This window comes from Mixophyes fleayi, chromosome 2 (assembly GCF_038048845.1).
Source record: "Mixophyes fleayi isolate aMixFle1 chromosome 2, aMixFle1.hap1, whole genome shotgun sequence".
Classification (NCBI taxonomy): Eukaryota; Metazoa; Chordata; class Amphibia; order Anura; family Limnodynastidae; genus Mixophyes; species Mixophyes fleayi.
This window is the reverse complement of record NC_134403.1, coordinates 180611441-180755619: the sequence shown is the minus strand read 5'-3', so window position 1 is coordinate 180755619 and position 144179 is coordinate 180611441. Positions and strand designations below refer to the sequence as shown.

The following is a 144179-nucleotide window of genomic DNA, read 5'->3' as shown; positions in this document are numbered from 1 at the left end:
CTTTCCCGTGCTGTGAACAAAAGTGAAGGTTCCGAAAGTCTGATGGATAAAGAGATAGACGCATATGTTAATTTGATTGTAGCTTCTCTACCTGTGTCTCTTGCAAGACAAGAACAGATAAGAAAAGAAACAGAGACAGACATCACAATGAAAGTGTTACAAGACATCATTCTGAAAGGATGGCCAGCAGAAAAAAATGCGTGCCCACTGTCTATTCATGATTATTGGATGTACCGCACTGACCTTACGGTTGTCAATGGTATTATTTACAAAGGCAATAGAATTATTATACCTGCACGACTAAGAAAAATTATGCTGTGCAAGATACATGAAGGCCACTTAGGAGAAGAGAAATGTAAACGGAGGGCGCGTGAAGTGATGTATTGGCCAAGAATGAACCAGGACATAGCACAGACAACAGCTACATGTGAACTGTGTCTTACGTACAGACCAAAGCAACAAGTCGAGCCGCTGAGTCCTCATGCAGTGCCAGAGAGACCATACCAGAAGGTAGGCGCAGATTTGTTTGATTGTATTGGAAAAACGCACATTGTCGTGACTGATTATTATTCTAATTACCCTGAGGTGCAGACTCTACCTACAACTACTAGTAAAGCCGTAATCAGTTGCATGAAGTCAATCTTTGCAAGGCATGGTGTTCCTATGGAAGTGTTCACTGACAATGGACCTCAGTTTTCCAGCGCTGAATTTAGACAGTTTGCTGAAGAGTGGGAATTTGTCCATGCAACATCGAGTCCCCACTATCCACAGTCAAATTGGTTGGTGGAAAGTTCAGTAAAAACTGTAAAGAGTCTAATGAAAAAAGCACAAGACGGCAAAGAAGATTTCTACAAAAGTCTTTTAATCTACCGCAGTACACCTCTACAGAATGGACTCTCTCCTGCACAAATGCTGATGGGAAGGAGGATTAGAGCAAATCTTCCGATAAGTGATGAACTGCTTAATACGCATAACTCAGCATTGGTGAGACTGAGTAAGGTACGTCAACAGGAGAAACAGAAACTGTACCATGATAGGCGAGCAAAAAGCTTATCTGATCTAAGATCAGGTGACCAAGTCCGTCTCCGAGATCATGAGAAAAGCATTTGGATGCAGAAAGGTATTGTGCAAGCACAAGTAGCACCAAGATCTTATATTGTACGTACAGATCGTGGAACAGAAGTAAAAAGGAATCGGGTCGATTTAAGATCTCAACCCAACCATAGTGATGGCAACACGACTGAAGAATACCCTTCATCTGACATGTATGATGGACTTGATAATGGTGAACAAACCATGATGGAAGAAAGGTCCAACATGGTTGACGATACACAGACTTTGTGTGAAAGACCCATAAGAGAAATACGCAGACCTGAGAGACTCATTGAAACGTGTTAGATGATGTTCTTAATGTTATATCGTTAAATTGTTATACTGAAGGATACAGGGCTTATCTTTAAAGAAAAGAAGATGTGATGTTATTGCATTAGATATGCTTAATGTTTGTAGACACTCCCTTATATGTTTAAGCTTGAATCTTTAGTGATGGTCCCTAAGACCATGGGGAATGCTGGGAAGTGGGTGTGGCCAGTGTGCAATGTACCCAGAGTCTGCAAATGGCTGAATAAAGAGCTCAGCAGTGCCCACCCATGCTTCAGTGTCCTGATGAACTGATTTACAAGTATAGTAACAAAACAGACTCAAAGCTCCAATGGAATAGGAACTGACACGAATAATTACATAGTCTCTGTATAGCACTGCGCAGTATGATCAGCGACGAGCGAAATATAATAAAAAAGATATTAATCACCACAGATAAAATAAATACAATAAATGTAATTCTATTTTAATTCCACACATTGTGAAAAAGAATAATGTAAAAAACTTTACAAAATGCAGTTAGGTTGCGATTTAGCAGCTGTAACTGGGCTGAGCATGTCACTGACCTACATCATAAATAAGCTTTGTGATGTCACTCAGCTTGGATATAACAGTCAGTGCTGGTCACAGAACAGTCAGTTGGTAGCTACTACTGAGCAATGTGAACTGTAAATGTTCACTGACCGTCTCTTTAACTAAGTCAGCTGGATTGGACAGCCATAGTCTAAGGTAAGCTTATGTTTTTTTTATAATATATATATATATATATATATCTCATCATCATCATCAACATTTATTTATATAGCGCCAGCAGATTCCGTAGCGCTTTACAATTGGGATATATATATGTATATGTATGTATATGTATGTGTGTATATATATATATATATATATATATATATATATATATATACATAATTTGATCCTTTGTCCCATAGATTGTAAGCTTGCGAGCAGGGCCTTCTCACCTCTTTGTCTGTTTTGCCCAGCTTGTTTATTAGTTCACTATGTTTGTCCCAATTGTAAAGAGATACGGAATATGTTGGCGCTATATAAATAAATGATGATGATGGTGCCAGCAGCCCCCTGACTGGCTAAGCATAGGGCTCTTTGGAAGAGGATTGGGGGACCCCAAGCTGTTTGTCCCCCCTGATTTTCCTCCAGCCAGCCCTATGCTTGCAGCACTAGGGTTAATAAGAGTTGTGATGGGTTATTGCCCAGCAGCTGGTACCAATGTGGTACCAATATATAATGTGGAATATACCGAGCGCGGGCTTATTTTTCTCTGGTTTTGTTTCAAAATATTGCCTTTTTGTCATAGCAGCTGTCCATCAAGCCTATTTAAGGCACATTTGGGTGTGGCTCACAAGCCAGCCTTTGCTAGATGTAAACCCCTATACCTGGGAGGTGAGTGCATCTGATTTTAACTGCATTTTAATAGTGTTTAAAGCATATAAGTCAGTGTAGGACTTGCATATAATGAGATACCCTTGACGTTGGAATGCAGGCTTAAGTCTTTTGATCAAAATATGAACCAATACCTCATGTTTTTATTTTGCTAGACACACACAGATATGCAGTTTAAAGGATAAGCGATGACAACTTTCTTTTTGTTTTGTATACATACATGGGCATTTATATTGCCACGCAGCTGGTACCACATACAATATGGGATATACCGAGCGCGGGCTTATTGCCAAGCAGCTGGTACCATATATAATGTGGAATATACCGAGCGCGGGCTTATTTTTCTCTGATATATATATATATCAACATCATTTGATCCTTTGTCCCATAGATTGTAAGCTTGCGAGCAGGGCCTTCTCACCTCTTTGTCTGTTTTGCCCAGCTTGTTTATTAGTTCACTATGTTTGTCCCAATTGTAAAGAGATACGGAATATGTTGGCGCTATATAAATAAATGATGATGATGGTGCCAGCAGCCCCCTGACTGGCTAAACATAGGGCTCTTTGGAAGAGGATTGGGGGACCCCAAGCTGTTTGTCCCCCTCATTTTCCTCCAGCCAGCCCTATGCTTGCAGCACTAGGGTTAATAAGAGTTGTGATGGGGGTACACTCTTTTTTTTTTCTTCAAATTTCTTTATTGAAGAATGTCAAACATGTACACATCAGTAAATAAATTAGAACAAAGATATGTTTACACATAATAATCACGAACCACGACACATAGTATGAGGAAAGTCGTCACCTGTGAGTTACTGAAGTGAACAATAAATATGATATAACACATAAGATACAAAAGCCTGGAGAGACTGGGGCAACACAAGCATTCCCCGAGTCCAGAAAGATAGGTGGGTCTTGCATAAATATTCTAGTTTCGTACCAAAGGCTGTGTTGAAAACATTTTTGTATTTGTTCTCTCAGCGGGACTGACAAAGTGCCAACAAAGCTCTCCCAAGTGACAAAAAATTTCCCTGTGTATTTTGTTTTTTGGAGGGAGGCTTCCAACCAGTCCATTTTCATGGCAAAGAACAATTTTTCTTTAAAGAGGTCCAGTGTGGGGGATGCATTTTCTTGTCACTGCCGAAATAGTCAGCAGCAGACGTCTGCCACCTCTGGACAATGTTTTTTTGGTTTTTTTTGCACATTTTTTTCTCCCACTGCTTTCTTGCAGTGGGTCTGGCGGCTGTATAGCTTCTGGACCCCCTTGCAGTGCCATTTTAATGTCAGCAGTCACACTGTCTATATTTCATCTGTGTCTGGATTTTATTCCACATCAGTATTTACTCTGTCAGTATCTGCTTCTTGTCAGTGTTTTAAGTGTTGGCATTTTCACCGTTGGTAATATGAGTACCCCTGGTTTTCTTCAGGCTTCTTTTTTGTCCATAAAAATTGCCATTTTTGTATTTATCAGCTTTGCATTCTTTTGAAACTGCAAGCTCCCATGCACGTGTGAGATAAAACTCTGACATTTTGTTGTTTCTAGTATTAATCCATAACATGACACTACTGCCAAAATATTTAACTTAGTTCATGCAAGGAGTTTGCGAAGACGACTTTTCCGAACTCAACTGGAGGAAAATAAGGCCAAGATTGAAAACCTGCTGTTACTTCATGATTTCAGGTGTTAGGACTCTGCCTGTATTTTGAATGTGGATGCAGTACCTCAATTCCACCAGAGGTGCTGCTGTTTTGCCCCTGAACTTTATACTTTACCTGTAGGAGTTAATCTCCTTAACTGATTAGTACTGCACCTGTCACACAGCTTCATGTACATGCCTCAATCTGTGTTCTGGGCAGTTCATTGTTTATACCTGGCTGCTGCTTGTCTCTTGTTTATCCCTGTTCCAGTTTTGCTTTGCTGCTGTCTGATCTCCTGTTTTGATCCTCTGCCTGATTACCGGACCCTGCTTGTTTGCCTGTTGCCCTGACCTCTGCCTGATTACTGGATTCTGCTTGAACTCTTGCTGCCCTGACCTCTGCCTGGCTACTGGATTCTGCTTGAACTCTTCTTGCCCTGACCTCTGCCTGGTCACTGGACTCAGCTAGTCTGTCTGTTTCCCTGGACTGCCTCGTGCCTCTGGCAATCTGGAATCCTGATCCCTGCCTCTTTAGTCTAGAGCCTTGTGCCTCCTGGCAATTGGGTAACTCAATATACGTGTTTCTGCATTTAAACTGTATTTGTCATTGCTTGGAACCTGTTGCTTCTGTGGACTATTCCTGCCATTCATCACACCTGCTCATGTATGTGTATTGGAGTATACCTGTTTATTCTGCTACCTGAAATCTGCATATTTCACAAACTCAATCCTTCTTCACATATTTTGCCTAAATAAAGACACTTGGTTTTTCTACTGCTGTTGCTGTGTACTGAATTCACTAGGAATCATAACATGATGAACTGCCAATACAATCTGGGCCTGAACTCTGTGTTTGGATGTTGAGACCATGTCAGTAAATCCACAACTACAAATGCTGCAAATGGACATTATTCAGCTCCGTTACCAAATCATACAGGTATCTTCTATACTTCAAGAACTGCTTAAAACCCTTTCTGCTTCTGTGTTGAGCAGTTACAATGCAAATAGTGATTCTAGAGCAACAAATTCAAATTCTTCTAAAGAAAGCATGTAGACTGCAGAAAATCCTCCCGGGACTTTTTCTGATTACAAGGACATTAATGGTGCTGATTCTGTGGTAGTGCCGGTAGTGTCTAGCATCAGGGATTCTAAACGGGCAAGTTACCTGCATCCCCATTTGACAGAGGAGAAACGATGGCGCATGATTGGCAAACTATGCCTCCACTGCGCCAATAACGAACATTACTTACAAGACTGTCCAGTCTTCAGTGTGCTCTTCTCCAGACCCTGGATTTGACTGCACTCCACCTCCTAATGCTATATTACAACCTGGGGGTAAATGTATGAACATGCGGGTTCTTCAACACCCGCGTGTTCAGCGTGTTCGGCGATTAAATTTCAAGCGCCGCTTGAAATTTAATCGCCGAACACGCTGAACACGCGGGTGTTGAAGAACCCGCATGTTCATACATTTACCCCCTGATCTTTTCCTTGGATGGGCCTAATCCGCCAGTCCCAGTTGCCGCCTGTCCTGTGGTGTCAGTCCCAGTTGCCGCCTGTCCTGTGATGCCAGTCCCATTTGTTCTGTGGTGCCAGCTCCTGCCTGCTGTTCTAAAGTGCCAGCCTCTGTGTCTAGTTCTAAGGTACCAGCCACCACCCCAGTGACTTTGCTGGCTCCAGAGGGGGCGATGCCCTTACAGTCCATTCCAGAGGGGGTGCTGCCCTTCCAGACTGATCCAGAGATATTGACACTTAATGCGCTTCAGCCCAAGTTGCCACTTAATGCGCTTCAGCCCAAGTTGCCACACGGTGCGGTTCAGCCTGAGTTGCCTTCTGGCCTTGTCCACTCAGAGGCTCCTCACTGTGCTGTCTGCTCAGAGGCTCCTCACAGTGCTGTCCACACAGAGGCTCCTCACAGTACTGTCTGCTCAGAGGCTCCTCATAGTGCTGTCCACTATGCCCTCCCAGTCGGGGACTCCTGCTCTGCCCTTCCAGTCAGGGACTCTCCAGAGACTGCTGTCCAGCCAGAGCGCCCAGAGGCCTCTTTTGAATCTTCAGACCCTCCTCCAGTCTACTTTGATGGAGACCTCAAACAATTTTCTTTAGTCCTTCAACTCTGTATGAAACAATTTGAAGAATCTCCAGTGTATTTCTCTGACCAATTTAACCAAGTTGTTACCATTATCATGAGTTTCAGAGGGGAGCCACAGACTTGGGCCTTCTCCCTTCTTGATTCTGATGGTCCCATTACCCACAACACCATGGACTTTGTTAATGCAGTCTGCCAGAAATATTTTCCATCTTCAGTCAAGTCATTTGATCAGGGTTTCTCTGTGCCCATATCAGCTTGTGTGTCAGTTCCTGAATGTCTCTTCAATCAGGCAGTCTTTGTCACCTAGAGAGGAAGATAGCCAGAAGGAAAAAGCCCTCTCTATGCCACTTCAGTCACAACAAACATCAACCTTGGTGGCTGGCTTTACGGGCATATCACCATCTTGCGATTAAATAAAAGATCCTATCCTGACCCTAGGCTGGGACTCAGACTCTGAGAGTGAATTTATTGAAGATTCTAGAGACTTAGTGGATGAACTGGCCAATTCTTCTGTTGCTCTTGAAGAATTGGGTCTTCTCTACACCCCTTTGGAGAAGAGCCCAATTGTCTCTCCAATGAGAAAATGGAAGAAGAAAGTCTGAGTGCAGCTTGTGAAGAGCGTCTGAAATCTGCTACTTAAAGGGGGGGGGGGTATGTTAGGACTCTGCCTGTATTTTGAATGTGGCTGCAGTACCTCATTTCCACCAGAGGTGCTGCTGTTTTGCCCCTGAACTTTATACCTTGCCTGTAGGAGTTAATCTGCTTACCTGATTAGTACTGCACCTGTCACACAGCTTCAGGTACATGCCTCAATCTGTGTTCTGGGCAGTTCATCATTTATACCTGGCTGCTGCTTGTCTCTTGTTTATCCCTGTTCCAGTTTTGCTTTGCTGCTGTCTGATCTCCTGTTTTGATCCGCTGCCTGATTACCGGACCCTGCTTGTTTGCCTGTTGCCCTGACCTCTGCCTGATTACTGGATTCTGCTTGAACTCTTGCTGCCCTGACCTCTGCCTGGCTACTGGATTCTGCTTGAACTCTTGTTGCCCTGACCTCTGCCTGGTCACTGGACTCAGCTAGTCTGTCTGTTTCCCTGGACTGCCTCGTGCCTCTGGCAATATGGAATCCTGACCCCTGCCTCCTTCGTCTGAAGCCTCGTGCCTCCTGGCAATTGGGTAACTCAATGTACGTGTTCCTGCATTTAAACTGTATTTGTCATTGCTTGGAACCTGTTGCTTCTGTGGACTATTCCTGCCATTCATCACACCTGCTCATGTTTGTGTATTGGAGTATACCTGTTTATTCTGCTACCTGAAATCTTCATATTCCACAAACTCAATCCTTCTTCACATATTAGGCCTAAATAAAGACACTTGGTTTTTCTACTGCTATTGCTGTGTCCTAAATTCACTAGGAATCATAACATCAGGTAGCTTCGTTGGGGGCAGTTCTTAGAACTTTTAGTTAATTTTGCCTGAAATATCTCCATTTTTGGAATCACTTGGAGAAGGAACATCTCTGCTGCAGGATCCATCATGATTAATAAAATTAGCTTTTTTTTGACAGATTAAACAGGTTACTGCCATGCATTAAACCTTGAACTTCAGAGTAAGGCTGAAACGATTTCCCAATTAGTTACTAATTTAAATGCTTTCAAATCAAAATTGCTGTTGGAAAGGGAATTTTGAAGAACTTCCTTAATTTAGAAAATTATGTTGAAAACGGATGAAAACAACTGCACATGTGGTACATTTTGTACTGAATGACAAAGTACTTGACAAGAACTAGTGAGGTGATTTCTGGGTATTTAGCAGCTTGAACAAATCTCAGGTTTAATGTAATTTCCATTTGTTGGTCATGACATTGAAGAAATTTCTGCACCTATCTCCTATCTATCGTTCAATATGAACGTCAGATTTAGAGGAAGATATATTGAAGCTCCAGTGTAATATTACTCTGACAAACAATCATCATCATCAACATTTATTTATATAGCGCCAGCAAATTCCGTAGCGCTTTTACAATTGGGGACAAACATTGATAATCCGTAGTCTACTCCATGAAAAACAGTACCCAGGCTTTAGCTCAATATCTCTTTGTCTGACAGGATATTTTGAATTTATTTACCTTCTCCCAGATTAAAATAATTAAATCAAGAGACAGAAGCCAATGAACATTTAAAATACTGCCTTCAGTTGTGTTGAAGTAATTTTCAAACCATCTTCCAATAAGTATGTAGTGTCATCTATTAACGTTGTTATAGGAAGGAAAGTGGAAAACTCCCTTCTATTGGATTTTAGATACCAGTTAATTTCAGCTCCTGGACCCAAAGAGGACAACTGTCATTGCTGTTGCCATCTCTGTTCCTCCTTTCGTGATCTCCACTGGCTCCTTAGTGACAGCAGCTACTGACGTACATGGGAAATAAAATGTGCTCTGGTTTGGTTTGCAGCAGCAAGGATGATACTAAAGATAAACACAGGCAAACAGCTACTCCAAGCTGGACGATAACCGCAAGAATACCTGTGCAACTCAAAAGCCTTCTCTTGATCTGGAAGAGGAAGGGGGTACATCTGCACTGCATATAGGTGATGAGAATGAACATTTACTCTTGTTCCATGCTCAGAGCAGGATGGAAATTAACCAAGTAATAAGCCTAAATATGACCAAGGCAAAACATAGCAAATGTGCTCATAGAACTTCCCATCACTAACTACATTGTAGAAGAAATTTATAATGGTAATGTAAGTAAAAATCAAGCAAACTAGTGCTGACTCATCCTCATCCAACATAAATACAATTTAAAAAAATTTAATCTGTGACAAACATTTATCATTTGTGCACAATGCAAGGCAATATGTGATTTGTTGTGATGATTATGTATATGTTAATCATTATGTGATTGAGGCTGATTAAGTGATTGAGAAATTCCAAACATACCACCACGAAATTCCAAACTTGCCACCACTGAAAGTATTAGAGAGAGAGGGACACAGTACAACACATATTCACACAGGACACATTCTAAAGCAAGCTCACAAAATGTTCATTTAAAGCTTTAAAAATTGTGCCTTTCAAGTTTGTCTGATCTGCATTATTTTGGGAAATCATGCCTTGTGTAGAAACAAGATGGCAAGTATCTAGTTACTAGTATTTTTCACGTAAAGTTGTATGCAATTTATAAGCATATATTGCTACCAGCTAACAAAATCCTTGCTTGCAGAAATAGCAAAATGGAGCACTATTTATCCTGCAGACAATTAAACACTTGAAATGTTAAGGAAAAATATGTACAGCACTGAGAGCTATCACTAACCCTTATAACAAATGTAAAACTAACAAAGATGGCTGTGCAGCCTAACATCCATAAACTGGAATCATTCAGGCTAAGTGATGCATGTTGGGATCCCATTCTTGAATAGACAACCATATATAACATACCCAGCAAACAGTCAAGTAAAGAGACCTGAGACTATCTGCCATGTTGCTAGAAAGCTGGGGTGGACCTAAACTTTATCTTAGGGGGGAAGGCAATTTCTCATAGCTACGCCCCTCCTTTGCTCTGATTAGATGGCCCCATTTCCTCCCCCTTCGCTCTGATCGGACCTCTTGGCTGCCATGCAAAGGTATGAAGTGTGCTGCTAGGAGGCCCCCGCTCGCCATCCCCCGTATCAACCACTGGTAGAAAAGCACAGCAATCTACACTGATTGCTAATGTGGCTGCCTTCAACCACAAATGTATCCTGCTGGCCATATGCTGAATGGGCTGCATGAATGGAGCAGGAGCCACTGATTCTGCAGCACTGGCAGGGACTCTTACAGCCGGTTGTGTGTTTGTTTTTCTTTTTACCCCCAACAACTTCATGAGAAGCCGCCTCACTTATACTATAACTCCACTGCTACTGGTTTTGCAGGCACAATGAGCAGTGCGCAGTAATAACTTGCCAAGGCATTTTCTGTGTACAACCTGAAAGTTTTGGTGGTGAGCAGGGATGTCCACATGCAGGGCTGCCAAGAGGAATTCAGGGCCCGGGTACAACAAATTCATGGGGCACCCCCTCATAGTTGAGTTAGCCCCAAAATTTTTGGGGGTGTGGTCATACATTCAGGGGCGTGACAATGCGCCGTTGGGGCATGGCTAGCCTAACGGCGGTGCAAAAATTTCCGGGGGTGTGGTCATACATTTGGGGGCATGGCATGGCAATGTGCCGTTGGGGCGTGGCTAGCACATCAAAATCACTAGGTCCTGAATTCACTAAAGCGTCACATATGTCCCAGCACTCCTGACTTTTAAGACATCTAGCACCACAGTGTAGTATACAAAGAATGCAGTGTGTACACAAAAGTTCAGTCTTTGCCTGCACCTTACATTGGGCACAACACTCACCAAAAATTTACATTGTCCCTACTAGAATCACAACATTTCACACACTCTGCTGCTCTCTCCTACCTGTTCTTCTCACTTTCACCACCTGTGACTGCTGCTTTCTTTAGTTGCGGCTTGTCCGGATCCTGGAATGTTGAAGGACCTATTTGGGAAAAAAAAATGGCTACATTTAGAAAATTACAGCCAGCCCCGGCGTTAAATCAATAGCACCCACGATTAATAATTAAGCCTTCCTCCAGCCCCAACATTAAAATAATAGTATTCACATTTAATAAATAAACCTATTCTCTTCCTGCAAACAGCAATACCTATTTCCCGCAATCATTATTACTGCCATTAAATAACTCATAGTCACATTTAATAAATATACCTCATTCTCCCTAAACTCACCCCCATATTCAATAGCCCCCAAACCACCCCATCTTAAATTAATAGTCCCCACTATTAAATTGCCCCACCATCACCCTACAAACAAAATAGCGCCCATTAATTAGTGCTTCTCTCTCCTTTTTTAAAAAAAATTAGTGCTTCTCTCCCCTTTTTTTTTTAATTAGTGCTTCTCTCCCCTTTTTTTTTAATTAGTGCTTCTCTCCCCTTTTTATTTAAATTAGTGTTTCTCTCCCCTTTTTTTTTAATTAGTGTTTCACTTTTTTTTAGTGTTTCTCTCCCCTTTTTTTTAATTAGTGTTTCTCTCCCCTTTTTTTTTAGTGTTTCTCTCCCTTTTTTTTTTTAAAATTAGTGCTTCTCTCCCCTTTTTTACTCTCTGCCTCTCTCCCCTGTTTTTTTTACTCCCTCTTCTTTATAGCACTGTCCCTTTCTGTTTCCCTCCCCTTGCCTCTCCGCTTCTTTACTTACCTTCTTTCTTTTCTTTTCTTCTCTTCTCTTCTTTCTTCTGTCTTCTCTTCTTTCTTCTGGTCTTGTCTGGCGCTCCTCACTGACTGCCGGGCGTGATTTGATGACGTCACGCCCGGCAGTCAGTGTGAATGGAGAAGAGAGGAAGGAGGGACGCAGCGCTGATCACGTGAGTATGAATCTTTTTTTTTTTTTCAGCTCCCCCCACCAACGACGGACACCCCCCCATCCCCCCCCTCACCCTCCCCGGCGGAAAAATAAAATAAAAAGAAATTTTAAAAAAAACACCAAATAGAAAAAAAATAAAATAAAATAAAATAAAAATTACAAATTAGCACTCGAGGGCCCGGGTAAAATGTACCCCCCCCCCCCTCTCGGCGGCCCTGTCCACATGCTGTGTTGCCTGGTTATGCACATGGAGCCGAAATTTAGCTAAATTTGTGAGCTTCATACAAACCTAAGTTAGGCTGCAGTTAATGTAGCATAGTTCACAGTAAAGTGTAAATGGTTCTGTCCTTGTTTGTACCAGTTACAAGACACCTGACGTAACTATACTTCCGGCTGTTGAGGAGGACGGACGTGCCGCGCGAGCTCTCCCTCGGGTCTTACACCTGGCTCCTTAATCCCGCAACCGCCCGGCGCCTCTCTGTTGTCATTCCCTCCTCCACCCGCCTCACTTACCTCCACTCACTCCTGCCTCCAGCCTGCTCCAGCCCGGTTGGCGATCCTCAGAACGGCTGCCTCCCGCGGTGCCTCCAAATCAAGCCCCCGGCTCCGGCCCGCTGCTCCTACCTGGCTCACCGTCCGGCTCCAGCCCAGCTGCTTCCACCGCTCCTTCCTGGATCTTGGGTTTTGCCGCCTTGCCTCTCGTCCTGACTCCCGGCCGCCGCCACCACTTCCACCCACTCTAGGCCGCTGCTTGGGCCTACCTCTCAGCTGCTTCCTGTTTCCTGCTGTCTCCGACCAAGCTCCGATCAAGCTTCCTGCCGCCTGCCCCTGGCTCCTGATGCATCCCTGGTGCCCGCAGTCTCCTGCTTGACGCTTTCCCGCTGCTACCACCTCAGCCTCCTGTTACCGCCTGGCCTGCTCTCCTTGTCCGGACCCCGCATGGCCTGCCTGTCGCTGACCGTCCTCCACGCACTCCTCCCTGACTTGGATCTCTCCTTTCTGCTTGGTGCACCCCTGACCCGTCCATTCACCCACCGCTGCTCCTGTGGACTGATCTCCGATCCGTTTTTCCTGGACCCTCCTGCTCCTGAACGCTGGTCTTTCACGAACTACTCCTGGACCCTCCTGCTCCTGAACGCTGGTCCCCTTGAACTGCTCCTGTGAATACCTGGACCTCTCCTGAACTGTCCCGGTACCTGCAGCCCTCACTGCCTTTTCTTGTGTTCCATTCCACCATACCATCTATCCATTTATTTAATTTATCTATTTATTTTATTTATTTATTTTATTTATAATCTATTTATCTTATTTATTCCACCTCTTAGTTTATTTTATTGTTCCCCACTGCACACGGTCTTCATTGCTTAGATTGTGACTTCATTCATTTCACCATACCACCATACTGTTTAATTTAATCTATTTATTTTATTTACTCCACCTTTATTGTATTGTTCCCCACTGTACATTGTCTACATTGCTTAGATTGTGATTTCATTCTCCTCCACTTTACATTGTTTTATTGCTTTGCCACTGCTCTCCATTTACATTGTCTACATTGGTTACACTGCTTTGTCCCTGCCTCTAATTTGCTTTGTTCCACCTCGGCTCCCTACCACCGCCCTCCCGCCTGTGCTCCTCCCTCCCACCTCCCCGGCCGTTCTCTTACTCTCCTACCTCTCATCATGCCGCCTCACTCCTTTCCTATACCCATCCTCTCCCCCTGCCCCCACCAAGGGCCCAAATCTCTCAGTACCATCTCTCAACCCCCCCCCCGCTCCGCCAACCCTGACAATCTGATCCATATCTCCCCTTCTCCATCTCTCCCTTTTTCGTGTGCCCTCTGGAACTCCAGGTCTGTCCGTAACAAACTGTCCTCCATTCATGACCTCTCCATCTCTAACTCTCTTAATCTTCTTGCCTTAACCGAAACCTGGCTCACTTCTTCTGACACTGCCTCCCCTGCCGCTCTCTCCTATGGCGGCCTCTCTTTCACCCACTCCACCAGGCCAGATGAGCGGCCAGGTGGGGGAGTGGGCCTCCTCCTATCTCCTAACTGCACCTTTCGGGTCATACCCAATTTACCTTCCCTCACCTTCCCCTTCTTTGAAGTCCACTCCATTCGGCTCTTCTCCCCCATCCACCTCCGCATCTCCGTCATCTACCGTCCCCCTGGCCCTACCTCTCTTTTTCTTGACAACTTTGCCGCCTGGCTCCCCCACTATCTTTCCTCTGACCTGCCCTCCATCATACTGGGTGACTTTAACATCCCTATTGACAACCGTTCTGACCCCGCCACCATCAAACTTCTCACTCTTTCCTCCTCCCTTGGCCTCACTCAGTGGACCTCCTCCCCCACCCACTGTCTTGGTCACTCCCTCGACCTCGTCTTCTCTCACCTCTGTGATCTCTCTGACTTCTCCAACTCTCCCTTCCCAATCTCTGACCACCATCTCCTCTCCTTCACTCTATCCTCCGCCCCTGCTCCCACCCTGCCTATAGCCACCCTCACCAGGCGCAACCTTGACGCCATCGACCCCATCTCCTTCTCCTCCTCTCTGGATACTCTCCTATCACCCCTTCTCTCTCTGGCCTGCCCTGATCAGGCGTCCTCTCTCTACAACCTATCTCTCGCTACTGCCCTGGACACCGTTGCCCCGGCCTCTTCTATCCGCCGTCGTCGCCTTATTCCCCAACCATGGCACTCCAAACTCACCCGCTCCCTCCAAAAGTGCTGCCGCACAGCTGAACGCCTCTGGAGGAAATCTCGCTCCCTGGCTGACTTCCTTCACTTCAAATTCATCCTCTCCTCTTTCTGCTCTGCCATGTCCCTCGCTAAACAATCCTTCTTTAAGTCCCTTATCTCTTCTCAGTCCTCTAATCCCCGCCGCCTCTTTGCCACATTCAACTCACTCCTCTCCCCCCCTCCCACTGTCCCACCCTCCCTCTCTGCCTCTGACTTTGCCTCCTTTTTCTCTTCCAAAATTGAAGCCATCAGACGGAACATCTCCTCCTCCCACTGCCCTCCCGCCCCCCTCACCACATCACCTCCCGCCATTAACCAGCTGTGGTCATCCTTCATCCCCACTTCAGGTGAAGAAGTTCGCTCCCTTATTCTTTCCTCTCCACCCTCTACCTGTCCTCTGGATCCCATCCCCTCCCACCTCCTTCGCTCTCTCTCTCCGACTGCCTGCTCTTACCTCGCTCACCTCTTCAACCTATCACTCTCCTCTGGCGTTGTCCCATCCTCATTCAAACACGCTCTTATCTCGCCTATCCTCAAGAAACCCAATCTTGACCCCACCTCTCTTCCTAACTACCGCCCTATCTCTCTTCTCCCTTTATGCCTCCAAATTACTTGAGCGGATTGTCTGCAGCCGCCTCACCAGACACCTCTCTGACAACTCCCTCCTTGACCCTCTCCAATCCAGCTACCGCCCCCTCCACTCCACCGAAACAGCCCTGGCTAAAGTTACTAATGATCTCCTATCAGCCAAATCCAAGGGTCACTACTCCATACTCATCCTCCTCGACCTCTCCGCGGCCTTCGACACCGTGGACCACCCCCACCTGCTGCATACTCTTTTCTCTCTCAGCCTCTCTGGCTCTGTTCATGCCTGGTTCACCTCATACCTTGCTAACCGCTCCTTCTCTGTATCCACGTCTGGTTCTTCCTCCACCCCCTCCCTTCTCCCTGTTGGAGTCCCTCAGGGCTCTGTTCTTGGCCCTTTACTCTTTTCGCTCTATACTTCCTCCCTTGGAGCTCTCATCTCTTCGTTCGGTCTTCAGTATCACCTATATGCTGACGATATTCAACTCTACTTCTCTTCTCCTGATCTTTCCTCCTCCCTCCTCTCTCGTGTAACTGACTGCCTCTCAGCCATCTCCGCCTGGATGTCTTCACGCTTTCTTAAAATTAACATCTCCAAAACTGAACTCATTGTCTTTCCCCCACCCAGACGCCCTTCCCACTATGACCTCTCTATAACTGTTAACAACTCCACTATCTCCTCTGTCACCCAACTCCGCTGCCTAGGAGTCACTCTTGACTCCTCTCTCTCTTTTGCCCCTCACATTCAATCCCTTGCCCAAGCCTGTCGCTTCCAACTCCGTAACATTGCCCGCATCCGTCCTTTCCTCTCTCAAGATGCCACCAAAACTGTCATCCATGCTCTCATCATCTCCCGCCTCGACTACTGCAATCTCCTCCTTACTGGCCTCCCCTGCTCCCACCTCGCCCCCCTCCGCTCTATACTTAAAGCGGCTGCGAGACTCATCTTCCTCACACGCCGCTCCTCCTCTGCCTCCCCTCTCTGTCTTGCCTTACACTGGCTCCCCTTCCCCTACAGAATCCTTTTCAAACTCCTCACCACCACCTACAAGGCTCTCTCCCAGTCTACTGCCCCTTATATCTCTAACCTCCTCTCCATCCACACTCCCGCCCGCTCCCTGCGCTCGGCCAATGATCGCCGCCTCTCCTCCACTCTGATTACTTCTTCCCACTCTAGAATACAAGACTTCTCCCAAGTGGAACGACCTCCCTCGCTCCATCCGTCTATCACCCAATCTGTGCTCCTTCAAGCGGGCACTTAAAACTCACCTGTTCCTTAAGGCCTACCAACCATCCACTTAACCTCTCACCTCTTCTGTTTCTCACTGGCTCCTTTTTCTCTCCCCTTTGCTTCACTGGCTCCCTCTTGTGCCTGATTTTGTCTACCCTCCCTTAGGATGTAAGCTCGTATGAGCAGGGCCCCTCTCCCCTCCTGTCTCCAGACCTGTTCTTCCGCTCCGTCTTTACAGTATTTGCCTGCCTGGAGTTTCTGAAGTTCTGGTACTTTGTGTTTATTGTTCTGTATTGTTTTACCCTGTATAGTTTACTGTTTGTACCATGTACGGCGCTGTGGATACCTTGTGGCGCCTAACAAATAAACGATAATAATAATAATAATAATAACTAATGTGAAAGTCAATATTTGTATAGTAAATAACTGGATTGTGTTTGTACAGCAGTTCATTTCTTATTGTGTATTAGCAAAATAGAACACTCTACTCCTAACCAAAAGACTAACCTAAAAGATTTTGCATTTTTCAAATGCAAATATATAAATTTGTCAGGAGCTGGATTATAGCAGTGTTTTGCTCAATATGAGCAAGTAAATGCTTTTGTATGGAAAGTGATAACTGAGGACTATTTTTATAAATTTAAACAAATTAACAGCATTGAAATTTACTTTTTTAATGAAACATAGCATTAAACATTTTTAAAACAAAATATTCAATTCAGTTCAATTAATACAATGTACATCTGCACTAAGGAGCATGGTATTACCATTCCCCATAACCAGATGCTGGACCCTCATCCCTTGCTTTCTCTCTCATGCAACAGCAGCATCCTTTAGCTCCATTGTGTGCACAGCAAAACTATTCCCAATGAGAATTTGATTCCTGTTGATGCAGGTCCAGGGTGACTGTTGAGCTGGGCAGAAAGGATTGAAAGTCTAGTTGAGGTTAATGGTTATCCCTAACATGAAGAAACCATTGACAGACAGGTAGTGAGTAATTCTGGAAAATAGGCCTTTCAATTATAAATAATGAATGAATTCAAGTTTATTAAAGGTAGTTATATATTTAAAATAATTATTATTTGTACTTCAGTGATTACTGCACAGTATGTAATTTAAGCAATCTGACTGTAGCTACATGACAGAACATTTATGGTCCAAGCTAGGCAAACGTGCAGTTAAAACAATCACACCTCTGCTAGCACTGTCACACATAGGCCTCATACTGTTTACCTCAAGTGCAGTTAACGGTGCCCACCACATGATGGATATAGCTAAACCCCTGTCTTTATAGATATCATTAGTGGATAGCAGCAATGCCTTGCAACACAGTGGCCCTGAATACCGGCCAGGGTACTATCTGTATGGAGTTTGCATGTTCACACTGTGTATGCCTGGGTCTAGTTTCCTCTCAGTCCAAAAACATACTGACAAGTCAATTGCCTTCTGACTAAATTAGCCCTAGAGTGTGTAAGTCTGTGGTAGAAAATGTAGATGTTCTAGTGGAGCAGAAACTGGTGTTAATGAACATATCTCTAAATGTAAAGTGCTGCTTAGTATCTTGTCACTATATAAAGGATGATAATAATCTCCATGCAAGAGGTGGTCTGCCTGGCCAACAAGAGGTTGATGAGCATATGGGGGGATCTGGTAGAATTTTTGGAAGTCTATTGGCATGTGCGGTGGTATGATTGGATGTAAGGCAGAAGTGGGTAGATCTGATGGCATGTGGGAGGCTGAAGGGCATGTAAGAGACACGTGGGTAGATTTTATGACATTTAAGTGGCATGTGATGAGATCTGGTGGCATCTAAGGTGGCTGATGGTTATCTAAGGGGCATGTGTGGAGGTCTGATGGCATGTATGAGGCAGGTAGTAAAGTCTGATGGCATGAAAGGGGCATTTGCTAAAATCCAGTGGCTACTGAGTGTTATGATCTGTCTGCAGCATTCCTCAGAATGCTATTTCATCTTAGCAGCTCCTGCCTCTGGGACTATTTTGGACTCTATTGTGCTGCTGTTCTGCCTTTTCCCACTACCAGGGGTTAACTAGCACAGCTTGTTAATCATCCACACCTGAGTGTGTCCTATATTTGCCTGCCACTGCCAGTATCCTTTGCTGGTCATTAATGTTTCTGAGCCTAAAGCAGTGATACCTACCCATTGGAAGTCCTCTACACCCCTATCCATTAAGTAATGGCTTCAAAGAATAGAATTTTATAGATTAATTTTAGATCTTCAACAGACAAGTTTGCAGATTATAATGTCACATGGTGTCTTTGGTTTGCATTTCAAGATGCAGGGAAACTAGCAGTTGACAAGTTCAATCCCCTTCTCCTCAGTTGATACTGACCCATGCTAATCATGATCACACTTACAATGAGGTTGCTCTTCCTTTCTCTCCCCAATTCTCCCTTCTCTCTCTCTCTCCTTCTTCTCTACCTTCTTTTCTTTTTCTTCTTTTTCTTAATTTCTCTTCTCTTTAATAAAAAAATATATATATATATGATATTTTTTGTAGAAAAAATATAATCTCTAGTGATTTATTCAATTTGACTATGATGATACAATCCATTGTTAACCATATTATATCTTAATAAAGAAATATAAAAAAAAAAATGTTTCTGAGCCTGTTTATGTTTGTTTACCTTGGATTACTACCATGATTTCTCTGCTCCTGTGGATATCCTTGCTTAGCCAGTGCCTGCTTCTTTGTAAAGCATAAAACACTCACCTGTATCTTCTCCTTGAGGTAACCTGATATTTGCATTATTCCTGCTAATCTGCTATACCTGAAAATCTGTTTATACTCTGACCTGGTCTGTGTTCCCATTGCATCACCTGAACTGTGTTTTCTCTGCAATAAACAGTTTAATGTATTCATCATATTTCTGGCTCCATGGCTTTAATTGCAAATACCTAGTTTGTGGAACAGTTTTGTATTAGGGAGTAGGTCTGATGGGCATTTGGATAGGTTTGATGGGCTGCAAGGGGCATTTGGTTTTGTTTGATGGAAAGTGGAGAAATCTGATGGCAGATGGAGAGGTCTGATTAGCATATGGGGATATCTGATGGGCATTTCTGGGACATATGGATAGAGTTCATGGCATGTGGAAAGATCTGATGATGTTGGGAGGCGGATGTGCATGCTAGTGGCATGTGGGGTGATCTGGTGAGCATGTGAAGAGGCCAGAAGGGTATGTGAAGAGGTCTAAGGGGCATGTTGGCTATGTATCACTTTTTTCTTTTTATCCCCACTTCAACAGTTTCCTCCAGTGATTGTGGATGCAGTAGCAGTGTGTGCTACTCTGAAGAGACTGTGCAGTGATGATTATTCTGAATATTTTGGCAATGTTGGAAATTTTCTTTTTTCGCTTTATTGTAAATTGTTATATTTTCAATGTATGTCAGTACAGTATGTATGCGTGTGTTTATAATGTGTATATGAATATGCACATATATATATATATATATATATATATATATATATATATATATATATATATATATAAATAAAGGTAAAGTTGTCTCTTTGAGGCATCTATAGATATGCTCTTGGTCTGACTGGTTGTCCACCCCTGCTCTTTGCACACAGTGAAGGACGAACCTACAATGCAACATTTAGATGTGTTATACTCTTTAGTAAAAAGTTTGTGTTTACCAGAGAGATCAATAATTTATATAATGACAGTCATTATTGCTCCATCTAGTGTGTGGTCTGAAGTAAACTCCTACTTGTTACCCAGTCTGTATGTAGTCTTAGGATATGTACCTGTAACGGACTTACCTGATCCCCGCCGCTCCGTCCGGAAGCCGCACTTCCGCATTCAGGACCACGTGACCGCACCCGGAGGCGGTTACATGACCACATCTCAGAGGCGGGAATTTTGAATCCCCTTCAGCATAAAAACCTCACTCTGGCACTCGCTGAGTGTCAGAGCAACACTTACCTGTTCCTGGCTCCTGTTCTTCGTGGATTGCAGTGTCTTCCAGTTTCCAGTGTCTACCTGTGTGCTGATCTCTGCCTGTTTGACTTCCCTGGTTCTCCTATCCCTGTGTACCGACCCGGCTTGCTGACCATTCTCCTATTCTTGTGACCCGTGTACCGAACCTGGCTTGTTGACTCCGAATTGCCTTCTGATTCTGCCTGACTCCATTCCTGTGTACCGAACCGGCTTGTTTGACTCCGCTACCTCTGCTTCACTCCGCTGTACTACATCTTGGGGCGAACCTGGGGACCGCGACCTGCGACTCCTGGCAGCAAAGCCCACCCCGCCTTGCGGCGGTTCTTGGTGAACACCGGGGAGATCGTTAGACTCCGCACCTCAGGTAAGCCAGCGCTAATCAAGATTAGTAATATAGTATCCAGAATCTGTTACAGTTTGCTCTGACCATGGATACCACAGCTAAAGATCTGTTGGAGCATTTAGTAGGAAGGATGGATAAGCAAGAAGCTAACCAAGAGCAACTTTTAAAATTCCTCAATAGTTTATCTACTCGATTGGATGTTGTCCAGAACACCCTAGTGGCTGGTGGATCACCCGGGCCGGCAGTGGCTCCTGTACCTCATGCCGCAGCAGCAACTTCTTCCTCACAGTTACGGTTACCTAACCCACCCAAGTTCGATGGAGATCCCAAGTATTGCAGAGGATTTTTAAATCAATGCTCCATACAATTCGAGCTTTTGCCCAGGAACTTCCCTTCCGAAAAAACGAAAGTGGCCTATGTGATTTCGTTACTGTCCGGTCAAGCCTTAGCATGGGCTTCCCCCTTATGGGAGAGGGACGACCCCATTCTACATAACTTCAGCGTCTTTTTGTCCACTTTCAAGAAAATATTTGATGAGCCAGGAAGGGTGTCCAATGCCGCGTCCGGCTTATTACGTCTCCGCCAGGGAAACCAGTCTGTGGGACAGTATGCTGTCCACTTTAGAACTATGGCCTCTGAACTTAGCTGGAATGATGAAGCCCTAGTAGCTACGTTCTGACAGGGCCTCTCAGACCCAATCAAAGACGAGCTGGTGTCTCAGGAACTCCCTACGTCTTTGGACGATGTTATCTCCCTCTGTGTCAAAGTTGATTTGCGTTTCAAGGAACGTAATTCTGAGAAGGAACAGTCTCGGTGTAGTATGATTCGCTTGGCCCCCAACTTCCAAACCCCTGTTTTTCCTCCTGAAGAGCCCATGCAACTGGGGAGGACCCGCCTATCAGCCGAAGAAAGGGAGAGGAGATTTCGGAACAAGTTATGTTTATATTGTGGAGAGAGCGGCCATCTTCTGAGTTCTTGTTCTAAACGCTCAGGAAACGACAGGGCCTAACGAGTTCAGGAGCTGTATCGTTGGGCCTCTTTTCTCAGTGTCAGTCAGTTCCCAGTAGTAATGATTGCCTGTCTATTCCCATTTCCCTTCAGTTAGGACAAAAGACTTTCCCGCAGTCGGATCTTCTTGATTCTGGAGCCGCAGGAAATTTCATCTCTGCCGCGGTAGTTAAACAATTTGCCATTCCCACACAAGCTTTGGAACAACCCATCTCTCTAATGGCCATTGATGGGGAAAGAATTCCTGAAGGGGTCCATTCTGGTACGCAATATTCCCCTACTGCTTTAGATAGGAGCGCTTCATCGGGAGAAGATTTCTTTCCTAGTAATTCAAAGATCTACCAACCCAGTCATCCTAGGACTTCCATGGCTTCGTCTCCACTCCCCCACCTTGGACTGGAAATCAGGTCACATATTGTCCTGGGGACAGTCCTGCTTCTCTCACTGCCTACAGAGAGTGGTTCCTCCGAATAGTCCCAGTCGTTCCCAAGAATTTCCTGTGACTCTTTTGCCTGAACCATACCAAACCTTCTCTGATGTTTTTGTCAACAAGAGGCCACTAGACTTCCCCCTCACAGAATCTGGGATTGTGGCATTGATCTGATACCTGGCAGACCCATTCCCAGGGGCCGTGTTTACCCCCTTTCCCTCCCGGAGTCTAAGGCTATGGAGGAGTACGTCCAAGAAAATCTAAAAAGGGGCTTCATCCGCAAGTCTGCCTCCCCAGCTGGGGCTGGCTTCTTCTTCGTAAAAAAGAAAGATGGGGGCCTCCGCCCTTGCATTGATTACAGAGGCCTGAATGCCATTACCGTTAAAAATCGGTATCCACTGCCACTGATTTCCGAATTATTTGACCGGATTAAAGGTGCCACCATCTTTTCTAAACTTGACCTCAGAGGAGCGTATAACCTCACACGCATTAAGGGAGAGGAATGGAAGACAGCGTTCAACACTCGAGATGGCCACTTCGAATACCTGGTCATGCCCTTCGGGTTATGCAATGCCCCGGCCATCTTTCAAGGCTTTATGAATGAGCTGTTTCAAGACCTCTTGTACCAATCCGTAGTCGTCTACTTGGATGACATTCTCATCTTTTCTCAAGATCTAGTATCCCATCGCACTCATGTATTGGAGGTCCTCTCTCGTATCCGAGAAAATCACCTATTTTGCAAATTGGAGAAATGCACCTTCGAGCAGAAACAGATTCCCTTCCTGGGATATATTATTTCCGGCACCGGTCTACAGATGGATCCCACGAAATTGAAAGCCATACTTGACTGGCCCCAACCATCGGGTCTTAAGGCCACTCAAAGCTTCCTAGGATTCTCCAACTATTATCGTCAATTTATCAAAGGGTACTCTTCTCTCGTGGCTCCTATCACAGCATTGACCCGTAAATCTGCTGATGCTAGTATTTGGTCCCCTGAGGCTATCCAAGCCTTTATATTATTAAAGTCTCTTATTAAAGTCTCTTTTTTCATCTGCACCCATTCTTCAACAGCCGAATTGTTCACGTCCTTTTGTCCTGGAGGTAGATGCCTCTTCTGTTGGCACAGGAGCTGTACTGTCACAGCGAAGCCCTTCTGGAAAACTTCATCCCTGTGGATTCTTTTCCCGCTGCTTTTTACCTGCTGAGAAGAATTATGGGATTGGCGACAAAGAGCTCCTGGCCATCAAGTTGGCTCTCTCCGAATGGAGACATCTACTAGAAGGAGCGCAATTTCCTATCACCATATATGCCGACCATAAGAATTTGCTTTACTTACGCACTGCTCGATGTCTAAACCCTCGACAAGCAAGGTGGTCCTTATTCTTCTCACGTTTTGAATTCAACATCACTTTTCACTCGGGATCCAAGAATACGAAGGCAGACGCCTTATCTCGCTCTTTTGATCCAGCTGACATGGAATCCTCGGAAGATAATAAATTCATTGTAAATCCATGTCAAGTATTGGCAGCTACACACCTGAAAAAGGGTTGTCCCCCGGGCAAAACATTCATCTTGCCACATCTACGCACCCGGCTGCTTAACTGGGCTCATCACTCACTCTTCTCTGGGCATGCCGGCATTCGCAAGACCTGGGACTTATTGTCCCGAAGTTACTGGTGGCCTTCCTTGCTGGAAGATGTGAAGAGATTTGTTGCTGCTTGTTCCAAATGTGCTCAACACAAGACCTCTAGGAAGAAGCCTTATGGATGCTTGCTCCCATTACCCATTCCTGATTACCCGTGGTCACAGATCTCCATGGATTTTATCACGGACCTTCCTCCTTCCAAATCCTGTACTGTGGTGCTTGTGGTCACGGATCGCTTCTCTAAAACAGCTCACTTTATTGCTCTTAAAGGCCTTCCTTCTTCCTCCTCCTTAGCCGATATTTTTATCAAAGAAATATTTCGCCTCCATGGCTGTCCTCAACATATTGTCTCCGATAGGGGATCACAATTCATATCAAAATTTTGGCGGCCTTTTTGCAATAAATCCGGGATTAAGCTTGACTTCTCTTCCGCATATCATCCCCAGTCCAATGGGGCTACTGAGAGAACCAACCAAGAATTAGAAAAATTTCTAAGAATATTTATCTCAAGTAACCAAGACAACTGGGTGGATCTTCTCCCTTGAGCCGAGTTCGCCCATAACAACCATTTCCATGAGGCCATCTCTAACTCCCCCTTTTTTGTTCTTTATGGCTGCCATCCTAGACTACCCACCTTCTCTCAAATCTCATCTTCGGAAGTTCCGGCGGTGGACTCTCGGTTTCGTAACTTCTCCACTATTTGGGAACAGACCAAGATAAATTTAAAGAAAGCAACCACTCGTTCCAAGAAATTCTATGATAAAAGGGGAAGAATGACTCCAAGTTATTCAGTCGGTGACAGGGTATGGCTATCCACCCAGAACATTCGTTTAAAGGTTCCCAGTAAAAAATTTGCTCCCAAGTTTATTGGTCCATTCGCTATTTCTGAGATTATTAATCCCGTAGCCTTTAGATTGAGTCTGCCTCCCTCTTTACGTATACCCAATGTCTTTCATGTCTCCTTGTTAAAACCGATGGTAACCAACAGATTCTCCACCTCATCCAGAACTCCTCCTCCTGTTGTGGATCGGGATCAAGTCGAATACGAGATTAAAACTATCCTAGATTCTCGTAAAGTTCAAGGTGCCATACAGTTCTTGGTGGATTGGAAGGGTTACGGCCCTGAGGAGCGCTCATGGGTAAGAGCCATTGATCTGCATGCTCCCCGTCTGCTTAAATCCTTCCATAAAAAAATTCCTTTGAAACCCTATTAGGTGTTCGGAGTCCACCTTTATGGCAGGGGGTACTGTAACGGACTTACCTGATCCCCGCCGCTCCATCCAGAAGCCGCACTTCCGCATTCAGGACCACGTGACCGCACCCGGAGGCGGTCACACGACCACATCTCAGAGGCGGGAATTTTGAATCCCCTTCAGCATAAAAACCTCACTCTGGCACTCGCTGAGTGTCAGAGCAACACTTACCTGTTCCTGGCTCCTGTTCTTCGTGGATTGCAGTGTCTTCCAGTTTCCAGTGTCTACCTGTGTGCTGATCTCTGCCTGTTTGACTTCCCTGGTTCTCCTATCCCTGTGTACTGACCCGGCTTGCTGACCATTCTCCTATTCTTGTGACCCGTGTACCGAACCTGGCTTGTTGACTCCGAATTGCCTTCTGATTCTGCCTGACTCCATTCCTGTGTACCGAACCGGCTTGTTTGACTCCGCTACTTCTGCTTCATTCCGCTGTACTACATCTTGGGGCGAACCTGGGGACCGCGACCTGCGACTCCTGGCAGCAAAGCCCACCCCGCTTTGCAGCGGTTCTTGGTGAATACCGGCGAGATCGTTAGACTCCGCACCTCAGGTAAGCCAGCGCTAATCAAGATTAGTAATATAGTATCCAGAATCTGTTTGTCACTCACCAGACTGTGAGTGCTTCTTCCCGTGTGTTTAGGAACCGTGGCCGTCCACCATCCTGAGGGTCTGCGCATGTGCAGCCCTTTCAAACCTTCAGTACATGTTTCTTTTAGTTAATTGGCTGATCAGGCAACACTCCCTATTTAAAGCACCTGCTATCTATACCTCGTTGCCTGATCTTGGAGTCTCATTCCCCATGAGCCTCTGAAGGTGTTCCTGTGTTTCCTCGTGTATTCAGCCTAGCTGATTCCTGTGGTTTCCAGACCACTTCAACTCTCCTGTGGTTTCCAGACCACTTCTACTCTCCTGTGTTTCCTCGTGACTGCATTAGCTGATTCCTATCCGCTGCCTCCGTGCACTACAGTTATCAGCTCCGTTCAACTCTCCTGTGTTTCATCAAGACTGCTCCAGCTGATTTCTATCCGCTGCCTCCGTGCGCTACAGTTATCAGCTCACTTCAACTCTCCCGTGTTTCATCGTGACTGCATTAGCTGATTCCTATCCGCTGCCTCCGTGCACTACAGTTATTAGCTCCGTTCAACTCTCCTGTGTTTCATCGAGACTGCTCCAGCTGATTCCTATCCGCTGCCTCCATGCGCTACAGTTATCAGCTCACTTCAACTCTCCCGTGTTTCATCGTGACTGCATTAGCTGATTCCTATCCGCTGCCTCCGTGCACTACAGTTATCAGCTCACTTCAACTCTCCCGTGTTTAATCGAGACTGCTCCAGCTGATTCCTATCCGCTGCCTCCGTGCTCAACAGGTTCAGCTCATCTCAACTCTCCCGTGTTTCATCGCGACTGCACCTGCTGATTCCTATCCGCTACCTCCGTGTATCTGCAGTGTCCTGCTTGTCGCTACCCTTCAGTTCTACTCGTGTCTGCAGCCAGCTGATCCGCTCTCCGTGCTTCTACAGTGTTCCTGCCTGTGTCAACTCGCCTGTCTGCATTGGATCAACGCTCCGCTGCTGTCCTCTCTGCCATACCGCTTCTACTCTTCAGTGATCTCCAGGTGACCAGTCCTATATACTACTGCTTCCTGAGTATTGTTCCATTGTTGCTGGTCTACCTACCTGTGCGCTGCACCTACTTGGATACCGCTTCCATTTCCCTGGGACTTCGCATCCTGCCGGCCTCCTGCCGCTCAGATATCTCTGCACTCCTTTCTGACAGCCTGCTCTTCTGAACCACGGTATGCATACTTATCATTGACTGTGCTCGTGTATTGCATACCTTGCTGGACTGAGTTGTTCTTCTCTGAAGTCGCCTACCCACTGAGTCTATTGCCATCATTTGACTGTGTTACCTGGTAGTCTGGATTCTTCCTGTGACTTTGTATATTTGTGCAGTGCTGCTCAGTTATTACTACTTTGTGCATATCATTGTGGATTCAAGCTCAGTGTGCCCGTGTATACTCTGCATTACATTATCTCCCCGTGCTCCTCCTCACATATATATTTCAGTGGTACAACTTGCTAGAGGCAGACCACTGATTCCTGTTCCAGTATCCTTCCATATAGCAGTGGTACAACTTGCTAACGCAGACCACTGACTTCCCGGATACCTCCACCTGGATTCCGTTCCCTCACCTAGACAGCGGTACAACTTGCTAAATGCAGACCGCTGACTCTCATCACCTCCTCGTTGCTTCTGGACATTCCTCCTCACTATATCAGTGGTACAACTTGCTACCGCAGACCACTGACTACCCTCACGTTTCCTTTGTCCATTCAGTTCCTCGTGTACTATTACATATATATTACCAGTGCTGCTAGTCATAGACTTTCCACGAGCATTCTCTACCATCTGCTGTCTCCTGTTCCGTGATCACCCCGCTACCAGAGTACCATATTACCACCTATACTGCTCTGGTAAGTCCATCACCTGGTGATCCCTGGGTAAAGACTCCTAGTGCCCGTGACACTGTTACAGTACCCAAGGTCAACAAGTTGCATCCATGCTTCATTGTGCTCAATATATTACTATTTTGAAAAGAATAGGTTAACATACCACAAGTAGATGTCTGTACCCATACAATGCTACATGATTGTTCAACTGAGTTCAATTTGGTTTGAGTTGGTTGTACTCCGTTTTGTAGTTAGCTAATCCTTATATGGTAAGCTTTCTCATGAGCAGGACCCTCCCTAACCTTGGAAACTTAAGGCTGTTCTAGTGCATTGAAATACATTACACATATTTTTGTTTGGCAGTCCTTAGAGCAATGCAATTCCCGCCAGGTCAAGTTAAGTGAACTCAATGACAATGTACATTTTTTCTTTTCTTTTTTTTAAACAAATGTTTATTAACGGTCAAAAATATAAAACAGGATTAGAATACATTTGTAAATAAAGCAAACTGCAAAGTAAAAAGATATCTCCGTGTAATGGAGAGGAGAGTATTCAGACTCAATTTAATCGTGAGAAAGGTAAGACCGGGAGTTTTCAGAGAATTAAGTATTGGTGTGAAAGTGGAAAAAAAGTTGAATGGAAGTCCTGAAAAGGGAGAAGAGAGAGGATGTGAAAGAGAAAGGAGAAGAGTGAAGAAGTGTAAGAAAGAAGAAGGAAGAAGGGTGGTATGTCAGAAACCACCCTGAGAGCAGTGGGGTAGAGGGAGGAGAGTAGGGAGGGGGGGAAAGGAAAGGAGTGTGTGGGCAAGGTGAAGGGGGTGCGGTACTGGAAGTAGGACATCCAGGGCTCCCAAACCTTTTTGGAGGAGTTGCGCATAATGCTGGTCATGTATACCATTCGGTGGACCTGCCAAATGCTGGTGATCACTGAGGAGATAATGGGGGAAGCGACGTTCTTCCAGTTGGTGATAATTTGGCAAGAGGCAGCCGAAATAATGTGGTGGGCTAATTTATTTTGATGTTTAGTGGCCGAAGGGAATCCGAGGGGTAGGAGGAAGAATTTAGGTTCAAAGGGGATGGAAATTTGAATCATAGGGATTTCACCTCAGGCCAGAAAGGGGTTGACAATGTACATTTTTCATTTAAATGCCCCCTTTAAAAATAGCAACTTATCCAGCATAGATAGTAAGAAAATATAATTGGAATTGCATCTACCATACAATACTGAGAAATATGGATATAGCTTTAAAAACCTGGGACTGTCCCATTACATCAAGTAGTTAGCCACTATGCTATTCTGCTGTTTGAGACTACCGAAACGGTCACCTTTTCATCAATACACTCAAATGAAAACACATATATATAATACAATATTTTCTTAGAAGTCAATAATCTAATTTTTTTACATTATTAGAAATGCCAACTGTGATGAAAAAGACCTAAAATTTATAATATGCAAAATATAAAGTGTTTTTTCGAAGACACCCGAGTGCTGAAGCAATTTTTAGTGATTAGATTTTGCCATCTTGCACTAAAATGTCTATTTCCTTACTTCCAGAATTACCTTTTATACTTATATTGTATTATTTTACTCAGATCACTTTGAGGTATGAGATTTAGCCAGTTTATAGTTATGTCTCTATATGCCTTTCAGCTAAGGTACCTGATACATTTGTTGCATGGAAAATAGCACACACGGGGGGGCTAATTCATCAAGGCACGCATTTGGTATTAAATGCACATATTTTGGACTTTGCATTCCCGAATTCATCAAGGCACAGATGTCAACATGTGTTGCTGAATTCAGGTGTAGGACTGCTGTGCTCTACTACACAAGACACTGCAGGATACTTCCAATACCTATGTGGAATCTAAATTCACCTAAGAACACACAGAAAAAAAATATATAACTATTGGCAATTGTTAAGAATAAAGTCATTGATGATCAAACAATAAAAAAAAAATGTATTTTTTTTTTAAATGTTTTTTTCAATTTATTACAATATTCTTAATGTCTACTGAACATAAAATAAATTTTTACAGTTTCTCCTGATTGCAAACACGTTATAGCATGCATATGAGTCTGTTATCAAACATCAGCCACAGGCTGAATCAAGCTCTGATTGTCTGAAAGTTACTTGTTTTTCTGGTGTATCTCTTGCTCCAGCTAAAGGGATAGTCTAAATCCTGATCAGTAGTGTTGACAGTCTCTCGTATGTATGCAAAAACATGTGGTTGCAATCAGGATCAACTGTAAGAATGTATTTTCTGAATGTAGACATTAAGATCATCCTAATAAATGTATTTAATGGATTTTTGTTTATTATTTTATTTAAAAAAAAAAAACACATTAGATTTTTTTTCCTGTGCGTTCTTTTGCAAATTTATTACGTATTGGACGCATCCTGCAGTAGTCCTAAATGTGATTTCACAATCACACGTATCTTGAGATATTTGGGAGTATGTGATGCCTAAATACATGCATACATATGATACTGAACGCGGGTTGCGCTCAGAATACGTGCTTTGATGAATCAGGACCTGTGTGAGCAGCTAGATCCTCTTCTCTAAAAATACCTTTTCTCCGTTTTGGCCGGATAGTGAATAAAGGAGATTTAGCCAGCTTGAAGGTAACTTAATAGATTCTCTTCTTAAATTATCATTTGTACAGCAGAGTGCTGAGGTCATTTTGTGTAATGGGATTTAGCCAGCTCACACATAAAAAAGTGTTATATTACTGTTAGGAGCCGCTGCGGCCACGGGGACAGCCGCGACTCTTCTACTCTCTGTTCCTACGTCCCGGTCGTCTCCATGACGACCGGGGCGTCACTTCCGGTTTTGCGTCCCCGACCGTTGCCTTGGCAACGGTCAGACGCCGAATAGCCTAACAGCGCGCCCCTGCAGTACAGAGCAGCCGGGCGCATGCGTTGCAACTAGTACAGCCTGGGGGCTGTTTTAATTAATTAATTAGGGTCTTACTTACTCCTGTTCTCTGTTACAGGACAAAGCCCTGATTGGTCAATGCCACTATTTAAGGCAGGGAGGGCTTAACCTATCTGCCTTAGTTTTGAACTTGTGCTGACCTGCTCTGGATACTCTGCTGGATTTCTGTTGTGACCTTCTTCCTGTTTACTGGACCATGCCTGATTGCCTGTGACCCTGACATTTTGGCCTGTACCTTGGATTCTGCTGTTCTGCTCGTGACCTTGACCTTTGGCGTGTTTTCTGACTGTTCTACCCTGCAAGGGACCTCAGACCTTGGCTTTCGTCTGACCTTCCATCACCATCTTTCCTGTCTCCGGGCCTGTGCTGCAGGTAGTATAACGAATCTACACTACATTGGAGTTAAGTCCTGGGGGCATCTGAGTACCTGTGAGAGCGTCTAGCTCCAGGGGAAAGGCGGCTGCTATAGGTGAAGACCTCCGCCTATCAGTTCTGCAGGTTCGTTATCTGACCAGACAGCCTAACATTTACTGAGGTTGTTTGGAATAATGGTAGTATCAGTATAAAATAAAATGAAATGGATAGTATAATATGTGCAGTGTGTCTTGAATATGGTTTCAAGTTGCCATAAAATAAATAATTTTGATAGATAAATATATTTCTCTTCTGGTTATTCATTAATGATTCAAGATTGTTGAAAGTGACAGCAAGAAATTGAAAAGTTATCTTAAAGTAAAGGAAAATGTGTAGATATCAAGTCAGGAGAAGTTATTTACAAGTTTTATTCTGTGCTAGGACCTTAATACACATCAACATGCAGTAGGCATATATAACAATCTTACCCCCCTCTATTCTAGAGATGTGTACTGACCCCCGTGTTCTGGTTTTGGTTTTGGATCTGGATTAACTTTGTGTTTTAGCAAAACCGCCCTTGCGTGTTATGAATTTAGATCCCTATTTTTTTCTAAAATCCCTTTTTTATTTGTTGCTAAAATCACATAATTTTGCTCTTTCCCCTCCCTACATTATTATTAACCTGAAAAACACTAATTTCAAGTCATTTGCAGTGAATTTTGACCACCTCACAAGTCACAATATTATTTTCATACACTTTCAGAGGAGTCCTCCCCTATCCAGGACTCCTCAGAAGAATCCTTAAGCGTTAGGCCCACTGCTGCTGCTTCTGCTGCTGGGTGTGGATCTTCAACCCAGAAGCAGACCAAGAAGAAGACTACTAGTAGTTTACAACAATTGACTGTTAAAAAATCCTTTGCAAAAGGAAGCAAGTATGAAAGCTGTCACTCGGTCGCAAAGCTGATCACAGACGCCACGGCGACTATGCTAGTATTAGATCTGCGTCCAATATCCACTATTAATGCAGCTGGATTTAGACAGTTACTTGAGGTCTTCTGTCCGTTACCAAATTCCATCACGACACCATTTTACTAGAAAAGCTATTCCTCACCTCTACCAGAAGGTTCGTAAAAATGTACTTATTGTGCTACAAAATGCCATTCTACCCACTGTACATTTAATCACAGATATGTGGACAAGTGGAACTGGGCAAACTAAAGATTATGTGATTGCGACAGCCCACTGGGTTGGTGAATCGCCTTCACCAGCAGGGACAGCAGCAGCATGTACCCAAAAATGTCACATTTTTCAGATGCAGGCTACTCTGTATATCATCTGCTTCACTAAGAGGCATATTATTATTATTATAGATTTGTAAAGCACCACAGTGCGCAGTACAGTAGGGAAGACAAGGAAATAAATAAAACAGGACATACGTAAAACAAGAACAGACAAGGCAGACAAAATGAATGGAGACATGAAAACAAAGGGTATGGAGGATAACCCTCCTCATTAGAGAGCTTACATTCTAAAGGGAAGAGGGCACAGCTGAAACAAGACGAGCAAGTGTGGCTCAGAGTGGAGATTGGGATAGTTGTGAGGGTGCGTTTAGTGTGCATAGTATTATCGAGGATAAGGTCACCTCTAAAAAAGAGATGGGTTTTTAAAGAGCATCTAAAGATTTGTAGGCTGTGGGAAAGTCTGATTGAGCGTGGTAGGGATTTCCATAAGTGGAGAGTACCACGGGAGAAGTCTTGAAGGTGGGAAATGAGAGGTGGTTATCAGAGACGAGACAAGGCGCAGGTCAGAGGTAATACCCCTGACAACCTGTTTAAAAAACTAAGGGATGTCATTGCAACATGGCTTATCCTGCTTGGACTCTCCTGAGGATATGTGATTTCTGATAACGCCACCAATATTATTAGAGCATTACAGCAGGGGGAATTCCATCACATTGTCTGTTTTGCTCACACAATAAACTTGGTGGTACAGAACTTTTAAAAAAATGACAATGACATGCAAGAGATGCTGTCTGTGTCCCGAAATATTTAGGGTCATTATCGGCATTCTGCAACAGCATTTAGAATGCAGCAGCTGCAAGAAGAATAGAATTTAGGGGGACTTTAGTCCAGCGCAGTGGAGAATACTTTCCGTGTTGTGCAAGGTGCTGAAACCACTCAAAAGAGTCCCCTGTGTAGAGATTGGAGACACTGTTGCTAGCTTGAGTCAAGTGATTCCCCTAATTAGACTTTTTAAAAAGCAGCAAGAGAAATTGAAGGAGGAAATGAAACAAAACAATTCTGCTAATTATGTTGGACTTGTAGATTAAGTACATTCTTCGCTTCGCCAGGATCCAAAAGTAATCAACATCTTGAAATCAGATCATTACATTTTGGCAACTGTGCTTGCTCCTAGGTTTAAGAGCTGTCTTCTCTTTCTTTCCAACGGACCCAGATCTCAAGAGATGCAATGAGCTCCTGGTCAGCAAGGTGACAGCTCAAGTGGTACATGACACAATGACGTCTCCTTCAGTTTCTCTGGCATTGGCTGCTAGGAAAAAACTTAGCTTTCCCAAGACACCCAGTGGTGACGCAGATGAGTCTGCACAACATTTTGACATTTGGTCTGGTCTGAAAGATTTGCCATAAAATCGTGACAGCTCTTCCGTAAAATGAACTACAAATTTCATGAGGAAGTCCATTACCGGCAATTACATCAAAGTACTTGGACTTCTGTGATGGTGGATTTCAGCGGGGATGAATTAGTATTGTTTGAGGATGATGTACACACTGATGAGGGTGAATATGATGACAGTATAGATTGCAGGTGCTGAGATCTAGCTGAGAGAAGGGAGCTAGCTGATGCTGGTATGCTTGGTAATATTTTGGGTAGAATGGCATGTTGGCAATTTTATGTTTTTCTACAGTAAACTTTCACCTTTAATAGAGAGGCGTTTTTTTCTTTAAAAGTGTACAAGCTTTTTATTTACATTTTTGTTTCCCTGACTTAAAACCACTATGCACTTGAACATAAGGCGGTACTTATAGAATCCAAAACTTGTGAGATCCGAAGACGAAACAATGACGTTTTGCCTCGTTTTCAATTTCGATGGCTCGCGAAAGTACCAAGCCGGCTTGGTGCTTGGATCTGCTAAGTTCAGGTGTGTTCGGTTCTTGGGGAACCGAGCCTGAGCATCTCTACTCTATTCCCAGAACTTGTTTCCACTCTAGCAGAGAATTTTAGATGCCAGTATGTACATGCCAATTTGTATTCTGTTACTCAGAATTCTCTGTGTCTGATGTATGTCAATTTACTTTAAAAGGCTTGAAACTTAATGGTGTATGCTATACAGTGGATGTTTAGGTTATGTTTTTATGAATATTTATTAACAGAACTTAATGTACAGATTTTAGTTTTAATTAACATTTTTAGTTAAAAAGTTTTTCGGACAGTGACCTGTTGATATAACCAGGTTGTATATTTTGCGTATGTGGCATTATTAACGACAATGGGTCTGGTGACTCCTCAGTCATTGTCTCCCATCCATCTGCTAGGCTATCTCATCCTTAATCCCACTGGAGCTTAGTGAAGAAGGGCACTGGGAGTAGGTGTAGCAGTTATAATAACAAGAGCGCAGGATGGTGATCAATATAAGTAAGGTAGACAAGAGGAATGATTCTGAGGATTCCCAAATCACAGTAAAACAATAAAACATATATCACTTACATCCCTTTTTGTGATCTTAATTCTTAAGATTTGCAAGATTATCTTATTTTGAGACATTATATCCCATTGCAGTGCAAGATTTATTGAGACAAAGTTCATAGGATAAAGTTCCTTAATGAAAATTTCTGTTGTAATGGAACATACAATATATTTAGTAACAGCTTTAAATCACATTAACATAATAGGACTGTGATGCCTCGTATCAAGGTATTCAGATACCATTCGTGATAATAATTCACTATAGCTTTCTGATATGGACAGTCATTATTATTGTAATTTGTTACTCCACATATAGTTCTGGGTGGCACACTGTGGGTAATTTTATCTTGAGGGCGTCCCATCAATGCCCAGCTATCAGAGTAGTATGAGCAGGTTGCAAAGCAGATGTTTGCATGTGATCGCCATGCAGTGATAACAAAGGACTAATTTCAAACCCAGCATCCTGCAATTCTGATGTAAATTAAACCATGATAAAACCATCTACATGCAAAAGATTTAAATAAATGAAATGCAAAAAATACAAGGACGACAATTGTAATAAACGTAACTTTACTGTTCAATATATACAAATTTAAGTTTATATATTATACACTTTTTGTATAGAAATAAAAACGGCAAGGTAATTTTGCATCATTATAATAAGACAATCTTTCTCACGCACACAAGCAAAAAAAGAAAGCCGTCCTGCATTCTTTAATAGGAAGACAAATTGAAACAAATTTGCATAAAGTGCTTTAAAAAAGATAAAAAAAACTAAACAGATAGGTAACATAAAACTATTTTATAGCAGTATCGGAGATATGGTGCTAGAAGCAAAAGTTTTTTTGATCAGATGTACCTGAAACATAGTGCCATACTACTGTCTGCATGATTACTAATAAATGTTACTTTGTGACCAACTTACACAAGTAAAACCAGTGTGTTTATATATACACACCACAAATTCTAAATCAAGTAAGTACTGAAGGTTAACAAAATTGCCAATAAATATATAAAAAAAAATGCTTAGAGCGGAAAGGTTAAAGATCATTTTAAATTTTACCATATTTAATAATAAAATACCATTACACGCAACATGTTTTTCACACTCCCTATTACTCTGCAAGGTGAATGCAAAATGGAGGTTTCTTATGCATGGACCCTTCTTGCATTAGATGTGGTGCTAGACGCACTTACTTTTTCCAAATGAGAACTTTCATTCCATTCAGTTACAGTGCATTTTTCATCCTAACAGCTGTGAACAAGTAATGTCAGGCTTAAAAAAATGTAGGCATTCAATAAGACAATCCTAATGTGGCACATGCTTCTCATACTATATTGGCAAATTATGCTTTTAGGACAGAAGAGGAAAGAGTGTAGGAGCTAGATTTACTAAACTGCGGGTTTGGAAAAGTGGAGATGTTGCCTATAGCAACCAATCAGATCCTAGCTTTCATTTATTTAGTGCATTCTACAAAATGACAGCTAGAATCTAATTGGTTGCTATAGGCAACATCAGACAGACATGTAACGAAAACCTAATCTACATGGGGAAGGGGTGAGGTTGACTCGAGACTTCTCTTCCAGGTCTGGTGGCTTTAAACTAAAATGTGTTACATAAAAAGCACTGTATCTGTCCATGTTGTGGTCAACAGCCCAACGTGTGTAAGTCACTGTACACTGTGAACTGTTTTCAATAAAACCCCACAGAGGGGCTTAAGACATGATAAATAGATTATTCAAATTAAATAGATTAATCATTTGTAGTGTAAGACAATGAGTGAGCTGATCCCCCCTGCCAGCCTGCATCAGTCACCCTTCCAGGATCCTCTACTGCCTCTACCTTGTTTAGCATAAAATTACAGATAAAGTATGCATTTGATATACTAAAGATGGAGATGTTTTGGTAAAAGCATAGCAGTCAAAATAAAAATAAAGGTATAGTAATTTTAATGGGGGAAAAAGAAACATTTTTTTTAACAATCCTCACCCCTCATATATACAAAAAGCTGATTTTGATTTAAGTATGTTTTGTTTACATTGCATATTAAATTATGTACTTGTTACAAAATGTTCAAATATTATATATTGCAAACTTCAGCTGTCTGTAGTATGAAACAGCAAACAGAAATGTCTGAAACTGTCCATTTACAATGTAAGGTAATATACTCCACTTATTGATCCTTGTCAGTGTCAACATAACTATCACTCTTCGCATTGAATTTATCAGGCATTATCAGGTAAGATAACACGAAGTTCATGAATAGATAATTCATTTCTAAACTGTCAGTATTATTATGTTTGGTACGTCCTCAAACTTTCGCTAAAATTGCTTGATGAACGGACGCTTTAAAGAAGAAAACCCATAACAGTCTGCTCCAGAACATGTCTTTTTACCCTCTGGAGCCCGGCTCTGGGAGAAGGAAGTAATATTTGAACTCCTCCTTAAACTTGTGAGTTTTCAGTTAGTGACGAAACTTGACAGACACACATTCTGTTGAAGAGTTCCAGGGGCAGCATTCAAGAAGGGTTGTAGTCCTAAAAGCGGAGGTAACCTGAAAATACAAAAAAGGGCAAGGCGGCACCCTCCGTCCACATGTCACTCACACATGCACCCTCTGTCCACATGCTTTACACACACATACACCCTCTGTCCACATGCTTTACAGACACATGCACCCTCTGTCCACATGCTTTACACACACATGCACCCTCTGTCCACATGCTTTACACACACATGCACCCTCTGTCCACATGCCTTACACACACATGCACCCTCTGTCCACATGCTTTACACACACATGCACCCTCTGTCCACATGCTTTACACACACATGCACCCTCTGTCCACATGCTTTACACACACATGCACCCTCTGTCCACATGCTTTACACACACATGCACCCTCTGTCCACATGCTTTACACACACATGCACCCTCTGTCCACATGCTTTACACACACATTCACCCTCTGTCCACATGCTTTACACACACATTCACCCAGTGCCAAGCAGCTTTACACATACCCACTACCGGGACATACTAAAAGGAATGACAGCTTCAGTCTGCTAAAAGAAATGCCAATTGACTACTATGATAGAAAATTAAAATTGTATGCATATTTTAAAAAATCTTATACTTCTTAATTATATCTTACACACACTTATAGCTAAGGTACTTGGTCATGTTTTACATGTAGAATGACATGGAATGACAGCAGTTTTATATGCCATGTAAGTGCAGAAATGTAAAAAAAAACTGCAGTTCTCTCATGAAAAAGACCCCTATGTCTCCAACATCCCATTATCCCACACACTAATCCCTTTGCATATGCGCTCACACACACCTGTACCCAACTACACAAGTGTGACAATGTGGAATGACGGAAGAGTACAATGGAATGACAGCTGTTTTATACACCATGTCAATGCAGTAATATCAGTAAAAACTTGCATTTCTCCCATAAAAACACCCCTATTTCTCCCAGATCCCCTACTCCCACACACTAATCCCTTTGCATATCCGCTCCCACACACCTATAATCCACTACACAAGTGTGATAATGTGGAATGACGGATGAATACTATGGAATGATAGCTGTTTTATACGCTGTCTGAATAACACAGGAATATATTGGAGACAATAGTCAATATCGTAAAAGGATACACGGAAATACACGGAAGTGCAGGTACTCACACAATTCTGGAATAAGGTCCATTGTTTTAGAAGCTTTCTAGTTGGCAGAAAACCATAAATGGTCAATATCCAGTTTCGTTTGGATCTAACCATTCTCTGGATGGCCAACGGCAATGACGTTTCAACTGGATATTGACTATTTATGATTTACTGCCAACTAAAAAGCTTCTTAAACAATGAAACTTATTCCAGAATTGTGTGAGTACCTGCACTTCCGTGTATTTTATTCCTTTTATGATATTGACTATTGTCTCCAATATATTCCTGTGTCATTCAGAAGACGTATAAAGCAGTTGTCATTCCATAGTATTTATCCGTCATTCCACATTATCACACTTGAGTAGTGGGGTACAGGTGTAGGGGAACGCATATGCAAAGGGTTTAGTGTGTGTTGGATTAGGGGATCTGGGTCAAAAAGGGGTGTTTAATGGGAAAAATGCAGGTTTTTACTGACATTTCTGCACTGACATGGTGTATAAAACAGCTGTCATACCATAGTAATCGTCTGTCATTCCACATTATGACACTTGTGTAGTGGGGTACAGGTGTTGGACAGCGCATATGCAAAAGGATTAGTGTGTGGGACAATAGGGGTGTTTTTATGGGAGAAATGCAAGTTTTTACTGATACTTCTGCATTGACATGGCGTATGAAACAGCTGTCATTCCATGTCATTCCACATGTAAAACATGACCAAGGTTCTTAGCAATAAGTGTGTGGAAGATATAATTAAAAAGTGGAACATTTTATAAAATATACATAAATGTTTAGTTTGCTTTCATTATAGTCAAATGGCATTCCCTTTAGTACGTCCGCCTGCTAACTCCCCATCATGTTACCCCTTCTTACCTTTTTCTCCACCAGTGACTTCCAGCTACACAGGCATAGGAAAATTTGCAGCAGCAGCTCCTGCACTGTGTATCACGTGACAGCTGCAGTCACATGACCCGGTGATGTCACAGTGACATCTGAACGAGATCTAGCCACCATCCTATGTGCAGAGGGTTCTGACTGGAATACTTGCACATGCTGTAAGTGTGTGTAGGTATCAACGAACCAGAGGTAATTCTAGCTTTATAAAGGGTGATATAGTTAATGTATACATATATCATATTAAGACTATTATCGGTAAGACAATACAAACACGGTGACTGGAATAAAAAAATAAAATCCTTGTGATTGAAGTTTTTATTAAAAAAAAGCGTTGCATTACTTACATTTAGTTACCCATATGACTACATTGCCATAATGTATGCCGAAAGTAATTTAATACAGAGATTAATGTAAATGTAATATTTTTGTCTGTTGCAGGTTAATAGTAGAATCATGTTTTAACGACTTAGGAGTAGAACAATGGAATTTGGTAAGTTTCTTAATTGTTTATGCTTTGTTATGCATGGATAGTCTCAGACATCCTCTCTGTCCGTTGTCTCAGTTGGTTTTGGAGTGGTGGCAATGTTAGTGCAGGGAAAATTTCTACCCTTACTGAGTGTGGGAGTTACTGTCCAGTCCCATTATCCTATTGCAGCTTGCTGCAAAATAGCCTTAGATTTTTTTCCACATATGGGTGATTTACTAATCTCTGATGCATGGAAATCATTTTCTCCTGGTAGGGGTTAAATGTTTATTAATTCCTATTGAATTTTTGACTCCTCTGAGTAGTCTTCTGTACATTTCAATTAACCAATTTAGAATGGCTGCGGGTGAGCAGAATTAAGTTATAGCATAAAAATAGGTACTTTTTTTCATGCGTTCAGATACATACATGTGCCCTGTAAGACTTATATAAATATACATATATTTTGCATTTGGTTTTACTTATTAAAAAAGTAGGATACATTTTATCATAGGAGCCTGATAATTGTAATAGACAATTTTCTACTTTGAATAGACTGTAGCAAAAAAAATAAGCAAACCTCTCCCCCTAATTTGTCCTGGAGAATTTCCATGGCTTGAGTGATTAGCAGGGTAAATAAGCAATATTTTAATTGCACCCAGGGCTGCCAAGAGAAATTTTGGGCCCCGGTCCAGCAAATTCATGGGGCCCCCTATAGTCGACTAGAAGAGAAACCCATGTGGCCATACCATTGGAAGTGTGGCTGTGTGTCATTGGGGACGTGCCTCTGAGGTGAGCCCCCTCTGCCCACATGCTTTATAACACACACACAGCCCCCTCTCTGCCCAGCATTAGTCACGCATGCACTGTTTGTCATATGACTGCAGCAGTCACATGACCTGCTGATGTCATAGTGATTGGGATCTAGCCTCTGCCTAATAGGGAAAAAAACAACAACTTGCTAGTCTTCAGTATGGGCCCGGGCCACGGCAATCCATACCCCCGTTCCCCTCTCGGCATCCCTGATTGCACCTACTGCCATCCACCTGCTGTAAGCAGTTTACACCAGTGAGAAACGCTGAGCAGGGGGCGAGGAGGGATAGAGTGCTGCTTGGCACACTATTATGAGTGACAAATCCTCTTCAAAAGATTTAATGGCACAGAGCAAATATTAAATTAGTGAACCTAACTATTTGCAAGCACCAGGGTTAACCTGTATGTGTATTCCAAGTGTCAGCATCAGCAGCAGGACATGCACTTCCATTTGATGTAAACAAACCTATTAATCAGTCATGATATGCAAACACAAATGAAGTGTCGACTTCACAATTATGAAAAAGTGGAGAAAAGGTATATCATTCACAGCGACTGTCAATATTATATACGTGATGGAAATTCTACAACATGAGTAAAGGCAAAACTAAAACAAACAGCACAGTTAAAAAACAACCCAAAAAATTAAGATTATAGTCAACATTATGAGCTATTTATATAGTGCCACTAATTCCACAGTGGTGTACCGAGAACTTGCTCATATCAGTCCCTGCCCCATTGGAGCTTAGAGTCTAAATTCTATAACCCACACACACCAAGAGAGACCAAGATCAATTTAAAAGTCACCAATTAACCTACTAGAATGTTTTTAGAGGGTGGTTGGAAACCAGAGCACCCAGAGGAAACCCACAAGCTATGCTTTATAAAAGTGAAAGGCAGCCTGATATACTTTAGGGGCTGCATGGGCTAACTTTTAAAAGGGTTGCACATTAACCTCGGTAATAAGTTAAGACTCAAAAATATATTTATTAAAAGAAAGTTACACTTTTTGTAATTATAAACAAATCTCATGATAAAGCAATAAGGAGCTGAGGGCCAAATATGAAGGCCTTGGAGGGCTGCATTCAACCATAGGGCCTCCTGTTGGCCATCACTGATGCTTAAACTAAAATATAAAGAATCAAGAAAAAGCATTCACTAACATTGAGACCACTGACTGTTTATAATATGACATGATACATATATATCCAAATATCAAAATTTAGATTAAAAACAGATATATAACATATATAGAGCAGTGTATAACACATTTTATAGCTGAAGTAATCGTTCAGCACAAAAGTTGACCTAATACCCTCAGTATATACACACCCTTCCTTAGAGGATCTTAAATCACGTTAAGATAATTAAACAAGTCGGCAAGTAAGGGCCATATATGTTGATCAGTGTTTAATGAAAATAAGTTTAGCAAACATCTATTTTTCAGCGTATAACCAATTATTGTAGCACATGAACAAAAATACTATAATAGTGTGAAGTATTAACTGCAACATACATGGCTACATAGATAATATGGAGGCATTAAACAGGGTACTGCTCATAGCTTGAGTAAAACACAGCCATTCTTTGGCTTAGTGTAGAAAAATTCCAACATGGTTTGAATCCTTTAATAATCTTGGACACATTGCATTCAGCCTGTGACTCCAATATGCTGCATATTTAAGCAGAATGAGTTTTCTTCCACCACCTCTTCTAGACATCAATATGCTTTCAACCAAGATGCATGTTAGGTAGCAATTGGAATGACATGTTACTGGTTTATGAGTAGATCCAGGTGACAATGTATCTCTAAAAGATAACCTGTGATTCGCCATACATTCACGTTTGGTCTTATTTCTCCCCATGTAAAGTAATTTATATAGAGTGTAAATACACTACATGGCCAAAAGTATGTGGACACCCATTCTAATTAGTGTTTTTGGCCTTTTCAGCCACACCTATTGCTAGCGAGTGCATAAAATAAAGCATGCTGCCATGCAATATTCAAACATCAGCAATAGAATTGGTTGTATTGAAGAGCTCAGTGACTTTCAACGTGACATAGTCATAGCATGCTACCTTTTCAACATGTCCGTTCATCAAATTTCTGCACTGCTCGAGCTGCCCCTTTCAATTGTAAGTCCTGTTATTGTGAAGTTGAAACATTTTTGAGCAACAACAGCCAAGCTGTGAAGCGGTAGGCCACACAAGCTCATGGAATGGGACTGCTGAAGTGCATAGAAATCATCTTTTCTCGGTTGCAACACTGACTACTGAATTCCAAACTGCCTCTGGACAACATCAGCACAAGAAGTGTTTTTCGCACATGCCTCAGATCACCATGTGTAATGCCAAACGTTGACTGGAATAGTGTAAAGCTATTAGACTCTGGAGCAGTGGAAAAGCGTTCTCTGCAGTAACGTAATACAAGTCACCATCTGACTGCTGAATCTGGTCTTGGTGAACGTCAGAAGAACGCTTCCTACTCTAATGCATGGTGCCAACTGTAAAGTTTGGTGAAGCAGGAATAATGGTTTGCAGCTGTCTTTCATTGTTTAGCCTGGGCCCCTTAGTTCCAGTTAAGGGAAATTTTAATGCTACAGTAGTATACAATAACATTGTAAATAATTGTGTGCTTCCAACTTTGTGGCAACAGGTTAGTGAATGCCCTCTCATGTTTCAGCACGGCAATGTCCTCTTACACAAAACATGGTTTCCAGAGTGGAAGAACTTTATTGTCCTGCACAGAGCCCTGACCTCAACCCCATTGAACACCTTTGGGAGCAATTGGATCGCCATCTGCAAACTAGACCTTATCGCCCAACATCAGTGCCCGATCTCACTAATGCTCTTGTGGCTGAATGGTTGCTAATCCCTGGAGCCGTGTTCCAAACTAGTGTTCAAACTAGTGTAAAGCCTTCCCAGAAGAGTCAAGGTTGTTTATAGCAGTAAAAGGGGAGCAATTCCATTTGAATGCCTATAGCTTTGAAACTAGATGTACCACTAGAACACATGGGGGCAGATTCAATTAGCCGCGTTGTTCTTTAGAATAACATAGCTGCGCATTATTACCTTTACTATGGTAATTTCTCTGCTGATTTTTGCTTGCAGCTCAATGAGCTACAAGAAAAAAATCAGCAGATATTTTCTGTCAAATCCTGCGCCCTATAATTCTGCCTTATAGATGTGATTTTTGGGTGTCCACATACTTTTGGCCATGTAGTATATGTCAATAAGTTTTTCATCAGATGAAGAGACTTCGGAGTTAGAATTATGTGAGTTTGTAGTTTCAGAATATCAAGATTAAAGAGTTCTACACATAGGTGCTGGTGAATTGCTCCTGGTAAGTCGCCTGTATACTCTATATTTTTTATAAACAGAATTCAGATTCAAGCTTACTGCCATTAAGTGTAAATCATTTCTATATTTATCAATTTGGTTATGTAGATTGTCAAGCCAGCCATCACATATATTGGCCAGCAAGGAAGGCTTTAATCTATTTATCTCGTCTCGAGTATCTTTTCAATTCTTATCCCACATATTCCATATCCAGAATGATGAAATCCAAAGAGGATTTATTAATTACTGGTTGCAAAAAATAGGTCAACATAAACCTCTAGGTATTTTCTTCTTCTTAATATGATAGTTTGACTAAAATGTGCCATGGAACCATAACTCAACCTCAATTTTCTGCAGTCTTAAAACTGCAGCAGAGGGGCGGGATTGGCAGGACAATCCAGAAGCTGCAATCTCCATGATGGGAACAGTTCTCTTGTTGACAGACTTTCTCCACATGCAGTGTTACATTACTCGGGTTTTCTGCTGGAGCTGTTAGATATAAAACAAAGTCTTGGGAAAAATGGCTGCATGGAGCAGCCCCTGGAGATCTGTGGATGGAGAATAGCTACAGGTGGTAATGGAGATTTAATAAGCTCGTACATATCCAATGTACTAGGCTTTGTAAAGAACATTGTACAGTCGGTGCCTCCTTAAATTACCTGGTTAACAGCAGGAATCATAGTGGGGACTTTCAAAGTGACATCATTGCTACCTGCTGGGATCTTCATTCGTCAGAAGTGTTTCAGGTCTGTGTTTCAAGATGTCTGTATTAGCAGTCTGGCGGGGAATACACCTTTGGTGTATTTGTGTAGCGGTATCCATTGGCTGGGTTTCCCTCATTGTTAAAAGGTACCCAACCTGCGCTATCAAACACTCTGGAACATCCTGAGCATCCAGTGTACAATAAAGAATATATGCTCACCAAATTTGAGCTTCATAGCTAATTATTGTTATGGATGCAAAGTGGTTGATGTTTTGATCCTAATCTTGGATATTTGTGAAGACGTAAAATGCTGGGAGTTACTCAAACCTTTTATATAACTGTGAAAGCTTAAGATGCCAGAACTAGACTGTCAGGGCTTTGTGGAGTAGAAAAAAACATTCTCCCTGATTGTAAGCTCATTTTGGGCTGGGCCATCTTTCCCTTCTGTTTCATGTTGTTGTCTATTATGTCTTTGTATCAAGATCCTCTCAATGAACATTCATTTCATACTATTTCAGCATTCCCAACTAAAATTAGTAAAACTTCCCTGGGTTCTTTAGTGTAGAAAACAAATAGAGACAGTCTGGCATTCAGGATTTGTGAAATACAAAAATATTTTTATTACAACAACTCAACGTTTTGAGGACAGAAATGTTTATTTATTTATTTTCCTAATAAATCAGTTTTTGTTTATAACAAGTCCTGTGAGTGCCAAACTATTCCTTTTAATTAAAATATATAATTATTAATATAGTAATCATCATCTTCAGCTATTTATATAGCGCCACTAATTCCGCAGCGCTGTACAGAGAACTCGCTGCATCAGTCCCTGCCCCATTGAAACTTACAGTCCAAATTCCCTAACATACACATACAAAAAGAGACTAAGGTGAATTTAATAGCAGCCAATTAGCCTGCCAGTATGTTGGACTGTGGGAGGAAATCGGAGCACCCAGAAGAGACCCATGGAAACACAGGGATAATATACAAACTCCACACAGATAATGAATCAAACTCATGACCCCAGTGCTGTGGAACTGATAACTACTAAGCCACCGTGCTGCCCATATATAATGTGTATATATACTAATGTCCTAGTCAGCAATCTTAGGTGCTATTTCATTGTCTCCTTGGTTTGTCATTTAGTAGTGCTGACTCATCTGTGGCCAGTTTATTTAGCCCAGGGACCAAACTATTGGGTCCTTTTCCAGATTGGGCAGTACATTTAGCACTCAGGCCTGAGTGGCCGTATCACAAATGATCACACACAGGCAGATAGCAGGTAACTGCTGGCTGATTCTATGGGTATATCGGAAAATGAGCTGATCAATATTGACCTGTTCTGAGCATGCCTTGGAGCTATACGCATCTAGCGATATCTAGCAGATATATATATCTGATATTCCTTATTATATCACGTGTATTTGTATTGGCCATGCATGCAAACAAATCACCAGCATTAGACACTGAGCTTTAAAATAAGCTCAAGAAGAAATTTGAAATAGCTTGTATTGGTTTCCTGCATGCCTGTAAATCCTATTGTGCAATGATTTTTGTTTGTGTGAGGGGGGAGGGTTCATCTGTTGACTTCACAAATGAGCCCACTGTGATCCAGTTGCTCGTAATGTAGTAAGATGATTGGCCTGTGGCAGTTTTAGAAATTGCTTGAACATGTGGATAGGGAAGAGTGCAGTTTCAAAAGTAAATATGAGGAATGGAGTTTGGATTGCTCATAGAATGGGGGACCCGACAGATCAATTTCTGTCTGTAGTAGGTTACTTTAAGACCACCATGAACAAATAAAATTAGAGAGAAGTACAAGGGATTATTGGTAGACTAGGTACTAAAACGGGTTTGAGCCAACGGCGTACACAAATATAGAGGAGCCATACAGAAGGATCCATTGAATAAAACACTGTTAACTGTTTAACAGGTATGAAATGCAGACAGAAGGAAGTGTTCTGCAGGAGCAGATGGTTGTTAACAGTAACAAAGGTGGCCCAGAGATCCAGAATGATGAAAATAATTGTCATTTGACTTGTCATTAGCAACTTGCAGAAAAACAGATTAAAGAGTGTTTATTAATTTACTGCAATGAAAATATGTTGTATACAATGTACTCAAGTAGCTTGAATGGAGATGGAAGTAGAAAAATGTAAGTCAGGGAACATTAGAATATTTTGGCCAAGGTTGTGATTAGAGTAGTGGAATGAGCGCTCAGTAGAGTGAGGTGATTATATCTTTGGTTATAGAACTAAGGATAAGTTGTTAGTTTGGAATGTCATATCTGATTGCCAATTATTGTAGACACAAAATTACACAATGTCATTGGTGCCAAACTTTGTTGCTAGAGTACATGGAGTTGGCTCCTCCAGGGAGTCAAAGGTAGAAATGAGACGGTGGTGATATTACTGAGGAGAAGAGGGATTAGATTGGCCAGGGCAGAAGTGAGAGGGTGTAGCTGGAGAAATGGAAGTTTAATTGCAGGTGGATTTTTTGAGAGACATTTAATGGTGTGTGTGTCATAGCTGTGGCTTGAGGCAACATAGTTTGTTACTTGTGCCTTTGCAAACTACCACTTCCATGATAATGTACTATTTGTTCCAAGCGCCACATGTGAAATATATTACTTTTACCAACAACTTATGTATCCTGTAAACAAATGCATAATGTTTTCTTCACTGTATAATGTGGTATTTCATGATAACTGTATGTGTCTCCATAGGATTCACATAACTGGTGATAAAATAATTTCACTCTAGAAATATTTGATTTACATTAAGTCTAGTAGATTTGCTTGTCTTATAAAAACCTGTTTAGCAGTCTATTTTTTCAATGTTTATAATGGGTATAAATTTATAGCATATAGCTGTGTAGTACATAAAACGATAAGATGTTATTTATAGCAAGGAAAATATTTTGCATTGGTTAATTTACTGCATATGCTTCTTTTGTACAGGAAGTTGGAACGTATGTGAACAAACAGTCGTTCTTCAAGGAGCACTGCTACTAGCTGAAAAACTTACCCTAAACAAAACATTGCTGGAAATTAAGAAGTCTGACTGGCCTCTTATTGAAAAACCAATCACAGATGCTTTAAAAGAAATTAGCTCAGGAACCCAACCACAAAGCCACGAATGGAGGAAAAGAGGGATTGCGATATTTTGGGCAAAAATTCTTTCATGTCGGTCACAACTGTCCCTGAATGATGACTCCGACATTGAGAGGAAATGGAAAGAGGATATGTTCTTTCCAGTGGATAACATGATCCCAAAAATAAATCACACTGTTCTCTTTGAACTGCTTAAAGCCACAAAAGCAGCAGATATATTTGCAGAGCTGCTTTTGGCACTGCCAACAGATTTTTGGGTGGAAGAAGCATCCTTAATGTTAAACCATATTATTGATGAAACCTCCTTAGAGGATGTGACTTTCTTCTTGGATGTCTGGTGGGAGATAATGAAAAGTAGTAAAAACAGACAGGATGAAACTGTCACAATATTTTCAGCTGTTGCATGTCAGTATTTGACAAAGTCTGATGGTGAAGTTTGCCAGAGCTCTAAGAGATTTAAGCCTGACCCTGAGCAAGCTTTTCCTCCAGCTGACAACATTCTGACAGTATTTTTAGAGGGACTTCATAAAATTAGACTGAGCATTGATAACAGCAAGCTGAAGTGCTACACCATAGCAAACTTAGCAGACATGTTATGTTCTTCTGCTTTTCTAGAGAAAGAATCTGGCCATCCTCCCATAAGACTCTATTTGGAGAAGCTAGTTGCTGTCCTTCGTTTTTATAATGCCAGAGCCAAAGAAATTTGTCGCCAACAAAGTCTCGCAGAAATGGTTAGGGAAGCAGACAGGATTGTACAAAGTGGGAGCACAGCTTCTAGATTTAGATTACTGAGAGGTGCTCAACATTTTGGTTTAAATATTTTAAAAGACTTGCTCCTTCACTGGGGAGAGGAGTTGCACAATTATATGAATAACAGTGAAATGATTGACTATGAATGTTACAGGATGAATGGAAGTCTAGCATCCTTACATGAAAACTTGATTGCATTAAAAGCTACCGAGGCTTTACCTGAAGAACAGAGAGGGAATGCTTTAGAATTGGCAGACTGTATAACCAACCTTCTGGACAAAGCAGCCAATGTTCAGATAAAGTGCACAATGATTGACACGGACATGATGGCTGCAGTTGCTATGAACATAATTGAGGCTAAAATTAGCCGCTATGAAGAAGTATGTCCTGTGTTTGCCTCAGAAATTGCTTGGGCCTTTTCTAATGACTGGTTAAATTGCCTTAAAAAGAACAAGGAGCTTTTTAGGGAACCAGACCTAATATTTAAATTGTTGGAAATTGTAGTTAAAGCTGTATGTGAGCAGAACAATATAGATATCAAGCAAATCCAAAAGTCTGCAAATGTCATTTTAGATCTGTTTTGTGAACTGTCCTTATCCCAAATGGATGAAGTGCTTATCAGAGTTTTGTCTATATGGGGGAAGAAAGGACTTTCTCATTGTATGGTCGCATTTACAGATGGTTTCCAAGAGGAGCTCAACATGATGTTCAACCAAATCTCGCAAAATGTACCAGATTTCAATGCTGTTTCCCGAGTGGCCAGATTGGCCCTTTTGTACCCGGAGTATGTTGTAAACAAAGCATGCCACTTTGCTGTATCAAACATTGGTGCTCATGTTTTTTTAGCAAAGATATTGACTTCACTTCCTGGTTTAAGCTTTAGGTATTCTAATAATGCAGAAACATCAGTGTCATTATTATCCCAGTGCTTGATGGAGACCTGCTGGGGAAAGCTGTCCTCTGATAAGGAAGAGAGTCAGTTCTTATACTTGCTGACTTATCTAATGGATTCTTCTGAAACTATAGATGGCAGTGCTTCAATCTCCCTACTACAGCCAGCAGAAGTAGTAAGGACCTTTGTTCTTCCGTATATACTTGATGAATGTGTTAATGTAGAGTTTTCTTTGAAAATTCTTCATGAGGCACTAAATGTAGAGAATCTACTAGATATTTCAGGTAAGCACTGGGTTCTGTCATGCTCACCATTCCCACTTATTATGTCTCTTTGTAAGCTCCTCAATAGCTACAGTAGGTACTGGCAGCATTCAGATGAACCACATTGCCTTACACTAGGATCAAAAGAGTTAATCATTGAAATTCTTACCCAGATATGTTCTGTTATTTTGCCAGAAGCTGAAACTGAGAACGAAACTTGGAACAAGTCTCTCTTCTGGCTACATAGAAAAATGGAGCATTTAGATTGGGTTGTGCGCTTGAGATTAAAGCCGTTATTTGGCAAACACTTCAAAAATGAAGTCCCTGCTTCTTTGTTTGATGTTTGCAAACTTTCAGAGCATGAATGGACAGAACTTGACCTTCCAGAGTATGGCCCTGGCACGGGGCTTTTAGCTTGGATGGAATGTTGTTGTATCTCAGGAGAGATAAAGGATCAAATGCTTTCTCTTCTATGTGTCAACACAGAAGTCCCTGATGAGGTCAATCTCTTTAGCAAGGGTTTTTTAGTGGCCATGGTACAAGTCCTGCCATGGTGCAGTTCAACAGAATGCAAGCTTCTCACTCAGGTTGTGAGGAGTCTTCTGCAAAGACAACTTCTTCATGTGCCATACTCTCTGGAATATGTGCAGTATATGCCTCTCCTTAACCTCCGTCCTTTTGCCTACAACCTTCAGTTCTCTGTCCTCCTGCTCCGATGTTTTCAGCTCCTCTGCAGCTCTAGCTGTTCTAACTGGCTTACTCTTGATGGACAAAAGCATATTGCCAGACTTTATAGTAGCTGTATATCTGATACACTGGATGGTGTAAAGCAGCAGCTGGCAGACTACAATTTTCAACTACCTAAAGATGAGAGAGAAGCTGACTATGTCCAAGAAGTTTTATTTATTTATAGTCAGGTATTCTGCCATGTCCTCCATATTATAGCAATGATGCCAGAAAATACATGTGAACCTCTTTTCTTCTTGTCTCTGGAAATTCTCTCCTTGTGTGAGACCCTGAGAGCAAATGACACTTCCAAAAACCGCTTGCTCAGACAAGCCAACGAAAGACATTTCTTGAAGTCCATTACTGAGAGTGTGAGCAATGAGCAGCATCGAGCTACACTGATGCAGAAAATTAACAAACTTTAATAACAAGTGTTTGATGGTATAGAAATATAATAAACTATACAATAGATTATTCTGAAAAGTGTCATCCAGAATTGGCCATGAAAGGTCATTCAATGTTTCAAATAGTGTGGAGTAACTTTAAACAATGAAACCGTTGTGGTTAAGCAGCTATGACTTGTGTTTCAAACAAATGCACGGTTAGAATATAATCATGCCAGCCTTGTAAATCAGTTGCTTTCGCCAAAGTAGGATTAGAAACTGAACTCTTTAACTAAGCATCACTCAACAACACTGCTGTGAGCTGCTTATATTGACATCTTTTATGCTATTATAGCATCCAAATGCAATGGACAACATATGAAAACCTGAGACAAAAAAGGCTCAAATTATTGTACTATATCTGCCAATCATTTTTAAAAAAATAAAAGTGCAATTTTTCTCCTTTTTTGCAACTCTTTGAATCCTGGTGGTAACATGGGCACGTTTTTCAATTTTAACAAAATAAATCATTGGCAGAATTGCAATTTTTTTTTCAGTATAAAACTGGTGCACAAATACTAGATCCATGGGTTTGGTGTAAGAGGGTATCATTATTCTAGGCAGATGTTTTTTTTTTTTTTTTTTTTTTTAATGTCACTCAAAGTATTAATTTATAATGTAAGTCAAATACTGACATTTGTTAAAATATTTGCAGTATTTTGTTACTTCATTTTAGATTAAAGTGATGATACCAAATACTATGGAAAAGTTATATTTGTTTAGCTCACATTGGGAACTTAAAGGCCAAACATGCCCCTTATTCAGAGGATTGAGCTACAGGATGTGTTAAATCTTTTGGCCACACATGAGAAATTGGATAGATTATACTATTTGCTGCTTTGAGCCTAGTGACTGGATCACATTGGGGAGGTGGTAGTGGGGTCAGCAGATAAGATAGCAATAATCTGGGAGCAAGATTTTCAGGCATGCTTGAAAATAATCCAATCCATTAAAATTTCAGGCAATGCACTGTTTGTTTGTTTTTTTTTCCATAACTTTATTTAACGGATAAGCCCATGTAAGCCAACATAGGTAACAGTATATAAGGCTGGAGGGGGCTGTGTAGCCGCTCCGGCTTTAACACAGAAGAATGTACACAAACACAGAGGCAAGTAAGTACATAATTAGGCAGTCAGAACTGTATTGACATATTAAATATCAAACTATTGAATGATGAATCATAGTGTGATGTGTGTTTTTTGTATTGTAATGGGGAAGGGAAGGAGAGAAAGGGACGTAAGGTGGGGGGGAGACTGAGACAAGATATGGGACTCCCGGCGGCCAACACCCCTCTAATTGAGGAAAGCTGAATCCACATATAGTTTCGAATTAGACAGGTTATAGGAAGAAAAATGAAGTGTCCCGTGGATGAGAGCTACTATCGTGTGCATTGGAGGGACTGTTGTAAATAAACCAGTCACACCAGATTTGGGAGAATTTGTGGGACTTATTGTTTAGGTATGCAGAACTTTTTTCCATTGATGCCAGATTTTATTGATGAGGTGCTGTCTAGATGGGGGAGTCTGTTTGTTTTTTTCCAGTTCTTAGCCACTAGGCATCTAGCTGCATTTAGGATTTGTGTGGACAGCTTCTCTGCATATTTATCAAGAGCCTCCAGTGGAGATTCCAAAAGGAAGGACCAGGGACATTTTAGTAATTTGATTCTGTGTAACTTCACAAATTAAAGCGGCCACATCATCCCAGAACAAAGCAATTTTGGGGCAAGATGCAAAGGAATGATCCCAGTTAGCCGCATCCCCGCCAACATAGGTCAGATGTGGTCCCGTACATTGTTTTCAATGTAGTCGGGACAAGGTACCACCTAAAATAGATTTTATAAGAGTTTTCTTTCACAAGAGAGGAGATAGAGGTCTTCGAGTCCCGTTCTCTGATTGTTGACTAGGTGTCCTCATCTGGTGGCCTGCCCAAATCAGCTTTCCACTTAAGTTTGTGGGAAGGGTTTGCCTAGAGGTGAAAAGTAGATTATACAAGTTGGAAATAATTCCTCTCTGAAGGGTATCGCTTACACAAATAGATTCCAAAGGGGTCAACTCTCGCAACGTCAGGTTTTGAGAGGGATTCAAAGTAATGTTTTATCTGAAGGTATGCAAAAGGGTTGATTGACGGAAAGTCGAATTTTCCTTAAGGGACGCCAATGGAATACAATAAGCAGACTCAAGTACATCTCTAATCAACTTTATGCCTCTCACATGCCAGGATTGAAAACACAAGTGGCATTGTTCTGGTGAGAAAGCAGGGTGATCCCAGAGAGGCGCTATGGGAGAGAGTACTAAGGTAGTCTTAAAATGCACTCTGCAATAGTCGCAACTGTTGGTAAAGGAAATAACCAGATTAGCTTTCATAGTTCTAGGTCTGTCGCTCGCTGGCATCTCCAACGTCGAGCCTAAGAAAGACACCTTGCAAGCGGAGGATTCCAGATCTATCCACCATGGGCCATGTCCCACTGACAACCATGCCCCGGCCTGGTCCAGGTGGATAGCGTTATAATAAAGGTTAATTTCTGGAAATTCCCTAGCTTCATTGTGTGTGGCTGTACCTAACGTCACAAAGTTGGTACGTGACAGAGAGCCGTAGGCTGCAAGGACATCAAATAAGATTGGGATAAAGGTGTGAGGTGAGATCAGTGTAAGCAGGATATCATCTACAAATAATCTGCGTTTATACTCGTCAGACCCAGCCACAACACCCCTAATATCCGGGGAGAGATGTATCCTCGCTGCCAGGGGCTCTACCACAAGAGCAAAAATCAGCGGTGATGGTGGGCTTCCCTGTAGGGTGCTGTTTAGGATTGGGAGTGATGGAGAGAGTGTTCCATTCACCGAGAACCTTGCCGAGGGACCAGAATAAAGGGCCTAGATCCCATGTAAGAAATTGCCACCAAATCCAAACTGTTTGACTGAATTAGCTGGCCATTCATGGCCTGGAAATTCTTAAAGGCCTTCTCTGCATCCAATGAGAGGACAAGAGCTGGGGTCTGGGAGGTGTTAATATAGTGTATAAGATCGATAGTACGCCTAGTATTATCACATGCTTGTCTGCCCAGTATGAAACCGACCTGATCTATGTGGATTAGTTGAGGTAACACTGCATTTAGATGCTCCGCCAGAGCTTTTGCATATATTTTAACATCTGTGTTCAAGAGTGAGATAGGTCTGTAGTTGGCACATTCTGAAGGGTCTTTGCCCTCTTTAGGAATAACAATAATTCTAGGTTCATGAGCTTCCCTGGAGAAGGATCCACCCTTCAACACACTGTTGAACACATCGGTAAGATAAGGCGACAGCAAGGCATTAAATGTTTTATAATACATGGCAGTAAAGCCAGCTGGGTCAGGGGCTTTATTTGATTTTAGGCCTTTTATGATGGTGGAAATTTCTTGTGGAGTGAAATCTGCACCCATCACCTCTAGCACACAAGGTAGGAGACAAGAAATCCCGAATAGATTCCACAGTCACAAGGGGAGAACCACCCTTAGGTGAGATCTAATAAAGTTTACTATAGAATTTTCTAAATTCCTCTGTAATTTGGTCAGGGTCCTGTGTAATGGCACCTAAATGTGATTTGATTCGAGTAACATTGTTACGAGACACCTTGGCCCTCAACCTGGACGCCAGCAAACTGTTCGCTTTATCACCCTTACATAAAAGGTCTGATTCAGGCATTTGAGTGTGTTTTCAGTTTTGGTAAAAAGCAAAAGGCTGAGCTCACCTCTAGCTGCCACTAGTTTATTATAGTCCTCTGGTTGACCTGTGGATTAGTGGATAGCATCCAAGGTGGTAACTCGTTCTGAGACCTCAAGAAATTTTTGAGTTCTTATTTTTTAGCGAAGGAGGCTGCTCTTATTCGACTACCACGAATCACAGCTTTTTGGGCATCCCAGAGAAGCATAGGAGAAATTGATTGTTCGGCATTTGTAGAATAATAATTACGGATTTTGTTGGGAATTTGTGATTTTAAGCGGGGTACTGTCATTTAGGCGCCAGCTGAATTTCAGTTGCCCAGACCGAGGTCCCGCAACGTCCACCACAGCTGGGCAATGGGCTGACCAAGTGCTTGGGAGTATATCAACATTGAGAATATGCTGAGTTAGCTCAACACACAGAAAGACCATGTCCAGGTGGGTGTACACCCCGTGGACTGGGGAAAAGAAGGTGTCATTTCTAGCAGTAGGTTCTTTAATCCTCCATATGTCAAACAAGAGGTGCTGGGAGAGAAGAGCTCTCAAAGCCTTGGAGTTCGTGGTCACATTTTTGATGGTAGATCTAGGGGGAGGCTGGGATCTGTCCACTCTATCCTTGCGATGTAAAGATAGGAGGTCACCTATAGTTTTGAAAAAATGGGACTGGTTAGAGTTGGGGGCATAGACATTAAAGAATGTATAAAGGATGTTATCAAGTTCCCCCACAAGAAGTAAGTAGCGCCCCTCTGGGTCCCTGATTTTCTTAAATGGTTTAAATAGAAGTTGTTTTGCAAAAAGAATTGCGACTCCCTGTTTTTTTTTTTGCGTACTGCATCACAAGCGCGATTGGAACACAGAATGTGTTTAGATTTGAGTTCAGTGTGACGTGTGCCAGTGAAGTGAGTTTCCTATAGGAATGCAATGTCACCCTTTAGTTGTCGAATAGTGTGAAACAGGGTAGTTCTTTTACATGGACAGTTCAGTCTCTACATTTAAGGTCAAAATTTTAGATGCCATAAGGAGTAAGTGGGGATATTATGCAAAAGCGAGGTAAATATGCAGATCTCAGGCCACCAGGAGCCCATACGGTCGGTCTCAGGGAGGGGGAGGGAAAGGCTGTAGTGGGGTGGAAAATTGAGGGCTAGGATCATCATTGCGAATAGCCCAAGGAATTGGACCCAGGTAGGGGGACGGCTAGTAAGCCGAAAGTGTTTGAAGTTGGTCCTCATGACCAGAAGGGGGTAATGTGGCACTGGCTGCCACTAGATGGCTAGATGTGTGTGGTAATAACAAAGTGTGTGGTAGGACCAAAACAGTGAACAAATATACATGTATATGAAGTTGAAAAATTCTGCAAAACATGAAATAGTTAAGAAAACATTATACCAATCTTAGAAAAACATAATGCAAACTAAACACAGTGAAGAGCAGCAGAAAACTTAGCTGTAGTATGATATGACGAAGTAACAGGTAGCAGAAGATGTGGGGGTATATTTACTAAGCTGCGGGTTTGAAAAAGTGGAGATGTTGCCTATAGCAACCAACCAGATTCTAGCTGTCATTTTGTAGAATGTACTAAATAAATGACAGCTAGAATCTGAACTTTTTCAAACCCGCAGTTTAGTAAATGTACCCCTTGGTCATGTAAGCCCGTATGTTTGAAGACAGAACAAATGACGGCCATGTTGGTAGAGGGCTCAGTACCTGTAGAACAAGAAACAAAAAGACACGGACAAAGAGCACAACATAGGTATTGTATACAATAAATACAGGGGGGATTAAGACCATAAACTGACTGCTCTGGTAAACTAGTATGTCTCCCCTGAGGCACTTGGAAAACGAACAGTCCCAAGGTACATTGTGTTTTTCCGGTGTCTTGTTAGACATTAACACAAGTTAAACAGAACACTAAAAATTGTTCAGATGATGGGAGGGTTGCTTGAGTTTGATATGACTGTGCGCCAGACTGACCTTGCCACCCTCTGAGGTAAAGCTGTAGTTCCTTCCACAGTTGTCCCTGGAGAAGCTGAACAGGGGTGGGTAGCTGTAGATTCAGTTTCTGCAGAAGCGACCGAGCATCTTCAAGGGATTTAGCTGACAGCACCCAGCCATCTTTCTGAACTTTGAGGGAGAAGGGAAATCCCCACCTATTTTTAATACCATTTTCATACTAGGCTTGGGTCACATCTTTCAGTTCTCTACGTTTAGTTAAGGTGGTAGAAGCTAGGTCTTGGAAGATGAGTATTTTGACGCCATCTATCTGAATCTCAGAGCTTCGCCTTGCCTCTCGAAGAAACTGATCCTTTGTCTTATAGTAATGTAAACGGAGGATAACGACTTGGAGTGTTGGGATCTTGAGAGCGGAGGCGGACAGCCCGATGAGCTCTATCGAGGATAAACATGTCAGAAATGGAAGGGGCCAACATATGGAAGAGGTGGAGAAGGTAGTCCTCCATTAGGGGCCCTTCAATAGTTTCTGGGATGTTTCTAATTTTGAGGTTGTTGCGTTGGCTTCTGTTTTCAGCATCCTCTTGTTTATCTGCGAGAGCAAGGAGGCTACTACATATATGTGCAATCTCTTCGGTTGATTGTTGAAATTGAATGCCCTCCTCTTGCGATCTCTCTAGTGTATCAACCTGGGTGGCCAAGTTTGCAAGTTCTGAGGATAGATTAGACATGGCCTTGGTGACTTGGTGCAGTATAGTTAATGAACACAAGATGGCGCTGTTTATCAGATAAGACTGAATACAATACAATATTCAAAGTGGACTTAAGGTGGCATTGTCCTCCTAATAGGGAAATTAAAGGCAATGTATTTTGCTAAATGACCACAAGATGGTGCCAGAACTTAAGAAAAATATTAGGCAGTTCAACACAGGTTCCAAGGTGAACAAAAGGACAATACGTGGCATACCACTTCGGTTTTTATTAAAAAATTTTTTGCATATAATATTAAACCAGATGGAGTTTTCATTTAAAGCTGGTCAGAATTGGGATATATAGGGCAGTGTCTGTACTGTAGTAAATATTTGATATGAATCCTTATTCCTCTTTTCCTGGAATAGGGTAAGCCCCTGGTAGGTGTTATGTGCTGGGTGCTTGTAGGGATACTGCTACAGATTGCCTGATTATCAGCCCCGTGGTATCCGTGAGGTAAAGACAGCAAACCCCCTCCACTGACCTGCGAGTGTTATCCAGCGGATACACAGCTTCGGGTGTGAAGACTCTGCAGATCTCAGCAGCAGAAGTGAGATTCAGGTGCTGGCGGCACGAAGAGTCAGGCACCGGGTTTGAGCTGTGGCCGTCCGTAGGGGAAAAGTTACACAGTATGGCTCCAGTTATTTGGGTAGATCGGGGTGCCTGGAACATGCGATCTGCACAGCAAGCCCCCGCAGCCTTGAAGTGCGAGAGCCCCAGTCATCAATGACAGCAGAGTGTCGGAACCTGCAGGCAGGTAGCTGCAGGATGAGGAGAGAGGAGGCCACAAGGAGCCACCCTCTGGCCAGGTCACTTGGTGCGGAGACACCTCAGATCAGTCCCGGGGTAAAAGCAGTGCTGGGAGGTCAAAGGTCAGATCCACCGCAGCCGCAATGGGTATCCGCAGCAGCCAGTAGACAGCCTCAGTTAGAGCCAGCAGCATGAAGCACTGCAATGGCGCCCACTGTGGGAAAAAGGCAGCGCACATGGAGCGCGAGCCAGAGATGGTATCCCGTTCTATGGACTCTTGTTTAAGGTGTCAGTAGCAAGGGGGGTACCCTTGGTAAAGCTTGTGTCAACTTTGGGGAGAGGGGAGACCCCTAAGTGGGATGTATATGAGGCTATCTTAGGGAGCTCAGCAAAAGCACGTCCATTCCCAGCGACAGCCAGACCATGCCCCAATGCACAAATTTTAAATAGATATTGAGGACATTTGGCAATACCGCCACTTGAATGGGAAATTTATTGTTGCATTATTCATAGAAAATACTCAACTACAAGTTCGTAGTTTCTGTGTTGGAAGATGACAAAGTATCTCTATTTATTTTTTATTTTTCTTAAATAGAAAAAACAGGTTGTTTTGTAATATATAAAACAGGTTAAGAGCGGTTTGTTAATAGCTTTGAACTTATTTTATTAAAATCTGTTGCATCAGTGTAGCATTTGTAATATAATGGAAGTCATACATATGCAACCGAATAATATATTGTGGTCTTTTTAATAAAACTATTTTTTAAAAACTATATTGCATATCTAGCAATAGTATCTTCTATTGACCAGGGTTTTGTTGTTTTTTTAACTCAAAATTTTTTATTAAATCAGTATGGGTGACAGCAAACATATAAAAGATAACAGGTAAGTAAAAAAAAAAAAAACACTGTCACAAAACATGTTCGTAATTGCTATTCATAGCAAAACATGGTAAATAAATTAAGAGTTGTATTGACACAAGCAATATCCATATTATTAGAAGGGTAGTGGGTGGGATGGGTGGAGGGAGGGGGTCATCTGTCATAGTGAGATGAGACAAGGCGATATCTCAGGCATCAGAGGAAATAACTTTGCTTGCAGGAATATTATAAGCAGAAGTATCTGACCCGGAAGAGGCAATCTATAGGAGGGGGAGTGTTGGGGGCCTTACTGGTGTAACCAGGGGGCCCAGATTTGGTAAAACTTATCATCTTTATCTCGCAGGTGGAAGGTGTTTTTTCCATGCTAGAAATAAACCAGACATAGGATTTTAGAGAAGAGACGCGGGGAGGCGCTGCGCTTTTCCAGGATTTGGCTATCGGGCACCTAGCGGCCGCCAAAACATGCGAAGCCAGTTTTGCAGAGTGGACATCAGCATCTTGTATAGGGTAGCAGAGGAGGAAGGACCAAGGATACTTCTGAATAGGGTATTGAAGAAGGGAGGAAAAGGAGGGTAGTTACTTTATCCCAGAAGGGAGATGACAGGGCAAGACCACCAGATATGAAAAAGGATACCTCTATGACCGCATTCCCACCAACAGGCAGGGGAAGCAGTTGGTATCTTACGCCTAATAGACTAGCTAAAATGTACCAATCTGTAGAAAATCTTGTATTCATTTTCTTTAATTAATGTGGAGATGGAACTAGAGGCTTCATTCGATCTGATGGTCTCCCTCCGCGGGTGGGACCCAAATCTCTCTCCCACTCTCTCTCGTGGCCATTCCCAGTGATCAACATTTTGTCTAGAAGTTATAGATTGAAGAAATCATGCCTCTCCGAAGCGGTGAGGAGAGACAGAGGGTCTCAAAGGAGGAGATCAATTGCCCAACAGGAGAGGACAAAATGCCTGATTTGTAAGTATTAATAGAATGGCGGGTTTAGTTCGGGGTATTTAGAGCGAAGAGCATCAAAAGTCCAAAAGATTGCCAGCAAATCGGATACCCACGGCAATCCATGCTAGAATGAAGGACCGGAGCCCGCCAGGAGGGAAGGCAGGGTTGTACCATAAGGGCATGATATTCCAAGGAGTTGAGGGGATGGAGAGATTGCTTTTGCAGATCTCCCAGTTCCGAGTGGCAAATAGTAAGGTAGGGAATCGCTTGATCCGTGCAAACCTAGATTGTTTAGGTAGGCCCCAAATACTAGGGAGGTCTGGTACAGAGAGGTAGGCCGCTTCTATATCCCTATTGGCCAGGTTTTCATGGACTCAGACAAGGGTTAGTAGAGGTATAAGGACAGGAAAAAGGGTAACTGGTTAAGAATGTCTTACAGAAAAAACTGTAGGATTTCCATGGTAAAGGACAACATTCCAATGAAATTACATGATACTTAGTTTGTTTACCATGATAATCCAATTACAGTTTTCGGAAATGATTGTTTGGATGAAAGATAGTATGCAGGGATCTGGAAAGTGATATATCAAATTATCTACAGATAAGGTAAAAGGACAGACAGGTCACATCTGACAATATAAAGTTTTGCTAATAAGTGAATTTACCAAAAGCTGAGTAAAATAACTTAAATTAGGGCATTTATTTTTTAGAGTCTAGGAGCCAAGTTAATCTTAAAACCCTTTTTTATAGTTTTCACAAATACAGTAAATATCGGACCATACACGTAGCCCCCCCTCCCACCTTGCATATAGCTTTCTCTTCAGCAATAAACAATTTACAAACTATATGATAACCCTTCTCAATCATCTTCATCCCACTCCTTTATCTTCCCTAAAATCCCATTCCTTTTGCTCATTCTTCAAACCCATTCATCCCCTCTCCTCAGCATCATTGTTCACTTAGTACACTTCCCCATGACAACATGTTTCCTTCACCACTATCGCCATGCAGTCCCCCACATCATCATCAAACTTCCCACATCATGACCATTATAATATTAATAATCTTTGTATTGTATGTTAGTCACTAGGATGCTCTCTGTATTGTATATCTATTACTAGAACTGGGCAAATTATTATGCATAAAAGCATAATAATTGCTTGGTCTTACTTGCAATACATCCATTTATTTCTCCTTGAGGATGCAATGTAGAGTCACCTATGTATATTGACATACTTTACTCACTAATTTGAGTAATACCACTTTAATATGCAATCTACTGTGTATATTGATTAAAATCATTTTATATGAACTTTGTGTATAGTCATCATTCATGGTCAGTAAAATAACTTTACCTCTCAACTGTCAGGATACTCCTGATTTTGGGGGTGGTCCTGTTCAGTCAGGAACAGTTGGGAGGGATTTGCCACTCTTCACTTTCCCTAAATGCTGTACAGACCAGTTAGAGGTGCATACATCATGTAAGGGAAGAGGAGATGAAGATGGTTGAGGGAGGGCGCTACCCAAGGCCTCCATGATCCTGGCCACACCCTCTTCAGTGGCATGGTGTTGCTAAGAAATTCCAATACATTCCTTCATGAATTTCAGCTCTAGGCTTATGTGGCTCTTAACCATTTTTTAGTCCAGCCTTGATTATAAAGTAAACTGCACCAATGTAACTTTCCTTACAAGTTGCTCCTACCATGTGATGCATGCCCAATGTAAGGCTAGGAACACACTGCAGAAACATTCAACCAATTTGTTATCACTAACGATTTTACAAAGGACTGAAGTAAACAATCAGTCTGCCGATTTATGTGTACACACTATAGACGATTTACCTTCAAATAAGTGCTCTATATCCAGTCTAAGAGCAGTGTTGTCGGTCATGCCTGTCCCACGTATAATAAACTAAATAAACTTTTCCACAATGTCATTATAAATTTCGTTAGCTTCTGTGATTCTGAAACAGTGACAGGTTCCTATTCTGTCTCTTGCCCGACAGTTGTGTGAGTGCATACACACTGCAGGATCAGAAGGCAGTTGGAACAATTTTATAATAGAACTAGCAATCAAATGAAACGATTCTCATTCATCGTGTAAAGCATACACAACAATGCAATCATTTGCTGAGAAACCTCCAGTGTTTACCTAGCCTTACCTTGAATACATATTGCAACAGCAAAACACAATTACATTATTTCCTTCCTTCTCCCTTTGTTCATTGTATGCTGGATGAAAAAACTACAACAGATGTTTATGAAATTCAGTACAGCATTTAAATATATTTGCCGCTCCTCTTTGTGACCACCTAAAGATGTTGTTGTTCATAATCGCTATCAACAGTACAAATGTTTTTATAACATAGTGTTTCCTGTTTGGACAAATATACGTTGAAAGAAAAAGGAATTGCAAATAGTTCTACAAACACATTTATTGTTTCTGAACAATGATAAAGTAAGTAGTGATACATTAGTGCAAACTGCTTTGTGTTTATAGTTCTTAACAAGAAACTACAAAACAACAGTGGAATGACCTATATTTTAGTATTATCACAACACTGACAACATTTACAGGGCTTCAGTGACTTTGGTAGATCTGAAATGTGTAGTTGAGCATTAAAAATACAGATTTGATAGTATAAATGTGCAGATGATTTATTATTACATGTTTTGTAAACCACATTCTTAGAAAAATACATGAGTATTTACAAAGGCCACCTTAATTCTAATATATATATATATATATATATATATATATATATATATATATATATATATATATATATATATATATGTTCTCACCAACTGTAATAAATATACCTTTTAATGTATATCATTAAAAATGTATACATATTTTATTATTTTTTTGTTCTTTTGAGTGCCCCATAAATACACTCTCCTCTACTTCTTGCTTCTACTTTTAAACACTTGTCTTCCTTCAATACCTGCGTCAGAACTCTACTGAGAATACTATTGTTTGAAGCTTTCTCTTCTATTATTCATAGTGTTGTTATTCAGCTCAAAAGGAGATGTACACTTTCAAATATATCCCTTTTCTAATGTAGTGTTCATTCCTGTATGATCTGGATCCCTCTTCCGCACTTCTCTCTAAAAGTTTACAACTAGAAATCCTGGCATACAGAGTCCAGTAGTGCGCCCACTGAGCCATTTTGCTGACATCACTGCACGGTGCAGCGTAACTTTATTTTTTTGCAAATGTGGCGACTACATTAGACCTATATGATTAACAAAGTAGCTGTACAGGGATTATAATACAGACACGTAACCTAAAAAATGTATTGGTATTGTCTAGCCATTTTAGTACTTTCTATAAAACTGTACTCAGCAAGTGGCGCTATATAAATAAATGAGTACAACCTTACCTTTAAAATTACAAATTAGCTTCTACATTTGAAGTGACTCGTAATGTCTCCAGACTTTTGTCTAAACCTGGTTTAACTTTTTTTTTTTATACTTTTAGAATGTGAAGTGGTTAGTTCCAATTCCCTAAAAACATGAACCGATTGCATGGGATTTTTACAATAGTCACTTTGCTGGAGATGACCTGGCAAGCCGACTGCTTCTTATTTGGGCAGAAAGCTGCTATATAAAGGTGAACTGCACCATGGAGAGTACCACTAAGGGGACATCCACATGAATGTTTATTTGAGGTTCTTTGAGTGCTGCAAATCCTCCAAAAATGCTGGAAAAATTAGTGGAATCTGATTTTTTTTTCCCTACACTAGAAAAACATTGGCATTTTAGTAAACTGGCCCTAGATATTTGTCCAACATTACTACACTTGGTAAAGTAGTAAAACAAAGGTGACATAACTAAACTGAAGTCAAATCATGTGTAGAAATCACTCATTTTAACCATTTCAATGATGGTTTTAGTCCGATTAAAAACTATTTAAAACAAAAAAAATGTTGCGGTTATTAGTTAACAATTGGAGTGATTTTCATTATCTGTTTAATTTTATCTGTTTAGGTGTAACAGTGGCTGCTGGAATCTGCATTGTGCAGAACCATGTTTGTGCATCAGACTAACGTCTTCTGCCTTTTGGGTTATCCAGGCCGGTTGGGTTGAAAGTTACATAATTGAGCACTATATTATGTGTTAGAGTGTGCAGTGTGTTGTCAGACACCTTCATGTTAAGGGAGCTCAAAATAGAAATCCTTTTACACATTATACAGAAAATTGACACACGTATGGAGGAATCTTGAAGTGCTAAAATGTATGACTTGTCTAATATGCCATGTCTGCCACTCTATTAACTTAAGCTGGGTACACACCTATGCAATCTTACTTCAGATGCAATTTCTGTAACGATTTCACCAATGATTGAAAGTCCCGATGAGCATGCCGATTCATGCGTACACACCTACATGATTTACCTCCAGATATGTGATCTTCATCTCTCATAACCATCTGCTGAAAAGATAGTCACTCTGCATACTCTACAGCTATCTGCCTACATTGCTGGTCCTGAGTGCATACACACTTCCACATTTGCCAAACATCATTGACTGTTGATTTGGTTTTATAAACTTCCTAAAAATCACAGTTTGTTTTATTACGATTAAACATGATCGTGGGAGTATACACATACTTGAAGTATCTGACAAAATGGTCGAGAATCATGTGATCTGCACAGTAATTGCATCAGTGTGTACCCAGCTTAAAGCTCATTCTTTTTATGTACTTCTCCAATGAACTATTCTATATTTCATATGATGCAAACATGACCATAAGATAATTGGCATTAAAATAGTGTAACTTTGTATTTGAAGCTATAAGGTAGTGTCTTAGGGCCCGATTCATTAAGGAACTTAGGCAATACATTTCTTAGTTAAGTCTCCTGGACAAAACCATTTCACAATGCAAGGGGTGAAAATTAGTTTTCTATTGCACATAAGTTAAATACTGACTGTTTTTTCATGTAGCCCACAAATATCAACTTTAAATTTCAGTGTACAATTAAGCTATCTGTATTTGTGTGCTACATGAACAGTCATTATTTAATTTATGTGCAAAATAGAAAACTAATTTTCAACCCTTGTATTTTAACATGGTTTCGCCCAGGAGACATAAGAAAGTTCCTTAATGAATCAGACCCTTAGACCTAAACAGGAGCACAATCTAGGGTGGGGTAAATAGGAATTTTGTGTAAGATCTTCTATGACCTGGACATTCAGCATCAAAGAAACCATAATTACTTAATGGAATGAGGATTAGCAGCTGTAAACCACAATGCTAATAGTGAGATTTAAGCAAATTGATTGCACAACTAGCAGTAGATAGTTTACACATTACTTTTCTTATAAACTGGGATAACCTTATGCTTTGTCTATCAATGTCACCTGCCACAGGAACTAAAGGGGTGTGTTCACCACTCTTCTTACTATCCACTCAGAAGTCCAACAAGTGCTGCTGAGACTAATATAGTTAGCAGTGTAATGGGTCTTGACCACTACAGTACAACTGTACCACGTTTGAGACAAATGTCACAGGAAGTCCCCTTAGGAGTGCTACTCTCGCATATACCAAAGTATGTAATGTGCAACACAGCTTGCCATTGTTTGTGTCAAATAAGTTATTCTTTCTGTATTATGTTTTCTCTGCCTGACATATATTCTAGTAAGGGGAACTGGTAATATATATTTCCTTCTGTTTATGCATTTTTTTTATCTTCCCTATTTTCTTGGAATGTCAACAGATAATATAATAAAATGATACATCATCATCATCATTTATATAGCGCCACTATATATTCACATATTTAAAGTTTAACCAGGCCACCCACTCCCCTACAAAAACAATTCTAAAACTAAATGCCAAGTAGAAGTGTTAATTTGGCATTTTACAGTGAACTCTACTCTTAAGATTTTCTGACTACAATTGCTGCGATGATTTCACATAAAGTGCTTCGTAATGTACTACATGGGTCTTTAGATAGACATTTCTATACAAAGGCAAATCTTAGATGTCAATTAAAAAGACTTTGATAAGTTAACAGTTGAAGGAGGTAAAACAAAAAACAACCACTTTATATTTGTTTTTGTGTTTTCTGCTTTTCCTGACCTCTACTTATACTTTGATCTGTTACTCTGCCAGTATGTGGTTATAGCTTCTTCTGCTGTGTCGCCATTGTGCTTTTTTTTCTATTTGAGACAAATGCATTAAAATGATAAAATTAGAATTAGTACAGTGTAAGGCTTAAAGTACATGTTCTGTAAAACAACTGGGATGGGGGACTATTGGACGTGTTAGCTAGGCATCTTAAGGGTTTGTCTTCATATAGAAACTCTCACAAACAGGTCTCTCTCTACCCAATCTTTCATGTCTGCACATCCTGTACTTCTGATTTATGTGCAATTTGTATGTTGTAGGATTTGTAAATCTGTAGAATATTTTGTTGCGCCTTGCAAATAAACGATAATGATATATGGGGTTCTCTGCAGGCAAGCTATGCAAATTAGATGAAAAATCCATCTGTTCTAAGTGTATGGCCACCCTTCCTTCCTGTTTACAGCACCCAGAGCCACAGAAGATCACAACATCTAAAATAGAAGTTGATGCAATATAATAGTACATTACATTACCTTTACAAATACATATGTAAAAGTTCCCTAAGCATGATCCAACTGAAGAGACTCTGAAAGGTAGGAAGGAAGTTTGGTGTAAGACTGCAACAATTAGTCTTGTGTAAAAAAAAATCTTCAATTCTGATAACCTCCTGAAACTTACTTCTTCTTGGTGAATGTAACTTTTTCTTTATATTTCTTTATATATGGCAACCTGCATGCTAAGCTTAGGCCTGTTTTAACATACTCAATGAGAATGATCCTGAGAGACATTGATGTGCTTTATGTTACATATTGCACAATAAGGGTGCTCCATTACGTTACACCCAAATATTCACCAATAGCTGACCATCTTAACTGATATAGTTGGTCATTAAAGACAGTACATTATTATTCACCTGGGAATAAACTAATGTGTATATCATAAATACTTAACTACATTCACAAAGAAGAAACTTACCAGCTCATAACATAAAACAAATCATTAGAGACACAAATATGTTACCAGCCTGTTAAGTGCTCTATTATTTAACTGGTGCTAAAGGCATTTTCTAACATGCACTTATTCAGCAAGTTATTGCAATTGGAAATAACTAGCAGTGTCAGACAGGCGTTTTAGAATGCCCGACCTGCAAGCAGCATTTTGCGTCCCCCTTTAACTTTAATGTTAAACTGAATGTGCATATCCGGACGTTAAAACGCCATGCTTTTCTTATCAGAAAAGGTGGGTGTTCTAAAATTCTTACAATGAGAAACCATACTGTAAAATGTCATGTTTCCTAATCTTTACAATTGAAAATGTTGTTTACAGGAAATATAAAGCACAACTAGGCGTTAATAAGAATGTTTTGCTACTTGTGGTTCATAAAAACAGAGGTCTATTTCAATGAAACACTAGGTAATTGTTTTATAAGCAAGTTGTACACTCTAGTTAATTATACAAAATGATGTAATATAAACATTTGTCAGATAACTCATATCAAATATAGTGCAATACTGATGTAGAAAATCATGGGACATATAAAACCACTATCATTTCGTACCTAACAAAAAAGAGAAATGTTGTGTTTTTGTAGCTGCGAAACCTGTAACAAAACTCCATAATGTTTTTGTTTCAATATATATTAAGTAGTCTGCATGGCACCAATGTTCATTAACTGGACCAGAGCTCTAGGAACAGAACTGATATGAACTAGCAGTGACACTGTAACACAATCGGAAGAAAAGTACTGCCAGTCCCTACTGCTTGAGAGGGACTTATCTTCTTCAAACACAGCTATATGTCACACAATCATTATCTGTCTTTGTTGGAGGTGGATTTGTTATATAGTCGTAAGGCTTTTTTGCAAATGAGCCAAAACCAATATAACTGTGGTGCTATAAGTGAGGCATTTGCAATGTTGCAGTGCAGAGGAATGTTGAAAGGCACTCTGTACAATGGGATCCCATACTGCTTCCCGTAGGCGTGGTACATAAAAGGAAAAAGCAGGATGCGGCAGACAAAAAATGTTAGTAGCACAAAAGCACCATTCACCTTGTGCAAGAAGGAGTTTTGCAAATTCATCTGTAAAAAAAAAAAAAAAAAAACATTTTTAATGCACAATTTTTGAAGCAATTACTACATATTTAGGGCTAGTAAACAAACTAATATAATATGCAAAATTGTAGTATATGTAGAAGTTCCCATATGCTGACACTTCATATATCCTCTCTATATTTTCAGACATACCACCGTAATGCATTTGACTTGTCACTATATTCTTGAACGTTACACGCACTATATTAGTTTTTCTCTTTCATCTGGGGTCCCTCTCTGTTGGATAGTTTTGAACATTGCATTTATTTTGGAGCTATGTTTGGGAGCTACTATATCCTGGGAGCGAATCAAGCACTACCCTTTCTTCTGTTTTCAAACAATACGAGTATAAGATTCTCTATCATCTTTTGGTGCTGGTCTTATACATTTCTGCTATGTCTGTATTTTAGGCTGTGAAAGGCTCCCTGTAGTTTTCTTCAGAAGGTTGCTACCACAAAGAACAAGCCTTATCTTCTTATATTTTTAATTATTTAAACTTCACATGTACTGTATACTTGGGAGTACGTATAGTTCTTTTCTATAAAGCAGTTTTCTTTTAGTTTAGTAGCACTTTCATATCTAAGGGCTTGTCTATACAAATGTTGTCTTAGCTGTGCTTAAAAATAGCATACCATAGAGATCCATTTATCTCTATGCCATGCCATCTCAGCTGGCTACACAGATGAAAGTAAAAACATGAGTTGATGGAGAGTGCGAGAAAATGGTGTGACCTCTACACCACATATACAAATGCTGTCTGGGTGGGCAGCAGAGGCACTTTGACATAGAGATCAATGAATCTCTGACACTCCCATAAGATAAACTATATTAACCGTTGTGTTGTTCTATTCTGCACACATGGGACAAAGAAAGGATATTCAAACTGTTAATTAAAAAAAAAACAACAACTGATTTTCACCCTGGATTCACAGGGTAACTGAAATAAAAAGCAAACAAAACAATGTTGTACTGATCTAATTATAAAATGCCCAAACACCACCAAAAGGATGTGTTTCATCCATGATGCTGCTTTGCCTGTCACTTGCTAAATATCATGGGAGAGCTTGGCAATAGCGGAAATGAAAATGGCGGTTCATGCTTTTTCTAACCAAGTAATTGTATTGGTTTCACAGAAGGTTATGTATTTCAAATTACTTTAATTTGCTTATTCATGCTCTTCTGAAACATTTGCAATTATTTTATTTGTAGCTTCTTTCGCTGCTTTTACACTATGTGTTTATACAGTTGGGCAGTTTTGTATTAGCTGTATTGGTTAGAATTGTATCCATAAAGCAGATTTGTTTGACATTCATGGCAAATAGATAAAGTTTGTGAAAATCGCACCAGGAATATCCTAATTGCTACTAGGTAATGGTTGTTCAATTGTTAATATCCATATAATACATATTTTTAGTATTTTATTTATATATATGTCCAGAAACCTAGAGGTGGTGCTCCCACACTAAATATGAGAAATATGAATCAACAGAGAACCTTAGTGTTTCAATGGGGCACTCTTAGGATAAAATGATTTGTAAAACATATTATAGTTTATTAGTATGCATTAAAATAACAACAAAAATAATTGATAGAGCAGTGAAATATTAAAATGTGTATATGACTAATTAAACCTATATGATTGTTAGACTACTGTTAAGACTAGCAATCTCTGCTAGTACGCGCCGTTTTGTCTCTCCGTATATGGATCTGGGGTTTGGTTAATCCTGTGATCTTTCAAAATGCATAGATCACATAGATTAAATAATGGGGCTAGAGTTGCAGTCTAGCAATAACTCTGTCTTATTAGACTCCCCTTTCTCCGTAATAAGAGAGCCCAGAATGAAAGGACTTATTGCTAATCAGATATCCCTATCCAGGTTAATGATTATGTATAATCTTGGATACATTGTCCAACTGAATTGGAAGGTTACTGTTCTATATAAATTACTTAGGAGTAACCATTAGAAATGTAAGTATGATATGCCATACGCTTCTATATACTCTTGACATTGAGACATGTTGGTTTCATACTAAATATTGGTGACAGCTAAACCTGGAATTGTTAATTACTACTACAAGTGTGCCACGTTTTCAATTAGGGCACATCCTGCCTTTATCTCGGCTTGCTAGATCGTAGCCCTCTTATTGGTATGATTGCATAAATAGACTGCCTATTCCTGATCTGTAGAGTAAATAGCGTCCTATTTCTGATACACCCCGCTCCCCAATAATCTCAGATCTCTGATAAATGCTTTTTATAGTATTAAGAGAGACGAACAGCGCGTGAATCGCCGACGCGCGTTTCACTACGCTGAGCTTTTTCAAGGCTGACCCGAACTGTTCCGGCGTGTCTCCTTTATAGTGGGGGAACCTCCCCTTTGATGACGTATCATTGATCTCCGTAATATATGGCATTAAATGTCAATGTGCTGTTGTGGTAATGCGAAAAATACAATTATGTAACAGATTCTTTATACATGATTGTAGTCACTTTTGATCTGAACTATTGGAGATCCTTATTGAGTGTTTACAGGGGTAAGTGTTGGTAGGGTTAAAGAGTCTGTAATTGTATGATGACCCCATGCACTGACATATCGTTTGTGCTGGTAACCGGTAATGCTAAATAAAAACAAAAATATTTAACACCTCGTGACTCTTTGTATTGAGTCTTCAATGTCTATTGTAAATAAATTATTAAAGTATATATCTGTGTTGGTGATGAATGGTGACAGTTGCAATGTCGTTAGTGCTAATCATTATTATAGATAAAAACTCTTACTAATTCTTATCCTAATTGAATATATAGATTTTTTTTATTTTTATTTTTTATATATATTGTGTACAGATTGTCAATCATTATTTACCCTAAGCTAAGTGATACCCTATAAAACCTATAAAACAATTCACGTCAGAAATTAATGAAACAAATATTAGTTTCTTGGATCTCAATATATCCAAAACAGCAGATGGACACCTCAATACGGATATTTTTAGAAAGAAAACGGCTACAAATAGCCTTCTCCATTCGTCAAGTTCCCACCATCCTGCGGTCATCAAGGGCATCCCTAAAGGGGAATTACTTAGGGTTAAACGGAATTGCTCTGACGTCCAGGTATGCTCAAATAGAACTAAGGAACTTAAGGCCAGATTACGAGTGAGAGGCTACAATAAACGTATTATACGACAGGCAGAGAGGTCGGTTTTGGAGAGAGACAGAGATAGCCTTATATATCCACCCCCTAAAACTAGAACACAGGACAATAAAGTCCGCCTCATTGGCTCTTTCTGCTCGGAGTGGAAACAGATCACTGAAATTTTCCAGAAACATTGGGATGTACTCAAATCAGATGAAGACCTGAATAAAAGCTTAGGGAATAGAATATCAATCACATGGCGTCGCTCAAAAAATCTCAAGGATACCTTGGTCCATAGTAACCTATCCCCTATCAAGAGGTTCTCCAATAGACCCTTAGGGTTCCATAAATGTGGAAGATGCTTGGCATGCCAATATATGCTAAACATTTAAGAATACCAGGATCGATACCAAAAAATATGGAAAATAAATGAATTCCTTAATTGTGACTCATTGAATGTGATTTACTGCTTAGCTTGCCCATGCAACCTGAAATACATAGGCATGACTAGCAGGCCCTTCAAAAGAAGGGTATTAGAACACGTAGGAAATATCAGAAGGGATGAGAGAGATACACATAACATGAAACAGATTACCACGGTAGCTAGGCATTTTCTTAAATGCCATGGAGGAAAACCACAGGGATTACAAGCGTATGCAATGGAACAGATCCATATGGGCTTGAGAGGAGGTAATATTAATCTGGAACTTCTCAAAAGGGAGACCAAAAAAATCTTTCTTATGGACAGCGTGACCCCAAAGGGCCTGAATGATCGTAACAATTTTTCGGTATTTCTATAGTATTTTTCACGAATAGGAGATGTCTTGAATAACGTGTGTATTTACTAATTAGTAGTTACAAAATTAATTTAAAGTTCTATTTCTAAAAACTGAACAATATAGGATATAATCACAACAATAGAGTCACTATACTGTCAGTTTTCCTCACAATAGGACAAGTTATTTTTACACAAATCACACTAACTAGAATTGTTTTATAGGTTTTATAGGGTATCACTTAGCTTAGGGTAAATAATGATTGACAATCTGTACACAATATATATAAAAAATAATAAAAAAATAAAATAAAAAAATAAATAAAAAAAATCTATATATTCAATTAGGATAAGAATTAGTAAGAGTTTTTATCTATAATAATGATTAGCACTAACGACATTGCAACTGTCACCATTCATCACCAACACAGATATATACTTTAATAATTTATTTACAATAGACATTGAAGACTCAATACAAAGAGTCACGAGGTGTTAAATATTTTTGTTTTTATTTAGCATTACCGGTTACCAGCACAAACGATATGTCAGTGCATGGGGTCATCATACAATTACAGACTCTTTAACCCTACCAACACTTACCCCTATAAACACTCAATAAGGATCTCCAATAGTTCAGATCAAAAGTGACTACAATCATGTATAAAGAATCTGTTACATAATTGTATTTTTCGCATTACCACAACAGCACATTGACATTTAATGCCATATATTACGGAGATCAATGATACGTCATCAAAGGGGAGGTTCCCCCACTATAAAGGAGACACGCCGGAACAGTTCGGGTCAGCCTTGAAAAAGCTCAGCGTAGTGAAACGCGCGTCGGCGATTCACGCGCTGTTCGTCTCTCTTAATACTATAAAAAGCATTTATCAGAGATCTGAGATTATTGGGGAGCGGGGTGTATCAGTAATAGAAAGGACGCTATTTACTCTACAGATCAGGAATAGGCAGTCTATTTATGCAATCATACCAATAAGAGGGCTACGATCTAGCAAGCCGAGATAAAGGCAGGATGTGCCCTAATTGAAAACGTGGCACACTTGTAGTAGTAAATAACAATTCCAGGTTTAGCTGTCACCAATATTTAGTATGAAACCAACATGTCTCAATGTCAAGAGTATATAGAAGCGTATGGCATATCATACTTACATTTCTAATGGTTACTCCTAAGTAATTTATATAGAACAGTAACCTTCCAATTCAGTTGGACAATGTATCCAAGATTATACATAATCATTAACCTGGATAGGGATATCTGATTAGCAATAAGTCCTTTCATTCTGGGCTCTCTTATTACGGAGAAAGGGGAGTCTAATAAGACAGAGTTATTGCTAGACTGCAACTCTAGCCCCATTATTTAATCTATGTGATCTATGCATTTTGAAAGATCACAGGATTAACCAAACCCCAGATCCATATACGGAGAGACAAAACGGCGCGTACTAGCAGAGATTGCTAGTCTTAACAGTAGTCTAACAATCATATAGGTTTATTTAGTCATATACACATTTTAATATTTCACTGCTCTATCAATTATTTTTGTTGTTATTTTAATGCATACTAATAAACTATAATATGTTTTATAAATCATTTTATCCTAAGAGTGCCCCATTGAAACACTAAGGTTCTCTGTTGATTCATATTCATGGCAAATACACAGAGATGCCTGAAGATGTATTTAGTAAAAGTTGCAGAAAACAATGCAAGCTAAAGTAAACTGCAGAACCCCCTTTCATTTCTCATTTAATCTAAAAAATGTTTTCGTCAGTATTTATTAAAAAAAAAAAAGCAAACATGAAGAAACCATGTGTGGTAAAGTAAATACATCATATGATTCAGTAGCTTGTAGAACGATCAGTATTTACATTTTCTGTATGACTTGTTTTACATCAAATTTCAGAAATTTTTGCCGACTCCTCCTTACAACACTGCTTCTGTTCACTGATGTTTGAGGGAATAATTATGCATAGGTCCAGCCACTGCATCCCAATGGGGTTGAGCTCTGGAATTTGACTTGCCCATTCCAACATCTTCATTCATTTCTTTTTCAGGCATTCGGTTGTAGATTTGCTGGTTGTTCTTAGGACCATTGTCCTGTTGGATGATCCAATTTTAGTCAAGCTTCAGTTGGCAGACAGATGGATTTCCTCTAGAATACTCTGGTATAAATAGTTCATGATGGACCATATTTTAAACATCTGTTTTCCAGAACTAAACTGCTAAAAAAAAAAACCAGCATTTACAAAATAGTTTTACGTTATTCAGGCTTTGTTTTTTTGTCAACTCCATAATATGCCGGGACCTCATCACTTGTGTCTCCATTTTCAGATGGCAGATAGTCCTTCGTTTTCCCTTTGTTAGCCTCTTCATTCTGTTTGCCTTTAGCTCCCGTCTTTCCCTTTGCTGGAACGTTCTTCTCCTCAGACGTTTCTTTTAATGCAGACATCCAAGTTATGTAAAGAAAACCTAAATCATCAACTCCACTTTGGTTTTGTCTGTTCAAAGGACAAAGTTCTAAAAGATTAGTGTTTTACTCAGATTCAACTTCGCAAACTATCAGCCATATACGCTAATGTTGTTTTCTTCAAGAATAGGGGCTGTCTCCTGGCTTTCCTTCCAAGCCATCTTGTCTTTTTCTGATGATAGAGTCATTAACTTTAACTGTGTTGACAGTGGCCTGTAGATCCACAGATATAGTATTTGGGTTCTTTGTGATGTCTAGGAGCATCTTACGTCTTATATATTTTAGGTGAAATTGCTGGGACGTCCACTCCTGAGATGTTTGACTCTTCATTGTTCTCCATTTTGTCATAAACTTTCTAATGAGTATGATTTACTTCAGATTGTTTGGAAATGGTCTTATAACCCTGTCCACACTGTTGAGCAGCAACAATTGCTTCTCTGAGATCATTGCAGATGTCTACTTTTTATTCGCATGGTGCTAAGACAAATCTGAATGCTCCACAAAAAACTGCCAGTGGTTCTGCTTTATAAAGAGGTGGTAGCACTTCATGATGATCATATAAAGAGGGACATTGTGTTAGCAGCCCATGGCTCCAATTACCCTCTTTATTGATATATGTAAGTATGTACATTATTTTTGTACATGGTTTCTTCATGTCGACTTATTTTAGCTGAATAATGAAAAGTAAATCTGTTAGGGGCATGGGTATTTGTCACATGAAATAAGATTTATCAAATTTTAGCACTTGGTGAGGGCTAGATGATTGTTAATTATGTCCTGATGTGTAAAAAACAGATTTGAAAGAGGGAATGTACTTTCTTTTTCACATGGTTATATATAGGCCATAATACTTTGTAGACAAATAGGTTTGTCTTGGTGTTTTTTTTATTTTGTTTGTTTTCAATTCTCTCTCACCTGAAACCAAAACTTATATATTTTTATTGCTAGAACACGTGTTAAAACATGCACTAACATTAATCTAGCTGTCAGAGATATAATTTAAAGCTAAGGGCACTGTGTGGAAAGGTATCTAGAGCTTACTAGACCCAAGGGCTCTCCCTCACGCAGGAATCTCCAGGTGATGACATCACTGAAGAAAGCTGCACTTAAATAATGATCTATATAGAACATTGAACGCAGAGGTATCGAATGACTTCTAATTGTTTCCGGCAGATGCGCATGAGTAAGGAGCTGTCACTTACAGCTCGGTTCCTGTGCTGGGTGAATAGTGCGACAGAAGACTCAGGATATATATGCAAGTTCTTTGGGCATCAATGAATAGAGCCACATAACATGGGTGTGGGTGGGAAACTGTTAAGCATGTTTTAGAACTATGTTTCTAGGTATACATTGGTTTAAACATTCCTATGTTACTAGTAAATCAATATAAGGATATTAAACATATGGTTGACTGCATTTAAATAATTGAACACTGACACATACCTGTATTAAAACTTTGCCAAGTGATACAAATGGCGTACTCATTTCGGCCACAAAGAGACAGCCGACAAAGAAATCTCCAATATCTCCTCTAACAAACTGCAAAATAAAAACAATCCATCACTAAGACCAGCATATTCATTCTAGAAGAAGCGGCAGCGACAAATTTATGGTATGACACATCATGTTGATACAGGTACCAGACTCGTATATAGTGTAACTTGAGGTCTTTGAAATATATTTGTATTGTGGAGGCAAACCTGTGGTTAAGTACAGAAGTGCAGGATTTGACAGATTTTCTTGGGCCTAATACTGCCAATATCACATAGTAAAAAATATTTAACATTATTCATAACTATAAAAGTTACATATCAACGGAACACAAATCTTAAGGAGAAAAACTATATACAGCAAAAATGTTCAATTCACATATATAAATATGAAAGTTTCATTATTCGGCAAAAATATATTACACACACACACACCCCTAAAAAAAAAATCTACGGATTTGTCTGTATTGCAGTTTGCACAGATTATTCCAAACTGTATTTTTATTGCAAACCAGTAGGCTCTTAAAGTTCATTTTTCAACTCATCATTGACATGCACAAGATAGGAAAGGGCAACAAAATAATATCCAAGTGCCTGGATATCCCAGTGAGCACTGTTGGGAGCAATTGTGAGGAAATGGAAGCTGCATCATACCTCCCAGGCACTGCCTAGACAAGGCTTCCCTTAAAGACTCAGTATCAGGGCAGGAAGGAGACTTGTGACGGAACCCAGAGAGGCCAACTAGATCTTTTATGGAGCTACAAAGTTCAGTGGCTGAGGCTGGAGTGAAGGTGCACCAGTCAACAATATAAATGCATACAACTGGCCTGTATTGGAGAGTAGCTAGAAATAAGCCATTATTGAAGAAAAACAACATCAAAACATGTCTGGAGTTTGCCAGAAAACATCCCAGCTAAAATGCGAGAGAAGGTTTTGTTGTGAGAGGAGACAAATATGGAGCTTTTTGGTCCCAATTCAAAACGCAATGTGTGGCGCAAGTCAACAGTGCCCGTTCCTCAGCAAACACCATCCCAAAAACCAAGTATGGAGGTGGCAGCATGTTGTGGGGATGCTTTTCCTCAGCATATTTTTAAAATTGAAGGACGTATGGATGGTGCAAAATATAGGAAGCTACTGCAATGAATTATGTTTTGTTTTACATTATGTGGACGGCCTGGTACATGTGCATTTTTTACCTTGGGAAGAGATGGCACCAGGATGCACTATTGGAAGAAGGCAAGCTAGTGGAGGCAGTTGATCATCTGGACAATGTTCTGCTGGGAAACCCGGCATTCATTTGGATGTTACTTTGACACGTACCTCCTACCTAAACATTGTTGCGGACCAAGTATAGCCCTTCATGGCAGCGGTATTCCCTCTTTCAGCAAGATAATGCACCTTGCCACATTGAAAACATTGTTCAGTCCCTGTCCCCCAGGATTGGGACTTGAGCCTGTAATAGCCTGTTATGGAGTCAACATTTAATGTAATAAAGTAATCCAGATTCTCAAATATTTAAAATGCAGCATCCACTGCAGGGAGTAACTTGGAGCCGACCAGGGCAGTAGATGGTGCCTCACCAAGGTAAGTGGGGAAGGGAATGCCTCCTATCTGCGGTGCTATGCGTCCAGTGGATAGCTGACCGGAGTACTGGGAGAGAAAGAGGGCTACTTTCCGAGTCTCAGCCACCGGTGTTCCGACAGGTAGGAAGTACCGCTCACAAGTCAGACGGAGTACCATGCTCCGCAGCACCAGTACAGGTAGCATGGACCGAAGCCTGGTGTTCGACACAGCTGGCCTGGGCAGCAGCTTCCCCCACACCAAAAGGCAGAACCTGTAGGAGGACACAACACCGTCCAATGGTCCAATGCCACTCAGTGAGGGGTCAGAGCACCCAGACCGGGAAGGAGAAAAAACAATATTCTAGAGAATGGGTTTGTAGAAGCAGGGTAATGTGCGGATATTATCGGGAGCAAAATAGACACACACCCAACTCAAAGCCAGTCCAAGCCACGTCCCCCCAGCAGAGAAACTATGACTTAAATAACTCTTGTGAGCCCACAATCCCAAGTTTGCTGGACAATATGGCTTAAAGAAAACCTTGAATCAGAGTTACTGGTGGACAGTTCTTCAGAAGGATGTTCCCAAAACAAAATTTTTGCCTGTTCGGTGTATGCACAAAATAAGGTCTCCCTTCTGTATCCTTTGTTACCTATCCCTATCCATAACAAACCTTATACTTTATGGAAGGGCATTTCTTCTATTTCTCTCCTTGCAGATGTCTTCATTAAATCTTTCGATCACATGGTCTTCCACATGAAACTACCTTTGACTGTTCAGTTTGTAGTCAAGTTGTGTAGAGCAATCTACAAGTAGAGTTCAAATAAAGTCCTCTTTGTCCTACCACCCTCACTCCAATGGTCAGACTAAAAACACTCTGGTTAGTAATCATTTTTATGTATGTCCATATCAATGTCCACGGAGAGACAATAAAAATTTCAGTCACAATATGGACTCCAAAATTTCCCGTCCTAACGCATCCTCCTAACCCTTTTACCTCATTACAATAATCTCACTCCACAAATAAAATCTGTTTCTGTTTTTTCATAAAATACAAGGTACATCTGTGTGCTAGTCCGTACTTCACTCTGCCAAACATCTCCAATCCTGCTCTGCAACCCTATGCACCCCAGCAAATCTCTGGGTGCACTTGCATAAATTAAGGCACACAGCAAGTCCTGAAACTCGGCTGCCAAATACAAAGATGACTCCATCAAACTGGCCAGTGTTCTGTTATATATACTCACAGCAAAAAAACAAACAAAACATAACAGTGTTGATTTGTTCTGATTGATAAGTCATTTACAGTATTTAAATATATAATATAAACAGGCAAACAAAATAATAAAATGTATGTTATGGCTAACAGAAAAATATAGGTCATTTAGTATAACCATATAAGAAAACATTTTAATGTTTATTCCACACTAAGCCCGTTATAAGATTCTCTTACCAGTGAGATCGGCACAAGGATGGTCAGGATGACTGTGTGATGAACTAGCATAAGAAAATCTTTTCGTAGAAAGCAGTTCATTGCAGCAGAAAAGTGATTTTTCCCATTTAAGATCCCATTTTCTTGACACTTGTACCAGTGACGAATATACATAGCATAGGTGTCGTACACCATGTATGGCATTAAGAACCAAACGTATGATGTAGCCAACCAATGTCTGTGGAGAAATATACAGTATTACTATCTCCGCATTCAATAACCACATTATAGAAACACTAGGGAGTGTGAAACTGAAGGGGAGAGGGAGAAATAGGATTTAAAAAAAAAAAAGAAAAAAAGAGAGACTGACTTTCTGGAATTTATAAGGTCAGAGCCAAACTTTAGGTTAAATGATTATGTGAAAGCTAACAAACCACTACACCCTTTCCAGAAAAATGACATAATTGCTGTATCTTAATGTAAATGTGCCTTTTTAGTGTCAATTGATTGCTATAAAACAATAGCATATTGTGTGTGTATAGGTAAGCATCTGGTGAAGCAAAAACAAAAGATAAAGTAAATGCTAGTACGATACAGGAGCATGGCTGAAACCGCCACTCTGTACCTGCAGTTTCAACTCCCAAATAAAATGGTGTCAGATTTGCCTACATTTGATTTATCTGCTTGTTAGAGCAATCTACCACACCAAGGACATCATTTAAATTTGCATTTCAGTAAGGAGCATGAGCACCAAAAATTCATATGTACATTTTTTGCATATACTTGCGTTCCCTTATGCCTGTAAAGCAGGCAATTCTCCCGATTCCCGGCCGGCTCTACAAATTAAATGGAGTGGCCAAAAAAGTGATGACGGCTTTGGTTGCGGGGCTAATGACGGAATTCTTCTAGCCCCGCCCCCACACACACACCTGCCTCCCAGACCTCCTGGAACACAAGTTGCCAATAAGGGCAATGTGCAGGACATAGTGGAAATAAGAGGGATCTTATTAGTCCCTCCATGTGTTTTGAATACTGCAGTGCCTTTCAACTATCCTAAGCCAATTCCTCTATATTGTTGTCATTTGATATGATGCATGAATAAAGTTTACAAATTCAACATAACTTTCTTTCATAGGGATGTGGTGTTAACAGAAGACTTATAAATGTGTATTTTTACACACAAGATAATTAAGTTAGGACATAATTGGAGCAGTGTCGTGGTTAGACAAATTATTTTTTGTCTTTTTATCAGTTATTTCTATTCAGGGTGGTATTCATATTCAAATTTTATATTTCGCTAATGGAATGTTTTAATTTAAAATGAAGAAAGAAGTATTTAACAGACTATTAATACCTTAAATAAAAAGAATTTTTTTTTTGTCCATTAGAGTGCCCCATTAGATCATTTCTTTTTCTTTTACTAAAAATGTTGGCAACTATGCTGGAGAGGCAGAACAAGGGCTAGAAAGCGTAAGCTGAGTTCAGTAAGGCTGTGTTCATGTAAGTGCGACCTTTCCAACTGATAGTATTTAATTCATTAGCGTTACAGGCGTCTATTTGCATTACTTATTTGTTATTTTCATTTGGACTGCAGGTGTTTTCATTTAATTACATTTCATATGGAAAATGCAACATTTAAATAACTGTCCAGGCACTATTCTCTCTTGTGTAAATGACACTGCATTACATTATTGTGTAATGTACAAACAAGGTAATGTAACTTTACTGCTAACATTGTCAAGTTGCATCTCTATGCTATTATTAGGTGCAAGTAAACACACTTGAACGCCTGAGATACGCTCTGCTCAAATACTGGTTTTGAGTTGTTTGCATTTTGAGATTCATCTGACTCAACATAAACATTTTTTGCATATGTTTATTTACACACATTCAGTGCACAAATTCACAATTTTTGACTTAAATCTCTTTATTTAAGGTTTTAGTGAAAGGAGACCTTATTCATACATTTGGCTACAGTGTATACCAGTCATCGAAGTGAAAATTTAGAACTGGTGGTATAGAAAAAGTAGGTGAATGGAATTTGATAGTTTTACAATGAAGGTAGTAGGAGAAGTGGCGCTATGACATTCCACCATATATCATATCATATCCATATCAACCACTGGTTTATACAATAACAATAAACAGTTGTACATCAGGTTATAACATGATAACGTAATCAGGTTATTTTTTATGTTTGTCATTATTTGTTACTATTCTCATATTATCTTGTAAAGGGGGTATGTATACAAGTATGTTGAGTTGGGGTAGTGAAGAAAGGTAATAAGTGAAGTTAGAGTTGGGAGGTGGAAAGTGGGCAGAGGAGTTAGTGGAAAATGATTGTCTGGGAAGGGGAGAGGGGATTATGGAGATGAGTCAGGGGTAGGGGTGAAAGAATTCATAATAAATAAAAAATACCAAAACTATTCTATTATTATGAGGCACCTGGTATATGTATGGAGTGGCAACTATACCAGGGATGCCAACATTTGTGGAACTTCTTTATGGTGTTATTTTGCAAACTAGTTATGTATTCAATGTTTGATAAAAACCAGATGTGATGATCACTTCCTGATGCCAGCAGGGGGTCTATTTCTTCCAATTACATGCAATGTGGAGTTTAGCTGCATAATATATGTGCATTACAGGCTTGGCCATGTGTTTGTCCATATGATGTATGGATACATACAGTAGTAAGTTTGGAAGGGTCAGATTATCCCTGTGACATTAGAGTTTAGTGCTAAAATGTCATTACAATAAGATAATATTTTGGGCAGGACCACCAGATGTGGTTAAAATAGTCAGTTTGACACAGTGTGGTAGATTTATAAAACCTTCTACGGAGGAAATGTGGATGTCTTACCCATAGCAACCAATCAGATTCTATCTAACCAATCAGATGAACTATAGCTAGAATCTGATTGGTTTCTCTCTGCAACACCTCCACTTTTTGTTTTTTAATAAATCTACCCCATTGTCTCCAGCACCGCTTTAAAGAATGTGTTAGGACATTAGAAGAATCTGGATGACATATTAAAAGCCCAAGAACTTCTTCATGAGGTCGTCGCCTATAGCAGCCCCCTTTCTAAAGGTGTATGTTGCAGAGTACTCTGTTGCCCTCTGGTCCTAACTCGTAGTAGTATGTGCTTATTAAATAGCATTATTGTAGAGAGGGAAGGTCAGGACACAGAAGGAGGCAGTTGGTGACAAATGTAAACAGGCCCAAGTCAGAAGGGCTGAGGAATAGCAAGGACAAGTCAATAGCATCAATGGCAGTATCTGTAATCAGGCCGAGGTCAGCAATGACACAGATCAGTAACAGTAGCAAAGTCCAATACATGGTGCTGGTCACAATAGTAGGCCTATTCAGAACAAGTATACACTGCACACAGGTAAAGACTGAACTAGAACTAGTACAGGTGACATAGAGGAAAACAACAAGAGGGAAAGTCCTAAAGAGATATAATGGGAATCTGCTGCTGCTGCTGCCAAGCAACCAGCCAGACGGCAGAAGAAATAGAAGATGCTGGTTCCTGTCTTCTTGCGGTGGGGGAAAGGCCGTGCAGAGAGTGCTTTTGGAAATCCTCTACACCCCTTCATTTTATTTCAATAATCTTGCTCTGCAAAGTGAAATCTCTTTCTGCACTGCTACACAAAATGAGGTGCACTGGTGTGTCTCATGTACTTCTGTCGGAATACTTTCACTCCATCCAACTCCTCCCCTCTGCCTGTACAAACATCTGTTTTTCTGTAAATATGGTCATTTCTCTCCAAATCTATGCTCCCCAACATGTTGCGTTTACGCAAAGCAAGGTTTTCAGAGTGTTGAAAGCTGTATTTGTTTTATGCCGCAGGTTTTTTTGCTCTTCATAAGTGACATCCCGTGTCGGATGCTGCCCCTGCATAACACTACTGTATAAACTGAAATTGACATATTTACAACATTTCATTAAAATTTCTCTGTGACAGCACACAATATGACCAAGCATGAACCTAAACATGCATGCTGGAACCTATACGGTTTGAGACATGTTAGTCTTAGCAAGCAGAATGATGTAAATAAGCAATCCACCCCACACTTTAAGGACACAGTTGGAATGTTTGGAAATTGTAGAGGAGAGAATTAGTGAGCTTCATGTAATATAAAGAAAAAAACTGTTAAGAAGAAAAGAATATATACACACACACACACACACACAATACTGTGCTAAAGTTTTAGGCAGGTGTGGAAAAAATGCTGCACAGTAAGAATGCTTTCAAAAGTAGAGGTGTTAATAGCTTCTTTTTAGCAATTAACAAAATGCAAAGTGAATGAACAGATGAGAAATGTAAATCAAATCAATATTCGGTGTGACTACCCTTGCCTTCAAAACAGCATCAATGCATTAATTCTTCTAGGTATACTTGCACACAGTTTTTGAAGGAACTCGTCAGGGAGGTTGTTACAAACATCTTGGAGAACTTACCACAGATTTTCTGTGGATGCAGGCTTGCTCAAATTACTCTCTCTCTTCATGTAATCCCAGATTGACTTGATGTGGAGATCAGGGCTTTGAGGGGGGCCATATCATCACTTCCAGGACTCATTGTTCTTCTTTTTGATGAAAATAGTTCTTAATGACATTGGCTTTATGTTTGAGGGTCCTTGTCCTGCTGCAGAATACATTTGGAGCCAATCCGACAACTCCCTGATGGTATTGCATGATGGATAAATACCTTCCTGTATTTCTCAGCATTAAGGACACCATTAATCCTGACCAAATCCCCAACTCCATTTGCTGAAATGCAGCCCCAAACTTGCAAGGAACCTCCACCATGCTTCACTGTTGCCTGCAGACACTTAATAATGTACCGCTCTCCAGCCCTTTGGCGTCAAAATGTCTTCTGTTACAGCCAAATATTTAATATTTTGACTAATCAGTCCAGAGCACCTGCTGACATTTTTCTGCACCACAATTTCTATGTTTTCGTGCATAGTTGAGGTGCTGGGCCTTGTTTACATGTCGAAGGTTGGCTTGTTGGCCGCAATTCTTCCATGAAGACCACTTCTGCACAGATTTCTCAGAACAGTAGATGGGTGCACCTGAATCCCCATTAACACCTCTATCTGTGAAAGTATTCTTACTTTGCAGCATTTTTTCCACACCTGCCTAAAACTTTTGCACAGTACTGTGTGTGTGTGTGTGTGTGTGTATATATAATTATAATAGATATATATATATATATATATATATATATATATATATATATATATATATATATATATATATATATATATATATATATATATCTTATATATATATCTATCTATATCCTAGTGGTTAGCACTTCTGTCTCACAGCACTGGGGTCATGAGTTTGATTCCCGAACATGGCTTTATCTGTGTGGAGTTTGAATGTTCACCCCCTGTTTGCGTGGGTTTCCTCCCACACTCCAAAAACATACTGGTAGGTTAATTGGCTGCTATCAAAATTGACCCTAGTCTCTGTGTGTGTGTATGTTCAGGAATCTAGACATGTAAGCTCCAATGGGGAAGGGGGACTAATGTGAATGAGTTCTCTGTACAGCTCCGCTGAAGTAGTGGTGCTATATAAATAACTGATGATGATGAGAATATTTATATATATATATTATATATAAATATAAACTAGTATAGTATAATTAGGAGGCACTCACGGGACTTTTCCAGATTGTTAAAGTATTTATTCCATTAGAAAATAAGTCTACGTTTCTGGCTCCACACAGCCCTTTATCAAGACTAACACCACAGTGAACCAAACACCCTTATATACCCTATACAGTGGGAGAGAACCGTCAACAGCTCAAATAGCACTAATCAAAAAAGGTTATTCCTAATAAATCTGCAGAGTACTATATACCAGGGAGAATACAACCTGCTATCTGTAAAAATCAGTCACTCACCATTACCGAAAAAGTTGTTCATGCTGCTAAGCAACCCCTCTATGGGGAAAAATATCACAAAATTGTTTTACATAATCTAGAATCGCATGTAACTGATGATGATGAGATATATATATATATATACACACACATATACACATATGCACACACACACACACACACACACACACACACACACACACACACACACACACACACACTCTCACACCTAAATACTGTATATTGCGGTCAATATTTTATTACAGTGATCTCTGTAAATTTAGCAACACATTATGTCATGACTTCTAATGATGACACTTTATATTTAAATTGTACACATCAAATTAAAAAACTTGAGCTTGTTTTAGGAATTCTGTTGGAACACCAAGGCTAGATCTGAAACTGAAATGCATTGTGTATCAATGGGACAATGACACTGAACATGGAGCAGGAATACTATTATTGTGACATCACCAACAAAGGTAATTTTGCCAGAAAGTCTTTCCATCACTACACAAACTGAATGCATCAATGGTGTTATAGGAGAATTCCAACCGAAAGGAAGTCTCTACACAGGTGTTATCACTGAAGGTGGCACTTCACTGGACAGATACTGGGACCATTTAGTAAGATACTGTCTTTAATGACAATGCTGCATCAAGTTGCCTTCAGCACTCTACTGCACTATTCAGTAAGGCAAGGTAAGTGAAGGTCCACTGCTGGTATAGGAGAATTGTTATCCCTAGGTGAAGTGACCATGCTTAACAGGAGCAGTATTAGAAGGAAATGTTTTAATATAATCAAAACTATGATTTGTTTTGCAATGTAATTTGTCATGTAGGACTTGAAATATAATTGAACAACGGTTGTATTTATTTGATCTTGTTTCGTTTAGCGATTGTTGACAGTTTCATCTATGATTCATTTTTATTGCAAGGACAACGCAATAAAATCTCACCAATAATAAAAGCAGCTTGTGAATTAATATCTATGGGGGGGGGGGGGGGGGGGGGGGGGAAACTATAGGGATTACTGCATAATGCATTTGACTGAACAAGTGAGAACTGTCCTATTGACTTTTAGTTTTTTTTATATTGTTTAACACAAGATTACTTTATGAAGATTTGGAAGTTACAAGTTGCATGCCTCCAGGTTTTTAATATACGGGCATGCAAGTTGCCATATGCATAATTGATAACCTGCCAGTATTCATTTAAATGACAGTCTAAGGCGTTGGTAGGGTGACACTTGAGCTAATGGATTAATAAAAACAAACCATTAAGTTATTCTTCATGGCAAGAAAAGAAATTGTACATTCCTGGATGATTACTTAATCCTGTTTAATGTATAACGTCTGTTAAAACAATATTTTCACTTCAAACTGAAAGTACTGTTTTGGGTGAAATATCCTATACATAACTAGTCCCAAAAAAATTGTATTGACTACCAGCAGTATTTACAATGGGCACTGATACAGACGCATGGCCAGATTATTGAACTACCTGCCAATATTGACTTTAGCCTGCTCTGAATTCTCTTTCTGACTTTGATATCTAGGCTTTTGTTATTATCCTTCTGGTTTTCAACTCCTTGGCACCAATAGACTATTCTCATAACCCATGATTCTGGACCTGCATCCGATACTCAATTGCTACTGCTGTCTTCCTGGGCTACAGCCTTTGGGATCTCCACCTGTACTCCTCTGCATTCAAACTCATCCAAGAGCCAGCTAATTGTTTACCTGGGATCTGGCCTTTAAGCTATTCGTCTGGACCTCCAATGTTCTGCGCATATCCACCGGTGCTATGCTCACTTCTGCATGCTTATGCTGGCAACGTATTGCAGGTGGGCAATATGTTGCCTGTCTGGAAAAAGACACAGTTGGTAGGAGGAGAGTCCTGCAATGTCTGCTGCAGTCAATTCCCTCCTACCGACCCTATGTTTATTCGGATAGGCGACGAGCTGTCCACAGACAACAAGCTGCCAGCGGAAGCTTGCAGGAGCAAGCATAGGCTGATGAACACAAGACATTGATGGACTCGATGAAAGTAACAAAGCTTTTGAGACTTGGTTTTATTTAGGTCATTCCACCCAAAACTGAAGCATAGGGACAGTAAGCTGCAGTATATGGTATCTCTGGATAAGCACATTTAATCTTAGGAACTAGAAGAAGCCATATTGCTAGTGCATTTTCTAAATGTGTGGCATCAGTTGAAGACGTGTATCCCTGTGAGACAGAGATAATAAATGATGCCAAGACTGCAGCAATAAGACAACTCAGCATTTATTTCACAGGACATGACATTCTGTTTGGTAATACTACAAATTCTGTATTTGTATGTATATCACAGGACAATTGTAAAAGCATGTTGATCTTACTGTATATAATTTTCTTTATGTTATAACAAGTTATATTGTCTTGCAGAGGTTCAGTTTTTAAGTTTTAAAATGTTAAATAAACCAGATAAATAAAGAAAGTGAAAGTTAAAGAGAAATAGAACAGAAATGCAACAGGCTTCATTTTCAGTATATGACTATTTGAGGAATTAACCTATTGATATCTGGGGATATCAGCAGGAATATCTTTTTTTTTATTTCTCTGTCTGCACATTTTTAATTATTGTTTGCGTCATGTGTCATTTGGTTGCATATTGAAATAACTATAATTTTATTGTCTGTACAGTGTATAAAATTGCAAAATGTACAACTTTTCCATTATTTTCCTATAGTCTCTTTTATGCAGTTATTGCGCAGAAGTTAGAGGTTAGATTCCCTCTTCTCCTGACAGCGGAACACCCTTAAGATGTCACTATTGTGATTTCCTTTACTGAACAATGGTTACATACATAACCTCCAGCCTTAAATGATGTTTCTAAATATCATGTTACCATGTGGAACTACTAAGCATAAGTTTGATGACATCATAATACAGGATAAATTAGCAGGAAACATTACTCAAACCTCACTACAACAAACAACACGTTCCTGCATAAATCTGTGGAATAAAATCTGATTCTAATAACTACTTTTTCTGATTAAGATTAACATTTTATATAGGAAATCACCTGTTTAATGCATGAATACATTATGCTGCTATGTAACACTCAATAGTTTATTTATTTACATGTAATAAAACAGCAACAGACTGTCTCAGACAATACCATCTGCATGCTCTTTTTTCAGTTTATTTTAATAGCGTGCAGGATATGTGAGCAATGCATCTTTTATATTATGTGCTGCCGTTATCTACCGTCCTCCTGGCCCTGTTTCTCAACTCTTTAGTCACTTCGCCGCCTGACTCCCTCACTTTCTGTTCTGATCTTCCCTCCCTCATCTTGGGGAATTTTAATATCCCTATAAACAATCCCTCTGACCCTGCTGCTTCTAAACTTCTCTCCCTCTCCTCCTACCCCAGTCTCTTTTAATGGACCTCCTCTCCCTAACACTGCAGTGGCCACTCCCTTGATTTGATCTTTTCACACCTCGTTACTGCATACTTACCAACTCCCGGAAACAAATCGGGAGAGGGGGCGTGACGGGAGGGGGCGGGGCGAGGCCAATCGCGGCATTTTGGCCCCGTCCCCCGCGAAAACGTAATTTGCGTTGCGGGGGGCGGGGCCAAAATGACGAGATTGGCCTCGTCCCGCCCTCCAAAATGGCATGATTCACCGAGAATCGTGTCAAATGACGCGATTCTCTGTGAGATTGGGATGCGGGAGAAATGCCAGCTTGCCCAGGAGACTGACCCGAATTTCGGGAGTCTCCCGGACTTTCCGGGAGAGTTGGCATGTATGCGTTACTGTATCCAACCTAGTATGTAGTATTTGTGTGCTACATGAAAAAACAGCTAGTATTTAACTTATGTGCAAAACAGAAAACTAGTTTGCACCCCTTGCATTGTAACATGGTTTTGTCCAGGAGACTGAAATAAGATACCTCTTCATTTAAGATCCTTAATGAATCAGGCCCTAGGTTTTTAATGACCTTCTCTTCACTAAATCTAAAGGACACTTCTCCCTCCTTACCCTTCTCGACTGCTCTACTGTCTTCGATACCGTTGAACATTCGCTCCTTTTGAAAACTCTCAAATCTATAGGCCTCTGTAACACTGTTCTCTCCTGCTTTTCCTCTTACTTTACCAACCACTCTTTTTTACTCTCTACACTTGACCCCACAGCCACCCTCTTCCCTTACCTGTCGGAGTTCCAAGATTCCATTCTTGGCCCCCTGCTCTTCCCCCTCTACACCTCTTCCCTTGATGTCCTCATACGCTAATTTGGTCTCCAGGACCAACTCTATGCTGATGCTAGCCAAATTTATCTTTCATCCCCTGACCTTTCCCCTTCTCTTATGTCTTGTGTCTCCCTGCATCCCATCTTGGATGTCCCAGTGCTTTCTTAAACTCAATATTGCCAAGACTGAGCTAATCATCTTCCTCCACTTCCAGGGCTCTCCTCCCTTTCCCCTTTCTATTTCTGTTAATACTACCCTCCTTTCTGTTCCTATCTTTCGATGCCTTGGGGTCACCCTGGACGCCTCCCTCTCCTTCAAACCTCACATTCTGTCTAGATTATATCCAAGATACAGCCCATCCTCACCATAGAAGCCACCAAAAGTCTCATTCACTCTCTTGTAATCGCTCGCCTTGACTAGTGTAACCTCCTTCTCTCTGGCCTTACTGACTCTCACTTTGCCCCTCTTAAGTCTACCCTCAATGCTGCTGCCCACCTCATTTTTCTCTCTCGCTTCTCCATCTCTGCTGTCCCCTTCAATCAGTTGCTACACTGGCTCCCCATGGCCTACAGAAATAAATTGTAACTCCTCACCATACCTTCAAAGTGATCAATTATCCCTCCTCTATATCTGCAAACTCATCTCTATCTATAATCCTTGCGGTCCCCTCTGATCTGCCAATAACTGTCGCCTCGCTACTTCACTGATCACCTCTTCCCACTCCCACATCCAGAACTTTGCCAGGCTGCTCCCCAGCTGTGGAATGATATCCCAACTCCATAAGGTTAGCCTCTACTCTCAAAGGCTTCAAGCATGCCCTTAAGACTCATTTCTTTATTCAAGCCTATCAGCCTTTCTCCTAACTCCCTTGTCCCAACTTTCATCCCCCAGACCCAAAGTCCATACCACCCTATTTGTGTCTCCCCCTTTCCTTTAGAATGTAAGTTCTCACGAGTAGGACCCACTTTCCTTGTGTTCTCCTTCTAATATTCCATCAGACTCTGTGTAACTCTTGGCCTGCTTCCCTAGCCCTGTTTTCCTAAGCTTAGGCCTACTTCTTGCTAATCACTACCATCACTCTCACTTACTGTCCCGCAATTTATTTGATCTGAATTACCATATTATCTGTATATTTATTCAATCAGTATGTATGGTCTTTGTATTATGTTCTTCATGTATTATAGAATGTGTTATGGATCACTGCTTTCTGTATGTACAGTGCTGCGGACCCTTTGTGGCACCTTATAAATAAAAAAAGATAATAATAATACTGAATCATTGCTTCTGTAAAAAAATATTTTTTTTTAAATAAAAATAATTATTTAAAGCTACTATTGCACAAAATAAAGTAAGTTTACTTCAGTCACATGTCAATATTTCCACTGAGAAAGTGAAAATTGACATTTCCAAAATTACACTGGAGCCTTAAAACATAGGTAGACAACATGTGTCATTGCAGCTATTGTGAAAGTACTATCATACCTTGCCTGCACCTAGCATTACCAACTAAACATGGGAATGCTCTTTACATGACAGTTATTATTATGCTCAGTGTTTTCAAAGAATGACACAGAAAAGTGCCAGCTACAGACAACCTTTTTTGTTCATCATTCAAGGCATTTGGTGAGCAGCGTGTGTGCCTCTATAGCAAAGTGGAAAGGGTCACTTTGAGCCAATCCATACATTAGAATATGCAAATAGCAAGTCAATCTAACCTTACTTGTTATTTCAGTGGTCATTATATTATTGGTTGAATAATGATAATTCTAAAGCTAATCTACAATAAATACAGGAAGGATACACAATTTTAGCAACTTTATATTACCTTTATAAAACTAATCCTTTATTTAGTTCCCGATTGAGTAGGTTGTTTTTATACATATATGTACTTTATAAAACAGAACATTATAAGCAGGCCTTAGAGCTTCATTTTACATTGGCGGTTTCATCCCTGGTTTAAATCATTGTCGACAGCTATTGTCAGCAGTTCACTAGAGGATTTGCTGGTGCAACATGCTAAAAATAACATTTAATGGATGTATATGGGAACATATTTTAAGCATTTTTTTCCACTGGGATTTTTACTTACACAACTGCTGTGGAAAAATTGTCAGTTGGTCGTGGGGTGGGGTTTGTTTCTGGGCGTCAAGCTGTTGGACAACACAACCAAAGTAATTGACATAATACACCACATTCTTCAGAAGGACTCTCCTTTGATTCTTCTGTCAACAGATGCAGAGAAGGTGTATGACACAGTAGATTCATGACAGGCCTTTTGAAATATCTGGGAATAGGGCCAACTTGCCTCAATAAAATCTTAGCTCTTTATGACTCACCTGCAGCCAGAATCAAAATAAATGGGTTTCTGTCTGAGGCGTTTGATACAAAAAATGGCACCAGACAGGACTGCCCCTCTCACCTTTGATCTTTGTTCTCTGCATGGTAGGGCTGGCGAGCTCAATCAGGGCTAACCTGAATGTATCCAGGCTTAGACTAGGAAATGTAGAATGCAAACTAGTGCTATTTGTTGGTTATTTGCTAGCCTTGATCGCCAATCCAGTAATCTCATTAATTTAATTAAGTCAAAGACCCCAAACATAGGAATTCTACCTGCAGTCCCCCTGCAGAGATTGCACCATGGCTACCATGCCTTAAATTGACAGGTTTTTAAAGGCTGATTCAAACAGGTTCAAGTCAGTCGGCTGATGACCTTGTCTAAGGTCCGCCCATTGTGTGAAAGACACACAAACTTTGGAGGTACCTACAAATTCATCACTTTTGCAATCGTTGGGCCTTGTTAAAGAATTTCAAAGAGAACGAACACCTTATAAAAGGTCTGTGTGTGTGCCTTCAAAGGGCCCTCAAATACAATTTCTACATTATAAAAGCTAATTATAGAGAATCTGTTTGGCTCCATGCCCCACTTCACAAAGATATGAGAGAGGGAAAATTATTACATTTTCCAAACTACACATGCTAGTTTATCTAGCGTATTCACTGTACAGACTCAGTATAAAGTTATTTCAGAATAACCACATCTGTGCAATAGCCAAAAATTATCCTATTTTGGAAAGAGATCATTTACATAGCAAAATTAATTGTGTGAAGCGATGTACTTAATAATCCATATTCTAATTATTGAATCTATTTATAATCCCCATCGCTAGGTACAAAAGTCATTACTACACCTAAACAATACCCACTCGATTGAGGTCCCCCTCATCTCCAACATTGAAAGATTTGTTCTCAAAGATTGCATTGTACATGAACATTAAGGATATAGCGTCACCAGCAACCAACAAATATGAAGATTTTCACACCATTTTTTTTCCCAATAAAAACAGTCCGATATAAAAAAAAAAAAAAAGTGCTTGATAAGGTTTGCCTGATTATACTAATTTAGCATATGTTATTAGAATACATAATGAAGGTGACCTATTCCCGTATGAGCAAAGATGTGTCTGCGCTCCTGCATCTTTGTCTGTATATTCAGTTCCATGCACATTGAGATACATGCTACCTTAAATCTAGTGTATAGATGTGTCCAAAGCAGAGGTATCAAAGTCATTATCATGAACTCCAAAACTTGCACTATGTAGGTGCAAAATTTACATCATGCATTGCAAGGTCGTGTAGCTTAAAATGTATCAAATCTCAAAGGAGCTTGCTTACGTTTCATCTGCAAGCGATTACTGCACTGCTCTTGCAAGTTAATGCAAATTAAGAGAGGGGGATATTATTTCTATCGCACAGATTATAAGGAAATTTCCCTCTTTAATATGTTATTAACAGAATTGTCACTCGCCGGGGTATCGGGCAGCTCACCCAACCCCGGGCAAATTCACCTTCCTCCGGCGGTCCGCTCCGTCCCGGGCTGACGCTCCAACCAAGTACCTGCATCCCTGTCTACTTGTCTACAGAGCTGACGCTCCATCCAAGTGCCTGCAAATCTATTCACTTGTCTACAGAGCTGACGCTCCATCCAAGTACCTGCAGCCCTATCTACTTTGTCTACTGGGCTGACGTTCCATCAGCTGTTCCGGTATTTCATCTACCCTTCACCGCTACTGACTGTCCCTTATCTCCTGACTTCCCCAAAGGGTCTCGCTCAGTACTCTAGCAGGAGCCGCGACCTGCGAGCAGATGCAGCTAAGACCATACTGCTTTGCGGCGGTTCCTGGTGAATACAGTCTACTCGTTAGAGTTCGCGCCTTGCTGGAGTAGCGCTAAACTGCACAAACCCTAGGATTCGCATCGTAAAGACCTGCCTTTCGTGTGGAAGCAGTAACCGGCCAGACTTTTCTTTACCATGTCGGATCCCAATGTGGAACCCTTGGCGAGAGACATGTTGCAGCATTTGCTCAGACGAGTGGAGCAACAGGATGCGATTCAACGGCAGCTTCTACAGGGATTTCAAATCCTCGCGGCCCGCAGTGATTCTTTACAAGCGCCTCCAGTTGTCCAGGCGCAAGTCCTCCAGAACCTGTCGCACTTATCCCCTCTAATTCTACTTTGCGCATCCCAACTCCTTCTAAGTTTGATGGGGACCCCAAATTGTGCCTGGGCTTCCTGAATCAATGTTCTATACAGTTTGAACTCCAGCCACAGAGCTTTCCCACTCAACGGTCTAAAGTGGCTTATCTAATATTGCTATTATCTGGCCAGGCTTTAGCCTGGGCTTCACCTCTTTGCGAACGCGATGATCCACTCCTGGCTGACATCGCTGCGTTTCGTAGAATATTTGATGAATCTGGAAGATGCACTTCAGCGGCATCTAGCATCCTCCGCCTTCGTCAAGGTCCCCACTCGGTGGCCCAATATGTCATCCAATTTCAAACGCTGTCATCCGAACTGCGTTGGAACAATGAAGCATTGGTGGCTAACTTTTGGCAGGGCCTATCTGACAAAATTAAAGATGCCTTGGCTTTGCAGGAATTACCAACTACACTTGAAGCCATGATCTCGCTTTGCAACAGGATGGACCTTCATTTCCGTGAGAGATCTTCAGAGAAGAATGCCTCCCGATGCTCCCCGACTAAACTTGCACCTCACTTTTCCCATCCGGTGCTGGTGGATGAGCCCATGCAAATTGGGCGCTCCTGCTTAACCCCAGAGGAACGTGAAAGGAGACTCAAAAGCAAATTGTGCTTGTACTGCGCTGATCCAGGACATCTTCTGAACTCCCGCTCCAAGAGTTCTGGAAAGGCCAGACCCTAACCTGCTCCGGAGAGGTCAGATTAGGGCTTTCCAAAACCTCTTTCCCCCATTGAACTCCTGCCCGGGAAGATTCCTCCTCGAGGTTGAGTATACCCACTATCATTACCCGAGACCTCCTCTATGTCAGAGTATGTTAAGGAGAACCTTCTACCAGGGCCATCTTGACAACAATATGGGCCCCCGGGCAAAGCAGTGCATCGGGGCCCCTACAGATTATATATATATATATATATATATATATATATATATATATATATATATATAGATAGAGAGAGAGAGAGAGAGAGAGAGAGAGATGTATAGAGATACAGATATAGATATGTAGAGATAGAGATAGATGTACTTGCTCAGTGACCCTTGAAGGTTTTTTTTGCAGGTTTTTTCTTTTGCAGGATTATTTATTCTAATTAAGAGCCCTGCCTATGGGGCCCCCTTGCCCGTAGGGCCCCCGGGCACCTGCCCAATGGAAAAGATGGCCCTGCCTTCTACGAGATTTTTTCAGACCTTCATCATCCCCTGTCGGAGCAGGCTTCTTCTTTGTGAAAGAAAAAAGGACGGATCCTTGAGGCATTGACTATTGCGGATTGAATGCCACAACAGTAAAAAAACAATATCCCATCCCACTCATCACTGAGCTTTTCGATCGTATCAAGGGCACCTGAATCTTCACCAAACTGGACCTATGAGGCGCCTATAATCTTATTCGGATCAGAGTCGGAGACGAGTGGAAGACGGCATTTAATACACGTGATGACCATTACGAATATCTTGTAATGCCTTTTGGTCTGTGCAATGCACCTGCTGTATTTTAAAGTTTTGTCAATGAAATATTCAGAGATTTGCTTTATGTATGTGTCGTCGTGTATTTGGACGATATTCTAATCTTCTCTCCTAACATCACATCCCACTGTCTCCACGTGACAGAAGTCCTCTCCAGGTTACGCCAAAACCATTTGTTCTGTAAATTGGAGAAGTGCTCCTTCGAACTCCACCAAATACCGTTCCTGGGTTACATCGTATCAGGATCTGGACTACAAATGGACCCAGACAAGGTGAAGGCAATCCTGGAATGACCCCTTCCACTGGGCCTGAAACCTACTCAGCGATTCCTTGGCTTCGCCAATTATTACAGGCGCTTCATCCAGGGCTACTCCACCATCGTAGCACCCATTGTGGCCCTTACGAGGAAGGGTTCCAACCCCAAATCCTGGCCATCAACTGCTTTGACTTTCTTAAAAATGCCTTTGCACCTATTCTCAGGCAACCCGACTCCTCCTCCCCATTCTTTCTAGAAATGGATGCTTCTAATGTGGGCATTGGAGCATTGTTCTGTCAAAAGTCTCCCCAAGGTCAATTCCATCCTTGTGCCTTCTATTGCAGGAAGTTTCTTCCAGCAGAGAAAAATTATGCCATAAGGGATAAGGAGTTGCTGGTAATCAAAGTGGCCCAGACGGAATGGTGGTATCTTCTCGAAGGGGCAAGACACCCGATTACAATCTTCACCGACCATAAGAATCTTCTATACCTCCAAACCGCACAATGCTTAAACCCCCGACAGGCACGCTGGTCTTTGTTCTTTTCCGGCTTTGAGCTCCGTATTATCTCCAAGCCTGGGAACAGGAATAAAAGAGCCGATGCTCTTTCCCGTGCTTTTCCTGCGCACGTGCTTTATGAGGACGAACCGTATCATCCTATCTTGGACCCTAAATGTCTGGTGTCCGCTACGCAGCTCAAATCTCCCGTTCCTTCATCTGGAAAAACCATTGTATCTCCTGGACTTCGCCACAACCTTTTGAAACATTCCACCATTTTCTCTGGTCACTCAGGCATCCGCAAAACCACAGAATTATTACCCAGAAATTACTGGTGGCCCAGTCTTCACTCCAATATCAAAGACTTCGTCTTTTCCTGTAGTACTTGTACACAAAATAAGTCCATGCATCAACTTCCCGCCAGCCAGCTACTTCCGCTGCCGGTCCCTCAGGAACCTTGGACCCATATCAGTATGGACTTTATAACCAATCTTCCACCTAGCAAGAACTGTACGGTCATATGGGTTGTGGTTGATCGATTTTCTAAGATGGCCCACTTGATCCCACTTCCTGGTCTTCCTTCCTCTCCCATCTTAGCGTCCCACTTTGTTAAGGAGATATTCCGTCTGCATGGCTGTCCTCTCGAAAGAGTCTCGGACCGAGGCGTTCAATTTGTTTCCAAATTCTGGAGGTCCCTCTGCAAATTGTTAGGAATCAAATTGAATCTATCCTCTGCCTACCACCCTCAATCCAATGGGCAGACCGAACAGGTGAACCAGGAGCTAGAGACTTCTCAGGATGTTCTCCTCTGCTAATCAGGACAATTGGGTGGATCTCCTATCGTGGGCTGAAATTTCTCACAACAATGCCTTTCATGAATCCACCTCTAAGTCTCCCTTTCTGGTTGTCTATGGGCACCACCCTGCCCTCCCTAAATTCACACTACGCTTCACCGCTACTGACTGTCCCTTATCTCCTGACTTCCCCAAAGGGTCTCGCTCAGTACTCTAGCAGGGGCGCGACCTGTGAGCAGACGCAGCTAAGACCATACTTCTTTGCGGCGGTTCCTGGTGAACACAATCTACTCGTTAGACTCCGCGCCCTGCTTCAGTAGCGCTAAACTGTACGAACCCTAGCATTCGCATCGTAAAGACCTGCCTTTCGTGTGGAACCGTGACAAGAATATTCTGTAGAAATACAGTCAAGTCCATAAATATTGGGACAGCGACACAATTCTCATATTTTGTCTCTATATACCACCACAATGGATTTGAAATGAAACAAACAAGATGTGCTTTAACTGCAGACTTTCAGCTTTAATTTGAGGGTATTTACATCCAAATCAGGTGAACAGTGTAGGGATTACAACGGTTTCTATATGTGCCTCCCACTTTTTAAGGGACCAAAAGTAATAGGACAAACTAATCAATCCTACATCAAACCTTCACTTTTTAATACTTTGTTGCAAATCCTTTGCAGTCAATTACAGCGTGAAGTCTGGAACACATAGACATCACTAGACGCTGGGTTTCATCCCTGGTGAAGCTCTGCCAGGCCTCTACTGCAAATGTCTTCAGTTCCTGCTTGTTCTTGGGACATTTTCCCTTCAGTTTTGTCTTTATCAAGTGAAATGCATGCTCAATAGGATTCAGGTCAGGTGATTGACTTCGCCATTGCATAACATTCCACTTGTTAACCTTAAAAAAACTCTTTGGTTGCTTTTGCAGTATGCTTCGGGTCATTGTCCATCTGCACTGTGAAGCGCCGTCCAATGAGTTCTGAAGCATTTGACTGAATATGAGCAGATAATATTGCCCGAAACACTTCAGAATTCATCCTGCTGTTTTTGTCAGCAGTCACATCATCAATAAATACAAGGGAAACAGTTTCATTGGCAGCCATACATGCCCACGCCATGACACCACCACCAACATGCTTCACTGATGAGGTGGTATGTTTTCGATCATGAGCAGTTCTTTTCCTTCTCCATATTCTTCTCTTCCTATCTCTCTGGTATAAGTTGATCTTTGTCACATCTGTCAATAGGATGTTGTTCCAGAACTGTAATGGCTTTTTTAGGTGTTTGCCAAACTCTAATCTAGTCTTCCTGTTTTTTTGACTCACAAATGGTTTACATCTTGTGGTGAACCCTCTATATTCACTCTTGTGAAGTCTTCTCTTGATTGTTGACTTTGACACATATACACCTACCTCCTGGAGAGTGTTCTTGATTTGGCCATAATAGCTATAATATCGTAAGAGGACAATTTCAATGAGTGATTCCTGTATTGGAATTGGGTAAGATACTGAGCAATGTTGAATGAATCTGCATATGTATACTCTCATATACCCACCAGAATCTACTATTAATCTAGTGGTTAAAATCCCTAGTTATCTTACTAGCTGGATACCCTATAGCAAGCTAGTATATATTGAGTGAACGCTATATGGAAATAGCTGTGCTAAGGTGAATTGATATTCAACATATCCTTAGTGTGACAGTGGTATAGAGGCTATCTGGGGGTCTGAATTTAAAATGGTAGTATCTAATTAGGTCAAAGTAAGTATTCAACCTCAATGAATAGTTCTTATATTGGAATTATGCACGCGCTCCTATGTCCACAGGAATCTATTATTTCTCTGATAATTATATCCTCAATGTACTCACTGACTAGATGCCCTATAATAAGCTGGTGTATATATTGTGTGTTCTCTATATAGAAATCACAGTGCTATGATTACTTGATAATATGCATAGCCTTAGTAATTTGATAGCATAATAGCTATATGAAAGCTTTCTAGGGTCTAAGTCTAGTGATAGTAGAATCTAATTTAAGTCAAGGCGAGCATCCAATAACCGCCGACGTGCGTTTCGCTAAGCTTTTTCAAGGACTAACCGGTTGTTAGAGGAGACAGGAATTTTATACCCTCAGAGACACTCCTATTCTCTGACGTAGCAGATTTGGGTGGGTGTGAGTCTGTACGATTGACATGTCTTTGTAACAATAGCGGTTCAGTAGTAACACAAACCCGCCTTCCTATGTATGCTCATTGGACAGAATACGATCCTGTTTAAGTAAACAAGTTTAATTAATTTTACATTTTGAAGATAAACGTTCATCAACACTCATATTTATGTATTCTGATAAAGCATTATGATATTTTAACAATAAGTTTATAGGGCTGTAAAAGGTAAGTATAGTATTTCCATGTTTTTGTTTGTATATTCCTCATAGACTATTGTTGAATCTCCGTTTCATAGTCTAGTCTATGCATGGTGGCGCTCACACAAATCTTCCTATTAGCTTCTATACCTCTTATTGAGAAGATGGTTATAAACAATGTTGTATGCATTTATTTTTCAAACAGCATGCATCGATATATAAAATTGTCTAATAGGATGGAGGCAGATGTTATACTTTCAGGTAGACATCTACTGTCTAACATAGCAGTTTTTCATCGGGTAAAAAGTTTTTTATTCAGTATGCTTGGATGACAGTGGCGATTCAGCAATTATATAGAGATATTATTAAGTGTGGTCATTGAGCAGAATGTAATCATCATCACCATTTATTTATATAGCGTCACTGATTCCGCAGCGCTGCACAGAGAACTCATTCACATCAGTCCCTGCCCCATTGGGGCTTACAGTCTAAATTCCCTAACACACACACACACACACACACACACACACACACACACACAGACTAGGGTCAATTTTGATAGCAGTCAATTAACCTACTAGTATGTTTTTGGAATGTGGGAGGAAACCGGAGCACCCAGAGGAAACCCACGCAAACACGGGGAGAACATACAAACTCCACACAGATAAGGCCATGGTCGGGAATTAAACTCATGACCCCAGCACTGTGAGGCAGAAGTGCAAACCGCTAAGCCACCGTTCTGTGTAGATGAACAATTATCATCATCTATCTCATGTTTTTATAAATCTATATTAGTAAGCGTCTATCATGTACATGGTATTTTAAAATAAATATTTATCAATAATCATAATTTGTTCAATCCAGTGTTATATAACATTGTTTAGTTATCACAGATAAATACAAAGCCTTACTGTATTAGTTATCCTCATACTGGATTACATGGTTATTCAGTGTGATTGCATATCATTTTATTATATCCAACAAGTTTGTATGTATATAAAGCCCAATGGGTTGCTAATGATTATTCGATTGATAATTATATCCATACATGTCTCGGTCTGTATATATGTTATCTTATTATTGACTCTGTTGTCTTTTATTAGAAAAATAATAATAGATGTTACTTAACAAATTTAAATAATAAATGTAAGTTACCCTCTCCAATCTTTGAATACACTTTTCTTTTATATATATATATATATATATATATATATATATATATATATATATATATATATATATATATATATATTATATATATATATATATATAGATGTGTTAAACTATAATTAGATTAATAATGTTACTTGTACTTAATATGATTGCATCAAGATAGGATTTGTTAAATGACCTTGGTCATGTGATTTATACCTTAGGCGGGCTCTCTAATTAGGTGTGTATTAAAGTAAAATAAATTAAAGTGTAAATAGGAAGGACCAATAACTAATGGTAGTATTGGAGAGTGAAAAGGTGAAAATGTGTAAGTGCAAACAATACATAATTCAATTAACATAAAGGTGAAAATTTATCAAAAAATATGATTGAAAATATAAAACATAAATGAGGTTTATAAATATTATTTAATAACTGTATATTTGTATATAAATTATATATACAAAGAAAACAATAAGTGAAATAATAAATAGGTTGGAAAAATGTGGTTTACGTGTTTAGTATAATGTTGGATATATTGGTCTAATACATATTTAATTGTTCAGAGAAATACCATGTAGTTGTTATTTTCATTCAGGCCTGTTGGATATATTGTATTCATCAAGAATATCATCTTGGTCTCTTTCTTCAACAGTTCTAATTTAATGTCTCCTCCTCGGATATTTAGAGCAAACTTTTCCATCCCATATGCTGTGAGATGTGAAGGATTGCAGTTATGTTTTTTTCTGAAAATGTTTTGCCACTGTGGTTAATGTTTTCAATTTTCTCACATCTTGTTCCGCATTGCGGATATTCCCGATATGTTTTAATATTCTCTGTTTAAGTGGCCTGGTGGTCTATCCTATGTATTGTAAGTTGCAAGTGCATGTGAGACAGTAAACATCTCCTTGGGTGTCACAATTGATAAAATTGTTAATGACATGTTTTTGTATTATATTTATCCAAGAAGCTTTTCTTTTTTTTTTATAAATTTACATGCCTTGCACCTACCACATGGAAAAGATCCGCTGATTTTGTTTGTTGGCCCCAAGGTTTTCTCTTGAAAATGACTATGTACGAGTATGTCTCCTAAATGTTTTGAAGCTCCAGCTGAGTGAGATTCTATCTCCTATGATATCTTTAAGATCATAGTCTTGTTGTAATAAATGAATATGTTTTTGCAGGATAGATTGTATTTGTTTCTATTAATTGTTAAAGGTGCCAATGAATCAAATTACTTCCTCTTTTGGTTTCAAGCGTCTTTAGTCTTCTCTTAAGTTAATGAAAATGCAAGGGACCGAAAGTGCAAAATACATGCATTTCTAAATACAGAAGTAAGTTGTCTGCACATGCAAGACACACCTACATCAAGAAATGTCTTTACGTCATGCAAATAAAGTTACGTGCAGCTCTAAATCCTGCTATGCGATTCCTGCTTGTAATACTTTTGAATTGCTTTACTACAGAATGCAAGTATATTGCTCAATCTCCTTGTATGTTCTAACCATAGTTATCAGAACAAACTTTACAATTTGTCTATATTAAACAAAGTATAACTTTGTACACAATTTGTGTAGTCAAATAATATGTAATGATTTTTTGTGACAAATATGACTTTTTTTAGTAGCTGTTATGACTTAGCAGTTTCATGTCTAAATGGATGGGTAAGTATTTTATGCCTACATTGTTAAAACGATCTGGACGTATCCAAGCATGTTCTGCAATTACCCCTGCATAGACTAGTCCAATTATCTAGACTAAAATGCAAAATCTAAACAAGGCATGCTACATTGTAATGTAATGTGGGAGAAAATCTTGAAGACAACGTCACCTATAGTGACAAAATATAAATATGCAGTTTAACCAGTAGAATAGCATGCACAACTTTCATATGTTTATGGAGATATCATATAAGACAATTTCAGTTTTGGATGTAGTTTCGTATGATAAAACGCATGCATGAAGATACAATCTACATATAAGTCAATGATGGGCAAACTGAGGAGTCAGGTGGTGCGGCCCTCTAACATGCAAAAGGGCTGCATATAACCCTTAGTCTCAGTACTGAGGTAAAACAATACATTTAAACATCATCATTTATTTATATAGCGCCACTAATTCCGCAGCGCTGTACAGAGAACTCACTCACATCAGTCCCTGCCCCATTGGGGTTTACAGTCTAAATTCCCTAACATACACACACACACAAACTAGGGTCAATTTGTTAGCAGCCAATTAACCTACCAGTATATTTTTGGAGTGTGGGACGAAACCGGAGCACCCGGAGGAAACCCACGCAAACACAGGGAGAACATACAAACTCCACACAGATAAGGCCATGGTTGGGAATTGAACTCATGACCCTAGTGCTGTAAGGCAGAAGTGCTAACCACTTAGCCACCGTGCTGCCCATTTAATCAAAAGAAAGAGACACGTATCTGTAATAACATTTCAGCAGGCATTTTAAATAAGTGTTACAAGCTGTAAGAAACAAATCTGACAATAAAGCAGGAAGGAGCTGGGGGCCACAGGTCAAGGCTCGGAACGCCACCTGTTGCCCATCACTGATATAAGTAGTTTCATTAACGACACTCACATCTGTGAGATGGTATCCATGGTATGGAATGGTTTTCATGACATATAAATATAGTGGATTTCAAAGGTTAAAATGATACAATCATCTGTCAAAATTAATTACCACCATGTCATGGATTAAGCTTTCAAAATGATCATCTTACCTGTCAAATTTCACATCTTTACAGGATGTTATAACAATAATCCCAGAAACAGTAGCAAGAACTCCCTGCACAGAAGAGACTATCCTGAAACATAGAGAAGAAAAAAATAACCATAAATAAAAATGAACATTCATTTCACGTTTCTACCGCTGCATTCTGACTGACAGTCCTAGCACTCAAACCGTGGAAGTTTAATAAGTGGATGAAAGTGCTAATCAGCAATTTCTGTACACTAATATCGGTTGTGATGCGAATAGTACACAATCAAACAATAATCTTAGCAAATAACAACATGAAAATTAGTTTAATCTATTTATTCCAGTTAATATAAAATATAATGTGGCAAAGAAAGAAATTAATGTTTCCAACATGTTAATCACATAGAGTTGGGTCTCATTTTATTTGCAATGCATAAGAACATTTCCGGTATGATTTATGAAGCGTTCGAACTTTGCAAGACCAGGCATACCTAATATTAGTTTTAATATTTCTATACCAAATAGCAACTGCATAGATGCAATAAAAGAACCAGTTTATACAGGTCCAGGGCGGAAGCCTGAGGATGTACACCTGGACACACATGGAAAGATGACCCCCACCTCAAGGAACATTGACCAGAAGAATCAGCCAATAGGGCGTTGATTTCTTGAGAGGTCATGACCCATCGACATATGGATGTGGACCGTAATACTGTAACTGTGTATCTGTGTGATGTCACTGCTTTTTATGGATGTACATTGTATACATTGTTCATCTCTGGCTTTGAAAACCAGAGCGTTCTGATAGAAGCATGTTGTCAGTGCTGATCGCACAGGCGTATCCATGCAATACTTCGCTCTGTAATCTGTTTTGCAAATAAAACTCCTGTGCTTTGTAACCACAGCAATTGCATTGGAAAATCTTTTATTTCATACGATACAACGGACATATCGGCTGGGGGCTTGCGAATGGACTCCACACTATTCTAGGACTCGAGGAATTACGGATATGATAATAATATTCCAGGGAACCATGCACAGGAAATACAGTATATCCTAGACACCCCACAAAGGCCAATATTGCACTCCTCTATTATAGAGACAAGTCCACCACAGCTAGAAGAAATGTCACACAAACCGGGTTCCTTATGATTTAAAGATGGACAGTACACTGGATTGATGGCCAACATAGATCCCGTTATAATTAAAAAGGGGGAGGGGCTACACATTAGTTCAAGATTTAAGAGTTACTCATAAAATGGTAGAGAGCCAATTCCCCGTTCGTGTTCAATCTAGGTGTTATCCTGATCCAAATACCTCTTTCTACAAACCAGTTCACAGTTATTGATCTTTGGTCTGCCATTTTCTCTGTCTCTCTCCATCCTGACTGCCGGTACCGTTTCGCTTTTTCATATAAAGAGGTACAATATACATGGACCAGATTGCCTCAAAGGGCTTATAGACAGCATCAGTATCTTCGCACAAGCCTTGCATGACTGTTTGCATTCCTTTCAACTGAGCAATGGATCTGTTCTAGTTCATTGTGTAGATGCCTTATCGCTGTGTTCTGATTCGTTTATGTCATCTGAGTCTGATACTCAACACTTGTTGCTTTTTTTCTTTTTATCACAAACAGGACATAACGTTGCAAAGGATAAATTACAGTCATGCCAGACTTGGGACACTGTCTCACGCAGGGGCTAAGACATTTAACAGCGGACAGGAGTAAGGCTACACAAGACATGGCACTGCCGAAAAAAACAGCTGCAGAATTGTACTTTCAATACTGTACTGAAGCTGCTGGTTGTACTGCAAGAGTCTTGACACAAACACAAGGTGATGCTAGCCCACCGGTAGCATACTACTGTGCACAATTGAACACTGTGGCAAGATTTTCCCTACATGTCTAAGTGGTGTAGCAGCAACCGCTCTTCTGGTAAGAGCGAGGATATAGTACTGGGACAGGATTCAACCTTCTGTCCCCACATGTGGTATCTGCCCTCCTAAATTCTGCCCGAACTAGACAGGTCTCCTCTGCATGGTTTACGAAACGGCAGTTAGCATTGATGGCACCTGCAAACATCAATCAAGAGGTTTAATATGCTAAATCCAGCTACATACCTACCATATATGACTCCAGATGCACAAAGGGTGAAAGAAGAGGAGACTAGCTGAAGGTGAATTTGGCAGATATACAGATACACGATTGTATGGAATATTTGAAACAGACCTTTGCCGCAAGACCTGACATACGTGACACCCCTTTAGAAAACGTAGATGTACATATTTCTGCTGTATTTCTCTGTCACAGACAGACGGAGAAATAAAGGAGAAATATGTACCAGTTATGCTGTTGTAGATGACAAAGGCATTATAGAAGCTGAACCCTTTTGCCTAGCTCAGCACAAGTAGCTGAACTCATGTCATTGAGAAGAGCATGTGAATTTGCAGAGGGTAAATCAGTTAATATATACACTGACTATAGGTATGACTTTGGGGCAGTGCCTCACTAGAGCATCTTAGAAATTTTATGACAGCGACAGGCATAGCAGAAGCGCACTCAACACATAAAAGGACTTTTGTCAGCTATACGGCTACCTATGGAAGTAGCCATTATCAAGTGTAAAGCAAACACATACCACAGGGTCCCCATATCACTTCGTAATGATATAGCAGATAAGGCTGTTAAGAGAGCAGTAGGCTCACTCATAAAAACAAATATAACCAAATTAACGACTTTTGAAGCTCTCAGTGTACAGAAATCAATAGACATGCAAGATTTGTGTCCCCTACAGGAAAAGGCTGTCTGGAAGTCAAAAGGAATGTGGTCAAGAATCCTCAGGATTCTGGAAAGATGGATAAGGTAGCCCAGTATCTCCCAAGGCATATGTTCCAAGCTTAGCAGAGGTGGCACATGGTCTGACTCCCCTAGGTATGTGCAAATTGGTAAGAGCATATTGATGTGCACCAGGTTTCTATTCAGAAGCCAGTAAGAAAGCAATGTCATGTCTTGTCTTACTTGTCTCAGAAAGACTACAGGAATAGCGATACCAACAGAGCCATCTCACATTCCTACAGATGGACCTTCCTAGGTCATACAAATCAACTTCATCCAATTACCCCCGTACAGGAATCTCAAATATGTATTAGTGTGTATTAATGTTTTTTTTGTTAACTAGGTAGAGGCTTATCCAGCTGCCTCTAATACTGTGTTTTCACTGCTAAGAAAAAAATTATTTGTTTGTAGGTTTGGTATCCCCAAGATCCCTGAAAGTGATCGGGGTACACATTTTACTGGCAATGTCTTTCAGCTTATGTGCAAGCTCATGAGTATTGACAGTAAGTTACACACTCCCTATAGGCCACAAGCCAGTGGGTAAGTAGAGAGGGTAGATGGTACCATCAAGAAAAATTAAGTAAAGTGATGGCTGAAACTGGCTTACTGTGGCCGAAAGCATTGCCACTAGTAGTTCACAGCATTAGAACCTCTCCTAGACCACTTCTTAAGTTAAGAGTATCTTTTTAGATACTTTTTGACAGACAACCTCACTTGATGGTAGATCCCCAAGATGATTTAAAATGTAATGATGAAGTGACTGTTCAAGATCTTATAAAGATGAGCAAACAGTTAGAGAGCAACAACAGAATCTCAACATACTGTCTCCTGATATGCAAGACACTAACTGTCATGATGTTGAACCTGGGGAATATGATCTGCAATTTCCTACGCTCAGGTTGTTTAACAAACAGGTGGGAGGGCCCGTACCAAGTGTTAATGTCCAGCACCACATCTGTGAAAGTAGTAGAAAGACACTTGGATCTATTCCATCCACTGCAGAAAAGTCAACAATCTGGAAAAGGTTCAAGACAAGGCTAAGGCACTACAACCCCATCACTCGTGAATCTGTTCCGTGGGACTTAAAATCGCAGTCAATAACATCTGAGCCAAGGATTCTGCAAGCTATATTCTCCCATCATGGAGCGGCATTTTTTTCTGTCTTTTTTCTATTGTTTTTCTCATCCTAATATTTTTTCTGGACAATCTACTTTTGCAGCAGTGATCAGGTGATGGAGATTGGTTCGGGTGATGATACTGATGTTTTGGAGATGAAAGAATATGTTAGCACATTCAGTTCAACCTATTACCTTATTCAATTCAGTTGTAAAGAAAAGATCTACTAACCTTGCAGTTCAGAAACAGTGTAAGGGGCTATTATCTGAAGAATATTGTATTTCTAAGTACTGTGACCCCATAAAAGGTAAGTGCATCCAGCGATGTCAGCCCAATCGTAATGTGAACTTGGACGGACATCCATTAGATGATTATCATTCATTGGTGGGTAAGGTCTTAAACCAAACTGAATGCTGGGTGTGTTCTCATATGCCTGAGACAAAATAATGTAGGACTGGTACCCTTTCCACTCAAATTACAGTGGAGGGCTGGGCTGTGGGGGGAAACAATAGAAGGAAGGTATAATATTACAAAATCCCCTAGTTTGACACTTCGCCAATGCTCAGTAGACAGGTCTTTGCTATGCCTGAATTTTACACACATGAAGAAATTTGATTATTGGGAAGCGGAACAGAAAAATCAGACAATAGTCCGCTCCACAAGTTTTGTACAAATGGTTAACTCTGAGCTCCAAAGAAATATGTTTTCTAGGAAGAGAAATAATAGCTGTTTCCCATGATAAAAGTACTGAAGTTCACGGAACAATCCCACCTCCTTATGTATAAACACAGTATGAACATATAAGTTTTTCATGCTTTTGCTGGGCCCTTTTGTTCTAATGAAGGGAATCTTAATGTTATAGCATACAATGACATTCTAAAGAATTGTGAGCTTCCAACATTGTCTGCGGCAACAGTTTGAAGAAGGCCGTTTCCTGTTGCAGCATGACAATCCCCACAGCCGTGCTCCAAAATCTAGTGGAAAGTCATCCCAGAATAGAGGCTGTTATAACAGCAAGGAGGGAACAACTCCATATTAATGGACATGTTTTTGGAATGAGATAATCAACAATAACACATGGACATGATGTATGGGTGTCCACACACTTTTGGCCATGTAGTGTATATGTTTCATTCTATCTTTTCAATTTTTTAATATTTACTACAGTGCAGTACAGATGGACACAAAGTTTTACACAGAATCTTTCAGTCCTAGTGAAGCTTACAATATATTTTCTGTTGCCTGGAACACAAATCAGACAAGGTCTTTTGGCCAGGGTCACAACGAGCTAACATTAAGTTTCTAAAATAAGTCTATTGTTGTCATTGTTATCCAGTCAGTGTACATAATCACTGAGTCATGTAGTGCAAATGTTTCTATGTGTATCTTATTTGTTATACTAAGGATTTGAGATTCATATAACATTACTGTAAGGTTCAAAAAGTCCTGGACATTGTACATCATTTTAAAACTCTTACTGCTCTATTAAAAGGTTTGCGATTGATGCATTCAAAGACTTACATTTACAAAAGACTGCCCCTATTTGTAATTGCTATCATGGTTATCACAATATGAATTAAGCATTACAATTCAAGGTTCAATGAATTTCCTGTAAGGTCTACAAAGAATTTTTTTGCTTTTCTTTTTCTCTTTAAAACACACACACACATACACACACACACACACACACACACACACACACACACACACACACACACACACGGGTCAATTTGTTAGCAGCCAATTAACCTTCCAGTATGTTTTTGGAGTGTGGGACAAAACTGGAGCACCTGGAAGAAACCCATGCAAACACAGGGAGAACATACAAACTCCTCACAGATGGTGGGGAATTAAACTCATGACCCCAGTGCTGAAAGGCATAAGTGCTAACCACTTAGCCACCGTGCTGTCCATACTTTAAAGTAGTAAGGTTAGATCTGCTCTGAAGTGTGCTGTCACCTAAGTGCACCTTTCAGTCTATCCTACAATGTCTTACTTTTCCATTCTTTAACATCCACACTCTCACCCCTTTATTTCCGTGATTCAGTCAAAGATCATCACATTAGTTTCTAGCCCACTACACTGCATAAAATTCACATTTTCCATCATGTGAACTAAACACTCTCATAATGAGCACCTTTAATGTCCCCTTTGCTGACCCACATTCCTCTACAACTTCAAAATAACTTCCTTTAATTACACCCTGAAAATAAACCCTATTAAATTTCATACCTCACTGACAATTTAAAAACATGTTATGCCCTAACATGGCTACAGGACAATTTAACCAAATATTCACATCTTCCTTTGACTATAAGTAGGTCCTTCCACCACTCCTACATTACGTCCCATCACCAAGCAAAACAGACCTACTTTATATCTTTAAACTTCTCATTGTCCACCATCACTAATCTCCTCTTCAGTACATTTAACTTACTTCTTAGCCCAACAGTACAGACCCCAAAACTACTGAAGAACTTGCTGCTTACTTTAAATAAAACATTATACTAACTGTCCGGAAATTATACACAGTCTAAAAGCAACACTTCATCCCATTCCCTACAAACTCCCTCATCCACCATCTCTAGATAATATCTGTCCTTCTTTCCTCCTTATTACTAACACTTTTGATTTCCTGATTTCCTCACATATCGTTTGCGCTCACTTTCGTTAGGTCGGATTCCTCATTTAACTGAAAACTTTAACCCCTCTTTCCTTTCCATGTTCTTTTAAGAATGCATGGATTACTCCCATCCCAGAGAAGCCATGTTTCGTTCCATCCTCTGCCTTCTGGTTCTCTTCTACAGAGCCTTACCAAAATATTGCACCTTCCTACATCTCTTATCTATTTTTCCCTCCCTACTAGTGCTTTTTAGTCTGCTTACTAGATACACATATCATTCTCCTTTATGACCAGCACATACTTCTGTTTCCAAGATTTCTCCCATGCAGCACCTATTCTCTGGAACACCCTACAATTAGACTACCTCCTAATCTTCAAGTTTTAAAAATGCCCTAAAAACACATCTCTGCAGGAATGCTTGGCAAATTTCCTAAGTATTATATCCCTTGGTTTACAAGGTAACCCTATCCCTTGTCACCTACACTTGCCCTCCACAAATGAAACAGCTGCATAACACCTTTCGGCCCATGTTATATCTTCCACTCCTCAATGTATTCTAAGTCTGAGTTTGCATAGAAATTAGCTGGATGACTGGTTCATGCAGCATTATTTGCACTTGACAAAGTTTATCTTGATCATGATTTACACATGACTTACACACTGTACAAAACAAAAACTTGCGTCTTATGCCTCCTCTCTTTTAGACTGTAAGAACTGCCAAGCAGAGCCCTTTCATTTTCTATTTCAATGTCTGTTACTTTATGTCACGAACACGCTCCCAGCTGCCGTGACTTTGGGTGTTTGCTGTGTGAGGTTACACACGATTCCAGCCCGCAGTCTCTCTACCTATCACACAGGTTATAAACCTACTGAATCACCCCCACACACTTCAGGTTTTTCCACCACCTATTGAATACGGGCAATAGGACCCCAATATACTGTCCCACGCGGTTTTTACCTACCCACAGGCTAGCAAGGCCCACACCAGCAAACAAAGGGTTAACTCTTCACACCTAAAGACTGTTACACAAATGTAAATGCAAGCACACACTAAGCTTGTTAATCAAATGTATCAACAAATCACACACCGGCATTCAAAGGGTTAACTTGGTTGAGCTATTTCTTCTTAACAGGCCAATGGATTCGTTAGCGTATCAAGGATGCTACATAGTAAATTATAGATTTAATATACAAAAGTACAGGGCATTCAGATATAAAAAAAATAATAATTAATAACAACTGATATAACATACACAAGCAAAAGCAGTTTAAAATAAAAGTGATTACATTCAGAGAATAACTTACATGAGCTGCATATTCTGTGCCATGGGAAATTGGCCAAGAAGATGGACAGCTTATCAATGTGGATTGATTTTCACAAAAGACTGACAATTTGCTGTAACTCATGTCAGATTTTGAAAGAAACCTTTACACCCTTCCCCACCCCCCTGGGGTTGTGGTCTGTGATAATGTTTTTAATCACCATTTGCATGTTGCCTGATTTACTACCCAATTCTACTATGTGACCTAACTTTTCTGTGGAGTGTCACACAGCCCGTTTTGTTATTAATAAATCCCCTATGAATTTGTCCATCTTTTGATACCAAACGCGCCTAAATACATTGTATTTGTAGAGCTTACACTCATTTCCTTAACTTCTCTGTGGGGCAGAATTCTTAATTTGACATATGATCTGCCCTTCGTCATGCTATTGAGGAATATGTGGTTGATCACTACTTTTATTGATTTTAAGTGGCATATTTTAAAACTGAATTATTTCTGTCTATATCACATATAGCCTAAGTCAGCACATGGCCTCTTTGAGCCAGAGACCATGCTGAGCGGTTCCTAAAAGTCTATTCAGGTGTCAAAACTTCATCCCAGGCCAGGACATATCTCACAGCAGGGGCTCTTTGAAGCTGTCACAGGTGACACTCCTATCCTCTCACATTGCAAAGTGCAGAGCCATCAAATCAGACTTTCTCTCTTCACATTTTACACTTTAGTAGTTCAACTTATCAATGGATTCATTTGATATAACATATTTACACTGCAGTTATGATTTAGGCCCTATTCTCCACAATTGTGTGATAGGTTAACCCTTCTAAATAAATGTAAATTCTCTATGTTCATGACACTATTATTAATCTTGGCATGCTCAATTTCATCTTTCTGATTCTACAGAGCTGTGGAATATTTTGACGCTCTATAAATAAAGGATAATAATAAAAATAATTTGAAAAAGTATGTATGTGATCAATAATCTATCTGGACATCTGCACTTCACAAGTTCATCCACCACTGAATGCAGTTTAAACTCACTATGGACAATGGGCCGGACTTAATGTTGGGTAAAATTGGTTGCATCGCATATGCGAACAACTTGCGTTGGTATTCCGAGTTGACCATATTTGCGCCCACTTGTTTAGAGAGCCAGGGGTATTCACATGTAAACTGCGTACAATAGAAAAGTGGAGATAAAAGTCAAGCAGGCCCCACATATATTTAATAAATGCTTTATAGGAGTAGTATCTTTAGGCGTTCTATTGGCCTGGTGCAAGTTTCCGAATTGATGATGATAGGTCCACATTTTTGCGCCAGACATATATACATATGTTAGATTTAAAGTAAGACATGTATATTAAAACATAAATCTAATATTCCTATCCTGGAAAAGAATCTCTCTGTGTGAGATTATTACAATCATTACAGGTCCCTATTAGCATTGAGACAGATAATCTTTTTCTAAGTTATTACAAATATTGCCAGACAGCTTACTGTATTAATACTGGACGTGGACTTGTTACAGATTCCTTTTTCAAGAGTGGGAATATGTCACAAAACTTACCTGTGTAGAGGTCAGCACGTGCTGGTTCGGCCAGTCACATGATCGTGGCTGGGAGGCGGCATATTCAAATCTGCAGAGTATACAAAGCTCACTCTGACACTGCAGCACAGGTAAGCTCAGAAGCTGAGCTTACCTGGGCTTCTCCCTTCGCTTGTCTCTCTGCCTGTTAACCCTTCATGTACCAGTTATTGTTTGTTTTGACCACTCTCTCTTGGATCTTGATAACTGCCTGTGTACCAGATCCCGGCTTGTTATTAGACTTCTGCATATGGATTTTTTTTTATATATAATCTATTTTTATTGAAATGTAACATTGTATACAAGTATATGCAATAACAATAGCTCAAAATCCCAATACTTCGAACTTTACATTGCACTACAACAATTGCAAGTTCACCCATGGTGAAGTAGGTTTGCTTAATCTTTCTCAAAGGAGAAAATAACATAAAATGAAATAATGTGGATAGGGGGTAAAGAGGTGGAAGGGAAGAGGTGGAAGGGTGGGTATGGAAGAGAGGGGGGTGTGTGTTGGGCTTCATACATTCCACTGAGCGAACAATCCTTTATTTTTAAACTCGATCCATTCCGACCACAGTATGTAGAATGCTCTATTTTTATCCTCTGCCGAATAAATTATTTCGTCCATTGCCATATAGAAGTCTATCCGTGCAAACCATTCTTTTATAGTAGGGACGAGCGGTGACCTCCAGTGTACCGGTATCACGGCCTTTGCAGTGCCATTGAGGTATTTTACCAAGGACTTTTTATATTGGGAGACTGGCATATTAGTGTCGTTAAGTGGCCAAAACCTTGGGCAATTTGGTAATTCGGTTCCTTCAATCGTTTTGGAGATGAGAATGACCGCATCCTAAAAGGATCTGATTGCTGGGCAATCCCACCAGATATGTAATGGAGTACCCGAAGCTCCCTGACATCTCCAGCAGAGATCCGGGACCCCGGGAACCATTTTTGCTAGGAGACTGGGACACCGGTACCACTTAGTCAGTATCTTAAAATGCGTTTCGACCACTCTCACACTGACTGAACTAGCGTGGGTGCGCTGAAATATGTTCCCCCATTCTGATTCAGGTATGACTATGTCTAACTCCCGCTGCCAGTCCCTTGTGAATTTAGGTAGCGCTTTGGATGACTGTTCGATCAACATCTTATAAATGGATAATAGGCTATGCCTAGGGCGGTGTGCTACAGTGCAAAGGGCCTCAAACTGTATGCGAGTCCTGTCAGCCTCCTCACGAATTCCCCTGGAACAAGCAAAGTGTCTCAATTGGATATGTCTCCAAATTTCCACATTAGGTAGACCCCACTTTGCCTGTACCTCAGCAAAAGGTATGACTCCAGACTTTCCCACCAGCTGGCCGACACGGGTTATCCCTGCCTGGATCCAATGTTTAAATGACTGTCTCGATAGGCCGGGGGGAAAGTCCGGATTGTCAAAAAGTGCCGTCAAGGGTGAGTGCTTTGTGGAGATGTTTGGGGTAGAGCGCAGTTTTGACCATCTGGCCAGGGTGGGAGATATAGTCGGGTGTTTAACAGTGGGAAGAGAAGACTGCCATGGAACAGGATCAATCGCTGTCTCTAACACATAATCTTCAATCCAGACCCACTGCCTATCCCTTCCTCCTCGTGACCCTAGGACCCTATTCAGCATAACAGCGTCATAATATGTTGAAAAAATGTGGCAGCTGTAGACCACCATCACATTTGCATTTATATAGTATGTCATGTCTGAAGCGAGGTCTCCTACCCCTCCAGACAAAATGTCTGATGGCCTTATGTAGCTCATTGAACCATGAAGTGGGAACATGAATTGGTAGCGTGTGTGGTAGGTATAACACCCTCGGGAGTAAGTTCATTTTGACGACATTAACTCTACCTATCAGGGAAAAGTCCTTCTGAAGCCAATCCCTCAGATTGGAGCGTATAGTCGAAGTAATAGGTAGGAAGTTATCCGTGTAGATCTTTGAATTGTCTTTGTTTATGCATATGGATTTTGTAGCTCGCCACCACCAGTGTACCAGTCCTCAGCTAGCTGACCTGTGTTCAGATTTCCCTTTCTCTCTTCTGTCTGACACCTAGTGGCTGATCAGAGGGCCGCGACCTGCATGTTCCCGGCCGCAAAAGTCCATCCCGCTTTGCGCTGGTTCTTGGTGATGACCAGGGGACATGTTAAGACTCCACGCCTCTGTTTGGCCAGCGCTAAACCAGGCTAACACATGTATCCAACACCTCAGGGTTTACCTCCGGAGACAATCGTTACAGTATATACAGATGAAGTTCCATAATATTTCTCTTTTTATGCATGAAATGTATTGGGACACATAATACAATCTGTTTCATGGGGATTTTTATACTGTATTTTTTGGGGTATTCCTTACAGTGATTATGATGTATAATAAATGTTTTTTAATCTATACCTTCGAGACAGATGTATATTTTATAGTTATTTTAATACACGCAAGGTTCTTTGGAAGGTAAAAATACATTCAGGTGGCGCTATTTTCCCTTTTTGAGTGTATTAATAAATTTACGTTGTAAATAGGGTTTTGACTGCATTATTGAAAGTTAAATTTTTCAAAACGGCATGATATATGTTCAGTTACTGCATTTTTTTTCTACTCTACTTTTCCGTATACTTTCAGCTAGATTAAATTGCATGAAAATAGAAGCAACATGGCGGAGGAAATATATAGACTGCTGACTTCTATAAAACACGGGGAGCATTTTATACACGCATGTGGGAGAATGGATCTTCAAACAAAAATGCTCCTCACAGTTTTTTACTACATTCCATTTATACAATTCTTTGTAAATAACCCTTATTGCCTCTATTTGCTGCTTCTGTGTCCCTTCAGTGTATCGGACATTACTAAAAGGTGGCAGTAAACGGTTGGCTACTTTTGACCCAAGGGCCCATGGCAAACTAGAACCCTTAATATTTACATGATAGAATTATGCACTACATGATAGTATTGTGCAAAGGAATACAAAGTCTAGCTACCATGTTCTCATACAGCATAAACATGGTGAGACTATCAGTTCAATAAAACGTCCAAATTTGCAATGTGACAGTGTGGGCCAATGCAGAGAAGTAAAGAGCTACACATATTCCACTTATAGGTGCTGCACTGCTGATTACTCCAACTGTAGCAAAGATCTTAAATTTGAGTCTCTGCCTCAGTTGGCCCATACCATTCAATATTGGCTACCTAGCACTTACACTATTATTATTATTATTATCATCATTTATTTGTTGGGCGCCACAGGGTTTTCGCAGCGCCTTACATAATACGAACAGTAGACCATACAGGGTAAAACATCACAGAACAATAAACACTAAGTACCAATGCTTCGGAAACTCCGGGCAGACATATGGAGTGAGGGCGGAGCAGAAGAGTCGGTATGAAGACAGGAGGGGAGAGGGGCCCTGCTCATACGAGCTTACATCCTAAGGGAGGTTGGACAAAACAGGCACGAAGGGAGGCAGTGATACAATGGAGAAAAAGGGACCAGGGGAGAGGAGGGAGAACAAGCAGAGTGGATAAGGGGTTAAGTGGATGGTTGGTAGGCTTTCAGGAACAGGTGAGTTTTGAGTGCCCGCTTGAAGGAGCACAGAAAAAGTCTTGGTCTCGGGAGTGGGAAGAGGTAATGAGAGTGGAGGAGAGGCGACGGTCGTTTGCCGAGCGCAGGGAGCGAGCGGCAGTATGAATGGTAAGGAGGTTAGAGATGTAGGGAGCAGTAGACTGGGAGAGAGCTTTGTAAGTGGTAGTAAGGAGTTTAGTAAGGAGTCTAAAGAGGATTCTGTAAGGGAAAGGGAGCCCCAGTGTAAGGCCTGGTAGAGAGGGGAGGCAGAGGAGGAGCGACGTGAGAGAAAGATAAGTCTGGCAGCTGCATTGAGTACAGATCGGAGCGGGGCGAGATGGGAGAGGGGGAGGCCAGTGAGGAGGAGGTTGCAGTAGTCCAGGCGGGAGATGATAAGTGCATGGGTGATGGTTTTGGTGGCGTCTTGTGAAAGGAAGGGTCGGATGCGGGCAATGTTGCGCAGTTGGAAGCGACAGGCTTGAGCAAGGGATTGGGCGTGGGGGGCAAAAGAGAGAGAGGAGTCAAGGGTGACAGATGAGATGGTAGTGTTGTTAACAACGATTGAGAGGTTGTGGTGAGAGGGGAGTCTGGAAGGAGGAAAGACTATGAGTTCCGTTTTGGAGATGTTAATTTTGAGAAAGCGTGAGGACATCCAGGAGGAGATGGCAGAGAGGCAGTCAGATACACGAGAGAGGAGGGTGGACGAGAGATCAGGAGAGGAGATGTAGAGTTGAATGTCGTCAGCATAAAGGTGATACTGAAGACCAAAGGAGATGAGCGCACCAAGGGAGGAAGTGTAGAGGGAAAAGAGAAGGGGGCCGAGAACAGAGCCCTGGGGGACTCCTACTTGGAGGGGCGTGGGGGCGGTGGAAGAGCCGGACGTGGAGACAGAGAAGGTGCAGTTTGCAAGGTAAGAGCAGAACCAGGCATGGACAGAACCAGAGAACTAGAACTAGATTGATTCTGCATTTTATTTATATACATAAGTACTGCTTGCACTTGTAGCTGTTGTTTCTGCACAATGATGAAGAACCCAGTCACTCGACTGGGTGTACCAGGTGACAGGACCCAGTGAGTTTTCAAAGCAAACTGTAACTAACTTTGACCTTCAATTGTTCCTGCTCCCAAGCCTGCCATCTGTGGGAAAGGAAGTACAATTGTCATGGGCAACAGAAGGCAAAGTCTGATGCATATGTTCTCCATGTTTCTCTGTATATGCCAGTTCTATTCTATTTCTATTTATTTGTTTATCTATCCTATTTAACATTACTTATTTCTATGTTTATCTGTCTATAAGCATATGTATTATTGTTATCTTTTATTTATAAAGTGCTGAAATACTATATGTAGAGCTGTATATTGGGGGGGGATCATGATACAAATGAAAAGCAAAAAATTAACTACTCAGGCGCAGGATGGATAATATATATAAACAATTAAATTATAAACAAAATAATATAATACACAAATGGAAAAGACTGCTGTAGAAAAAAAAAAAAAAAAAAAAGGATTGCTACTTACTCCCTTCACAGAAACTACTAAATTAATAATAAACAGCGCTCTAAATTCCATTCATAATAATTAGAACAGAGAGGGCAGAAATAGAATTAATAAATTTAATTAGGTTCATAAAACCATAGAAATATAAAAAGAAACATAGAATACCAAAAATATGATAATAAAACCTTTCCTTAATATCAACCAAATTCAGAGATAACGGCCCACAGCACAAAGGTAAAAGTGATCACTTAAAATCTCAATGAATAGTCTTTTGCATTTTCAGAAGAATCCTTCTGTATGCTCATAAATCTCCTTTCTTGTGAAAATAGAATCTATACTCCAGAGAGAACTTCAAACTTTGCAAAAATACAGTCAATAGCTGTATAGGTCTTAGGACAATTGCAGCTCCTTAATCCTCACTTGCAGTAATGTGACCACTCATCCTATTCAGATGGCGTTGTTATTATGTAAGCAATATCCGATACTATTCCACCACAGTGTGGCACAAAATATATTTATCTCAGTGATTCAAAAGAATACTTGCTTACTTGTTTACCGAAGTCCTGGGTAAAGTATTCCATAACACTGATCTCCGCAATCAGATACAAGTTCACTAAGTAATCATGTCTTAGTTCGCCAGATCCTGGGACCAAAATCTGCAGTGCAGCAATGTAGAAAATCCTCTCTTATAGCGATACTAAGAACAGGTGGCCACCCTTTAAAATAACCTCTACACTAGCAATAGCTGATGCATTTCGTTCTGAAACAAAAGTTTTCCACGTACCTTTGTCTGGGAGTGCTAGGGAGATTAAGAATTTCAGATAGCACTTCCTGACCCCAGGGAGAGTAGGTCTTTCTCCCATCTCTCTCCCACTTCCTAGTAAAGAGGGCAGGATGGATGCAGGTCTTAATGACGGTATGGCGCCATTGAGTCGCAGGGTCGGAGCCAAAATGACTCGATCTGGTGTGTCAGCCTCCCCTTGCATTAAACATCATTCTGAGATTTTAACCATGAATATAAATGGTCTTTAAACTAGAACTTCCTGCTTTTGAAACAATTGTGTTTCCTTAGCTTCTTGTGCATTAGAGTTGTTTAAAAACTTTTCATAATTGCTCCATTCTGAATTATGGTCCAAAAACATACCTCCCGACTGTCCTGATCTCGTACTTAAATCATTTTTCAAAAGTAAAAGCCTCAGTGACTATTGAAGCAATGTAAATACTGCTACAAAATTGCTCATGTTTCGTGCAGCAGTTGAACCATTTCTACTTACATTCCCAAGTTTGTACACTGTTGAAGCTGGTTTTAACCATACAAAGGAACAGACTGAACTTGGAAGAGCATGGTGCAACGCACCAATTTTCAACCAAATATCAAAGCCTGTGACATTGTAACATTTATATATTTCTGGTAACAGTGTTATGATATAGAAGAAGTCCCTGAGAACAGATTAATATATCAATTACATTGAATGGGGTTTACATTCTGGGCCTGATTCATTAAAGGATGTAAATAGCGACATGTGCTGTATTTTGTGTAAAAACACTTTGCACATGCTCAGAACAGGACCATACACCAGTGTATGCAGCAACATCCAATTAATCTTTGAGTGCAAAGAACTTTTACGCCAGCCTGCAAGTTCATGTGCGGAATGCGGAGGGGAATGGGCGTATGCACATAGTCTATGTACAGTAAAGCCGTGCCAAGCTAAATTCAAGCTTTGGGTATCTCAAAGGTATTTTTTTTCTGTCATATCAGTTGCACCAGCTACAGGTCAGCTGTAAGTGCAAGTGATAGTGATGATGGTCGCGTATGTTAGAACATGCGTTTTCAGTCAGGAGCAACTAAAAAAAATGCATTTTATATACAGCAGACATTCATAACATCCTAATAAACGTAACTTGTGGGGAGGGGAAAAAAAAAACTTTCTTTTTTTTCATGGTTTGTCATTAATGACTATGGGCCTGATTCATTAAGGATCTTAAATGAAGAGGTATCTTATTTAGGTCTCCTGTACAAAACCATGTTAAAATGCAAGGGGTGAAAATTAGTTTTCTAATTTACACATAAGTTAAATACTGTCTGTATTTTTAACGTAGCACACAAATATCAACTTTAAATTTTAGTGTACAAATAAGCTATAAAGTATTTGTGTGCTACATGAAAAAACAGTCAGTATTTAACTTATGTGCAAAACAGAATACTAGTTTGCACCCCTTGCGTTGTAACATGGTTTTGTCCAGGAGACTGAAATAAGATACCTCTTCATTTAATGAATCAGGCCCTATATTATTAACAGGTGACAATAACTTAATATTTTTTTTTTCTGTGCATGCTTTTGGGACTTTATATTCCACATATGTATTGGACGTATCTTGCAGTGTGTTGACTGTTAGAGCAGAGTGGACCTAGAACCATATTCAACAACAGACTTTCAGTTCTGGTCTTTGTTGAATTCGTACATGTGTAAGCCCGATTTTCATGCGGTCAAAAGAAAAAAAATGCAATTTACATTTGTTTTGCATGCCTTAATGAATCAGGCCCTCTATCTTCAATAAACATAAGTATCCAATAACTTGCTTTGTATAATTTCCCAGCCTCTAAGCCAAGTCTGTGTATTCCCTTAAATTCATTTAATGGTATACAGTATAAAACTCTCTCTTATATCCCTCCATGTAGAAAATTTACAGCCACTGTCCATAATTAACTAGAACAGTTCCATATCAAGTGACGGAATAAAGCAAATAGATGTAGCATACAGATCATTAAATTGCGGGCATAGGTGCACTGAAAATGCCTTTACAAAGCACAACAAAAGTGCATCATGTTTGCCATGTACCTATCCCCCCAAATAACTAATCAGTAGTAGTCTATGTGTAACTGTGTCTCTGCTGGATTAGATCGATAGATAGATAGATAGATAGATAGATAGATAGATAGATAGATAGATAGATAGATGGCCAGCCAGACAGACAGACCTGGAGCTGGCACTCCAATTAATACATCATGTACTGTATCATGTACTGTATATAGGATCCAAACGAAGTGGCACTCAAGGATTTTCACAGACAAGAATTCTCAGTGATAGGCGTTTCTTATTGTGCATCCAATGTTTCAGTTACAAAAGATCAACTCTCCTCTGGGTTATAGTACATAAACAAGACAAAATGTGGACTATATATAGTAAATTACCGACCATGCACCTGTGTGATCTCCAGGGTCCTGCCAGCCCGTCCCTCTGAGGTGCCCCTGGATTATGCTATTGCATAAGGCCCGCCCCACTGTATGCACATCACCAATCAGAAGCACTACACAGGTGCAGGGTGAGTAATGTGATCAGAACAATGATATTAAATACTGTCTTACCTGATGCAATTAATGCAGTAATTACAAATCACAAACAGATTATGCATGCCCAATAATGATAAAATTGTGTGCAATTTATCAAAAACTACAACATTTGCAGATTAGTCAAATCATTGCTTGTCGCTAAAGAAAAAAAAGAAACTACTTTTATAGGAGACACTCCTAAGGGTTATTACCTATAATACCTATTAAGAAGGATTTGTAGCTTAATCCATTAAAGATCAATCGCTGTTCCTGGGAATGAATGTCTGTCAGGTATTTAATATTGTTAAAATTAAATTGTTAAGTTTGTAACAAAGTGTCTAAATGCATCCTGTGACAAAAGGTTGTCAGCTTGTCGGAAATATCTTACAGCACTTGCCCCAGAGTTTCCTCTCTATTGACTGACAAGTTTTGTTGGTTGCAGCGATGCTGATTCTATATGATTGAGCCATTGTACATTCCACTTCTGCCTGTGTAAGTATCCCATTGTACAAATCTCTTCAGCAAGTGCTTTTTTATCTCTAAGAAGATTACATATCTCAATATCATATAGCACTTGCAACATGCAGCACATCTCGGCAACATTCACAGTGGCCGATTCAATTCTGCCGCAAATAGTGCGGCGTTAGCAGTATTACCGTTAATACGGTAATTTTAACCTGGATTTCATCTCGCAGCTCAGGGAGCCGCAAGTAAAAATCCACCGTTGAAATTACCGTATTAAGGGTGTAATTATGCGCAGTTTTACCGTATTAACGCCGCATTATTCTCGGCAGAATTGAATCGACCCCACAGTGTCTTACACAGTTATTCTCCGTAATTTACTCGGTCATCAGTGTACTTTCACTGTTATGTACTTCATTGTCATACATATAGTTTAACTGTGCTTTTCTCTAGTTTAATTCCTAGCGTCTGCATCTTGTTCAAACTGACAAGTAAAGTCAGTTACAACGACTTCCGCTCTTTTGTTATATTGTTAAAGTACTGTGTATGACTGGTTGTGGCAATATTTATCCTGTGTGATTGGACCATTATTCATTCTGCTTCTGCCAGTATAATATTGCTGTTATGCAGTTCACTTCAGCAAATTATTATTAATCTTTATTTATAGGGTGCAACAAGGTTTCCGCAGCACCGTACATAATGCAGACAGTGGACTACACAGGGTAAAACTGTACAGAACAATAAACAAAAAGTATCAGGACTTCAAAAGATCCAAACATAGCTAACACAGTGAAGTTGGAGTAGAATAATATGTAGAGAGACAGAAGGGAACAGGGCCTTGCTTGTAAGAGCTTACATCCTAAAGGGAGGGCATACAGACAGGAGGCACAACGGTGTCGGAGGCCGACAGTGTCGGAGACCGCAGATAGGTCCAGGAGGATGAGCAGGGTGAAATGACCCTTAGAGTTAGCCGAGGTCATTAGTAACTTTGGCCAGGGCAGTTTCAGTGAAGTGAAGGGGGTGGAAGCCAGATTGGAGAGGGTCAGGGAGGGAGTTGTTCTAGAGGTGCCTAGTGAGGCGGTTGCAGAATATCCTCTGGAGTAATTTAGAGGGGAGAAGAGAGATAGGGTGGTAATTGGCGAGTGAGATGTGGTCAAGATTTGTTTTTTTGAGGATGGGAGACATAAGGGCATGTTTATAGGAAGAGGGGACAATGGCAATGAAGAGTGACAGACTGAAGAGGTGAGCAAGGTAGAAGCAGGCAGTAGGGGACAGGGAGCGAAGGAAGTGAGAAGGAATGGGGTCCAGGTGGCAGGGAGAGGGGGGAGAGAAAGAAAGTTAAGGAGTGGACTTCTTCACCTGAGCTAAGGTGGAAGGAGCATCAGATTGGATGTTAGAGGAAGGCGGAGCAATTAAGGTGGCAGGAGAATGAATCAAGGAGGAGATCTCGAGTCTGATAGCCTCAATTTTGGAGGAGAAAAAGGAGACATAGTTGGTGGCAGAGTGGGAGGATAGTGGGGGGGGGGGGGGGGGAGGAGAGAGTTAAATGTAACAAATCCAATCTCTCTCTAAATGCTCGAATATCCATCCATTCAAAATGACACATATGGTTGTTCTCTGTTGTACATTCTATTGCCAGTGTGCTCGTGCTGTTTAACCAAAAAAGTATTGCCACTTTGAAAAAGTGCCATGCGAAACATACGTCAGGCTAACAGCATCCTTCTGATGCTTTATTAGGTCTTTGAGCAACGGTTTAGGGGATCTCAGGTTTACAGACAATAAGAATATACTGTTTGTTAAATAATCAGATACAAAATAACACAGTACTTTGACAGTAGAAGAGTCGAGCAAATAACCAGTTCTAGAGGGCAGCTTGAATATAATGCAGATGCTGGCAATTGAACTCGAGGAAAGTGCTGCATAGAATCACAGTGCTAAAACTTTTTTAGTCAAACTATATGTGTGACAATGAAGTACATAACAGTGAAAGCACACTGATGACAGAGTAAATTATGGAGAATAACTATATAAGACACTGTGAATGTAGCCGTGATATGAGCTACGTGTTGCAAGTGCCATATGATATTGAGATATTCAAGCTTTTTAGATATAGAAAGCGCTTGCTGAAGAGATTTGTACAACAGCATAATTACACAGGCAGAAGCGGAATGTACAATAGCTCATTCATATAGAACAACATCGCTGCAACCAACAATACTTGTCAGATAATAGAGAGGAAACTGTTGTTGAAACAATCTGAGGCAAATGCTGGAAGATATTTCCGACAGGCCGACATCCTTATGTCATGGGACGCAATTAGACACTGTTACAAGTTTAATAATTTAATTAACAATATTCTAAACCTGACATTCATTCACTGGAACAACCTTACAAGGGATTTGGATCTAAACTGTAAATACTAACTTTAATAACACATTAAGGGCTAGATTTACTAAGCTGCGGGTTTGAAAAAGTGGGGATGTTGCCTATAGCAACCAATCAGATTCTAGCTGTCATTTTGTAGAAGGTACTAAACAAATGAAAGCTAGAATCTGATTGGTTGCCATAGGCAACATCCCCACTTTTTCAAACCCGCAGCTTAGTAAATCTAGCCCTAAGTATCTTAAGACTCCAAGATAGTGTTTTAGCAGTAGCTACTGATGGCATTAGTAATGGTGGAACAACAGAGGGTATAGGAGGAGTACTATAACAAATCATATCAGAGCGACGCATATCAATAGCACGTTAATAATTCACAAATACTGTCCCTAGTCTAGTAATTGATGAATCATATGACATTCTAGCTATTGCACTATTATAAAATAAGTTCCAGCACTCCAGTGTCATTCCTGTACTGGTAACGGATGACAACATTATTTTCGTAATAACACAAGGTATAAAAGGTGTATATTTTAACAAAACCCATAACACTATAGAAATGAGCATTACCAATATAACAGTTTATATTTGATATTGAGATATTCAAGCTTTTTAGAGACAGAAAGCATGAAAAGAAATATATTATATTTCCTTATCACAAATTCCACACACCCCACCTACACTCCCCAATCTACCCTTAATTCAGTGCTTCCCAAACTTTCTCAGTTCGAGGCACCCTTAGGGTCACCATAATTTTTCCAAGGCACCCCTAAGCCAAAATAATTACCAGGTAGTCCCGTTTTTAAAGTAGTTGGGTCAAAATGACGTAAGATGTATTTAGACCCATTCACCATCACATTGTGCCCATTAATATTATTGCCCCCCTTCACCATATCACTCTGTATCCCCTTTGCCATCTCACACTCTGTGTCCCCCTCTTTGCCATCTCACGCACTGTGTCCCCCTTTTTGCCAGCTCACACACTGTGTCCGACCCGCTTTGCCAGCTCCCTCTGTGTCCCCCTCCCCTCCTTCAGCATCTCTCTCTCTCTCTGTGTCCTCCTCCCCTCTTCCAGCATCTGTGTCCCCCTCCCCTCCTTCAGCATCTGTGTCCCCCTCCCCTCCTTCAGTGTCTCTCTCTCTGTGTCCCCCTCCCCTCCTTCAGTGTCTCTCTCTCTGTGTCCCCCTCCCCTCCTTCAGTGTCTCTCTCTCTGTGTCCCCCCCTCCTTTAGCGTCTATCTCTGTGCCCCTCTCCTTCAGCGTCTCTCTCTGTGTCCCCCTCCCCTCCTTCAGTGTCTCTCTCTCTGTGTCCCCCTCCCCTCCTTTAGCGTCTCTCTCTCTCTGTCCCCCTCCCCTCATTTAGCGTCTCTCTCTGTGCCCCCCTCCATCAGCGTCTCTCTCTGTGTCCCCCTCCCATCCTACAGCATCTCTCTCTCTGTGTCCCCCTCCCCTCCTTCAGCGTCTCTCTCTCTCTCTGTGCCCCCTTCACTCTCCGTTCCTTTACATACCTTCTTCCTCATTTTCTGCTGTCTTCTTTTCTGATGTCTTCTCTCTGCTGCTGCTCCTCACTGACACTGTCAGACGTGATGACGTCATGCCTGGCAGTCAGTGAGAACAGTGAGGAGGATCCGGCGCTGGATTGGTAAGTTCCTCTTCTTCTTTTGTATCCCCCCCAAGGATGATCGCGGCACCCGTGACAGCGCCGCGGCACCCCAGTGAGCCACGGCTCACACTTTGGGAACCGCTGCCTTAATTTATTCTCTCCAGCAACTGAAGACGAAGTCTCTAAACTCATCTCACCATATAGCCTGTCCCCTCAACATGATTCCCTCCTCTCCTCTACTGCATGCCCACCTCTAGCTCACCTCTTCAACCTGTCTCTTTCCACTGGCACATTTCCATCCTCCTTTAAACATGCGCACATCTCACCAATTCTAGAGAAACATCTCTCCATCCAGCCTCTCTCTCTCCTCCCCTTTGACTCCAAACTACTTGAGTGATTAGCATACAAACGCCTGTCACACTTTCTCTCCTCTCACTCCATTCTTGGCTCTCTGCAATCAGGCTTTTGTCCCCAACATTCCACTAAAACTGCTCTCACAAATGTGATCAATGATCTAAAGTCTAAGGGGTATATTACTAAACTGCAGGTTTGAAAAAGCAGAGGTGCTGTCTATAACAACCAATCAGATTCTAGCTATCATTTATTTAGCACACTCTACAAAATGACAGCAAAAATCTGATTGGTTGCTATAGGCAACATCTCCACTTTTTCAAACCCACAGTTTAGTAAACATACCCCCCCAAGGGTTATTTCTCCATACTCCTTCTCCTAGACCCCTCAGCTGATTTTGACACTGTTGATCACCCTCTTCTCCTATACACCCTTCACTCCATTGGCCTTCTTGACACAGTTATTTCCTACCGCTCCTTTAGTGTTTCTACCTCTGGCACATCCTCCCCTCCACTCCTACTATCTGTTGGGGTCCCACAAGGCACTGTTCTTGGCCCTTTACTTTTTTTATTTTACACCTCTTCTCTTGGGGCACTAATTCGCTCACTTGGACTCGAAAACCACTTCTACACTGATGACACCCAAAATCTGTATCTCTTCCCATGACCTCTCCCCTTCTGTACTATCTAGTGCAACCAATTGTCTTTCAGCTATCTCCACATGGATGTCCCAACACTACCTAAAGCTCAACATGTCCAAGACAGAGCTTACTATCATCCCTCCTGCAATCTCCCTTACTGTTAATAACACCACAATTTCTTCAGTCTCCCAAGCCCATTGACTTGGTGTCACACTTGACTCTGCCCTCTGCTTTATTCTTCCTTAAAAACATAACCAGAATACACCCTTTTCTTACTCAACATAATACCAAAACACTTATCCATTCTCTCATCATCTCTCATCTTGAATACTGCAACCTCCTGCTATCTGGTATTCCCGACACCCATATATCCACACTTCAATCCATCCTAAATGCTGCTGCAAGACTGATCTTCCTCTCTCACCACTCCACATCTGCTGCACCACTTTGCAAATCCCTACACTGCCCCCTGTATCCTCCAGAAACCAATTCAAATTACTCACCCTTACCTACAAAGCCCTCAACAACACCACCCCTTCATACGTCTCAAATTTCATATCAAAATACTCTCCCTTTCGCCATCTTAGATCTACCTCTGACCTGCACCTTCTCTCCTCTCTGGTAACCACCCATTAATACTGCCTACAAGATTTCTCCTGTGCTGCTCCCTGCTTATGTAATTCCCTACCACGACCAGTCAGGCTTTCCAATGGCTTGTAGATGTTCTCTGAAAATCAATCTCTTTTTCAAGCTTATTCCTTATCCATGATTATACTATTCACAATAATACACCATCACAACCATCCCAACCTCCACTCTAAGCCACATTTGCTCCTCTTATTTCAGTTGTGCCCTCTTCCACTTAGAATATAAGCTCTCTAATGAGCAGGGTCCTTCATACCCTTTGTTTTCATGTCTACATTTATTTTGTCTACCTTGTATGTCCCTGTTTTATGCATATCCTGTTTACCCTACTGTACAGCGCTGCGGAGCACTGTGGCGCCTTACTAGCTCTATTGATTTTATCAATATATTTCACATTTAGATCATTTGTTTTACGATTCTGAAATTAAAGTTATATTTTAATGATGTACAGTGATTTATCTTTAGTGGATTAAGCTACAAATCCTTCTTAATAGGTATCATAGGTAATAAGCCCTAGGAGTGGCTCATAGAAAAGTAGTTTATTTTTCTTTATTGTCACAGTTTATTGACTACTTAAAGACCGCTCGGAGATAAATAAATTACCTTAATTAAAGGGTATAGGAATGATTTCTTTCAAGGGCTTGACATTATAACAATATATATTTCTAGTGTGGGGGACTTTCCCCTTATATTTGAACCTCAAATCATTGCTTGCAATGAGTTGTATAGTAAATGTAAATACAATGTAAAATATATCATGCTCTGTCCATATATATTATATATGTATTTGCGACTAGGGCCACCATCAGGGGGATACAGCTGGTACAAACAGACTAGTGGGCTTGGATAGACCCCTCCATCTGTTTGGGCTCCTTAGTCTGACCACTTGACTCTTGAATATTTTTCAATAATGCAGCGGCTCCCAACCAGTGATAGGTTAGGTGACGTTATCACTATGGGGCGCGCTTCCATCAGTGACTGGGAGATGCCACAGCACATCAACAACGAATAAATTATTTGGGGCGTTTACTGTGATAAGGGGGGGGGGGCATGTAATGTGATGAGGAAGAAGGACATGTACAGCGAAGAGGGATGGGGCATTTACGGCGAAGAGGGAAGGAGGCGGGGGTTCCAGATAGTACTGGGTTCCACAGTTTCTGATGGCAGCCCTGTTTGTGACTGTTATTATTATTATGGTTTTTTGCTATATAACTTGTTTTCTAGGTTTGGTGGCTCTTTAATGATATGCAAATACATTATAATAAAAATTCAGGATCCAAGCAGAGAAAATCTAGGAACCAGTTTGACCTTTAATGTATATTTCCAAAAGTTTTGACAGATTAACCTGATATCTTAATTAGAAGCAAATGCTTGAATATATAGACATGTTTTGTTTGGTCTACACATATATATGAGATATAGTTATTGTGCTAATATACATGTTAATGAGATGAAGACAGACTATGAGGAAAGACGAGACATTTTCAATAATTGAAGGAAGCACAGTGGGTGTACAAAATAATATAATGTACAATCTTGGAGCCATCAGGATGCTTTCAAGGAACCATGGAAGATGTGCCGAACAAAAATGACTCACAAAAGTAAAATGCCTGCAGTTTTTTTTTGAGACGCATTGGCTACCAGACTCCTGTGATTTGTCTAACCCTGAGGAAGCAGAAAGAGGAATATGCCGGTATAAAATGACAGAATATGTAATACAAACAAGGACAATCCTAAAGACAAGTTAAGGCAAAATTTTGATTCCTTCTCTTTTAATAGAAAATCAGTCTTCTACATGAAGTAGAGGCTATGGGGGCCGGGGGTGATGCAGATTGAGCACTTCATCACTTGGCAGCGTATATATGAGCCTATGCAAATTTGCTTGATTCTGGCACTGACACCTGCTTGCATCTGGAGAGGCGGGATGGGGGAGGGGAATTCTAACATAGGTCAAGTACAGTAAGGGTGTGTTTGCGCAATTAAGAACAGATGTAGACTGGAACACAGACACATATATGTCTCTCCAAGCCAAGTTATTTACTGATTGTCAAGGGCAGTTAAAAATAGCGGATGATGATGACGGCCACCAGCAGTAGTGAACTACTTGGGATTGGCTGTTTGTGAATACTCTGCTGACGCTGACAGGTGCGCAAACATATATTTATATGTTTTTGTGAGCGTGTTCAAGCAATTTTTTTTAGAATGTATGCAAGTGGGAGTTGTTTTAGACAGGATTTTGATTTTTTTTTTATTGATGCATAATGGCGAATACATATTTTGCAAACCAAAGAAATTGTGAGAAACATGGGCATAAGTTATTAAATATTCCATGGAGTAAACCTGGCGCATATGGTACTGGGGAAGACCTGCACATTTAGTTGCAGCTTTGCATATGCCCACAATTGTGGCTTTTTCAGTGAATGCAATTTGTGCTTGCGATTTGGGTGCAATTGCAGTCAGCTCTGCATCAGTCCCTATATGTTTTACGAACATGGAATGCAGGCTGGCTATTTGTACATGAGGTACAGTAAATCTATATTATGCCTATGATATATACAGTAAATCTATATTATGCCTATGATATGTACAGTTAATCCATGGGGTATGAGAAGCAGAGCATATAGATGTATATATAGTATAGTCTGTCTGTATGTAGATGGAATGCAGGCACTCGGCGAGTACATTTATGACAATCTGTTATGCAGACTTTATGTATATAAGAAATGGACAGTCTAGCTTGTACGTGTGTATGAGATGCAAGCTATGAGATGTAGGCAGGATACAGATGTTTAGGTATGATGAGCAGCACAGGAGGAAAAGAAAAGTATCAGACCTTAGAACTCGGGTGCCCCTCAATGTGTGTGCCAGGCCTCCCATCTCTCATGTACCCCTGCTCTGTGCAGCACACTTTCCAGATATTAATCAATGAGGAAACAGATGTTTCGGTAAAGTCAGCTACCTGACACTGATGAGCGAGCAGTCCGCTTCTGACCATCCTGGCAGGGCTCTGCGGGCACAGCGGCTGCACAGCAGATAAAGCAGCGGGAACAAGAGGGATCCGGCGGCAAGGACGTGCCACATCGTGCCCAAGAACACCTAGCTTAATGCCCAAATCCAGGAGCTGTCTGCCAACAATACGGTCCGCCCACTCCAGCGTCACAGTCGTAATCCCACCCACAGGTGGCGTAACAATTGCTTAACCACACCACAAAATGCCAATAAACGAGACTCGTCACAAACACCGAGGCCACGCCCACCTACACAACTTCAGCTGTAATGCATCAGAGTGCAGAGAAATTAGCTTCTTATTCTCTTATTATTCGTGCTCCAACATCTTATTCAAATGATATATTTGTTAGTGGAGGCTAGGATAAATATAGATTTGTATTTAGCCTAGTTCCAGGTTTTTATGGCATGCAATCAGATGATAAACTTGGCACACAGACACATTTTCACCAATTTGAATACATAACTAGATTTTGCAGGGTTAAATTAGTTTGGCCTAGTAATTTGACAGCGGACATCCACAAGGGGATATCTTAAATACAAATAATGCTTTATTTGTACTGACCCTACAAGATTTTAGGTGTAGATGGTAGATGTAGTCATTTACATAAAATCCACTTTTATTTAGCTTGGCACAACTATGTTTTATGTATTAAATCAGGTGGCAAATTGGGTACACGTACAATTTTTACCAACGTGAAAAAGTAGCTATACTGTAGTTTATCAAGGTTGAAATTATTTTGAGCCAGAATTTGTCTTAGTCCTTAAAGGGGATGGGGTCATTTTCATAAAACTCATTTGTCTTTATACTGGGCCAACAATATTTTATGCATCAAATCAAGTTACAAAGTGGACACAGGCCCGGCGCTCCCATTAGGCAAGGTTAGGCAATTGCCTAGGGGGCGCCGGGCTCTGCAGGGCGCCTCGAAATTTAAAAAAAAACGGAAATCCACGGGGAGGAGGGAAGGGGCTATGAATCTTACCTGCATGAAGCTGCTCCTCTCTGCTCTGTCTTCTCCCCTCCGCTCACTGACAGTGACAGGCCGTGATGATGTCATCACCACGGCCCGACAGTGTCTGTGAGTGGAGGGGAGAAGACAGAGCAGAGAGGAGCAGCTTCATGCAGGTAAGTTAAAGAAAGACATGGGGAGGGGAGCTGAGGGGAGGGAAGCACAGCGGCGATTTTTAAAGTTGGGGGGGCGGCGATTTTCACACTGTGCCTAGGGCGCCAAGGACCATAGCACCGGCGCTCAGTGGACACTATCCATTTTTTAAACATTTTCTACTGAAGGGAATCACAAAGTAGAACTACTTATACGTTAACTTAAGTCAAGCAATAAAACATCAATATAAACATATGGAAAACTTTCTATATAGAATAGTAACAAACATAGTTGGAAGCAAAACTTATAAGTAAGAATATCTTGCTATTCAAGAGCAGGGGCTGGCTGACAGACTTTCGTCGGGGGCCAAGCACATAGCACTGGCACATAAGAAGCGGCCCATCCTTAAAGGGTGGTCTTCGGTACAATATATATTTATCTATCAATATTAAAAGAGGCTATTTTAGTGTTGCTTAACACAGCAATACTTTATTATTATAAATGATAAATAATGAAAACCAAGAAAATGCAACAAAAAACAAACCTCATTTACATTGTATTTTATTTTATATGTTCCTTCTCCCTACAGCACTTTTGTTTTGTTTTTTTTGTTGTTTTTTTTGCATACCTCGCTGATTATAATGGGGTAAAACTCATATTATATAAATAGATTATATAACATTCTGTTACAGTACTGAACACATAGGCTTATTTATCAAAATGCAAAAAGCCCTTTTGCTTTAAAAACCTTATGTTTTTGCCAGCAAAAGGGCTTGTTTTTGTTTTGGATTATATGCTAATAGGGTTATTATTTGTTTTAGGGTTAATCTAAAACAAATAATATGAGCAGTGCTACTAGTAGGAGGAGCAGAGCACTAGGGGCCTGATTCATTAAGGAACTTAAATTAAGAAGTTTCTTATTTAAGTCTCCTGGACAAAACCATGTTAAAATGCAAGGGGTGAAAATTAGTTTTCTGTTTTGCACATGCTGACTGTTTTTTCATGTAGCACACAAATACTTGATAGCTTATTTGTACACTGAAATTTAAAGTTGATATTTGTGTGCTATGTTAAAAATACAGACAGTATTTAACTTATGTGTAAAATAGAAAACTAATTTTCACTCCTTGCATTTTAACATGGTTTTGTCCAGGATACTTAAATAAGAAACTTCTTAATTTAAGTTCCTTAATGAATCAGGCCCTAGGTATCAATCTGACACCCTGGCCCAGAACTGGATTAAGGCTTTGTGGACCCCTATGATGTAACATGGTTATCATTTTAGACAAATACACAGGCAATACTGTGTGCACAACAGTTAGGTGCACACAGCTCTGCCTTCACGAACAGTGCAGAATGATGCATACTTCCCAACTGTCCTTGCAGTCAGACCAAATCCTGACTAAGCGAGACAGTCACCCAAATTCGGGACTGTTCCAACAAATTCAGGACAGTTGGCAGACTGTCTTCTCTCTCCTACCTGTTCTTGTCACTTTCACCACTTGTGGCTGCTGGTGTCTTTAGATCAGTTGCTGCTTGTCTGGATCCTGGAATAGTGGAATGTTGGGTAACCTATCTAGAAAAATAAATGGGTAAAATGCTCTGTCACAGGGGTGGCGTTTCCAGGGGGAAAAAACCATACCATTATGGTCGTGCCCAGGACCTAGCATCCTCCTCCCTCCTCGCTTCTCACTTCATGTTGTGCGTGACATCATCACATCCAACTTATTCAGTGAGGAGCGGCAGGAGAGAGGAGCCGGAAGAAAGAAGACAAAAGAAATAGAAGAAAGAAGGCCAAGTAAAGCAACGGAGGGAAAATGGTGATAGGAAACAGCAATGTAGGGGCAAAAGAATGAAGGTGGGGCAGAGTGGGGAAGAAGGGGAACAGAGTGTGAGGATGAAGGGGAACAATGTGAGGATGAGGGTGCACAGAGTGTGAGGATGAAGGGGCACAGACTGTGGGGTTAAAGGGGCACAGAGTGGGGATGAAGGGGCACAGTGTGGGGATGATGGGGCACAGTGTGGGGATGATGGGGCACAGTGTGGGGATGAAGGGGTGCACAAAGTGAGGTTTAAGGGGCACTGTGTGAGGATGAATGGGCACAGAGTGTGAGGATGAAGGGGCATAGAGTAAGGATTAAGAGGTGCAGAGTGTGAGTATGAAGGGGCGCTGATTGTGAGGATGAAGGGGCACAGAGTGAGGAAAGAGGCACAATGTGAAGATGAAGGGGCACAGAGTGTGAGGATAAGGGGCGCACAGAGTGATGGAGAAGGTTTGTTCCGTGATTCCTCTGTCCATGGCGGTGATACCGGGAGACAGCCACAACAGGGCAGGTAACATAGACAAACAGCAAAAATAATAAAGCGCTAGGTAAAACACACAATATAGATTTAATAACAATAATATACACAATAACGTACACAATGGTTTATGGCCATAAACATCCCCACAGGGCACATATAAAAAAGCATTCAATGCATATTCATAAAACAACAGATACACCTTATTCAGGGTATCGATAAAGATTAAGCGCTGGTGGATAGAAACAGTCTTGACACATTTATAACACCTCTATGTTCTTAGTATGGTATGTAGAGGAGGTAATGTGTTACTTGCAACATAGGGGTCTTTGACCACTAACTTGTCATATATGGTGGATTTTTACCTCCAACCGATTGTTCCCACTCTGAGATCACACATTAAAGACACCACCAGTTTTTTCAGGATGGTACAAGATGTACCTTGGAAGTCATCATATCACTTTCTTACGTGTGATGTGACGGGCTTATATTCTAATATTCCACATCCTTTAGGGCTCAAGGCAGTCAAGTTCTATCTCGAGAAACAAGAACAATTGGATTCCTCATTTTGTAACTTTTTGTTATCGGCAATACAGTTTATTCTTCATCACAATTATTTTATTTTCGATTCTAAATATTATTTACAGATACTGGGAACGGCCATGGGGACCAGGTTCGCCCCGAGCTATGCGAATCTCTACATGGGATTATTTGAGGAGGAGTATGTGTGGGATTCAGTATTTGGGGTGAACCTGGTCCTCTATGGCCGTTATATTGATGATCTTTTCTTTATTTAGGATGGGGATGTACAGTACATATCCAGTTTTGTTGCACATCTGAATTCTAACAAGTATGGATTAAAGTTTACCAGTAATCACCATTGTTCCAGTATCAATTATTTGGATATTACTTTGAAAATACATCAAGGGAGAGTTGCTACTGAGAACTACTCGAAAGAGGTGGACTCTTGTAGTTTCTACATTTCAATAGCAGTCACTATAGACCCTGGAAGGTCAATATACCTAAGGGTCAGTTTCTCCGAATGAAGAGAAACTGCTCAAGAGAAGAGGATTTTGTAATACATTCGGCTAAACTCTACGATTCTCTTGTAGAATTGGGCTACCCCTGTCAGGTTCTAAATAAGGCATACGATGAAGTTGTGAGGCTTGATAGATCTAGCCTCCTAAAACAACCATCTAAACTACAAAGGGATGATAAATCTCTGGTCTTTGTAACCCAATTTAATAGCCATGCGAAGAACATCAAGCAAATTGTAAAAAGAAATGCCTCTATATTGGAGCTCGATGACCATATTGGCCATCTTATAAAGAAAAACAATATGACAGTGTTTAAAAGATCCAAGAACCTTAAAGAAAAGTTAGCGCCCAGTTATTTTTAGGGAAATATGACATCACTCCCTGTAGCCAAAATCCCACATGCTGAGAAATGGCTCAGCAGAGATAAGGGATTCTATAGATGTGGCAAATTGAGATGTACTTCATGTAAATATGCCGAACATAGAGCCAAAGAATTTACATCCTTTTCATCAGGTGATATTTATCCGATTGAAAAGATTTTAGATTGCCAATCGACATATGTGATCTACATGATCAGTTGCAAGTGTGGTATGCAATATGTTGGCCGCAGCATAAGATCTTTAGCAGTGCGGTTTTCAGTGCATCGTCGGAACATATTAAAAAATGTACAAACTCATACCCTGTCGGCAAACGTGAATCTATGTCAGGGAAATAACTTGGGAGGTCTCACTGTTAGAGCTATAGAACAAGTAGATACCATCAACAGGGGAGGCGATAGATTCAATGCACTCTAGAAGAGAAGCCTATTGGATCTTTAGGCTTAAAACTTTGTCACCATGTGGTCTTAATGACTGTTTAGAACTCAACAATTTTTGAAGATGTCAAAGTATTCTTGAATGACACTGTATCCAATATGATCATTGTACGTGTATCTCTCTGTTAATGCCTCATTTCCTAAGGGGTAGAAATATCCCTAGATAACACATGATACCTTTATAGTTATCGGGAATATACGTAATTCTGTATATATATGTGGTTTTTTTTTAAACTGACTAAATATACATATATATATATATATATATATATATATATATACTTTTAAGATTTTAGTATATCCATACTTTTGATTGATTCTATGGATTGACTGCACACCGATAAAATAAAATAAAACAAAATATAATATCTATTGTTACTATACTGGTATGTGTCAAGATGCCATAATTTTATGTACTGTATGAGTTAATTTGCCATAATTCTATATATGGTATATACTCTTTATCATCAATATAGTATGTTGCATTGCTGCAAAGCTATGTGTATTTCACATGTTTGTCTGATTATCCAGATAGTATAATTGTAACAACCTGCCTCCTGGACTTTTGGACTCTATTATTTGTATTGCTATTTTGTGTTCCAGCAGTACCTCTTTTCACCAGAGGTGCTGCTATTGTGCATTATTCCTGTGCTTAAGGAGTTAACCTGTATGTTCACTATTATCTCATGCACCTGGGTGTGTCTCATTCCCCTTATATATACCTGTTCCTCCCAGCAGTCATTGCTGGTTATTGTTGTCCCATCCTGTGATGTCCTTTCCTGTTGTCCTAATCCTGATGTAATTTCCTGTTGTCCTTACCTGATTGTTTCTGGACATTCATGCTACTTGCTGCATCAGCTGGAACCTGGTATTTATCACTGCTCCTTATTACCTGTTATTATCACCTCTCTGCAAATAAACAAAGAGTGTTTTCACCGAATTCATGACTCCTAGCTGTACTTCTGTTTGAGAACAGTGACAGTATAACCAGCCCAAAAAACAGCTTTGGAGTCAGGTGAAAGTTTTGTTTTATTCTGGGACTTTTTTTGCTGCAATCAAGTTTTCATTTGTCTTTTGCAACATGTCTGTTTTACCAATCATGGAATTACCCCTGCTACAAACCTTACAAATGGACATTATATTGTTACGCTCCCAGCTGGCCAAATTTTCCACTTTGCTTTTGGACCCACTCAGGAGACTATCAGAGACGGTTTCACTGAAATCTAATGCTGTTGATTTGACCCAGCCAACTCTGTCTGCTGCTGAATCCGTGCCGCCAACACCTTGCAATAATACCATGTCAAATTTGCATTTAACTAACAACTGCAGTTTAACTAATGCCCGGTTCACAAGTGGGCCACGCCCCCATCTGACCGAAGTGGAGCGACAGCGCAGAGTAACCAACAAACTGTGTCTCTACTGTGCCAGCAATGCACATTTCTTGCAGGACTGTCCTGTCCGTAGACCACGTCAGCTTACTGAACCATCTCCTGTTGTTTCCTCTCGGCACTCCAAATCTGTTTATGCTCCAGCATTCCTGTTCTCTGCGAAGAGACCCAATCTGCCAGCTCCAGCCGCCTGTCCTGAGGCACCCATTTCCTCTGTCTCCTGTGCCGAGGTGCCAGCCTCTGTCTCCTGTGCCGAGGTGCCAGCCTCTGTCTCCTGTGCCGAGGTGCCAGCCTCTGTCTCCTGTGCCGAGGTGCCAGCCTCAGTCTCCTGTGCCGAGGTGCCAGCCTCAGTCTCCTGTGCCGAGGTGCCAGCCTCAGTCTCCTGTGCCGAGGTGCCAGCCTCAGTCTCCTGTGCCAAGGTGCCAGCCTCAGTCTCCTGTGCCGAGGTGCCAGCCTCTGTCTCCTGTGCCGAGGTGCCAGCCTCTGTCTCCTGTGCCGAGGTGCCAGCCTCTGTCTCCTGTGCCGAGGTGCCAGCCTCTGTCTCCTGTGCCGAGGTGCCAGCCTCTGTCTCCTGTGTCGAGGTGCCAGCCTCTGTCTCCTGCTCTGAGGTCACATCATCTGCCTCCAGCTCTGAGGTCACATCATCTGCCTCCAGCTCTGAGGTCACATCATCTGCCTCCAGCTCTGAGGTCACATCATCTGCCTCCAGCTCTGAGGTCACATCATCTGCCTCCAGCTTGGAGCCTGCTGCCACTGTGTCCGGTTCCGAGTCTCCTGCCACTGTGTCCGGTTCCGAGTCTCCTGCCACTGTGTCCGGTTTCGAGTCTCCTGCCACTGTGTCCGGTTCCGAGTCTCCTGCCACTGTGTCCGGTTCCGAGTCTCCTGCCACTGTGTCCGGTTCCGAGTCTCCTGCCACTGTGTCCAATTTTGAGTCTTCAGCCGCTGTCTCTGTTCCTGAGCTCCAGTCTGCTCCAGAGGGGGCGCTGCCCTTCCAGTCTTCTCCAGAGGGGGCGCTGCCCTTCCAGTCTTCTCCAGAGGGGGCGCTGCCCTTCCAGTCTTCTCCAGAGGGGGCGCTGCCCTTCCAGTCTGCTCCAGAGGGGGCGCTGCCCTTCCAGTCTTCTCCAGAGGGGGCGCTGCCCTTCCAGTCTTCTCCAGAGGGGGCGCTGCCCTTCCAGTCTGCTCCAGAGGGGGCGCTGCCCTTCCAGTCTGTTCCAGAGGGGGCGCTGCCCTTCCAGTCTGTTCCAGAGGGGGCGCTGCCCTTCCAGTCTGCTCCAGAGGGGGCGCTGCCCTTCCAGTCTGCTCCAGAGGGGGCGCTGCCCTTCCAGTCGGCTCCAGAGGGGGCGCTGCCCTTTCAGTCGGCTCCAGAGGGGGCGCTGCCCTTCCAGTCGGCTCCAGAGGGGGCGCTGCCCTTCCAGTCGGCTCCAGAGGGGGCGCTGCCCTTCCAGTCGGCTCCAGAGGGGGCGCTGCCCTTACCGTCGGCTCCAGAGGGGGCGCTGCCCTTAAAGACTTCTCCAGAGGGGGTCCTGTCCCTCCAGTCTGCTCCAGAAGAGTTGCCAGTCCATGCGGTCCAGCCCGAGTTGCCAGTCCATGCGGTCCAGCCCGAGTTGCCAGTCCATGCGGTCCAGCCCGAGTTGCCAGTTCATGCGGTCCAGCCCGAGTTGCCAGTTCATGCGGTCCAGCCCGAGTTGCCAGTCCATGCGGTCCAGCCCGAGTTGACAGTCCATGCGGTTCAGCCCGAGTTACCACTTGGTGCTGTCTGCCCTCAGGCTTCTCAAAGTGCTGTCTGCCCTCAAGCTTCTCAAAGTGCTGTCTGCCCTCAGGCTTCTCAAAGTGCTGTCTGCCCTCAGGCTTCTCAAAGTGCTGTCTGTCCTCAGGCTTCTCAAAGTGCTGTCTGCCCTCAGGCTTCTCAAAGTGCTGTCTGCCCTCAGGCTTCTCAAAGTGCTATCAAGTCTGCCGCCCAGTCCGGGCCAGCTCCCAAGTCTGCCGCCCAGTCCGGGCCTGCTCCCAAGTCTGCCGCCCAGTCCGGGCCTGCTGCCAAGCCTGCTGCCCAGTCCGGGCCTGCCACCAAGTCTGAACTACCACCTACCTTCAATGGGGATATACAGCAATTTAATGCTTTGATTAAATTTTTTATATCCTATTTACCATCAGTACCTGACCTCCTAGATAGCCAACAGAAGCAAGTATATTACCTGTTGTCCAATTTTACAGGGAAAGCTCTGGAATGGGCCAGCCCCTTTGTTGAGACCAGAGATCCCATCCTTTCCGATTTACAACTTTTTTGTGAGGCAGTGTGCAAAGAATTTGTTCCAGCACTTGTCAGTTTTACTCCTTGCATGTCTGTTGTGCCAACTTCGTTGTCTCCAGTTGCCCAACCCTTGAGGCTACCTGCATGTTCTATTCAGTTTGAGCAATCCTGTGTCCCTAAAAAGAAAGCAAAGAAAAAGAAATGTAAAAAGAAGAGAGGTGAGACTTCGGGATTCCCGCATTCCTTGGACATGGTTTCCGTACCTTCTCTGTCCATGGATGAGGATTTCTCCACCACATGCCCGATAGTGGACTATGACTCGGACACTTTCAAACACTTTTGGTGATATGGGCGTCTGGAATCCGCCCTTTAGGGAGCGGGTACTGTAACAACCTGCCTCCTGGACTTTTGGACTCTATTATTTGTATTGCTATTTTGTGTTCCAGCAGTACCTCTTTTCACCAGAGGTGCTGCTATTGTGCATTATTCCTGTGCTTAAGGAGTTAACCTGTATGTTCACTATTATCTCATGCACCTGGGTGTGTCTCATTCCCCTTATATATACCTGTTCCTCCCAGCAGTCATTGCTGGTTATTGTTGTCCCATCCTGTGATGTCCTTTCCTGTTGTCCTAATCCTGATGTAATTTCCTGTTGTCCTTACCTGATTGTTTCTGGACATTCATGCTACTTGCTGCATCAGCTGGAACCTGGTATTTATCACTGCTCCTTATTACCTGTTATTATCACCTCTCTGCAAATAAACAAAGAGTGTTTTCACCGAATTCATGACTCCTAGCTGTACTTCTGTTTGAGAACCGTGACAATAATGTTTTCAATTGGAATAATAGAATATTATATGAACGTATAGGCTATGTGGAATTAGACCTTAGAAATCTACCCTGATTTGAGATGGGATATAAGTCTGTGATAGACAATCTAATTCTTTGAATAATTTTATTCTGAGTATTTACATTTATTCTGATTTTATTATGTGTATTACCCAGCTAGCTGTGGGTTGCCATTTATTGGAGTAGGGAGACTGAGTCAATTAGGTGAAACTTTTTCACATTGAACAATATTCACTGTACTGTGGATATTTACATATATGAATACATATCTTTGTGGGTTATGTTTTTCTATATAATGTGTACTGTTAAATGTATGACCAGAGACCTTTTTTATATATATCTGTTTTTGTATGGATGCCCTCACATATCTTTGAATCAACACAGATTGGTTTAATGGATTAAATCTGGAAGGTAAGATGACCGCTTTGCAAATAAGCTACCAATTAGGGAATCAATGGATCGAGAGGTTAAATATCGAAGCGTGTGGACATTAGGAACATGCTTCTGACGAAACGGCATTTGCCGAGAAACGCGTTAAGCAGTTTACTACCCATACTCTGGAGAACATATGCTTTTTAAACTCTGGCATACAACAACCCCGGGGTTCTACGATTATCAGCGCTTGGAGAAAGACGCAGAATATTTACCCGTGAGTACGAGTATCAGCTATATGCAGATTATGAAGGCTGGCTAAATATTACACCTAGTACTCATCACGAGGTACTTCTTCCTACGGAGAGACACCGCTGCAAGGTACTGTGTTCATTATATGCGGTATCCACGGGACGCTACACTGTTATTTTTAAATCGCATAACAGATGGAGTTGTGCTTTGGAATATGTGTAATTTGAATATATATGGATTCCTCAAATACAGCTGTAAAGGCATGCATTCTGGTGCGTGTATTCATTATGAATAGTGAATCACGCTAATATTTCATACCAGCAAAGAAAATCATTGTTTACAGGAAACTGTCACTACCCTTTAGCTGTAAAATTTTGGTTGGATTCCATGATATTCTCTAATTGGCTTCATTGGAGCTGACTAAACATCAAAGGATTTCGTCCACATCGCGAGGTGTTTGCCCTCTCAAGTAATTATGTTGCAAGTAACACATTACCTCCTCTACATACCATACTAAGAACATAGAGGTGTTATAAATGTGTCAAGACTGTTTCTATCCACCAGCGCTTAATCTTTATCGATACCCTGAATAAGGTGTATCTGTTGTTTTATGAATATGCATTGAATGCTTTTTTATATGTGCCCTGTGGGGATGTTTATGGCCATAAACCATTGTGTACGTTATTGTGCATATTATTGTTATTAAATCTATATTGTGTGTTTTACCTAGCGCTTTATTCTTTTTGCTGTTTGTATATCTGTTTCATGGGACTGGAGCCCATTTTAAAGCCGCTGGTATCCACTCTATAGGTCGTATTAGCGCCCAGTTGTGTTTGTTTATATAGGTAACACAAGACTGCAACCGGCTAATCCACAGAGGACTCTAGTAACATACACTGACACCCTGTAGCTCTCCATCTGCTGTGGCACTAGACATCTCAGTATACATGCCAGCCTGTTGTAGGGTATGCTGGGGCTTGTAGTTCCACATAAACTGGAGAGCCACAGGAGGTCTAAAGGGGCTGTTCCTCAAGCTTACGTCTGTTTGACAGCAGGTTTTCATAGATTCTCTAATTATGATACAATGAGCTTTTCAAAAAGTACTGTTATTATTATTATTATTAATAATAATAATATCTGGAACAGAGGTGCGCCCGTGTGTCAGGACTGATTTTTAGTCCCAATACGGCCCTGGTAGTCTTAGTATCTTTGTATCACATACCAGGCCCGCCGATCGCCCGGTCGGGTCCCGGACTGCTTACCTGGGGTGTCTTCCATCTTGGCTTCCCATTGGGTAGACACCGCAAGCTCCTTTATACGGCGCCAACTAGCCTCCAGTCAGAGGTGCTGAGAGGGGGGGACTCGGGTACAAATTTCCGGGGCCTGGGACCCCCAGAAAGACCGGGCCCCCAGTAATTTGTACCCACACCCCCCCTCTCGGTGTCCCTGACTGGAGGCAAGATGGTATTTTTTATTTAGTAAAAAAATAATAATTCTACCAGCAGGTGGCGCATGAACGCATCAGCGGATTGCAGGTGTGGGGAATGTTAAAGGGGAGGGAGGGAGCTCCCAGTCCCCGGACAGTGTGTAACATCACCCACTGTCCCAGCAACAAGGAGAACAAGGAGGAGGAGTTCCTGCTCATATTAGGTAAGTGAGCTAGGCTGGGGTTGTGAGGGGTGTTATGATGTGTCTGTTGGGGGGCTTATGATGTATCTGCTGGGGAGGCTTATGATGTGTCTGTGGGGGGCTTATGATGTGTCTGGGGGTGCTTATGATGTGTCTGGAAAGGGGTTGTTATGTGGCGGTGGCGTAATGTTTCTGTGGGGGTGGCGTGATGTGTCTGGGGTGGTGGTGTGTTAAATATTATGTTTTATTCTAATATATGTCTTATATACTGCATGCTAACATTTAAGAGGCGCTCAAAAACTCTTAAACATATGTGTGTGTGTTTAAGGGTTTTTGAGAGCCTCTTAATATTTATATAGTACATATGTAACATCAGTAACATTGACCCCATCATCGTTGCATCCTCTCTCGGACCCTTACTTGCTCCCATTTTTTCCCTATCATGTCCCAATGCTGCTGTCTCTCTTTACAACACCACACTCTCTGTTGCCCTTGATACTGCAGCCCCTGCCACCCCCCTTCGTCCCCGCCAATCTAAACCCCAACCCTGGCACTCCCCTCTTACTCGTCTCCTCCAAAAGTTCTCCCGCTCCTCTGAACGCTAATGGAGGAAATCCTGCTCTATTGCTGACTTCACCCATTATAAATTAATCCTTTCCTCCTACTATTCTGCCCTCTCTCTTGCCAAACAAATCTATTTCACAACCCTCATCTCACCCTTGTTCAATAAACCCCGACGCCTCTTTGCTACCATTAATTCTCTACTGTATCCCCCACCTCCTCCCCCCTCGTCCTTCACCGCTCTTGACTTTGTTACCTACTTCAAAGATAAAATTGACTCTATGCACAATGATATCTGTTCTCGTCAGACTTGCCTCCCTCCACCTGTCCTCTCTATCACTCACTCTGCCACCATTGGCTCCTACCCACCTGTTACTGTGCCTGAGATCCTCTCTCTTCTCTCCTCCTCTTCTTCTACAACCTGTCCTCTCGATCCTGTCCCCTCCAAGTTCCTCCGGTCCCTTTCTTCCAATGCCTGTTGTACCTTGCTCACCTCTTTAACCGCTCTCCCCCCACTGGTACCTTCCCCTCGGCCTTCAATCATGCTCTCATCTCTCCTATTCTCAAGAAATCTTCCCTTGACCCATCCTTTCTCTTCAATTATCGTCCTATATCTCTGCTCCCTTTGCTTCTAAAATTCTTGAACGACTTGTCTTCAAATATCTGACCCACTTTCTCGCTTCCCACTTTTTTTTGACTCTCCCCAATCTGGCTTCCATACCCTTCACTCAACTGAAACTGCCCTCACTTAAGTAATAACTGACTTGCTCTCAGCTAAGTCCAATGGTCACTTCTCCCTTCTCGTACGCCACGACCTCTCTGCTGCTTTTGACACTGTCGATCATTCTCTTCTTCTCATCACCCTTCACTCCATAGGTCTTTGTGAAACAGCGCTCTCCTGGTTTGCCTCCTACCTCTCTGGCCGCTCTTTATTGTGTGTGTTTCTGCCCCCCCCCCTCTTCCCCTTTATATTGGAGTCCTACAATGCTCTGTACTTGGCCCTCTGCTCTTCTCTCTCTACATCACCTCTCTTGGTAAACTCATTCAATCATTTGGCCTCCAATACAACCTCTATGCTGATGACGCGCAAATCTATCTTTCCTCACCTGACTTCTCTCCTGCTGTCCTAACCCAGGTATCTAGCTATCTCTCTGCTGTAACTTCCTGGATGTCACAGCGCTTCCTGAAACTCAACATCTCCAAATCCGAGCTCATCCTCTTTCCTCCTGCTAATGTTGCTATCACTCCTAATATCTCCCTCTTGGTTGACAACATCACTCTTTCTCCTGTCACCTAAGCCCGCTGTCTTGGAGTCACCCTTGATTCAGCCCTCAGCTTTACCCCTCATATCCAGTCCCTCACCAAATCCTGCCACTTCTGCCTCTATAACATTATGAAAATCCGTCCCTTCCTTCCAGATTATACATGTGTGTATAATTTGCCGTATATTTATACTAATAAGGCAGCCATTTTGTGCATGCGCACAATGTCCGGATTTCTACACTTGCGTGAATCGGGCATATCGTGATTATCTAATTTTATAGTAGTACCGTTATAAATATGGAGGTTCTTTTCTATCAATCCCACAGTACAGCCTCCAAATAGAGATGTATTTATTATTTTTATTATTGGCACTAGGTAAATTAATATCTATCATTGCAGAGGCCATCTTTACTATGGGCAGTAATTGTTTTTAAGTAATATGAGTAAATCGCCATCTTTGATTAGATCTGTGTGGGATATACATGCACTTTTAAAAATATATATCTATACAAGTTAACCCGTGCATGATACTCATGCATTCTAGTCAAATCAAGCTACTTAAGGTCTTAAAAAGGTTCTTGTCATGCATTTGGACCTAGCCCAGGCCTCCTCAGTGGAAGAGTGTTACTTCCCGATGCAAGCGGCCTTTTTAATGTGTGTTCATGAGGTAAAATTACCTCACGAAAATGAGTTTGACCCCTCAACTCGTAAATTTAGCCTTTACTACCCCTCCCACGGGGGGAAGGGGGGATGATGGAAGTTAACTGACTTGACTATTCTAATTTTTTTTGTCAAATAATGTCAGTATACCAAATTGCAGGTCAATTAGATGAGCCCTTTCTGA

The 144179-nt window shown here is 41.1% G+C and overlaps 2 protein-coding genes across 2 annotated transcripts; one reads left to right on the top strand and one right to left on the bottom strand.

The window, feature by feature from the left end:
* Positions 1-39232: 39232 nt before the first annotated feature.
* GEMIN4 (gem nuclear organelle associated protein 4) lies at positions 39233-51246 on the top strand. The gene is made up of 3 exons (XM_075195043.1): positions 39233-39326; positions 39576-39627; positions 47415-51246. The coding sequence occupies exons 2-3, from the start codon at positions 39618-39620 to the stop codon at positions 50621-50623; spliced, it is 3219 nt and encodes a 1072-aa protein (XP_075051144.1). The 5' UTR covers positions 39233-39326; positions 39576-39617; the 3' UTR covers positions 50624-51246.
* A 14040-nt stretch (positions 51247-65286) lies between these two features.
* On the bottom strand, positions 65287-129651 carry TLCD3A (TLC domain containing 3A). Its single transcript, XM_075195042.1, has 5 exons — positions 129472-129651; positions 102602-102685; positions 78686-78902; positions 75626-75721; positions 65287-67773 (listed from the first exon to the last, which is right to left on the bottom strand). Exons 1-5 carry the CDS (start codon positions 129591-129593, stop codon positions 67504-67506), a joined length of 789 nt encoding a protein of 262 aa, XP_075051143.1. The 5' UTR covers positions 129594-129651; the 3' UTR covers positions 65287-67503.
* Positions 129652-144179: the final 14528 nt, after the last annotated feature.

Coding starts and splice junctions, on each gene's coding strand:
- TLCD3A (XM_075195042.1), bottom strand. CDS start 129,593: ATGTGGCACGTCCTTGCCGCCGGATCCCTCTTGTTCCCGCTGCTTTAT. Junction 78,903..102,601: donor AAAGATGTGAAATTTGACAG/GTAAGATGATCA, acceptor ATTTCTCCACAG/ACATTGGTTGGCTACATCAT. Junction 75,722..78,685: donor TCCTTGTGCCGATCTCACTG/GTAAGAGAATCT, acceptor TTTATTTTGCAG/TTTGTTAGAGGAGATATTGG.